The sequence below is a fragment of the Schistocerca americana genome, chromosome 9, assembly GCF_021461395.2.
Source record: "Schistocerca americana isolate TAMUIC-IGC-003095 chromosome 9, iqSchAmer2.1, whole genome shotgun sequence".
NCBI lineage: Eukaryota > Metazoa > Arthropoda > Insecta > Orthoptera > Acrididae > Schistocerca > Schistocerca americana.
This window is the reverse complement of record NC_060127.1, coordinates 199912017-200056195: the sequence shown is the minus strand read 5'-3', so window position 1 is coordinate 200056195 and position 144179 is coordinate 199912017. Positions and strand designations below refer to the sequence as shown.

Here is a 144179-nt window from a genome sequence, read left to right as displayed (position 1 = left end):
GCCATAACGGACGGGGTGGGATTGAGGCTCTAGTTTACTCACGAGTTCTTTCTTATCACAAAAGGGATTTATAATCTGTGACCCCAGGTTGAGATTGTCTCCTTGTTAATTCGGACGGTGCAAGTGCCGCCTGGCGATCTATGACCTGTCAGCTTTTTATCTCTGCGACAAATAGAAGTACACTGAAGTGCCAAGGAAACAGGTATAGGCATGCATATAGAAATATAGAGATATATAAACAGGCAGCATACGGAGCTGCAATCGGCAACGCCAGTATAAGACAAGTGTCTGGCGCAGTTGTCAAATCGGTTATTGCTGCTACAATAGCAGATTATCAAAAGTTAAATGAGTTCGAACGTGGTGTAGTAGTCAGCATACGAGCGATGGGACACAGCATCTCCGAGGTAGTGATGAAGTGGGGATTTGCCAGTACGGTCATTTCACGAGTGTACCGTGAATATCAGGAATCCGGTAAAACATCAAATCGCCGACATCGCTGCAGCCGGAAAAAGAACCTGCAAGAACGAGACCAACGACAATTGAAGAAGATCGTTCAGCGTGACCTAAGTGCAACCCTTCCTCAAATCGCTGCAGATTTCAATGTTGGGCCATCAACAAGTGTCAGCGCGCGAACCTTTCAACGAAACATCATCGATATGAGCTTTCGGAGCCGAAGGTCCACTCGTGTACCATTGGTGACTGCACGACACAAAGCTTTATGCCTCGCCTGGGTCCGTCAACCCAGACATTGCACTGTTGATGACTGGCAACGTGTTGGCTGGTCGGACGAGTCTTGTTTCAAACTGTATCGAGCGGATTGACGTGTACGGGTATGGAGACAACCTCATGAATCCATCGACCCTGCATGTCAGCAGGAGACTGTTCAAACTGGTGGAGGCTCTGTAATGGTAGGGGCGTGTGCAGTTTGAGTGATGTGGGACCCCTGATGCGTCTATATACGACTCTGACAGATGACACGTACGTAAGCGTCCTATCTGATTCACCTGCATCCATCCATGTCCACTGTGCATTCCGTCAGGCAATTCCAGCAGGACAATGCAACATGGCGCACGTACAGAACTGCTACGGAGTGGCTCCAGGAACAGTCTCCTGAGTTTAAACACTTCCGCTGGCCATCAAACTCCCCAGAGATGAACGTTACTCAGCGTGTCTGGGATGCCCTGCAACCTGCCGCTCAGATCTCCACCCCTTCGTACTCTTAACGGATTTATTGACAGCCCTGCAGGATTCATAATGTTAATTCCCTCAAGCACTACTTCAGACATTAGGCGTGTCCATGCCACGTCATACTGCAGCACTGTTGCGTGCTCGCGGTGGCCCTACACGATGTTACACTGGTGTTTCTTTGGCTCTTCAGTGTATAATCGCCGGTGGGGAAAAGAAACAGAGTTTAGTGGTTGGCTCACAAGCACCATGAAAGGTCTTTACAATGGCTACTGTTTGCCCCCTTAACTAAGTGGTCAACGCCGGGGCTCGAGCACCCACAAAATAAGGTTGACCGTGCGCCGCACCCACGAAATTTTTAGTCTGATAAAAACAAAATAAAATAAATATTTCTCAGTTGCCTTCATCAAAAAGTAATGACCTATTGAAACATTGACATGTAAGTTAAAACATCTGACCTCTAAAATATCTGTTTGTTTCGGATTTCTTCGTGCAAAGGCAACCAAGCAACACACTCCCCCGTTCCTTGCCTTTCTCTAAGTCAAAGGCGCTCTCCAGAATAACAGCCGCACTGTAGTGTAAATATAATCCGTCTTTTCGGTTTGCTTTTATGTTTCCTTACAAGTGACACGCTACAATACCCCGACTCCATTCGTCAACAATGGATTAACCATAAAATAGCTACAAAGGACTGGTTTAGCTTATTTATGAAAAGACACCCTCGACTATTAATCAGGAAGCCTGAGGCTATGAGCCTTAGTCGCGCTACCAGTTTTAATAAAGCCAATATTGATCTATTTTTTGACAATTTGAAGATTACTTTAGATAAATACAAATTTGAACCTAAGGATATTTGGAATGTCGACGAGACCGGTGTGCAAACAGTTCAGAGACCAAACAAAATCATTGCTCAGAAAGGATTACGCCAAGTAGGGAATGCTACATCAGTGGAAAGGGGGCAGACTGTCACTATGCTATTGGCTGTCGGTGCCATTGGCAACTCAGTTCCTCTGATGTTCATATTTCCAAGAATATTCTTCACGGATCACTTCATCATTAACGGACCACCAGGATGTATTGGAACTTCCTACCCATCCGGATGGATTACATCTGAATCGTTTTTGAAGTTCATTAAACATTTTCATGGGCACGTAAGATCTACCAAGGGTTATCCCTGCTTGTTGGTTTTGGATAACCATGAATCACATTATCTACTGAAGTGCTCAACTTCTGCAAAGAAAATGGTATCGTCATGTTGTTGTTTCCCCCACACACTTCCCACCGCCTGCAACCGCTTGACAGGTCGGTTTATGGGCCTTTCAAGAAATTTTACTTCGCTTCAGTCGACGACTGGATGATCAACAATCCAGGGAAAACTGTAACAATCTACGACATTCCTGGCATAGTAAAGATGGCACTACCTAGAGCAATACATCCTACAAATATTATATCTGGATTTCAAGCAACAGGAATCGCGCCATACAACAGAGAAGTGTTTACTGATGATGACTTCTTGTCCAGCGCATTCACGGATAGAGAGATGACTTCACAAGACAGCACTGTCAAGACTTCTCAGGCTGGGACAAGCAACGCTGATGGTCTACAGTCCAAAGTGAACGGAACGGAACTGAGACTACAACTGCAGTTCCATCTACAAGTACGGATGTTTCTCTAGGTGTATTCACTGTAAGTCCTCAAGACATCTGCCCGTACCCTAAAGCTGGAGAGCGAAAAAATTTCAAAAAATGGAAGAAACCTTTAAAATCCGCTATCCTTACTACCACACCAGTAAAGGAGAGACTGGAAGAGGAAGCCTAAGAAAAGGAAGCTAAAATGGTAGCCAAGTCAGAAAACGACAAAAAAAGGCTTTTTAAAATGTTAAAAAGAAATGCGTCCCAAAGAATAAAATGAAGGTTGCATCAGAGTCTGAGGAAGAGAAAGACACCTTGTGTCTCATACGTTTGGAGCCATTCTCCGAATCCAAGCCAGGTGAGGACTGTATACAGTGCATGTCTTGCAAAGAATGGGCCCGTATAGAATGTGGTAAAGACTGTAAGATGTGCACTTGTATTCACTGTACATCTGACTTTGTAATCAGTGATAAAGAGTAGGTTATGGACACAATCTCATGATCTGTGTGTTTAAAATAAGTTAATAATATATCTTGTGTTACCTTTGTGTTATATTCTGCTTAATAAATGATTTCGATTATCTATTGAGTGATTATTTGATACCTTAATGTCAATTAGCTTATTATTTATACATTGTATCAACTTGCCTCTCGCTAGTATCAACTTGCCCCCATGTAGGGAACATTGATACACTTTGCAGCATTAAACAAATATTTTAATTTTGGGAGATATATGTGGTTAATCAGAGCGTCAGTACCATAGAAAAGTGCACAACTAATTGAAGTATAATATCATAATTTTCCCAATTAAAACAAAATTCAAACAAAAAAATGTAAAAAATAAAATCAGAAAATTTGTCTCAACATGCCCCGCTCTCCCCTATTTACTGCAGAGAAAGAGGGTAAGATGACTTCCTATCTACTCAAGTGCGCCGAAATATATTTTGAATTACTTCCTATAGAAGTAAGGAAACTAGCTTATCAATGTGGTGCGCAGCTTAATGCTAAAAACATTCCTCCTCCTTGGCATCAAAATAACATGGCTGGTACTGACTGGTTTCAATATTTTATCCGCAGAAATCCACAGTCCCATGTGGAGTTGCTAGTCTCCCATCGGGCGCCTCCCCAGGTGGCGGATAGGGGAATGCCCACCAGATATGGAGGGTACCGGGGAAATAAAATACCCGGGGTGGACCAAAACTAGCAACTACTACCTTGTAGTCTAGGTATTGGATTACCAAAGGCTAAAGGAAGAAAACCTTGAGCAAAAATTACCTGGTCCTCCAGGTTGGGGGTTAATGCGATGGGCCAACTCCCCATTCATTGGAAAAACCTCACTGGTTAAAAAGCCTATAAGATTACAGCAGGACGGATATAATAGGAGACGAAAAAGGCTAAGAAAACGGACTGTCTTAATTGGTGTATGGAATATACAAGGATTACAAAATAAAGTAGGAGAAGTGATTAAAGAAATGGAGGCTAGAAATCAAGATATTATTATACTCCCAGAAACTAAGAAAAAAGGACGAGGTATTGAACGAATAGGATCATATACACATTTCTATAGTGGTGTCCCAAAAAATCAAAGAGCAAAACGGGGGATATCAATATTGATGAAAAACAAATTCAAAAGAATGGTCACAAACTGGGAACCTATTGATGAAAATCTGATTAAAATTAATATTGATATTCATGGATACAAAATTACTATTATAGGAGTATATGGAATAAGCGAAGATGAACCAATTTGTAAAAAGGATGATTTCTATAATAATTTAAATGGAATCATAGAGGATATCGGGAAAACCAGGGAGATTATTATTGCAGGGGATTTTAACAGTAGAACTGGAAGTAAAATTGGAAATAAAATTATAGGACCATTTGGAGAAAATGTTATAAATGATAATGGTAATAGACTTATTGATATCTGTGAACAAGATTCATTGAAAATATTAAATGGCTTTTATCAACATAAAGAAATACATAAATACACATGGCATAAAGATACATTGAATCAAAAATCAATAATAGACTATATTATAATTAAACAGCAAACGAGGATAAAAATACATGACATAAGAGTATATAGAGGGGTAACTCTTAGCGATCATTATTTGGTAAATTCCAAATTTTTATTCCCCTTCAGAGGAAAAAGCACTGAAGAAAATCGAAATTGTCCTATAGAAAATATACAAACAGAAATCAAAATTCCTAAATATAATTTGAATAGTTTTGAGAATGAAAGCACAATATTTTTATATCAAAAGAGATTAGATGAAAAATTGGTAGAAACAGAGTTTGATAATACAGAAGATCAATATCATTATATTGTAAATAAACTACATGAAGCAGCCAAGGAAGCTTTAGGAGAAACAGAAGAAACACGTACAAACCATCCATTATACTACTGGAATGAAGAAATTAAAAAGGAAGTGAAATTAAAGAAAGAAAAATATTTAAAATGGTTAAATACCAGAAATCAAGATAAAATAGAGCTTAATGCACAACAAGCAAAAATCCGGAAAAAGGTTGCAGAAGCAAAAAACAAAGTTTGGGAACAGTCATGTCAAAAAATTGAATCCTATATTGGTGGTAAAAGAAACACAGAAGCATGGAAAACTATAAAAAATTTAAGAAGGAATTCTAAAGAAACAACACATATTAAATATATTACTCTTCGGAAAAATATTTTAAAAGTTTATTAACAGAAAACAGGGAAGAATACTTGGGAAACCCTGAACATAATGTAATGATAGATCTACAAGCAGAGAATTACATCCGTTTGGAAATAGAGACAGTAAAAACTGCAATAAAATCTTTAAAGAATGGAAGGGCTACAGGCATTGGAGGTATTCCTGCAGAATTATTAAAATTAGGAACAAAGAAATTAATGGAATTGTTAAGAAACCTTTTCGGAAGATGTTTAAATGGGGAAGATGTCCCAAATGATTTGAAAGTAGGATATATTTCAGTGATACATAAAAAAGGAGCGAAAGACGAGTGTAAAAATTATAGGGGAATAACAGTGACCAATACCTTCAGTAGATTATATGGAAGAATTATTAAATATTTGTTAGAACAAGAATACAAAGAAAAGGAGGCTGAAGAACAAGCAGGTTTTAGAGCTGGAAGATCAACAATTGATCATATCTTTTGCCTACAACAAATTATTGAAAAAAAAATGGTTCGGGCACAACCTATACATTTAGTACTCATAGATATAGAAAAAGCCTACGATAGTGTGGCTTTATCCAGTTTATGGAAAGCTCTAATATCAATAGGAATAAATCCAAGAATAATTAAAGCAATTCAAAATTTATATAAAAATTCTATTTCAAAAATAGAAATTGGTAAATATCTATCACATAGATTCCAAGTCACAAAAGGATTACGTCAAGGATGTAGCATCTCACCTACATTGTATAAAATATATACAGAAGTAACTTTACAGAATTGGAAGAAAAAATGTCACGCTATGGGAATACCAATAAATGATAGAACAATATACTCGTTACAATTTGCAGATGACCAACTGATTATAGCCCAAGACTGTGAGGACATAGAGTATATGACCAGAAAATTGATTCAAGAATATAAAAAAATCAGGTCTAAATGTAAACATGAATAAAACAAAGTACATGGTAATTGGTGGAGTGAATGGAGACTTAATATTAGAAGAAGGGATGGGAACAATAACAGCTACTGAGGAATATAAATATTTAGGTGTGAAAATTACAAATGATGGGAAACAGGACAAAGAAATTAGATCAAGAATAAATTCTGGAAAGACGACAATCTCTTTATTGAATGGAATTCTCTGGGACAAACACATAACAACTGATAACAAAATAAGGATTTTTAAAACAATAGTTAGGAGCATTATTACATATGGTTCAGAAGTGTGGACAACAAAATGGCAACTGAAATCAAAATTATTAGCCACAGAAATGGATTTCTGGAGACGTTCAGCAAGAATATAAAGACGAGAAAGAGTAAGAAATGAAGTAATCAGAGACAAGATGAAATGTAAAAATTCAATTATTGATTTCATCGAGCACAAACAACTTAAATGGTATGGACACATCAGACGAATGGAACAGGAAAGGCTACCAAAATGCATAATCGACTGGGTACCAATTGGAAGAAGAAAAAGGGGATGACCACCTGATACATGGATACAGGGAGTTCAGTCAGCAATGAGGAAGAACAACATTCCTGAAGATTTATGGACAAACAGAGAAGAGTGGAGAACAATAATTAGTGACTTACTGTAATCTAGAATAGGTGCTGGAAAAATGTACTCACATTGTAAATCCAGAATAATAGAAATAATAAAATAATAAATCCACAGTATCTTTAAGGACACCAGAAGCGATGTCTTTAAGTCAAGCGACGTCATTGAATAAGACTAACGTTAATTCATTCTTTGCAATACATCAACGACTTCTCCAAAAATATCAGTTTAATGCTTCTCGAATATGGAACATTGATGAAACAGGGGTCACAATGGTTCAAAAATCTAAGAAAATAGTAGCTGCTCGTGGCCAAAAGCAAATTGGAGCTATCACATCGGCTGAGAGGGAAAATCTTTTAACACTTGCTTGTGCCTCTAATGCTGCGGGTAATTTTATCCCACCAATGTTCGTTATTCCCAGGCTCAAATATTCTAAAATGTTTATTCGCGGTGGACCACCAGGCAGCATTGGAGCTGGTAATTCCTCTGAATGGATGACAGAAAAAGAATTTATAATTTTTATGGATCATTTTATCAAATACGTCAAACCCACCAAGGACGAGCCAGTTCTGTTGCTACTTGATAACCATAGCTCACACGTGAATATTGGAGTTGTTGAAAAAGCCAAAGAAAATAATGTCATGTTGTCGTTTCCCCCGCACTGTGCCCACAATTTGCAACCTTTAGACGTAGGAATGTACGGCCCTTTTAGAAATTACATAAATAGGGCACAGACAGCATGGATGCACAAAAATCCGGAGAAAACAATGACAATATACGACATCCCAAGTATTGTGAAAGAGTCGTTACCGCTTGCCTTAAACCCTGCTAATAGTATGAGTGGATTTAAAGTTTCTGGTGTGTGGCCTTTGAATGCTGATATTTTCCAAGACTCCGACTTTGCACCATCTTATGTTACTGATCGTCCAGATCCTACACAACAGCCAGATGTCGTATATGTCTCAGAAAATTTATCATTGAATCTTGAAAATCCAGATCTATTAGATTCTGCCCCTGAATTAGATATCAGCACCAAGGAAATTATAAGCCAAATCGAAACTGCGAACAAACCAACTCCGAGTTGCTCCAGTCTACAGAAACCTTTTTCGCCATCGAAGATTAGACCTCTACCAAAGGCGTCACCAAGAAAAACTAATACAAATAACAGATGCAAAAGAAAATCTACAGTATTGACGGACACTCCTGAAATAGAAGCTTTACAAAGGGAATATGAGAAAAAGATGAAGAAAAAACAGAAAAAAAGATGACAAAATTAAAGGAAAAGGTGAAGGAAAGGGGAAAGGCAAAGGTAAATCAACAAAACATAAAACCGGAGTGGACAGAGCTAAATAAAAAGATTTTATGTTCAGATTCAGAACCTGAATCAGAAGAGTGGTATTGTCTGGTATGTGGTGACGCTTACAAGGATTCAAATAAAGATCAGGTCGAGTGTTGCATTTGTAAGATGTGGGCACATGTAGGATGTGTCACAGGAGACACTATACCTTTTATTTGTATTAATTGTAGCTCAGATGAATACCGAATTTAATTATAATGAAACCAACCAAATGTTGATTCACATATAAGTGCAATACTTTGTTAGATAGATGTTAAGAAGAGATAATTACGAAGCATACCTTAGATATAAATAATTTAATTACTTTCTATGATTGAAAAGTGCCATGATGATTATAAGTAGTGTGTAACTAAATAAAAGTGTTAATTACTTAATTTTTAGGTGTTGATTACTTAACAAGTGTGTTTAAGTTGATTTTTTATAAGAATGACATAATACCTACTTTAGAAAGATATCAATTCTGTTAACAATAATCAAAGAATAAATGATTAGAGGTATTATTGTTTTTTTGTCGTTACTAATAATTATTTTTACTTGATTTGGTGGAGGAAGAGTTACACATCTATCCATCTTTATTTAGTAGCAATTTCATCAATGGATCTCAAGATATATTAGTTTTCAGGAAAACTGTTACAAGCCCCTCGCTCCCGTACCCTTCAAAGCAATGTCTAGTTTGAAACAATATATGCCAAAATAGCCTCACAAGTGGGGTTATAAATTATATATTTTATGCGACAACAAAGGAATTGTGTACAATTTCGAAGTATTGTGGGAAACGTGATCCACTGGAAGGAATGAAGATTTAGGGGCTAACGCCAATGTTGTTATGCGTCTTTGTAAGGCTATTCCACAACGAAGAAACAATTTGTTATATTTTGACAATTGGTTTACGACAATACCACTGCTTACAGGGCTTGCACGCATGAAGATTTTTTGTCTGGGCACAGTTAGAGACAATAGATTACCTGGATGTGTGTTGACAACTCATAAAGATTTGAAAAAAATGGGAGACGTGCATACGATGAACGAGAGGCAAATGTTGATGGACAGTGTGTGAGACTTGTAAAATGGTTTGACAACAGATCTGTAGTACTTGCCTCTACTTTTTTTGCTGCAGAAACAATAAGTAAGGTGAAACGATGGGATAAGAAGGCCGAAGCAAAAGTTGAAGCCGGCTGCCCGTCAATAATTCTTCTTTACAACCAATTTATGGGAGGGGTAGATCTTTTAGACTCACTGATTGCACTATACTGGATAAACATCAGATCAAAAAAATACTACCATAGTCTATTTTTTTCACTTCCTTGATATGGTGGTAGTGAATGCATGGTTGCTTTTGGTGTAAACAAAAGCAGCCTTGCCAGTTCAAGTCTGAAATTGCTGAAGTGTTGTGCAAAATGAACAAGGACTTGAGTGGGAGAAAGAGGGGTAGACCATCTTTAATTATTGATGTCGAATATGTAAAGAAGAAGAACCTAGGACATGCATCCAACCCAATCCCCCAAAGCATTGTTCATCAGGACAATGTTGGACATTGGCCAGTTGTGTCTGACAAGAGAGGTAGATGCAAAAAGCCAAACTGCTAACGACATCCATCAATAGTGTGCCAGAAGTGTGGTGGTCATTTGTGTATCGAGAGAAAAAGGAACTGTTTTCTAGACTTTTATAGGGGATGAAAAGTATGCAAGTCAAATGTTTTAAATTCATAAATATTTTCAATTGTAAGAAAAGTATATATGTTTGTATTCACTCTCCAACATTTAATTACCCGGTATCCTTAAATGCCTACTGTAACAAATTTGTAACGTTAAAATACACATTGTTTAAACATGACTTTTTGCATTTTTAATCAAAATATGTTTAAAGTGACCCCTAACTAATACAAATATAGCATTTAGAGTTTTTTTGTTTGTGTTACGTCATAATTCAGTCCATAGAGGGTTAATACGTTGCAGTACCATTTGTGCGTGAACTATTTGCGTGTGAAATGCGTTTTGTCGTGCGTTATAGAACAATTTGCGTGAGAAAAGTTTACGCGTTTTGTGTGTTGTAAATGTGAAGTTTGCGGAAACGAGTACAGTTACTGCAAGACTCTGAAGAGTTATATTTCCACAGCCCACCCAAGGAAGCTGAGGCAAATGATACCTCCTGTTACGAATAACGAACGTTCGTTTACATACCAGTGCTACTTATGAGACAAGAATTTTACTTGTAAAGGTAGTCTAAAACGCCACCAGCAAAATATTCATGGTGAACTGCAACAGAAAAGGTTTAAGTGTACGATGTGTGCATTTGAAACCAATTCTAGAAAGTGCTGGATGGGTCTTTCCAGTCTGCACATGCATTATGTGTGAAACCAGAAGCCCTAGAATTCTCCAGTGAAGAAGAATTTTTAAAGTGGAATGTGCTACACATTCCAAATTAGTTTAAAGCTTTGGCACTAATTATTATATTTGCCATTTCTCAGGTCAGTTTATCTCCAAAGGTGATGAGAGCTGTTACGTCTGCCACAGACAGCTCCTGCCAGGCAGACTACACTCAAGACACCCCTGTGTACCATATAACATACACATGCACTTGCAGGCGCAACCAAGAGGAAAACAATTCTTCAAAACAAACAGAACTTGCTAGAGACTAATGCGAAGATTTTTCTGCAGAGGTCGCCTCACAGATACGGGGAAAGTTGGAGTACTCCGCCAGCTTTATAAGGCCAGCACAGCAGCAGTACAGCCAGTTCCTCGCCGAGCTAGGACCAGCTTCGACGGACCTCACCGACGCCCTTGATGAATGGTCGTCCACAAGTTATTTGTTTTTGTGTGTATAGTGATTGTTCAAGAAGTGTAGTTCAGTTTCAATAAACGATATTATACAGAGTGTTCTACAATACTGAGTATTCTCCAGGAGCAGACATCTAAAATTGACAGGAAGCAACAAAGTCAACAGAAAGTGCCTGAAGAGATTAAAGTCCAATACAAGGAAGGAAACTGCCATGTTAACATTCTTTCCACTCATGTTGATCACGATCTGGACCTCAGTCATCTGAATCTGACAGAAAAAGAACGGATAAAGATAGCTGAAGACATTGCTGCAGGAATCCCATTTCCTACTGTCCTCCAAAAAATTCAAGAAACAGTGCAGAATTCAAATTTGGAGAGAGTGCATCTTACAGCAATGCAGGATTTGCATAATATTGCAGCTGCGTATAACCTGTCTTCAAAGTCAGTCAGACATCCAAATTATGCAATCAGCATTGAGCTTGGGTGCAAGAAGTGCAGCAAAGTGACAATCCATGTCTATTGTTCTATAAGCATCAAGAAACAATTAATGATCTCCAACCTGAACCAAGAAGTGATGACTTTGCGTTACCAGTAATTATAATGAACAACACACAAGCTGAAATATTATCAAAATATGGAAATGACTGTATTAGTGTTGATGGAACTTATGGCCTAAACGGCTATAATTTTGAAGTTACAACATTACTTGTACTGGATGATATCTACCATGAAAGTAAAACAAGAATTGGATGAGCAAGTGAACCAACAGTGTCTTGAAGATAAATTGGGAACCTCTTGGCCAAATGATTTTATCGAGGAGGATCCTGAATTAAATTTGGAGATGAGTGAAACAGAATACTATAAAGAGCCCAACGAGCTAACCTTTGGTTTAACAACCTACAGTCCATTAAAAATTCCCCAAATTATAGCTAATCAAGATGGCGCCGGTCAGTAAGGACGTAATCATTCAGCTCCGCTAAAAAGTAGAATTTTATTAAACATTAAGTGTGTGAAATGCAAGAAAATTGTGCGAAACGGCATCCTTTGTGATAAATGTGATCTGTGGAACCATTTTAAATGTGCCACCGTTGACGAACAGAGCCTGCCCAAAGATATTACTGAGTGGTTCTGTCCTCCATGCTGCAATGACGCTAGCCTGGACAATGTTGCAACAAAAAACTACGATTCATCTGACGCTATTCTTCAGCAATTGAAAGAAGAAAACGAATTACTGTGTGAAGAAATTAGACACTCGAAGAATGCTGTGAGCAGAGCGACCAGGAACTATGTAAAAGGTTGGTTAATAGTGAGTCATTAGAAATAGATTATAGGCCTAATATCGACGCCAACTGGCCGCCGCTTAGAAACAGGCCTGATACCAGTCAGGTAGACCAGTGGAATATTGTGCCTTTAAAAACAGCACAAAATCTGTTAATAACCAGAAAAACACGAAACGTGATCCAACCCCTTCAAATAAGTATGGTATTTTGGAAGCTATCGATGGGGCAGAGAGTATAACCCCAGTCTGCATCCAAACCAATTCAAGGTCTAACCTACAATAGAAACCAACAACAAAGACTACTAAACAAATCCCCAGAAAGTTTGTACCTAGGCCTAGAAGGTCCGTAAACATTCAAATTCACACTGATAGCCAAGGTAGGAATGTGTATCCTGGAATAAGGGAGAAAAGCAACTTCAATGTTACTAGTTTTGTGAGACCAGGGGCACACTTCCAGGAAGCCACCCAAAGTGCTGCAGGAAGTGTCAAGTCAGACCTCGACATTACTGTAGCCTACTACTGGCGGGAATAAACCATGTGGTGAGAAATGAAAGGCAAAATCTTATCTCCTCACTGAAAGACACGCTGCAAGATCTTCGGAGTGCCAAATTTATCTGTGTTTTTTCTGTTCCAACATGGTATGATCTACCTGTAAGGTCAGGCATCAATCAAGAGGTGAAGAAGGCTAACCAGGAAATTTTTAAGATGTGTAAACGCTTTAGGAATGTCACTTTCTTTGACCTCAGCAACATTCGTAGGAGGTTTCATATATCTCATGGTTTTCACCTAAATAGGTTAGGTAAAAGATTTGTCTCAGATGTTATTGTAGACATAGTAGAAAAAATTTGTCTGAATCAAGCTAAGTACCATAATGCAATAGCCTTAGAATACAATGTTAACCACCCTGTACACTCTGATAATACTTTTTTTGTCTAACTAAGCACATTGATTTAGCAGTGAATAGTAATATCAGTGCTGATTCTAATTCCTCACAAAATAACCACAGTCTCGGAATATGCTGCCTCAATGTGCAAGGGCTGAGTAGTAAATTCCTAATATTGAAAAAATTTGCCTTAGAAAATCAGTTTCATGTGATTTGTGTTAATGAGCATTGGTGTAAATATGATGAAATTTGCTTTATTCAATTTGATGACTTTAAACTGATTAGTAACTTCTGCAGGGATAAGTGTATACATAGTGGTACTGCAGTCTACGTTAAAAACTCTTTGCTGGGTTATAGTAGCAAGCTAGATGTGAGTGCTCTGTGTAAGGAATTTGATTTTGAGGTATCAGGAATATGTATAAATGGCAAAGTTAGTAGTTTTATCTCTGTACAGATCCCCAGATGGTGATCCCTCTTTGTTTGTTGAAAAATTGGAGGAATTATTGGAGTTTTTTAATGGTAACAAGTGGAAAACTATGAGATACTAATTGGGGCACCTAAATGCTGACTTTGATGTCACAGAAGATAAACCCAGTGTATGAGAATTTAAAAATTTATTTAGGCAATTTAACTTTGTCTACCACAATACCAAACCAACCAGAGGCTTGGCCTGTCTTAATAACATCCTAACAAACTACTTAAGATCAACTTTTTCATGTGGTGTAGTAAACTTTCCCTTTCTGATCATGATGGTGTATTTCTCACTTTTGAAAATTCTTTTGTAACTCACAATACATCGCATAAGTCTAAATTAGTTGTAACAAGACCTGTAGATGACACAAAATTGTTTAATTTTAGATCCCAGCTTCAATTGGCTTGATATGTTTGCTAAAATAGAACATTTGCCAGCTGAGTGTGTTTTTGAGAAATTTTTTTGCAATATTCAATACTTTGTTTGAAATGACTATACCGCAAAGAAAATGCAAAATTAAAGTGACGGCCAGTGAATCTCAAATCAAAAGGAGAAGTAAAGAGTGGTTTACTCCCAAATTAGCCAATTTAAAGAATAAAGTTATGTTGTTTTTCGATCTAAATAAAAAGATTAATACTCAGCAAACCAAATTTTTCTTTAGAGACTCTAAGAAAAAATATAGGGCAGCTATTATTGAAGCAAAAAACAACATAACACTAAGTATCAAGGCATCAAAAAATAAATGTAAAAAAGCTTGGAACATAATAAACTCAGTAGCCAAAAATAACAAACCAAAAGAGGTAGCTGTCTCAGCAAATGATTTTAACAATTTCTGTATACAGTCAGTTAGGGATATTCAGAAAAATATCATTAAACCCGCGGAAACTGCTGCTCAAATTATGGAAAATTGTAATTTGGAGTTTAGGCATGACAGACATAATTTTGTGTTCTCTGATGTGATGTAGCAGAACGTTTTAAATATTGTAAATAAGTTTAAGTTTTCGAGTAGTGCCGATATATACGGCATATCCTGTAAGATATTGAAAAATGTTATTGAGTGCATTGTTGGCCCTCTAATTTATGCTATAAATAAGTGTCTGACACAGGGAATTTTCCCCAATGTACTGAAATTATTTAGAGTTGTTCCTGTGTATAAGAATGGAGATGGAAAATCTCCATCTAGTTACCGCCCCATATCCCTCACTCCCGGTTTTTACAAAGTATTAGAAACTGTTATGTATAACCAAATGTGTAACTTTCTAGATAATAATTCTATTATTTACAATGAGCAATTTGGTTTTAGGAAAAATAGATCGACCACTCATGCTATTGATTTGCTCGTTAAAATGGTTCTCCAGGTTGAAGATAAGGAGTTTGCTCTGGTCACCTTTTGTGATCTGAGTAAAGCATTTGATTGTGTGAACCTCAAGTTACTTCTGCATAAATTAGAGATTTTACGTTTTCAAAACAGTGGCTTGGGTATTCTTAGGTCTTTTTTGGAGCACCGTAAACAGATTGTTTGTATTAATGAAGATAGATCCAATATACCCGATGTCCCGTGTGGTGTGCCTCTGGGCTCGGTGCTTGGCCCACTGCTTTTTCTGATTATGATTAATGATTTACCATCTCATGTAAGTTCCGATTCAATCTTATATGCTGACAATACAACCTTTATCAACAATGACCCTGACATTGAATTGTTAAAAAATACCATCAGTGAAGCATCAAAATGGTTCAGAGCAAACGGTTTTTTATTAAATGAAAATAAAACACAGTTCATGGTTTTCAGCTTAAGAGAGACCTTATTTCTGAATGTTTCAAATAATGTTAAATTTCTTGGTATATATTTAGATAGTAAACTTAATTGGAATTAGCATATTAACTATATATCTGCTAGGTTTTCTAGAGTGGTCTATTTGTTGAGAAGGTTAAAAGGTTGTGTATCAGATCAGTATATTAGATCAGCTTATTTTGCCTTCTTTCAGAGCATTATTTCTTATGGTTTACTATTATGGGGAAACTGTAGCCATGTACATGATATTCTTCTACAGCAAAAAAAGGTTGTAAGAATTATCACTGATTCTGGTAGACTAGATTCCTGCAAACCATTGTTCGTGAAACCTACATACCATGAACAATTTACCAAACCAGCAATTAAGAGAAAATATACTTTCGTATAATACGAGAAACAGGAAACACATTGATGTACCTTTTCAATGTTTAACTAAGTCTTTAAAAAGCTATCATGTAAAAGGATCCAAATGTTGCAATAAATTTTCTCTTTGTATATTCGATTGTCCCATTGAAAAGATCAAGCCAAAACTGTATGAGTGGCTGGTCGAGCATCCTTTTTATTCCCTTGATGAATTTCTTGATCGCTGTCAAAAACAAATAATGTTGTTAACTTTGGCTGCTCCTGATGTTGTTGTTGTTGTTGTGGTCTTCAGTCCTGAGACTGGTTTGATGCAGCTCTCCATGCTACTCTATCCTGTGCAAGCTTCTTCATCTCCCGGTACCTACTGCAACCTACATCCTTCTGAATCTGCTTAGTGTATTCATCTATTGGTCTCCCTCTACGATTTTTACCCTCCATGCTGCCCTCCAATGCTAAACTTGTGATCCCTTGATGCCTCAAAACATGTCCTACCAACCGATCCCTTCTTCTAGTCAAGTTGTGCCACAAACTTCTCTTCTCCCCAATCCTATTCAATACCTCCTCATTAGTTACGTGATCTACCCACCTTATCTTCAGCATTCTTCTGTAGCACATTTCGAAAGCTTCTATTCTCTTCTTGTCCAAACTAGTTATCGTCCATGTTTCACTTCCATACATGGCTACACTCCATACAAATACTTTCAGAAACGACTTCCTGACACTTAAATCTATACTCGATGTTAACAAATTTCTCTTCTTCAGAAACGATTTCCTTGCCATTTCCAGTCTACATTATATATCCTCTCTACTTCGACCATCATCAGTTATTTTACTCCCTAAATAGCAAAACTCCTTTACTACTTCAAGTGTCTCATTTCCTAATCTAATTCCCTCAGCATCACCCGATTTAATTTGACTACATTCCATTATCCTCGTTCTGCTTTTGTTGATGTTCATCTTATATCCTCCTTTCAAGACACTGTCCATTCCGTTCAACTGCTCTTCCAAGTGCTTTGCTGTCTCTGACAGAATTACAATGTCATCGGCGAACCTCAAAGTTTTTACTTCTTCTGCATGAATTTTAATACCTGCTCCGAATCTTTCTTTTGTTTCCTTTACTGCTTGCTCAATATACAGATTGAATAACATCGGGGAGAGGCTACAACCCTGTCTCACTCCTGCTCCTGATATACTATATAAATTACTTCATTAGCAGTTCTAGTTACCTATTTGTTAGTAGCTAGTAATAAGCATTAATCTGTTTTTCTCCACACAGTTACAAAGGGCAGTTATTATAATCTGATGTAATATTTCTTTGTGTATAATATGTTTTACTGCCTTGGTATTCTGTATTCTGACTTTTTCTTGTATTTTGTACTGGTACACTCTGATTGATTTGGTTGAACTACCTCACTTTATATATTGTATCTCCTGTCTAATGACTATTTATAAAACTATTGTAATATTGTACTCCTGCATATAATTTTGTTTATATGTTGTAATTTGACGTTGTTTATTGCTTCTGTAAGCTTAACGACAATAAAATATTATTATTATTTCCTTCACTTTCTCAGACGTTAAGTCCGGTTAAAAATGGAGTGACGCAGACCTTGATCAAGCGTCACTTCCTTTTAACTGTACGGTATGTGTTATATTGCATTTAGGAACTTTCGGGTAATTGAACATGTATCAATAATTACGGATTTCTGTAGTTGTATATATATGTTTGGATGTAGCTGTATTGCATTGATGTACTGGTGGATATTGTGTGGTATGACTCCTGTAGTTGATAGTATAATTGGTATAATGTCAACTTTATCCTGATGCCACATGTCCTGGACTTCCTCAGCCAGTTGGATGTATTTTTCAATTTTTTCTCCTGTTTTCTTTTGTATATTTGTTGTATTGGGTATGGATATTTCGATTAGTTGTGTTAATTTCTTCTTTTTATTGGTGAGTATGATGTCAGGTTTGTTATGTGGTGTTGTTTTATCTGTTTAATGGTTCTGTTCCAGTATAATTTGTATTCATCATTCTCCAGTACATTTTGTGGTGTATACTTGTATGTAGGAACGTGTTGTTTTAAGAGTTTATGTTGTAAGGCAAGCTGTTGATGTATTATTTTTGCGACATTGTCATGTCTTCTGGGGTATTCTGTATTTGCTAGTATTGTACATCCGCTTGTGATGTGATCTACTGTTTCTATTTGTTGTTTACAAAGTCTGCATTTATCCGTTGTGGTATTGGGATCTTTAATAATATGCTTGCTGTAATACCTGGTGTTTATTGTTTGATCCTGTATTGCAATCATGAATCCTTCTGTCTCACTGTATATATTGCCTTTTCTTAGCCATCTGTTGGATGCGTCTTGATCGATGTGTGGCTGTGTTAGATGATACGGGTGCTTGCCATGAAGTGTTTTCTTTTTCCAATTTACTTTCTTCGTATCTGTTGATGTTATGTGATCTAAAGGGTTGTAGAAGTTGTTATGAAATTGCAGTGGTGTAGCCGATGTATTTATATGAGTGATTGCCTTGTGTATTTTGCTACTTTCTGCTCGTTCTAGAAAGAATTTTCTTAAATTGTCTACCTGTCCATAATGTAGGTTTTTTATGTCGATAAATCCCCTTCCTCCTTCCTTTCTGCTTAATGTGAATCTTTCAGTTGCTGAATGTATGTGATGTATTCTATATTTGTGGCATTGTGATCGTGTAAGTGTATTGAGTGCTTCTAGGTCTGTGTTACTCCATTTCACTACTCCAAATGAGTAGGTCAATATTGGTATGGCATAAGTATTTACAGCTTTTGTCTTGTTTCTTGCTGTCAATTCTGTTTTCAGTATTTTTGTTAGTCTTTGTCTATATTTTTCTTTTAGTTCTTCTTTAATATTTGTATTATCTATTCCTATTTTTTGTCTGTATCCTAGATATTTATAGGCATCCGTTTTTTCCATCGCTTCTATGCAGTCGCTGTGGTTATCCAATATGTAATCTTCTTGTTTAGTGTGTTTTCCCTTGACTATGCTACTTTTCTTACATTTGTCTGTTCCAAAAGCCATACTTATATCATTGCTGAATGCTTCTGCTATCTTTAGTAATTGGTTGAGTTGTTGATTTGTTGCTGCCAGTAGTTTTAGATCATCCATGTATAGAAAATGTGTGATTTTGTGTGGGTATGTTCCAGTAATATTGTATCCATAATTTGTATTATTTAGCATGTTGGATAGTGGGTTCAGAGCAAGGCAGAACCAGAAAGGACTTAATGAGTCTCCTTGGTATATTCCACGCTTAATCTGTATTGGCTGAGATGTGATATTATTTGAATTTGTTTGGATATTAAGTGTGGTTTTCCAATTTTCCATTACTATGTTTAGGAACTGTATCAATTTAGGATCTACTTTGTATATTTCCAATATTTGTAGTACCCATGAGTGGGGTACACTATCAAAAGCTTTTTGGTAATCAATGTATGCGTAGTGTAGCGACCTTTGTTTAGTTTTAGCTTGATATGTCACCTCTGCATCTATTATCAGTTGCTCTTTACATCCTCGTGCTCCTTTGCAACAGCCTTTTTGTTCTTCATTTATAATTTTGTTCTGTGTTGTATGTGCCATTAATTTCTGTTTAATGACTGAAGTTAATATTTTGTATATTGTTGGTAGGCATGTTATGGGGCGATATTTAGCTGGGTTCGCTGTGTCTGCTTGATCTTTAGGTTTCAGATATGTTATTCCGTGTGTAAGTGTATCAGGGAATGTGTATGGGTCTGCAATGTAACTGTTAAATAATTTAGTTAGATGTGAATGTGTTGAGGTGAACTTCTTTAACTAGAAATTTGCTATTTTATCATTTCCAGGGGCTTTCCAATTGTGAGTAGAATTAATTGCTTGGGTGACTTCATGTTGCAAAATTATCACTTCAGGCATTTGTGGTATCATCTTGTATGTGTCTGTTTCTGCTTGTATCCATCGTGCATGCCTGTTATGTTGTACCGGGTTTGACCATATGTTGCTCCAGAAGTGTTCCATGTCTGTTATGTTTGGTGGATTGTTGATTTTAATGTGTGTGTTATCTATTGTCTGGTAAAATTTCTTTTGGTTTGTGTTGAATGTTTGGTTTTGTTTCCTTCTATTTTCACTTTTTTTGTATCTTCTGAGTCGTTTGGCTAATGCTTGTAATTTCTGCTTCTTTTCGTCTAATTGCTCTGTCGCTTCTTGTTGTGAGATTTTACCTAACCTTTTTCGTTTTTTTTCCGAGATTTCATTTCTTATAAATTGTGTTAGCTGTCCGATGTCTTTTCTCAGTTTTTCTATTCTGATCTGTAGTCTGTGTTGCCATGCTGGTTTTGTGGGTTTCTTCTGTGTGTTGGTTGGTTCTGATCTCTGCCTAGTGTGTATATTTAGTGTAGTGAGTGCTCCTATATAAACCAGTAGTTGTAACTCTTCCATAGTTGTGTTTTCATTTATTTTGTTGTGTATGATTGTGTTGATAGTTTTTATTGTTGTTTCGACTTGTGGCTTATTTGGTGGTCTATGCAAGAATGGTCTAATGTCTGTATTTGTGTCTTTGTATTCTATATATGTTAGCTGAAATTTTTCTTCTATATCTAACATCTGTGTCACTTCGTGTTCTATTTGTGCTTGTTCTGGTGGCTGTCTTAACATTTCGTTTTCCTTTGATTGTTTAATTGGTGTGTGTTGTTCTTTGTTTGTTTGCTCTGGGATGTTTGAGTCCATTACTGTATTTTCTTCTTCTTGTGATTGGGCATTATTTTGTTCCAGTACTTGTTGTACTTGTTGTTTGATGTTTTCTAATTCTGACTGAGGTATCCTGTTATTTTTTATTATTACACGGATCTGATCAGCTAGTCGTTGTTCTGTTAAAAATTTTAATTCTGGGTATTAGGTAATAAATGTTGTGTATACTTGTGATCTGTATCCAGTTGTGTTGGTTCCTAGGTTTGTTGCTTGGTAATAACAGACCATCTCATCCTCTGTCTTTGTTTTCCTTCTAGGGTGGTTGCAGGAAACATATCCTGCAAAACACCTCTATTTGGATTTAAATCATTATCCAGTTGGCTAGCAGTGTCGTTACCATTGTGGGCGGGCATAGGGTTCAAGCGTCGTCCCCGACCATGACGGCGCTTGTCCGAGGCTTCTTTAGTTCTGTCCTGAACTAACTAATCACACTAAAAGGGGGGTTAGCCCTATTAGTGGTTTGTTCTTTTCGTCGCCTTTTATGACTGGCAGAACATACCGGAGGCCTATTCTTTTCCCAGGCCTTATTATTATTATTATTATTTCTTTACTTTCTCAGACGTTAAGTCTGGTTAAAAATGGGAAGTGACGCGGAACATGATCAAGCGTCACTTCCTTTTAACTGTACGGTATATGTTAAATCGCATTTAGGAACTTTCGGGTCATTGAACATGTATAATAATTACGGATTTCTGTAATTGTATATATAAGTTTGGATGTAGCTGTATTGTATTGATGTACTGGTGGATATTGTGTGGTATGACTCCTGTAGTTGATAGTATAATTGGTATAATGTCAACTTTATCCTGATGCCACATGTCCTGGACTTCCTCAGCCAGTTGGATGTATTTTTCAATTTTTTCTCCTGTTTTCTTTTGTATATTTGTTGTATTGGGTATGGATATTTCGATTAGTTGTGTTAATTTCTTCTTTTTATTGGTGAGTATGATGTCAGGTTTGTTATGTGGTGTTGTTTTATCTGTTATAATGGTTCTGTTCCAGTATAATTTGTATTCATCATTCTCCAGTACATTTTGTGGTGCATACTTGTATGTGGGAACGTGTTGTTTTATAAGTTTATGTTGTAAGGCAAGTTGTTGATGTATTATTTTTGCTACATTGTCATGTCTTCTGGGGTATTCTGTATTTGCTAGTATTGTACATCCACTTGTGATGTGATCTACTGTTTCTATTTGTTGTTTGCAAAGTCTGCATTTATCTGTTGTGGTATTGGGATCTTTAATAATATGCTTGCTGTAATATCTGGTGTTTATTGTTTGATCCTGTATTGCAATCATGAATCCTTCTGTCTCACTGTATATATTGCCTTTTCTTAGCCATGTGTTGGATGCGTCTTGATCGATGTGTGGCTGTGTTAGATGATACGGGTGCTTGCCATGAAGTGTTTTCTTTTTCCAATTTACTTTCTTCGTATCTGTTGATGTTACGTGATCTAAAGGGTTGTAGAGGTGGTTATGAAATTGCAGTGGTGTAGCCAATGTATTTATATGAGTGATTGCTTTGTGTATTTTGCTACTTTCTGCTCGTTCTAGAAAGAATTTTCTTAAATTGTCTACCTGTCCATAATGTAGGTTTTTTATGTCGATGATTCCCCTTCCTCCTTCCTTTCTGCTTAATGTGAACTTTTCTGTTGCTGAATGTATGTGATGTATTCTATATTTGTGGCATTGTGAAAGTGTAAGTGTATTGAGTGCTTCTAGGTCTGTGTTACTCCATTTCACTACTCCAAATGAGTAGGTCAATACTGGTATAGCATAAGTATTTATAGCTTTTGTCTTGTTTCTTGCTGTCAATTGTGTTTTCAGTATTTTTGTTAGTCTTTGTCTATATTTTTCTTTTAGTTCTTCTTTAATATTTGTATTATCTATTCCTATTTTTTGTCTGTATCCTAGATATTTATAGGCATCTGTTTTTTCCATCACTTCTATGGAGTCACTGTGGTTATTCAATATATAATCTTCTTGTTTAGTGTGTTTTCCCTTGACTATGCTGTTTTTCTTACATTTGTCTGTTCCAAAAGCCATATTTATGTCATTGCTGAATACTTCTGTTATCTTTAGTAATTGGTTGAGTTGTTGATTGGTTGCTGCCAGTAGTTTTAGATCATCCATGTATAGCAAATGTGTGATTTTGTGTGGGTATGTTCCAGTAATATTACATCCATAATTTGTATTATTTAGCATGTTGGATAGTGGGTTCAGAGCAAGACAGAACCAGAAAGGACTTAATGAGTCTCCTTGGTATATTCCACGCTTAATCTGTATTGGCTGTGATGTGATGTTATCTGAATTTGTTTGGATATTAAGTGTGGTTTTCCAGTTTTTCATTACTATGTTTAGAAACTGTATCAATTTAGGATCTACTTTGTATATTTCCAATATCTGTAGTAACCATGAGTGGGGTACACTATCAAAGGCTTTTTGGTAATCAATGTATGCGTAGTGTAGCGACCTTTGTTTAGTTTTAGCTTGATATGTCACCTCTGCATCTATTATCAGTTGCTCTTTACATCCTCGTGCTCCTTTGCAGCAGCCTTTTTGTTCTTCATTTATAATTTTGTTCTGTGTTGTTTGTGCCATTAATTTCTGTGTAATGACTGAAGTTAATATTTTGTAGATTGTTGGTAGGCATTTTATGGGGCGATATTTAGCTGGGTTTGCTGTGTGTGCTTGATCTTTAGGTTTCAGATAGGTTATTCCATGTGCAAGTGTATCAGGGAATGTGTATGGGTCTGCAATGTAACTGTTAAATAATTTAGTTAGATGTGAATGTGTTGAGGTGAACTTCTTTAGCCAGTAATTTGCTATTTTATCATTTCCAGGGGCTTTCCAATTGTGTGTAGAATTAATTGCTCGGGTGACTTCATGTTGCAAAATTATCACTTCAGGCATTTGTGGTATCATCTTGTATGTGCCTGTTTCTGCTTGTATCCACCGTGCATGCCTGTTATGTTGTACCGGGTTTGACCATATGTTGCTCCAGAAGTGTTCCATGTCAGTTATGTTTGGTGGATTGTCTATTTTAATGTGTGTGTTATCTATTGTTTGGTAAAAACTCTTTTGGTTTGTGTTGAATGTTTGGTTTGTTTCCTTCTATTTTCACTTTTTTTGTATCTTCAAAGTCGTTTGGCTAATGCTTGTAATTTCTGCTTCTTTTCATCTAATTGCTCTATTGCTTCTTGTTGTGTGATTTTGCCTAACCTTTTTCGTTTTTTGTGTGATATTTCATTTCTTATAAATTGTGTTAGCTGTCCGATGTCTTTTCTCAGTTTTTCTATTCTTATCTGTAGACTGTGTTGCCATGCTGGTTTTGTGGGTTTCTTCTGTGTGTTGGTTTGTTCTGCTCTCTGCCTAGTGTGTATATTTAGTGTAGTGAGTGCTCCTATATAAACCAGTAGTTGTAACTCTTCCATAGTTGTATTTTCGTTTATTTTGTTGTGTATGATTGTGCTGATAGTTTTTATTGTTGTTTCGACTTGTGGGTTATTTGGCGTTCTGTGCAAGAATGGTCTGATGTCTGTATTTGTGTCTTTGTATTCTATATACGTCAGCTGAAATTTCTCTTCTATATCGAACACGTGTGTCTCTTCGTGTTCTATTTGTGCTTGTTCTGGTGGCTGTCTTGTGATTTCGTTTTCCTCTGATTGTTTAATTGATGCGTGTTGGTCTTTGTTTGCTTGCTCTGGGATGTTTGAATCCATTACTGTATTTTCTTCTTCTTCTGACTGCACATTATTTTGTTCCAGTATTTGTTGTACTTGTTGTTTGATGTTTTCTAATTCTGACTGGGGTATCCTGTTATATTTTATTATTACACAGATCTGATCAGCTAGTCGTTGTTCTGTTAAAAATTTTAATTCCGGGTATCTGGTAATAAATGTTGTGTATACTTGTGATCTGTATCCAGTTGTGTTGGTTCCTAGGTTTGTTGCTTGGTAATAACAGACCATCTCATCCTCTGTCTTTGTTTTCCTTCTAGGGTGGTTGCAGGAAACATATCCTGCAAAACACCTCTATTTGGATTTAAATCATTATCCAGTTGGCTAGCAGTGTCGTTACCATTGTGGGCGGGCATAGGGTTCAAGCGTCGTCCCCGACCATGACGGCGCTTTTCCGAGGCTTCTTTAGTTCTGTCCTGAACCAAGTAATCACACTAAAAGGGGGGTTAGCCCTATTAGTGGTTATTATTATTATTATTATTATTATTATTATTATTATTATTATGAGGCAAGGATTTCCATGGCTTTCCTCATATCTAACAGAAATGACTCTGATGTTTTGCGTATATTTTTCAATTGTGTTACGTCTCAGGTTGGACAGATTTCCTCAAAAGTATTCATGACAGATATGGCAGAATTGTATAGTATCACTTGGAACAAAACAATGAGACCTCCTGAAATGAGACTTTTCTGTACCTGGCATGTCGATAGAGCCTGGAGGACCAATATTAAGAGCATAATTCGAAATTTGAACAACAGTCGTTAATGCGGGTAAGAGAAGTTGCTGTGTTTCAAGAATCATTGGTAAAAGCACTGAAGAAACGCAGCAGCGATTCAGAGTCTTCAGAATCTGGACACTATTTCAAGATGTATTGTGAAAAAAAAAATGTGAAGTGTGGGGCATATTGTCATAGGATGCGAGCCAGACACAACACAAACATGCATCTAGAGAGTATGAGTAAGACACTGAAATATATACATTGTAATGCAAAGCAGGTGAAACGTTTGGATAAAGGTATACGGTATCTGCTTTGATGTCGTTTGTAACAGCAAAGCTGTTTGTCGGGCTCATTGTCAACGTGAAGGGAGAACTAACAAGTAAAATGAAAAACATTCGCCGTAAGCACAAATCCAGTATTTTGATGAATAAAAACTCAGTTAGGAAGGTATGCAGCGGTTGGGAAGTACTAGCCATAAAATCACATTAAGTTTACCGTGTAGAAGAAAATAATATCCACTGTAAGTGTAAATTAGTGTGCACTGACTGTAGCATTAAGTTAAATAAGTGCAAGCATATACATAATGTTTGCCAACTGGAGAGTACAGAAGAAAATCTGTTTGAAATTTCTGAATTACTTGATGTACTAGCTACAAATGTTGAAGACATGTCTTTCATTAATGAGAGAGAAGTGATTCTGAATCAAGTACGTGGAAATGCTAATTCCTGCACCCCTGTAGCATTGGCAGAAGAGAAGAGAAAAATTAGTTCTAGGTTTTCAGAAATTGTTTCTGGTATGTCAGCAACTGAAGCTCCGCTGGCCAACAAAATGGTGACTTCACTGAAGGCTGTTCGTACCAGTAGTGGTATCTCTCAGATTAGCCTACAAAGAAGTCACAAGAGAAAACTTGTGCCTGAGATGGGACTGTTTTCAACAAAGAAGTTCCTCACGCCGCATCCCCATGGCAGTTCCTGATACAGAATAAACCAACAAAATACTGAAAACACTTCTGGATGAAGGTTTGTACCATTAATTTGCAACTATTTACTGTTAATGTTAAAATATTTTAAATGTTTCCAGAATGAAATTTTCACTCTGCAGCGGAATGTGCGCTGGTATGAAACTTCCTGGCAGATCAAAACTATGTGCCCGACCGAGACTCGAACTCGGGACCTTTGCCTTTCGCGGGCAAGTGCTCTACCATCTGAGCTACCAAAGCACGACTCACGCCCGGTACTCACAGCTTTACTTCTGCCAGTACCTCGTCTCCTACCTTCCAAACTTCACAGAAGCTCTTCTGCATACCTTGCAGAACTAGCACTCCTGGAAGAAAGGATATTGCGGAGACATGGCTTAACCACAGCCTGTGGGATGTTTCCCTTTCAGAAGACAATGAAATGTTAGCAAGTAATAGTTTTTGTACATTTTATGTTTTTGTTTTTTAACTCAAGGAATTACGATCCCACTATCACGGATTTAGGAATCCTGTCACACATTTAGGAGCCTCTGTCAATTTATTTCTATACTTTTTGTTGTATATATAAAAATTAACATTAACTAGCAAAATAAAAATGGTTAGAGTACACTGAAACTGTCTACATGACATGTTGTTTACATGACTTCTTATTATTTATGGGCACTGAGCAACACAATATGAAAAATATCCCGGAATTAGGCATCCTTGCCCTATTTCTAATGCGCTTGATGGCACTGGGGATGATGTTCTGTACGAAAGTAGCGACAACGTGTCGCCAGCTGAAAAATCACGACTGTGTTCCGATATGCAGTGCTGCGACCTCGCCTGCAATGTCATTGCTCACAGCTCACGTGCGTGTATATCTGGAATGCTGTACTGTATTTCGGTAGATATCGTGAATTCTCAATGCTGTCAGTGTTTTGCGATGTAATTGTAATTTTAAGTGTCCAAATCCCTGAGAGGTAGCGCCACTTAATACTCTATCCATCATCCATCACTTTTAAGTGCGGGTTGAAATCTGAGTAATTCTCCCCCCCCCCCCCCCCCCCCCTCTCCGAGTCTCATTTCTGGGGTGCGGCTTGCTGTAGGGTAAATACGGTAACTACAGTGATCTCCATACTAACTGGATGTACATCTTCTGTCTTTGACCATAGTGTTTATCCGTGCCGCGTCAGGACTGTTTGTTTACATCGTCCGACATCTTTTAGTTAGGTAGAAAGTTTCTCTTGCTGTTAACGAAGTGTATGTTGTGAGTGTAAAATGGTTATTTCTTGCTCTGCATACAACTGTACGAACCGGTGGAGCAAGGAAAGTGATTTAACTTTCCACAGGTAATAATTGAATGTCAAGAAATGACAACAATCTCGTAAATATCTTGGTCATTGCCTTGCATGACACAATGTGTCTTCTGCTTTGGACATGTTTCCTCTGCAAAAAGGCGATTTGCTGAAACAGTGGGCCATTACCACTAAACGCAAAGGTTTCACGCCTACAAGGGTTAATTTGTTTTGTGGATTTCACGTCTTGGAAGAAAATTATTTAGTAAGGCCTGGTACTTTGAGAAGCCATGTTAAGCCTGATGCAGTGCCATCACAGTTTGCGTTTCCGACGCATTTAATGCCCAAGGAAAAGCAACCAAGGCGACAGATTAGAACAACAACTGAACAGTCTACTGTAGAAACTCATGATTATATTGAACAGGTTAGTCACTTCACATAAACATTGTTTTTGTTTTCAAACGTGTTTTCTCATAAGTACTTGCCAAACTTTGTTTCATGCCTGTACTACTTGTATTCTATTCTTGCTTCAGTTTTCTCAGGGTTGCGAGACATCTGAGGAATGTGGATCTCAAACACCAATAGAAATGATTCATAAGGCCACTGACACATGCAATTTTTTACCAGATGTTGTGGGGACACTGAGAAGAAAAATCAAGAGGGTGCAGGAAAAAATTAGGACAAAAGAGAAGAAAAACTATTCAATGAAAGACATAAGTGCTCTGAAAGATAAGGGTTATCTAACAGAGAAGCTGCATGAATTCCTGAATCAACAAACAGCAATTTGTTGAATAATAGTGTGTTATCCAAGGGAAACAGGTACAAAACAGACATTAAAATGTTTGCAATGACAGTGTATTTTTACTCTCCTAAGGCATATGAATTTTTACAGACATTAATGCCTCTGCCTCACACATCACTCATTTCTCATTGGGCAGGGACTGTGAATTGTGATCCTGGCTTTTTAAGTGATATGTACAGGTGCTTTGAATTCAACCATCAAGGGAGGACTGAATTTAATGATTCTAGCCTCATAATAGACAGTATGGCAATTAGAAAACGGGTAGTGTGGGACCAGGAAACTAAGAGGTGTACAGGTTTTGTAGATTTTGGAGGAGAAGTTGAACAATCAAAAGAAGTTAAAGAAGCTTCAGAGGCATTAGTTTTTATGCTTATGTCCATAAAAGGAAAATTTAAGTGTTCTGTAGCGTATTTTTTAGTGAATGGTTTTGATGGTAGTGTGCAGGCAAAGTTAATAAACTCTACGCTGGAGAGGCTAAGCAATTCAGGCAAAAGAATTTCAGCAGTAACTTGTGATGGCACAAGGACAAATATAAGTACTCTTCATTCATTGGGATGCAGTATTAATTTTCATCAAAAAGGTTTTTCTTCTCAGTTCCTTCACCGAGTTTGAAATCACAATGTTCACTTTATTTTGGATATGTGTCAGTTAGTGCAACTTGCTCGAAATGCATTAGCAGAAGTAGGTGTTATAGAGTCTACAAATGGCCTTATTAAGTGGCAGTTCTTAAAGAACTAAGTGAGTTGCAAATTCAGGAAGGCATGACATTTGCTAACAAGTTGTCAGAACAACATATTAATTATATATAAAAACAAAGATGAGGTGACTTACCGAACGAAAGCGCTGGCAGGTCAATAGACACACAAAGAAACACAAACATACACACAAAATTCAAGCTTTCGCAACAAACTGTTGCCTCATCAGAAAAGGAGAGGGGAAGACGAAAGGAAGTGGGTTTTAAGGGAGAGGGTAAGGAGTCATTCCAGTCCCGGAAGCGGAAAGACTTACCTTAGGGGGAAAAAAGGACAGGTATACACTCGCACACACGCACATATCCATCCACACATACAGACCCAAGCAGACATATATCTGTTAATAGCTTGCCTATACGTCACCCCTGAAACCGAAATTCCCAGGGCGTTCCTAAGATACTTGACCAAGTTTCCGGAGTATATACTAATGGGAGACCTAAATGCCAGGCACGATCTACTGGGAGACACTGCCATCAACAGAAATGGCGAGGACCTATTAGACTTCCTCACCACAGAGAACATGTCTAGACTACCCATGAATACCTACACATTCGTGGGGCACGCAGGCAACTCCCTACCCGACCACATATTACTCAGTCCCACCCTATACGACACAATGACAGAAGCCACAATAGACGACAGCATAACGAGCCAACACCTACCTATCGTCTTCGGCACCTCGGCCATAAATCCCCCAACAACACCTCAAATCTCACGCACCATCCGACTCTACAACAAAGCAGACTGGGACAAATATCAAAAGACTATAGACAAGGAACTACGAGCACCCCTGACAATAACGGACGACAGAGACATGAACTCTATCAACGACAGAATAAGAAACACGCTGAAAACTGCCATCGACTCAACCATACCGACCAAAACAGTGCAGAACTGGAAACCTCAACTACCACCGGACATACTCCTTCTAATCAGGGAAAAAAGACGACTTCACATAGAAATCGTTAGGACAAAGAACCGTGACCTTAACCCAATTTGGAATAGACTAAACCTACGAATAAAACGACTGATCTCTGAACATAGACAGAAACAGTGGGATGAAACCTGCAGCAAACTCGACTACCGACAAGGACGAAAATTCTGGTCTAAATTCCAGACTCACCAGACAATCCACAGACAGAAACCACAGACTGACAATAAACAACACGACCACCACCAACCCCAAGGAAATTGCAGAGGCTTTCAGAGAGGTACTAACTGAAGCACACAGCTTTCCCCATGACCAACTCTTCGACGAAGACTTCCGACAGACAGTTAACGACGAACTCCCCACTCTACTCAACATGCCCACCGCACCTACAGAACTCGACCACCAGCTAATGAAAGAAATCACTGAAATCGAAGTTGAACACACCATCATGTCAGGTAAAAACACGGCACCCGTGGAAAACGGAATAAGACGTACACACCTTCGAAAATTCCCTCTTCAGACCATCACCCCCCCTTCTTACACTACTCTTTAACTACTGCCTGACGAACACCACCATCCCCACAGCATGGAAAAAGACGAAGACGATTATGATACCGAAACCCGGTAAACCTAAAGCCGACCCAAAATCATACCGCCCAATATCTCTCATAGACGTACTAAGAAAGACTTTCGAAAGAATACTGACAGACAGACTAACCAAACACGCAGACGAATTACAACTAATCCCCCACATACAGTCCGGCTTCCGCAAAAACCATTCGACCAACGACCCACTACTTAAACTAACGACCGACATTATGAGGCACATTAACGTAGGACACTGCACGCTCGCTGTCTTCTTAGACATCGAGCGGGCTTTCGACAAAATGTGGCACGACGGACTAATATACAAACTATTAAAGACAGGAATCCCCCCAAAGACGGTAAACATGATAGACGCCCTACTGAAAGACAGACTATGCCAAGTACACGTCAATGACGAAACCTCCGAACCATTCAGCCCCCAAGCAGGGGTGGCCCAAGGCGGAATCATCTGTCCATTACTATACGCCTTCTACACTACAGACATACCGACTACCACAAGGACCAACGAACAAGTACAACTTTCTGCTGACAACACGGCATACTGGACTTCCGGACCGAACATGACTACCATAAACCAACAAACTTTGACCTACCTAACACGACTGCAAGACTGGATGTGCAAATGGCGTATCAAACCAAACCCTGACAAGACGCAACTCATACTATTTAAACACAGACATATACACAGTAAGACGAACCAAAACCCTGACAACATCACACTCACGCTGTGGGGAACCAGACTGAACATATCCGACAAAGCCAAATATCTGGGGGTGACCCTAGATAAATATCTGAACCTAAAAGAACACGTTAAGCAAACCCTCAACAAAGCCCGAAAAAGACAAAACCTCATTAGACTGGTACAAGGCAAATTCAACGGCTGCTGTGACAGAACAGCAATTAACACGTACAAAACATTCGTTAGACCCCTCTTCGAATACGCAGCCGCGCCGCTAGCAGGAACGAATTGGACACAGACAGAACGACTATACCAGACTGAAAGACGTATACTACGTAGCATACTAAGAGTCCCGCCCACCACCCCCCGAACTGAGGTCTACGAGGAAGCTAGGGTCACACCACTGCAAACCAGACTCGCACTACTTAGAGCGCGGTATGGGAGACGCACTCTAACCAGACGGCACAACATGACACACATATTCACAGCCATACCACACCACAGGAATAAGCCTAAATACAAATACACCTACCCACCACGCACCATCACATACAACACATTACTAACACACCCACAAACCATTGAGAACCATGAACAAACAGGCCAAATTAGCATACTAGCGAACGATGAACCCACCCCTCCCCACTTACTGGCATTGGACCCTGACCCAATATAAATATAAGTACTGTAGCAGACACAGGATACTCCCACCCCTACTCTGATTAAAGCCACTCTTTCGTCTTCTCACATCATTTATAAATTTACAAATTTAATTTACTTAATGCTTAGACCCTTCCCTGCTTGACACAACAAGCTAAAACAACACAAAACTATCCATACAGAGGCTTGTTTTCATTTCACCATATTATATTGAGTTAATATCTATTTAATTTTCTATCCCCTTATGTATCATTTATGTTAAACAACTCCAAACTCACAATTTTATTTTCATCTATTAATTTATGTTATGTTTTATGTGAACCAGCACCAAACAATCCTATGGTGTTATATTTTATGTTATTTCACAAATTTGTTTGGCATTTTGCTCCTTTTTTAAAAAAAAAAAAAAAAAAAAAAAAAAAAAAAAAAAAAAAAAAAAAAAAAAAAAAAAAAGGAGGCTGAGAAATCAGTTCCGGCGAGATCGTGTACCAGCACTCTCACCTGAAGTTGGACCGCTGAAATATTGTTTCAAGATGATGTTATGATCCGGCTGCACACCTGAGAAGAATATTATCAATTTCAAAACAAGTTACAGGTAAGGACTGCCTCTACATTCTTAGGCCACCTGTTGTATGTAATGATACAAGATATGCACTTCTCAGTACTGCACAAAAGAGCTCATTCACAAAATTTGTAGGCCGAGGTAAGCTCATTGAAACAAGTAATGCTGTATACTGTGGTGGAGCACTCAGAAAAATTGTTTCAAATGTTTCTTGTCAGTCGTGACATGAGGCAAAAGCACTTAATTAGTAAGATTTTCATGTGTGTCCTTAAAAAATTTGTGAACTATTCATTCCCTCAACTTGACCATGACTTCCATAATGAATGTGGAGTTGAACATTCGCATGACACATAGCTTGTACGTAGATTGCATCCAGGTACATTCAGGTGCAGCTGGAAACATGGGAAAAGGTTTTCAGCTGAGACAATAGGTCACAATAAAACTAGTGTAAGACAAAATCTCAGTAAGATTATTTTATTCAGTAATGTGTAATGTTGTGCCTGTAACATTGCAGCAGTGGTTAAAAATGTATGGAAATGACAAAACTAAATTTCATATTTTATGTTTCAATGTGTTCTCATTTCAATATCCTTGCACATGCTTGCGGTATTCATCACTTTACAAATGATAAAAAAAGTACATAGATATATGAAGGTGTTCCTTGGGGCATTATATCAGGGTAGCTTTTAACTAATCATGGTATCTTTGTACCAATTGCTATTTTTGCTTCAAATGGCTGGTGTTCCACCTGTTTGTAACGTTTTTATTACCTCTGTGATTCATTCAAATGTCTTTCCCCCTCCCTAGAAGCTCTTAGGCTTGTGATTTTTCTTTAATTGCTTTGACCGTGAAGTAAAGCTTCTGACAGTGATTTAAGTTGAACACTGCCAGGTTGATACAAATATCTTGATATTTCAAAGTAAATCTAAAAACTGAATCACTGTTGTTTTTACTTCTTATTAACACCTGATTTCCTTTCGTTGTGATGTTAATTTATTCAGAACATTAGATATGGGAAAAATACTATGCTTTTTAAGACTAAAGTTACCCAAAAACTGACAGTAATTTTGTGCCAGTATTAAAATTAGAGAGCGTCTCTAGTACAAATTTCCTCATTGCCAAGCACACCTTAGCTATGCGTGTGAAATTTTAGTGTGTGTTGTGATGTAGATTGTGTGTGCAGTATCTTCAAAAAGACGGAAAAAATGTGGTGCTAGAAACAGGAAGGTTGTTCTCTTTATGGACAAGTGTCCTGCTCTCATCCAAGGGACTTAGGATTTCTGCGGAATGTGAAAGTGCATTTCTTTCCTGCAGATTGCACTAGCAGACTCCAGCCCATGGATCTAGGGATTATTCATAGCCCGAAAAGCAAGTATCGGAAAGCTCTTGTCCCTAAGGCACTTGCTTTTATTGATACGAATGAAGTGCTCAGATTGTTTTCATAAGGCTGAATTTAATTAAATGAGCACACACGACAAAGACGGGGACGAAGCAGTAGTGGACATTCAAGACTGGGTGCAGGTATCTAACAATTTACCCATCACTTTTGATGAATTTGTGGCTTCTGATGATGATGCCACATGCATCCGAGATGTTGAGGAAATCTGCAAAGATGAAGTAAAGCAGAATGATGAAGATATCGAAGAAGATGATGATGTTAGGGATGAAGACGTGCAAACACCATCATTCAGTGAAGCTATTGCCAGCATAGACATTGTCTGGAGATTTGTCACAGCATTTAAAGTGGACAACCCTGTTATAGACAGAGTAAATCAATTGGAGATGGACATTTTGAACCTAAATTCCAACAGTGCTAAAAAGCAGACTACCATTTTTGATTACAGGTATTCCAAACAATGAGGCACAGTGAAAGTTATGTAAATATGTGTTGTGTATGGGAAAAGTAACTCGATATTACTGTAATTGTGTAAGTATTTTGTGGATGTTTTAATTTTGTAGCGTGCTGGGAAACTACGATCTTTGACTACGGTATTAGTGCTACAAAAAAAAGTTGTAATTACAGTATAGTGTGTAGGGTATGTATCTCCTTGTTTTACTATTGTTATTGTGTAAATTATGTGTGATGGTGCAATTCATGTCAATACAAGCAAAGAGTTTGCTTTCTATCGAAACCAAGATTTAAGGTGAACCCCTAAGGTTACAAAATTCTGGTCCCTAGAAAAAGGTTAAATAGGGGTTCTGCTGTATAAACAAAATGAGCACACCACTAAAAATTGGAGCCCTCGCGGACTTGTCACGCCAAAGAAGAACGGATGTTGCACTATTGCAAGAAGTGTTTACGACCAAAATAAATCGGATATGAGGATATGCGACAATCACAAACATAGACCCAGAAACCCAATGTTGCACGGCAATAATGGTACGAAACAGGAACGACTTTGCCGGAACTAAAATGTGGTCAAGCACCCAAGGAATAGCGCAAAATACTATACTGGACCCAGTGACCGCAATAATCCTGACAAATACCGAAGGAGACCCTCAGCCGAGGATACAAACCTCACAAACGCTTTATAAGACGTTCTTTATCAACATATACATCCCATCTAGTATAGAGAACAAGCGAGCAAGGAGCACTTTCTATAATGAAGAAATGTTATTAGTAAAACTAAGGTAAAGTACGTATTTGGCTTGTTGTTGGAATGCCGTTTTCCATTAATTAATGTCGGTTGCGAACCAAACTAGCCGTAGGCAAAATCGTTTTTTCCAAGATGGTGAGGGTGCTGCTGGTATTATGGGCCCCATAAAATCAATCAGATTTTATGGGACCATTTACAAATATTGCTACTCTTTATGTTTCAGATGCCTCGAAGACATCTTGTACCCTCAAAAAAATCGAAACGGCAATCGTGGGAGAAAGCAAATATGGCAAATGCTATTGTAGCTATCAAAGAGAAAAAAATGGGGTTGAAACAAGCGGTTAAAGTGTACTCTGTCCCTCGTTCTACGCTCCAAACGCTTTCACGAATCGATACACCGGTCGAAGAAATAGTTAATATAAAACTGGGCCGTCCACTGGTTTTACCACAGGGACTTGAGGACGAACTGGTTAAATATCTTCTCATTATGGAATCCAAATTCTACGGACTTACCAGAAATGACCTCAGGTGCATGGCCTACCAGCCTTGCACAAGAAACAAAATCCCTCATCCATTTGAAAAGGGTGAAGTTGCTGGTCAAGCTTGGTTTGACCATTTTATGTCATGGCACAAAAATATTCTGCCTATTTTGAAGCCATCTGCAACTTCGATTTCACGTGCTAATGGGTTTAATAAACAAGGGGTTTAATAAACAAGCTGAAATTCTATTTCAAAAATAAAAATTGGTAAATATCTATCACATGGATTCCAAGTCACAAAAGGATTACGTCAAGGATGTAGCATCTCACCTACATTGTATAAAATATATACAGAAGTAACTTTACAGAACTGGAAGAAAAAATGTCACGCTATGGGAATACCAATAAATGATAGAACAATATACTCGTTACAATTTGCAGATGACCAACTGATTATAGCCCAAGACTATGAGGACATAGAGTATATGACCAGAAAATTGATTCAAGAATATTAAAAAATCAGGTCTAAATGTAAACATGAATAAAACAAAGTACATGGTAATTGGTGGAGTGAAAGGAGACTTAATATTAGAAGAAGAGATGGGAACAATAACAGCTACTGAGGAATATAAATATTTAGGTGTGAAAATTACAAATGATGGGAAACAGGACAAAGAAATTAGATCAAGAATAAATTCTGGAAAGACGACAATCTCTTTATTGAATGGAATTCTCTGGGACAAACACATAACAACTGATAACAAAATAAGGATTTTTAAAACAATAGTTAGGAGCATTATTACATATGGTTCAGAAGTGTGGACAACAAAATGGCAACTGAAATCAAAATTATTAGCCACAGAAATGGATTTCTGGAGACGTTCAGCAAGAATATAAAGACGAGAAAGAATAAGAAATGAAGTAATCAGAGACAAGATGAAATGTAAAAATTCAATTATTGATTTCATCGAGCACAAACAACTTAAATGGTATGGACACATCAGACGAATGGAACAGGAAAGGATACCAAAATGCATAATCGACTGGGTACCAATTGGAAGAAGAAAAAGGGGACGACCACCTGATACATGGATACAGGGAGTTCAGTCAGCAATGAGGAAGAACAGCATTCCTGAAGATTTATGGACAAATAGAGAAGAGTGCAGAACAATAATTAGTGACTTACTGTAATCTAGAATAGGTGCTGGAAAAATGTACTCACATTGTAAATCCAGAATAATAATAATAATAATAATAATAATAAACAAGCTGTCGACAATTTCTTCAACTTACTTGAAGCTGTGTCCAGTAACTACAAATATCCTGCGGACAGAGTTTTTAATGTAGACGAGTCAGGCCTTAGTGTCGTTCAAAGCAAAATTTCTCGTGTCATCAGCCTGAGGGGAAAAAGGCAAGTTGGTGCATTATCTGCAGCTGAAAGAGGATCACTTGTAACGTGTGTGTTCTGCACGAGTGCATGTGGTACTTTTGTCCCACCAATGCTAATTTTCCCCAGGAAAAATATGATGGATACGCTGATGAAAGGGGCTCCGCCTGGCTCTATAGAAATGTGTCATCCCTCTGGTTGGATTCAGAGCAACCTTTTCACTGATTGGTTAATCCATTTTATCTCTAAAACTAAGCCATCAAAAGGTGATCCTATTTTGCTTATTTTAGATGGCCACCATACCCACACAAAGAATATTGACTTAATTGACATAGCTCGAGAACACCACGTTACAATAGTTACCTTGCCTCTGCACACTACACACAAACTGCAATCACTAGATAAGAGAGCTTCATGGGACCCCTTAAGAATCATTATAGTGACTACATAAGGCAATGGATGCTGCACAACAATAGGCCTCTTGGACTATACGATATTGCTGAGCTACTTGGGAATGCATTCCTGAAATGCCAAACAGCTGAGATAGCCATTTCAGGGTTCAGAATCACAGGAATTTTTCCTGTAAATCGCAAAGTGTTAAATGAAATTGACTTTGCTCCCTCTGAAGATATTGACATTCAAAGTCTGACTGTAGATGCTCTGAAAGACATTAAAGAGTGAACTCCTAAGGACAAGCCTTCTAGTCAATCAATTCAATGCGTTAATCCTAGCACATCATCGACATTAACTACACCATCTGCAAGAGACTTGGCTGAAGCTGGGCCCTCAGGATGCTCTTCCCAACAACGTTTTGGTCATGTTTCTCACCAAGACGTATTGCCGATACCAAGACAAAAAAGAAAATTGAGAAACAAAGGCCCTAAACCCATTACTTGTGCTGTTGTAACTTGTTCTCCTTATAAACGTGTACTAGAAGAGGCAGAAGAAAAATAAGAAAAGTAAGAAGAAACAAGACGGAAAAGAAAAGAGCAGTACAATGAAGAATGGCGGCAATGAAAACCAACCAAATTCTACAACAAGTAGGAGAAATAAGTTAGTGTATGAACATGAATTAGATGAAGAAGGTGAAGAGGCAAGTGTAGATTTTGATTCGGGAGAATCCCTCCCAGACATTGAAGTTGGTGTTTCTCTCCCTGATTTTGACGATGCTGTATGTCTATTTTGTGAAGAGGTTTTTTCAAAGGACACAAAAGGTGAACTCTGGGTCCAGCATTATAGCCTGTGAGATGTGGGCTCACAACGAATGCACTGGATGCGAAAAAGATGCTTATGTGTGTGACTATTGTAAACAGACTAGGCGTAGGCTGTGAAAATCATCCCACCAGTAGACTAATTAACAATGTTCAGAGTGAATCTTTCTTTCATTATACACAAAAATAAAAAAATTATTTTATAAAAATTTTGTTTCTTTTTATTTCAAACTACCTTGAGGCCCATATTACCAGCACAAATTCTTGACGCAACAAAATGCAGACTATCAGGAAAAAAATAAAATTTTGTTTTAAATATTAAAAAGTTGAAACAAAACATGTCTTAACTATTGCAGAACATACTAAAGAAATGTCTTATGTTAATTTCAGGTGATTATCCCAAAAATAAAAGGTGTATATATATAAAGTGGGGGCCCATTTATCCACCTTTACATTTTATATCCTCTCTACTTCGGCCATCATCAGTTATTTTGCTCCCCAAATAGCAAAACTCATTACTAGAGGTAGACTGGCAATGGCAAGGAAAGCGTTTCTGAAGAAGAGACATTTGTTAACACTGAGTATAGATTTAAGTGTCAGGAAGTCATTTCTGAAAGTATTTGTGTGGAGTGTGGCCATGTATGGAAGTGAAACGTGGATGATAAATAGTTTGGACAAAAAGAGAATAGAAGCTTTTGAAATGTGGTGCTACAGAAGAATGCTGAAGATTAGATGGGTAGATCACATAACTAATGAGGAGGTGTTGAACAGAATTAGGGAGAAGAGAAATTTGTGGCACACCTTGACTAGAAGAAGGGATTGGTTGGTAGGACACGTTCCATAAACTAAGCAGATTCAGAAGGATGTAGGTTGCAGTAGGTGCTGGGAGATGAAGAAGCTTGCACAGGATAGAGTAGCATGAAGAGCTGCATCAAACCAGTCTCTGGACTGAAGACCACAACAACAATGTCAGTAAATTCATCTTGACACACAAGTCAGAAAAAGGCGTCCGTCCAGTAAAAACGACTTGGAGAAAGTGCTCCTGGAGGAATGGTCGAAAATTACCCCTGATATAACCCGGAATTTAATACAAAGCATTCCTAGGCTTTACATGCTGTTATAGATGCTAAAGGGATGCACACTAGCTATTAGAAAGTAACATCAATGAAGAAAACGAACACACCGTCAGATTCATACACGTGTCCCAATACTTTTTTGGATGCAGAAGAGCGATGGTTATTTTCATAACATTGTATGTTACTTTATAGACAGGTCATTTGGACATATTTGTAACCTATGTAATGTAAGGTGGCAGGTGTATATAAGAATGGCTCTTATAAGTTAAGACATATTATCAATCAAAACACTTTTTATACTTAAAATTTAAAAATGTTAATCAAAGAACTGTGAAACTTTGTCAAGTACAAGTGATGAAAATTGGCAGCATGTTGGCACAGAATGTCATGCAATTGAAATGTGAATTTAAAACTGGAGAATTCTCTCTAAGAGCAATATTGTGTAAAAGATTGCTTTTCTTCTTCAGATGGTATTGCATTCATCAAATTTGTCTCATTTTAGTTTAGTCTGTAAAAAGTAAATTCTTAACTGCTTATGTACATTTTGCAATGTCAGCATTTGTCCACTCAGTATAGAGAAAAAATAAATTATTTTTCATACTTTTGTTCACTAACATACTTTATTGAAAATGTTCAATGTGCTAAACGTTATCTGGATAATTGATGGATGAAAGAATGAATAAATAAATAAAAGTAGTTGCATGGGATATTATTATTGTTATCGACTTATTTGCTGTAACTCTGTGTAATCTAAAACCCTGAAAATGGTATTTAAAATTAATTGGAAGGAGGTGAGCAGTACACTTGGTTTTCATTGCTTGGTTATTCTCAAGTAACTGACAAGTTCTGGCAAGAAATATCCTAGAAATGGGGACTAATGTTTTAAAATGCAATAATTTAATATAAAAGTAATGTAACTACATGTAGTTAATTAAATCTTCAGTAAAATGTGTGGAACACCTGTTAAAGTGGTTTAATTATAAGTACTTAAAGGGTTACATATATTTTGTTAAAGCAAAGTTCCCTATCTATGTCCAGGCTATTTAGGTCATTACATTAATCACTGTGCTGTCTTGTTACCCTGTAAACTGCTGTTATTTGCCACGCTAAATGTCACCTGGTAAGTACAATTTAAAAACAAAGCAGATGTGTAAACTACAATGGCCCTGACAATCTTAAATTCAGTTCTTTTCTTCTGTAACTTAACAAATATTTCAGTTAAGATTTACTATATAAAACAAATATTGTGTGCACTCAAGAAATAACGAATAGGAGGCAATTGTAAACACTCGTCTGCTAATGTTTTGGGGGATCCAAGGTGGCGGCAGACCCCACCCACTGGCTTCAAAACAATGTACAGCGTACGTCTGTAGCACCATCTCCCCTTAGGCCGGTATTACACTATCAAATTTCTTTGTCAAAGATTTGATCAAAGATCTTTGACGTGGTGCTAAATACGAGTATTACACGGTCATCATATTTTTTGTCGAAGTTCAAGATGGCTAACAACAACTTATTAACCGCAGCAGTTGCCTGTACCACAATTGCACTGTGTGCACATGCTGAATAGAAGCGGGGAAAAAAAAGGAAACGTAACTGGGTGAAGCCGTGGGTTTTACGACGACACGATAAAAGCATTTCACAAAACCTGTTACATGAGCTTATAGTGGAGGACGTCAAGTCGTACATCAATTACTTAAGAATGGATGAGCATATTTTTCAGTATGTGCTCAGTGAAGTGTATCCTCATATCACAAAGCACAATATTCACTGAAGACCTGCTATATCTGCAGAAGACAGGCTCACTGTAACACTCTGATTCCTTGCTACAGGAGATGGCGGCAAGTAGTATGATTAGAAATCAGTTAGCTCCCAAGAAAAGTAGAATTTTAATGAGTGTAAACTGCTTAAAGTGTAGTAAAACTGTGAAAAACGGAATTCTGTGTGATGATTGTGATGGTTGGTTACATTTTCGATGTGCAGAGTTAGAAGAAGACAGTCTTCCAGACGAAAACAGCAAATGGTGATGCAATGTCTGTCTGAAGAGTAAAGACAATATGGCGCTGATGGAGGAAGATAAACGTGAGGTAAACACTGACTTTAATACTTTACAAGCTATCTTATCAGTGGTAATTGAAGATATCCTAGCTTTGGCTAAAGAAAATGAACAACTGAAGAAGGAATACGCAGCTATTAATCAGGAACTCATTAAACAAATTTCCCAAGAAGAGGTTAGCATCCTGTACAAAGAACCAAGCAATCAATGTAGGCCAGTAGACCACCTACAAAGACAATAGCAGGCTGTTCCTATTACAAAACGCGGTAGAGGATGTGTAAACTTTCCACCCTTGGAAAACAGATTTAGTGTCCTGGAGCATGTTGGTGCTACAGGAAAAAACATTAAAGTAGACTCAAGTCAAGGTGCTTAACACAAGTAAGGTTAATGAAAGTGAAGTGAGTAATAGGTGAAGCAACAATATTACATCAACTGTCAATAGAAAAGAAGTGAATAATGGGTGCAGTAACAATATTACATCAACTGTCAATAGAAGTAATGAAACCAAAAACCCCCAGAAAGCGAGTCGCAACTGCAAACCTAGGCCTGTGAAAATACATTTATATGCAGACAGTCAATGAAGGAAATTAAAGGATATAGTTGAGAACACTTCAAGCAACCATATCTCAGCCACAATAAAACCTAGCGCAAAATTTAGAGATGTTGTAGCAGGTTCTTCACCAGCAGAAGCTATGGAATTGGCAGTTTTTTGGGCCGGATCAAATGACGTAGCGAGAAATGAAGGAAAAGATTTCTTGTTATCGTTAAAGAAGAAACTGCAGGAACTACAAAATACCATTTCGGAATGATCTTCCATACTGGTCTTGTGTGAATGCTGAAGTGAGAAGAGTAAATGAAGAAATGAAGAAAATTTGTAAATACTTTAAAAATGTCTGTTTTGTAAACATAACTAACTTAGGTACAACATTCCACACTACCCATGGTCTCCATCTGAGTCAACTCGGAAAGAAGTATGTGAGTAATGAAATCATAAAAGTAGCCATTGAGTTAGGCATAGCAAAAATCAAAACCTCATGAGTCAATACCACTTAGATTTAGGGAAAACTCTTTTTTAGAGGTAGCAAAGAAGGGCCGAGACTAACAGATTTCACCAGATTCACACTGGACGACCTGATTAAAGATAAGAATAATATAATAAATTTCGGTTACACTAGAGAGAAATATAGCAGTAATGACAAATTTGCAAATGAGAACTTATTTGATGCATTATGCTTAAGTGAGCACTGGTGTAAAGGAAATGAAATATCTTTTCATGTACTAGATGATTTCTACTTAGCAAACAGCTATAGCAGAGAGCAGCATATTCATGGGGGTGTATCAATTTACATTAAGAAAGGATTAATAAATTGTAGTAATGAACTAGATCTAGGATTTCTGTGCAGTGTGATACATTTTGAAGCCACAGGTGTGTATCTGGGTCATTTAAAAATTCTTATTGTATCTCTTTATAGATCACCAGATGGAAGTCCACTAATATTTTTAGAAAAACTTGAGACTTTACTGAATTTCTTTCTTAGTCCTCAGTGGAAGAACTATAGTATATTGATTGGTGGTGACATCAATGCCGCATTTGATGTAAACAAAGACGTACGCACCATAAATGGATTTAAAAACCTGTTACGACAATTCAACTTCATTTTTACGAACTGCAAACCCACAAGACGGCCTGCTTGTCTGAACAACATACTTACAAATGTCAATAGGGAGTTACTGTCTTCGGATTTAGCCATCTTTGATTTCTCGGACAATGACTCAGTTTGGGTAAAAATAGGTACAGATAGGCCTAATATGGACTATAATGAGATTAAAGGGCCTAAAATAGTCATCACAAGACCAATAACACAAGAAAAATTGTCTAATTTCATGGTCTCACTCAGTAATTATGATTGGTCACGTATGTTTAACAATAATGCTCAGGGCTCTGCCAATATATTGTTCGATAGATTTTTTCATTCTTTCTTAAATATATTCGAGACCAACTGCCCTCAATACAAATGTAAAGTTAACCCTAAAAGTAACAGTAATAGACATAGGGACAAGAATCGATGGTATAACGCTCAACTAGCCAATACGAAAAGGAAGTGGTTGTTGTATAGAGATTCTTACAGACTTCAGAAAGCTGATATGGCTAAACAAAGGTACTCAAGAGCACAAAAGGAATATAAGTATGCTTTAAATGAGGCCAAAAAACAACATAATCTAGTCAGCATTGGGTCATCAAAAAATAAATGCAAAAAAGCATGGACTATGATAAATTCAATGGTCAAAAGCAAGCAGAAAGCTGAGGTAGAAATTTCAGCAGATGAATTTAATAACTAATGTATAAAATCTGTTAACCAAATTAGGGAAAGCATTGGGAGGCCGCAAGAAACTGGAGCTTATCTCATTAAATATCATAATGTAGACTACACCCTGAAAGATAAATTCCTTTTAACAGAGGTCACACCATCGTAAATCTAAAGTTTTGGAACCCACCATCAACTCCCAGTTGTGTGATTATCTGACATGTAATAAAATTGGCTTTAGGATTCCCTGATTAAAAAAGTGCTTAATGCTTATGAAGGAAAAAATTTTGCTCAGGCTACCTTTTGTGATCTTAGCAAAGCCTTCGATTGTGTGGAGCATATTTCACTCCTCAACAAACTAGTTTATTACGGAATCACAAACAGTGAAGTTGACAACATTCTCGAATCTTTCCTCAGTAACCATAAACAAATTGTTTGTATTGGTAAACAGAGATCACAGCTAGCTGAAGTAAAGTGTGGTGTGCCACAAGGCTCAGTATTAGGACCTCTGTTATTTATCTTAATGACAAACGATCTACCATCTTACATAAATTTTCACTCCACTCTCTATGCAGATGATACCACTTTTTTCAATATCAGCTCAGACATGGATATGCTCCAAACTGTGGCAAATGATACAATATCACAGGTATCAGTGTGGTTTCGAGCTAATTGGTTCCTGCTTAATGAGAGTAAAACTCAAAAGATTGTATTTAGTTTAAGATATCTGCCAGTAGAAGACTTCATGGATAGTGTTAAGTTCTTAGGTATTGTTATAGATAGTAAATTGACTTGGGAGCCACATATTAAATACATTAGTGCAAGGCTGTCTGGAGTGGTGTATTTCTTAAGGAATTTAAAAAACCATGTACCTGCGGCCTATGTAAGCTCGGCCTACTTTGCTTTTTTTCAAAGCATTATATCTTATGGGCTTTTAATATGGAGCAATAGCTCACACCTTCAGGACATTTTGGTACTTCAGAAGAAAGTAATTCGAATTATTACAAACAGTGATACACTGGCCCCCCGCAAACCACTGTTTATCAACTTAAAAATATTAGCTGTTATAAACATGTATATTTACACTGCCCTACTGTATATAAAGAGCAACTTATCAGAATACCAGCATAGAAGATATTTACACTCTCGTGGAACCAGAAATAGTGGCCAATCTTGACATACCTTACTACAGATTATCAAAGTCACTGTACAGCTACGAAATGGTGGGTATGAAGACGTTTAACAAACTGCCACTAGAATGGGTAGAAGCTCCATCTGATTTATTTACAGACAAATTATTCAGTTGGTTAGCTGCTAATCCTTGCTACTCACTTCAGGAATTTTATGACTGTAAAATATCATAGTGGTACCGGTTTGGAGAGTGCAGCATAATTTCTTTAACTGAGTAATTTATGATGCAATGTTTTCATATTATTTCATTTTAAATATAGTATTTTATGGAAAACCAATAGTGACATACTGATCTTCAACCCATGTATATATGCTGTATAACTTGTATAACCCATGTATATATGCTGTATAACTTGTATATATGTAACTTGACTTCGTCAATTACTGTAATAGCTAAATGACAATAAAATTTCATTCAATCCAATTTAGGTTAGGATAGGATAGGTCTCCAATCTTCTTAATCTATTTTTGTATTCAGGATGCCTCACACTGTAAAGCGCCTCGTCAGCTTCATACATATCTATTAATTTTGTAGTTGTCGGTACACACCAATTGAAAACCAGTTAACAATAAAAATAATATTCTAGAACAAAAGCAAACTGGTCCTTTTCATTTATTATAATGTTAGTTTACCAATAACCGACAGAAGATTCTGCTAACATGATAAAATGTGCCACAACAGCACAATTATCCATCTTTTATAGTGGATTACCGAGACAAAAAGCAAAGTCAACACAACACATTTGGTTTAACAAACAGTGTTTGCAATGCAAAATTACGCCAAAATATGTCTCCATAAAGTCAAGAGGAACATCTGCCGATGCAAATAAAGCTGTTGACGTCACAAGATACACGTGGATAAAGGAAGAAATGAAGAAATAGTATCGTGTTCGTAACAACGTGTGTACACATCTAAAATTGGTACATATGGCAATCACATCAAAGTTACACCCCTGTGAGTTTGACATTTTCGATCAAGAAGCTGCTCAAAGTGTAAGTGATCTTATTCACGACATATAGTTATGGCAGAACAAGAAATTGTATACGATTAGGAAGGTGAGTGTACATCTAACCTCAAACTGTAAACAAAATATTTTCACAACGCTTAATTAACTTATCGAACTTCGTTCTGTCTCCAAATGAACAAAAAGTGCTTGAGAAAGGTTTTAAATACGCTCCTCCCCACCCTCCTCAGAAAAACAAAGGTAAGAGCACCTATGGTTGACAGGTCACCTAAAGTCAACAAACTATTTTAAAATGTTTGAAATAAGGAAATGAAGTTGGGGAGACTGGGGCACAGTGAGCAATCAATTATATATAATCGATGACTGCCAGGATTCCAGCGAAGTTTTGCTCATTGGGACTACAGTCTCTGAGCATATAGAGGGCGGTGAAAACAAGATGGCGGAATAATGCTGTAGATTTGAAATTGTGACTCTTTGGTTTTACCATCTTCCAGAGTAAATTTTGCTGCATCTTGTGTAAGGCACTGTACTTCTATGTTTTGCAGAAACAAAAATTGAGAATGTAAGTAGTGTTAATACATATTGTTTAAAATACAGAATTATTACACCCGTTTGTGACTGAAAAAAATGTGTTTGATTGTGGAGATGGAGTTTGGGGCAGAGTGGGCAATTTTTCGTGGGGCACAGTGAGCATAGATGCTCACTGTCCCCCACGTGTCATTCCATTTCTAAATAGTAGCCTATTCCATAGCTTTCAGAAAAGAAAAATGGTTCGCTACAGAAAGAGGAAAACGTCTTTTGCGTTAACACCTGCTGAAGAAATGAAGAAAGCTGAGAATAGTATTATTGCAGATGGAATGACAGTTTTGGCAGCAGCAGAACTATACAATATCCCAAGGCAGACTCTTTAAAGGTTGGTTGTTTTTGCAGTAGCTGCAGTGTTCATCTAATAACTGAGTGTTTCTTCAAAACTTTATAAATTGAACAGATACAGTTTTACATAAAATGAGTTTTTATATTTGTACCTAGATACGTTTGAACATTTTTGCATTACTAGCCCTACTCGATCTCACTGATATTAATAAAACATTTCAATCAAAGATATTAAAATTTGTTCATGTAAAAGGTCAACATTATGCCATTATCATGCCTAATTCAGTGCCTATTGATTTTTGTTGTGCATATACTGAGTTTTAAAAAATGCTCCTTAATTTTAGGTTTTATTAAGCTTTTCCTGCAATATGAGTGTGATATACCTTGAATAATGATATTCTGAACAAACACCTGTAGCAATTCCTTTAACGAGCACTTTTTTTTCTATTTTATGTTGGGTTAAAATTAAATTTAGGTAACCAGGCTTTACATATTACATTCACCTTTTCTAGGTATGTGAAACAGGCCAAGGCAGCTGCCAATCCAGATGAATTGCAATACTGTCCAAAGTATCAGTCCAGATTAGTTTTTATGAAAAAAGAAGGAAACTTGTTAGTGGAATATGCATGGGAATCAGCCAACATATTATACGGCTTAACAATGAAGAGTCTGAGGCAACTGGCATTTGACTTTGCTACTGATAACAATATCAGTGTGCCTGTAAATTGGACTACAAATAAGATGGCAGGAGTTGATTGGTGCCAGGGATTTATAAGAAGACATTCATTATCACTGAGGGTTCCACAATCAAGAAGTCTTGGGAGAGCAACTGGATTTAATAGAACCAACTGGCTATTCTTTTTCAAAAAGTTAAGAGCTGTATATACCAGACACTCTTATGGTCCTGAGGACATATACAACTTAGATGAATCTGGTGTAAACACTGTTCAGACACCAACTAAAATCGTTGCACCAAAGGGTCAAAAACAAGTTGGAAGATGCACCTCTGGTGAACGTGGTCAACTGGTTACATTTGTTGGATGTGTTAATGGCACTAGGGAATGCAATTCCACCAGTCCTGATATTTCCCCGAGTCTGATTTAAGGAGAGTTTTCTTCATGGAGCCCCTGCACAGACACTGGGACTGGTGCCTCCTTCTGGCTGGATAACAGTCGATAATTTTTATTGTGTAATCAAACATTTCATTCAGTTTTCAAATGCATCAAAAGAGCACCCAGTTTTACTTATATATGACAACCATGATTCACATCTGAGTGTTAAAACCATTGATCTGGCAAAAGCAAAAAATGTAACTATTCTGACATTGCCACGACACTGCAGTTGTAAGTTGCAGCCTTTAGATCGAACTGTATATGGTCCATTCAAAAAGTTTTATAACAATGCCTGTGACAATTACATGCTAATGAATCCAGGAAAAACTATAACAATACTTTAAATTGCAGGTCTTGTAGGAAAGGCATACGCATTAGCATTTACTTCAAAGAATATTGTTTCTGGTTTTCACTGTACAGGTCACATGTGGTCAACAAGGTGCAGTAGTTGGAAGTGTACCAGAAAATACTGTTGATGATGCCAATGGGACAAATATAACAGACTGCAACAACACAAGCACTGTTCCAGCAGTAAGTCTGCCTGCAAATAGTAGCAGTTGAAGTATGTCAGGATCGTTGGTATCACCAAAGGAAATTCGACATATTCCAAAAGCAACCATCCATAAGACACCTCAGCATGGAAGAAAAAGAGGAAGGACAAGAATTCTTACTGACACCCCAGAGAAGCAGGAGCTTCTAGAATCTGAGAACATTAGGGAAAAAAGAAACAGACCAAACTCTACAAACAAAACAGCCCAGAAGCCCATTTTTAAAAAAGTCAGAAGGCAACTGCAGCCAGTGAGTAGCTCATCAGAAAGTGAAGGACCATTTTGCTACTTTGATGCGCATATTAATTCAATGAATAAAAATGAAGGCACTGCAATTGTAATTATTTGCAAAGTTCACATAAGTTTGACAGACATTTTTCACTTCCGGCAGGTGCAGAAGCAGGTGAAATTTGTTTAACATCTACATCTACATCTACATCCATACTCCGCAAGCCACCTGACGGTGTGTGGCGGAGGGTACTTTGAGTACCTCTATCGGTTCTCCCTTCTATTCCAGTCTCGTATTGTTCGTGGAAAGAAGGATTGTCGGTATGCTTCTGTGTGGGCTCTAATCTCTCTGATTTTATCCTCATGGTCTCTTCGCGAGATATACGTAGGAGGGAGCAATATACTGCTTGACTCTTCGGTGAAGGTATGTTCTCGAAACTTTAACAAAAGCCCGTACCGAGCTACTGAGCGTCTCTCCTGCAGAGTCTTCCACTGGAGTTTGTCTATCATCTCCGTAACGCTTTCACGATTACTAAATGATGCTGTAACTAAGCGCGCTGCTCTCCGTTGGATCTTCTCTATGTCTTCTATCAACCCTATCTGGTACGGATCCCACGCTGCTGAGCAGTATTCAAGCAGCGGGCGAACAAGCGAACTGTAACCTACTTCCTTTGTTTTCGGATTGCATTTCCTTAGGATTCTTCCTATGAATCTCAGTCCGGCATCTGCTTTACCGACGATCAACTTTATATGATCATTCCATTTTAAATCACTCCTAATGCGTACTCCCACATAATTTATGGAATTAACTGCTTCCAGTTGCTGACCTGCTATTTTGTAGCTAAATGATAAGGGATCTATCTTTCTATGTATTCACAGCACATTACACTTGTCTACATTGAGATTCAATTGCCATTCCCTGCACCATGTGTCAATTCGCTGCAGATCCTCCTGCATTTCAGTACAATTTTCCATTGTTACAACCTCTCGATACACCACAGCATCATCTGCAAAAAGCCTCAGTGAACTTCCGATGTCATCCACACGGTCATTTATGTATATTGTGAATAGCAATGGTCCTATGACACTCCCCTGCAGCACACCTGAAACTACTCTTACTTCGGAAGACTTCTCTCCATTGAGAATGACATGCTGCGTTCTGTTATCTAGGAACTCTTCAATCCAATCACACAATTGGTCTGATAGTCCATATGCTCTTACTTTGTTCATTAAACGACTGTGGGGAACTGTATCGAATGCCTTGCGGAAGTCAAGAAACACGGCATCTACCTGTGAACCCATGTCTATGGCCCTCTGAGGCTCGTGGACGAATAGCGCTAGCTGGGTTTCACACGACCGTCTTTTTCGAAACCCATGCTGATTCCTACAGGGTAGATTTCTTGTCTCCAGAAAAGTCATTATACACGAACATAATACGTGTTCCAAAATTCTACAACTGATCGACGTTAGAGATATAGGTCTATAGTTCTGCACATCTGTTCGACGTCCCTTCTTGAAAACGGGGATGACCTGTGCCCTTTTCCAATCCTTTGGAATGCTACGCTCTTCTAGAGACCTATGGTACACCGCTGCAAGAAGGGGGGGCAAGTTCCTTCGCGTACTCTGTGTAAAATCGAACTGGTATCCCATCAGGTCCAGCGGCCTTTCCTCTTTTGAGCGATCTTAATTGTTTCTCTATCCCTCTGTCGTCTATTTCGATATCTACCATTTTGTCATCTGTGCGACAATCTAGAGAAGGAACTACAGTGCAGTCTTCCTCTGTGAAACAGCTTTGGAAAAAGACATTTAGTACTTCGGCCTTTAGTCTGTCATCCTCTGTTTCAGTACCATTTTGGTCACAGAGTGTCTGGACATTTTGTTTCGATCCACCTACCGCTTTGACATGTCATTTGTAAATTACCAAAGCCTTCCACAGTTGGCGGCACAAAACGAATTGTAGGAATGTTTCTATTCCCCATTGACATGGAACCATACAATGTCCAGTGATTTTATAATGTATCAATTCAATGTATCAAATAATGTTTAGCAATAAAATAAATGTTTTCAGCATGTGTGAGGGTGTTTCTTTTTTTACTAGTGCTCACTGTGTCCCATACCAATGCTCACAGTGCCCCATGATGGGGGCACAGTGGGCACTTCTACATGACTTTGCTTTCATTTATTTTATATTTTTCCCGCCAGACAGGAAATAATCCAAAAATATAGTCAAATTTCACCACAACAAATTCTTGGAAAAAGAAGTGCCCATGTGCCCCAATCTCCCCTAATATGGAAGGCTGTGCTTTTAACATACATTGTTGTTGTGTGCTTTCTATCTCGTGGGGCTCTAGATGCAGAAACTATGTGGGATGCAACCTTGTTGGGAGATATTTCGTCCTTTCTATGTTCTGGTGGATTTGCGCCTCCGAGTTTACTCAGTTGGGATCAGGCTTGTCAGTTTGACTTTGAAAAGTCTAGATTTTCAACAGTATTCTCCCGTTTTTGCCGTCTAATAAAGTCGATGTTATGTAATAGTTCATCCGCTATTTCCCGGTCCCCTTTCTTGAGGAACATTAAAAAGGACCCGTGCAATGGACTCAGAATATTCATCAGATATTCATGTCGAGGAGGTTACCAATGGCCCGAAGAAGGTTAAACCAGGCAAAGCTCCGAGCTTCGATGGTACCCACCCTGAGTTCCTCATACATGTCGGAGCCTACACAAAACAATGGCTGGCTAAGTTCTTTACGGACATTCTCCAAGAGGGAAACATTCCTCCCTCACTTAAACGAGCAAAGATCATCGCAGACCTGAAACATGGTAAACCAGGCGATAGACCAGAGAGTTACCACCCCATTGCCCTTCTCAGTATGATCTATAAATTACTAGAAAGACTGCTCCTCAACAGAATAGGCCAAACTATACTCAAAAAAATCCCTATCGAACAAGCAGGATTCCGTCCCTATCGCTGCTGTACAGGTCAAGTCCTATCACTGACAACATATATACAGGCGGGGTTGCAGAAGAAACAAAGTAGCTGCAGCATTCATAAACCTAACAGCAGCCTATGATACAGTTTGGAAACAGGGGCTCGTGTACAAATTAATCTGTGCCATCCCCTGCAAGAAGATAACCAACCTCATTGACGATATGTTGTCAAATAGAACCTTCCAAGTAATAATGGGGAATGAGAGAAGTAAACAGATGAAACTCAATAACAGACTCCCACAAGGCTCCGTCCTTGCGCCCCATCTTTTCAACCTTTACATCGCTGCCATGCCTGCAACCAGATCGTGCAAATTTGGTTATGCTGACGACTGGGCTCTGGCAACAGCCCACAGAAATATAGAAACTGCCGAAGATATCCTTACGAGCGACCTAGGGATTCTCAGCGAGTACTTTAGAAAATGGAGGCTACAACCGAGTGCTACAAAGGCGGAAGTATCTGCCTTCCATTTGAACAACAAAATGGCCAACAGAGAACTACTTGTATATCTAGACGGGAAAATACTAAATCACAACAAACCTTGGGGTTACGCTGGATAGGACAAAACATTCAAAGAACACCTGATGAAAACTGCAGCGAAACTTAAAACATGCAACAACATATTGCAGAAGCTCTGTGGCACCACTTGGGGCTCCACAGCATCTACCTTAAGAACATCTGCACTTGGCTTGGTGTATCCAGTGGCAGAATACTGTGACCGAGTGTGGCTCAACAGCAAACACACACACACATGGTAGATAGCCAACTTAATGCAACAATGCGTATTTTATCAGGCACAATCAGGCCAATTCCTACAGTGTGGCTGCCCGTTCTCAGTAACACAGACCCTCCTAACCTGCACCGAGAACACGCTCAGGGTGGAGAATTTCAAAAAATCATGACCAATCCTCAATTACAAATCCATGAAGATACTCACGACATCCAAGGAAACTGACTCCGGTCTAGGCATCCCCCACTAAAGACCGCACAGGCGCTGCACCAAACCAACTTTAAAATAAATGACCGATGGAAAGAGGAATGGGAGAGCAGTAAACTGACAGAGTATCCCATGCATCTTTAGTAAATCAAAAGGATTTGATTGCCCTCGCAAAGTTTGGGCAACTCTTAATCGTATCAGAACCAACTGTCGGAGATGCGCAGACACCTTACACAGGTGGGATAAACTTCCTTCGGCCACTTGCGACTGTGGCGCTGAGAGGCAGACGGTCAAACACGTCGTGCAGGAATGCCCACTAAGGGCATATGAGGGTGACCCCACAGGATTTCCTAATGGCGGCCCAAGAGGCAATCAACTATATATTATCTAAGCTGGACGTTTGTTTGTGATTGCTCTTCTGTCAGTGTAAATTTACAATTGGTGGTGTCCTTATATACAAATTGTTATTTATTGTTCTGTTTATACATATGTGGCTTTTTTTTTAATCGTGTTGTTTCTGTAATTTTTACTGTGATGTTATGAGCCATACGCTAAATAAATAAATATTGTTGTTATACATTGTTTAACTATGGTATCTACAAAGTCACAGAGAAAGCATCGTGGTTTTGGGAGGGAAAAGCCACATTTGTTATGACCTGCACAGCAGACAGAAGCAAGAAGCAAACCTTAAGGAAGTCGCAAGTTTCATTCAGTGTGTCTCAACTTCTTTCTGTATATGTTAGATTAATTTTAATTTTTTTGTGTTACTGAGAAGACTTTATTATTGCCTTTGTTTTGTTGAGTGTAGGATAAAATTAGTACTTTAAGCATTCACATACATGTAAACTACTGGTTCTTTTAAATTGGCACAATCTCAAATATGACAGGGGTGTCAACTTTAGGTTTCCTATTACAACTTGAGTTTTAGACTGTATCTGAAAGTAACTTTAATGCTGTTCATAATTATATTAGTTTTATTAAGCTATGTCACTTAGAACCCATAATTGACATAGGGTGACAGCTTTAGGTATTCGAGTGTCTAATTTAGGAGTGCTATCTGATAATTTTAAACCTTTTATTTTCTAGTATCAGCATTCTAAATAATTGTTATTTTTAACTGTTCTTCCAGAAACATGGATCCATAGAAGTATCAACAATACTCACAAGAGTCTTTGATAGAGGCCATCGATGCAGTGAACCATGGAACGAGCTATTATTCTGCTTCAAAACAGTTTGGGATTCCAAGCATAACTTTGATGGGGAAACATAAGGGGCAGGCCCCAATACAAATGAAAATGGGAGTTTCTACAGATTTTCAGCAGATCAGGAAAATTTGCTAGCTGAATGGGTAATAATGATGGGGGAAAGAGGGTTCCCAGTTTCAAAACAGACATTATTGTATTCTGCTAGAAAGTTGGCTGAAGAATTAAAGCTTAAAGTAAAAGAGTCTTGTCCCAGTAAGAAATGGTACAATAGCTTTATGCAAAGACATGACAATTTAAGCTCAAGAATTTGCCAAAATTTAACAACAAACCAAAGAAATGTCACTCAAGATAATATTAAATTTTGGTTTATTTTGAGGAGAGGGGGCTAATTTCAGTGTTTGAGGACCCAAGTAGAATTTTTAATGGAGACAAAAGTTCCTTCTTCCTCAATCTAAAAGGTGGAAAGGTTCTGGCTGAATGACGATCGAAAACAGTGTCTCAAGGGGCTGGAAATGATGAAAAGGAGAACATCACAACACTCATTATGGGAAATTCTGTTGCGGAACTTGTTCCACCAATGATTGTATTTAGGTAAATAGTTTTACCTGTTGATTAATTTTTGTACCTGTATTCTCTACCAAGCCTAGTTTACATTCTGAATATTTTATTTCAGGTACACCAAAATACTAGCAGCTGTAGCCACAGCAGTACCAAAGGATGGGCCTCTGGGCATTCAGAAAGTGGGTGAATGAACCACAAAAACTTCTGTGAGTATATTGCCAACATTTTCTACCCATGGTTGGTAAAGAAAGGATTTTAGTTCCCAATTGTCTTGTTTCTGGATGGTCATACATCACACATGTCAATGCCCCTGAGTCAGTTTTGTGCAGAGAAGGGCATTGAAATAGTGGCCCTACATCCAAATGCAACACATTTTGCAACCTATGGATGTTGCTGTGTTCCGTACTCTAAAAATGTCTTGGAAGCAAAAAGTGCAAGAATGGCACATGGAGCACAGACACTTAAATAAACAAAACTTTGCACACGTGCTCAGTTCAGTTCTAGATGGTATAATGTCCGAGATCCTTCAGAATGGATTCCGTAAAGCTCCAGAATTAGATGTAACTGAGCCACAAGTGGCAACAACAACAACAACAACAACAACAACAGCAACAGCAATTCCAGAGTCCCAGTTGAAAAAGCACGTATACAAAATTTTGTGGAAAATAAGGGAGAGTGGGCAGGTTGTGCTGAAGATTTGTCCCTTTACAACCTTTGGAAGAAAGTAAGTTAACAAGCAATTTTGAACATGGCCGATAATGCAGCAACCGTAGACGAAATTTATAATATTATTTGAAAATACAGCTCTTCGGTTGCACAGGTAAAAAATTTTAGTTCCTACCCCAATTTTACAAAAAGAATTAGATCCGCGGTCAATGATGCAAATTCCTTACTTAAGCCATTCCAGAAAAAACAGCTGATTAACATGAACCCCCAGCCGCTGAAGCTTCGGTCCCAGTTTAAGGTCCACAAAATAAATCACCCTATTCGGCCTATTTCTAATAGTATGAACAGTGCTTACCACGATCTAGCAAAATTCCTTCATGATAAATTAAAAAGGTCTTATGTTTTTAGAAATAATTGCTCTATAGCTAACAGTCAGAGCCTTATCAACAAAATAAAAGACATACACTGCGACGAAAACACAAAGATGTTCTCATTTGATATTAAAAACCTTTATACCAATGTGCCTGTACTAACGACTTTAGGTATCATAGAGAATAACTTACGTTTGTTCAAAAAAGAACTCTCTGATGAACAGATCACTGATTTCATTAACCTAATGCAGATCATAACAAAGTACAATTATTTCGAATTCAATGGACAGCTGTACCAACAACCTGATGGTCTTGCTATGGGCAATCCCTTAGCTGGCATCCTAGCAGACATTTTTATCAACTCTCTAGAAGAGACATTTTTCAAAAATTTTTCCACTACCACCTTAGGAATTGTTTCATATTCTAGGTACGTCAATGACATTTTAATCATCTATAAGGGAACGAACGATGGCATTAACCACCTGTTCGAGATCTTTAAGAAACTACATGAAAAAATCACCTTTACATGTGAACTTGAAAACAGCTCCCGTCAGTTAAATTATTTAGACTTAACTTTGACAATAGTGAATGACAAAATCTCTTTCAATATTTTTCGTAAGGATTCTTTTTCTGACGAAATTGTGCCAGCCTGTTCCACACACCCACGATCTCACAAAAAAGCATTTTTTCACTCTGCTGTTCATAGAGCAATCTCTACCCCTTTGTCCTCTGAAAATTTAAAAACCGAATTGAATGTAATTAAAACCATTGCAGTTAATAATGGTTACAAACCAAATATAGTAGATGATGTCAGACAGAAAACCAATAACAATTACCACGCTTGGGACCACTATTGACGAGCCTAGCGATTTGAAGAAATCGCTCTCTTTACCGTATGTAGGGCCAATAACTTACACATTGCAACGTCTCCTTAAAAATAAATATGGCTGCAACATAGTTTTCTCTACCAACAACTCTCTCAAAAATAATCTTATCCATACTTTAAAACCAAAACGGTTGCCTCTGCAAAACTCAGGAGTTTTTATAAACGCCTGTGACACTTGCTCAGCTTATTATATAGTACAGACTGGACGAGCTTTTTTGATTAGATATAAAGAGCACGTATTAGGGAAAAAAGGTACGAACATACATAATTCGTCATTCGCTGACCACCTTCTTATCAGAGGACACAAACACAAACCTAAAGATGTTCATGATATTAGTATCTTACATACGGAAAAGAAAGGCTTCAGACTTGATATTCTTGAACAGTTGGAAATTTTCAAACATTTTTCCCGCAACAACCATTTAATCCTCAATGAGCAATTACAATTACGTGATAAAAATTTCTTTGATGGTGTAAAGCCCTTGCTTAAAATCACTTAACACGGTATATTGCTAATATGCTTCCCGTACTGTAGCCTTAAATATTGTTCTCTCTCTTCCTGTTTTACAGTATACTATTTTGTTCAACTTTCGATCTGTTACATACTATCTGACATAATGTAATCAGCACATTACGTGCACTCCTGTTCCAATGCTTCTGACAGCTGTTGTCACTGTAAATTACAAGCATTCAATACTAGATGGCACGATACAAGGCGCCGACTTGTTAACATCGGCGGCGCGCGCGCCTGTCAGTCTGACGCTGCTTACAGTGCCGGCCGCACACGTGACCCTTAGCGGCGCGTCTTAATCAAGTTGTGCATTCCTAGGAAAATTTTATAATGTACAAATATATTTTTATCTTTAACGTGAGCACTGTTGCTCTAAACCATTTCATAACTACTTACTCTATGTAAGTATGCTTTTTTTGTCTACTGTACTGTAGCAGTTAGCTATGATGTAATTTTATTACATATGTTTCTTCTTCTTCTTCTGCTTTTACGGCCTCATTGGACCACTTCAGTCAATCATTTCTGGTCCTCTTCTTTGGTATTTTCCCCTTCCGAGTGGCCCAGTATCTCTTCATTCGTTCTGATGCTTTTTGTCGTTCCTTATCTGTAAATACCCTTTTCATTGTATGTCATTTGTCAATTTTTGGTTTAAATCTTATTTCTGTGTCCCTCAACTTCTTTAAATTTGGCGTTTTGTTCTGCAAATCATCCAGAGTTATTTCCAGTTCTTCCATATCCTCTATTATTTCCTTAAGCCATCCTCCTTGTTGTTTCAAATTCCAGAGTTTCTCAATAATTTTCCTTGATAATCTGGTTTCTGGTGTCCTCAGAATGTGACCACAAAAAGAGATCCTTTTCTTTCGTATACTATCAGTGATGGGCTCCAGTTCTCTGTATACCACTTCATTTGGAACTATCCGCCATTGCCCAGCTTTTTGATATTTCTTATTTATGCATGTTCTAGCAATTCGTCTCTCTACTTTTAAAATTTTGTCAATTCTGTTTTTCTGGGTGACTTTAAAAAGAGTTTCACTTCCGTATGTAACCTCTGGTTGAACCACCGTCTTGTAATGTTTTAATTTTGTTTTAATTGATAGACATTTTTTATTGTACGTAGACCATGTTAGTTTTTGAGCTTTTATCATTTTATTAGTTCTTGCTCGCCATGCAGGTTTCTCGTCCAATTTATGTGTTATAATTTCACCCAGGTATTTAAATTGTTTCACTATTTTAATTTCCCTATTGTTCACTGTGATGTGATCTATTACAAGTGGATCTGTTACCATTATTTCAGTCTTTTCAAATGATATCTGGAGTCCTAATTTTTGTGCTATATTTTGTAAGCTTGTTATTTGTTTCGTGGCTTCCTGAATATTATTAGCTAGTAATGCTAGGTCATCAGCAAATCCCAAGCAATTTAGGTTTATTTTATCTTTCTTAGTTCCAATTTTAATATTCATAGGATTTTCCTTGTACCATTCTCTCATTACATATTCAAGAGCACAACTGAATAGCAATGGTGATATATATATATATATATATGTGTGTGTGTGTGTGTGTGTGTGTGTGTGTGTGTTTATTTTAATAATTTTTATATTATTCCAAAACTCTGTTATAGGTAATGTAAAAAATTTTTACTTCTGATGAAGGCTGCCTTAGAGCAGTTGAAACCTAGGTAAAGTTGAAAATTTTTTACCTGTGCAACCGAAGAGCTGTATTTTCAAGTAATATTATAAGTTAACAAGCTATACATTATCTGTCTCAGCAAGCAACCTCACCACCACCATAATCTGCACCACAGGATGTCTTGCTGAGTTTGCCTCAGGTTTCATCACCAGAACAATCTTCTCAACTTCAAGAAGTGGGAAATACAACACAGTCAGTGACACTTCTAGAACTTAGCACTCCACAAAAAGCCATAATGACAACAAATGAGCCAAAACTATCCATTAGTGCAAGATTTGTAACATCACCCTTTAAAAGAGCTTTGTTTTGGCCTAGTCATACTGCTTCAACTAGAGTAAAGAGAAAGAGAGAAAAATGCTAGCTGTTGTCACATTTCCTCAAATCATAGATTACTTCCAAAAAAAAGGAGGAAATGAAAAAAGAAACTAGAAATGGAGAAACAAGAAAGGGTGAAGGCTAGAGAGGACAAGAAAATTATTCAACAAAAGAAGAGGGAAGAAAGACCTGCCAAGAAAGGGAAAAAGAAAGTGGTGGTGTCCGATTCAGATACTTCAGATGAGAGATTTACACCTACTGTAAATGTTTGCAGTTAAACTTAAATAATAAAAAAAATATTTGGTGTGACTAGCATTGCAGTTTTCTTTCCATCCTTGTCTAATTTTTGGGAATATGGGAATTATGTCAACCATAGGTGCCAAAATTGACAACTTTAGGAGCACGGCCACTATAGAGTGTTTATTTTAGGTGCAATTCAAGGGTTCATATTCCACTTTTTTTATAAAAACATACAATTTCATTTTTACAAGACATGACATTTTAGGTGAAAGCTGAGTCTCTGAAGTTCCAGAAAATAATTTTAGAACCCATAATTATTTAATAGCATGGCCGTAATATTAAAAAGTAGGAAAAAATCCTCTTAACATGTTGACTATAGGTGCTCTTACCTAACTGGATGTTACGAAAGTAAATACTGAATATGCTCTAATGAAAGACACCACTGCAAAATGTATAGTTGCCAATGAACTAAAGAATGAAGCCAAATTTGTGTGTAACATCCCACGGTCTATTGACTTTCACACCCTCAAGTCCTTAAAACAGAAATTACAACACCAAGGTATCATTGCCACAAAATCTGATAAAGGCAACAGTATTGTGCTTTTGAACAGATGTGATTATGTGGATAAAGTTAATGATTTCCTGAATACCACAGGCTTCCAAGTACTTCCTAACGACACTACTAAATTGTTCAAAGAGGATATTAATATTGCAAACAATTCATGCAAACGCATATTCTCTGAGTCTGAAGCAAAACTGTTAACTTATATGAACCCAGTGCCTCCTAGAATGTATGGGCTTCCTAAACTACATAAACAAATTGTTCCAATTCGTCCAGTTGTATCATCATTCACTGCTCCATCTTACAAACTAGTTAGTAAACTGGATGTCCTAATTAAGAGCAAGACTAAATTCAAACCATAGCATGGTATTTCAAACTCCGTGGACCTAGTCAATAAGTCAAAAAGTATATCTGTCTCACACAGTGATAAATTAGTATCGTCTGATGTCAGCAGTTGTGTTTTCTAACATACCAGTGGTAGAATGCATTGATATTCTGACAGAGCTGATGCACAAGTCTAATGTCAATCATGTGGAATTGAATGACTTGAGACTGACCACACAGACATGCCTGGCACAGAACTATTTCCAGTTCCAAGGGCTCTGTGTGGAGTGCATAATATAAAAATGTTAAGTTTCTTTTAACAGACAGACATTGCTTTATTAAGTTGGTTACAGAGTATTCACTATGAAGTTTCTAAATTTACCCTTTCTGTTTGTTTTCTTGGCCAACTGTGAACAAAGGAGAAAAAATTTGCAGGTCACTTTAATGCGGAACATGAATCCACCTAAAAGCGGCTCATGAAGCCACCTAAAAGTGGCGAAGGAGCTAAAAAACGGCTCACTACTTAACAGAAGCTATGAAACTTACCATGCCTTACATTAAGGCACTAGTAGCGCCTTCCAAAAAATTACCCAGTCTGCCACAACATGAAGGAGATCCTGGCCAGTTAGAGGGGCTTGACAGTAACAAATCTAAAATGCAAGAAAACACATTCTCCATGTCACCCTCAGTTCCCCTCAACTTGAACACCCCCCCCCCCCCCCCCCCCCCCCCACACACACACACACACACACACACACACACACAGTTAATGGAAAAAAGTGAGCACGTTGCTACTTTAATATTCACGAGGAAGGGGAGAGGGAGAGGGGTTAGGATTTGTGTGTCAGATGTAGAGTAAAGAACCCAAGGACGTAAAATTTTCTCATTAATTATGCTGCAAGGAATCATAAAAATGTGAGACAAACATCTGCATCATTTCTAAGAGAAAAATTCTAGAGCCAGTTCTGAGATTTTGTGACCCTTCTCAGCTGATTCTTCTCAAGAGTTACAGTCAGTGTCAAGGTTGACATTTTCAGAGCTGGAGCAGTGACTGGTAGGTGTCATCATTTGCTATTCTCCAGTTTGTAGATGTGCCCACCAGCCAACTACAAGAAGTACAGGACCCAAATAGGTACTATGAAATAGAGGAAGGAGACCTTGAAAAAGCAACAGACCAAATAGAAGACCTCCTAAAAAATTCAGTGATACAAACAATCCCCAAAACAAGGATGGAAAAAAGATGGTTCGATGCTGAATGCTACAGCAAAAGGAACACTGTTCTAAGAACGCTCCACAGACTAAGAAACCAGCACGACGAGGAAACATACAAACTGTATGCAGAAGAGAGGAGAATCTACAAAAAACTAATAGAAGAGAAGAAAAAAGAATACATAGAAAGAGAGGCAAAAAGAGAAGCGGATGAAGCAGAGAAAGACCCATACATAGCAGCAAGACCAAGAAAAATGGCTCATACACCAAATATAGACCTGAAGGAATGGGAAGACCACTTCAGTAAGATACTGAACAAACGAGGAATCAAAACACCTCCAAAGAAAGAGAAACAAAATCAAACTAAGGAAAAAGACAATATATGGGAACCTCCAAATGAAGAAGACGTGAAAGAAGTAATAAAAGCACTGAAGAACAAGAAATCAGCAGGACCCGATAATATATATAATGAACATATAAAAGATGCAAAAGAGGCCCTCCAACACATATGGACCAAACTATTTAACAAATGCCTGGAACTTTGAAGAATTCCGTCACAATGGAGACACGCGACAATAAAAGTTCTCTACAAAGGTAGAGGAGGCCCAATGGACCCAAACAAGCACAGAGGCATAGCCCTGGAAAATACTCAATTCAAGATGTTTTCAAAGATAATAACACAAAAAATCCAAGCCTCTCTGGACAGTCATCTCCCAGAACGACAAATGGGTTTCAGATCTGGAAGATCAACAGATCAACACTTACGGCAGTCAGGCTTCTTCTAAACAACATCGACGAAGTGCTACAAAAGAAACAAATGTTCTACACAGTGTTCATAGACTTTACCAAAGCCTTTGACCTATTGGAAAGAGATCTCATAGTCCAAAAACTGGAAAACACAATGGGAGAAGATAGCGTATGGGCGAGAATAATCAAGTCAATCCTCGAATACAACTTAATAACAATATCAGAGAACCTCTCTTTTTCAAACCCCATTCTGCAATCGAACGGAGTCTTATAGGGTGACCCAATGAGCCCTTTGCTGTACATTCTTGCCACTGAAGAAGTACTCCAAATTGGAGAAAATGAAGAAGATGTGTATGTATATGCATTCGCTGACGACATAGCCGTAGGTTCAACAGATATACAGAAGCTGCAGAGAATCATTGAGAAAGTAGACAGATGGTGCAGTGAACACAAACTACACATAAACATAACTAAGAGAGAAATGGTAATTTTCAGAAAAGGAGGCAAAACACCCAAGAATGCGGAAATCATGATCAGAGGACAAAAAAGAAAAATCTCATCAGACTTTAAATACCTAGGAGTGACATTGCAACCAACAGCCAAATGCTTCACAAAACATACAACAGAACGTGCAGCCCAAGCAATAATGGCAATACAGGACATCAAAAACATCCGCCTACTCAGTCTAGAAACAGCCATGAAATTATTCAAACACAAAAATCTTGCCAATCCTGGCCTATGGGATGGAGGTTATATGGCACCACCTGACAGAAAAAGGTAAAATCGACCTATCTAAAAAGAGCACTAGGTCTCTCAAAGACAACAAGACCTAGACTAGTGTACCTGCTAGCGAGAGAGGCATTCCTAATTGAAGACATCAGACTTTGATATATGATGCCACACACCAGGGCTTCCAGAAAGCAACTGAAGATCATGGAGGACAAACGAGAAAAAATATGGCTGGAGTTCTATGGCACTGAAGCAATGACAAACCGCTCATGGACAGCACCAAACTTCGAACAGCGACATGTCGTAACTAGACTTTCTATTCACGGCTTTCATCATCTAATCTGCAAAGACAAAACTTATCACGACCCAACCACAACATGTGTATGTGAACTGTGTAACAAAGCCTGTGAACAATATCACGTAGGACTGTGCAGTAAAAGAGTGAAATCGATAAATGAATATGCAAAAATGTAAATGTAAAATGTTAAGCAAAGTAACTGTATATGGCTATTTGGCTGCAATTTTATTTAATAAAAAAAAAATAGTGGAAGAGACATTAAACATATTAATCTTGCTAAAAATTAAAACATATCACAACATTTATTTTAAAGAATTTGTATTTTTAAAAAAAAATTATAACCTAAGTGTGATTAAAATTCAATCCACGGGCTCGACGCATTCTCTCATATACATATTTTGTCTGTGCTTTGCAGGAGTAATCAACTGCACTAATTTCAAATAACTGCTTTTGGGTGACAAAAATGCTTGCAATTGAAATCTGGAGTTCTTTTGCTGCAACAATAATCGTCAGTTAAAATTTCTTCCAATACATGGATGAGCCAAAAAACTACTTCATATCCTGTTTCTTCTATGATGATAATAACAATATAGTAAAATATTTTCATCACAGATATTGTAGTTAACATGGCATTTCATTAGGAAATACCACAGTACATTCTCAGCTCTTCGAGAAATGGGAGATATTCATGTCAACAGAGAGCGAAAAACTGTTGTTTTAATTGAGCTAGAGTGGGACAAAACAGGGTCGCTAAGCTTCTGTTTATGCAGAGCCAAGAATCTATGCAGCAGTTGCGCCTCCCTTGGGCAAGAGAGGTGAATGGACGTCATCACCTACTGTGGTGGGCGTGTTATTCCATGCAGCCTCTGATGTCAGGTGTTACAATGGCCTGCCAAGAAACAACCAGAGAGCCTGCGTTACCAATGAACTTTGGGTAATGTATTGAACTAACTCTCTCATATACGGATCGGAGAAGAGCAGAAGCCTGGTGCTCATGCTAAAGTAGATTGTATTAATCGTTAATTTGACAATACATGGTTGAAATTATGGAACTCTGGTTATGAATGCTTTGCACTGAGGGGAAAAATAAGTTCGTTTCCAGCTAATTCACAAAATCTTTGGGGAAGAGGACCTGAGCACGGTGAAGAACATAATCAGTTGGGACTGAAAACCAAGACCTGCTGTACACGATAAATTTATAAGCGACTGTAGTATCCAGAAGATATTAGCAAACAAGTTGAATCTACAAAACACTCTTGCTATTGCGGTAGGACGTATGTAACTGGCCAGTTTGAGACCTCCCTATGAGCAATAGGCACATGACCATATCAGCACTCTAAACTTTGTCCACAGTTGTTACACAGCAATTATGATATGCCATGAACTCTGCTGCATTCAGCAATTTGGGTATCTATACGTGATCAAGTTTGCGAGCTCCCTAAAGCAGGATCACACACATCACCACATTTATGCTGCAATCTGCACACTGCAAGCCACAAATGCACCTCTTAGGGCCTCCTAAGATTACGTGGCACCAATAAGTTTCTTTGAATCCAGAATAAAAGCGACAACATGTCTACCACAGGACCACTTGCGTGTCGTCATCGTCAACTGATGCCCACATCCTGCGATCCAGCTCCTATTTATCGTATATGTAATCTAAGCCATACTTTTTTCTGGTTGTAGAGATTCAAAAAAAAAACTGCAGCTCAGAATCAAGTGCAAAGTAAACAGACGTTCTGAAAAATGGTACTAGGACCTGCCACAGCTAACTTTTGCCGTCTAATATAAGCAGTGCTACACAGGCATGTTTTGCAGGTGCAAAAATAAGTATTGGTGTCAAAGTATCTGCAGTTGCATAAAAAAGGGGGAGGTGGGAGCGGTAGAAGAGGAGTCCACTTTTTTTAAAGTTTAGATCGCTAAATGCATCATCCAACAAAGGAAACAAAAATTCAGTACTGCTCATCTTTGAATGTAACAGCCTTTCAAATATTCGTAGCAAAAAAAAAAAAATAATAAATAAATTTTCTATACATAAATACCCAAAAGGCATAAAGCTTTAGGATTCTTGAATGAGTTGGTAAGCTGCAGGTTATTCTGATTCGATATATTGCTTCACTGAATTTTGTGAAATGCAGGTGTTAGTGAACCACAATGAAGTGCTTTCATTATATTGCCAAATTCAAGAAAGAAGTTGTGTCTCTCATGGGAAAAAGTTCTATTAGTGCTGCATGTCTGCGATACGGGATTGACGAGAGCAACAACAGACGATGGTGATCGCAAAGAGGGAAATTATTTGACTGTTTCAGTAGCAGGAAAACCTTTAGTGGGCCAAAATGTGGCCAATACCATGCTCTTGAAGTAATTTTAAATGAGTTTGTTAAGGAGCAGCTGAAATTTTAAAAATTAAGGCACATGAAATTTCTCAGGTGCAAAAAAGTCAGAAATTTTGAGACTAGCTGCAACTAGTTTAGTCTTTTTTATGAAGACCTGGGGTTTAAGGACAAGCTTAAACGCATGTACGTGGACTGGCTTTCAAACAATGACAGATAACTGACACTAGCAGGATATGTAAAACATAAAAGTTTGTGGCAAGTGTGCCAATGGAGACAGATGATGCACAGAAGTCTGTTCCAAATCCGACCGTGCAACAGGCACCAAAAAAAATGTTTGATAATGAACTAGATGGTACTGATGATGGTGCTCTGTGCGCAGAACTGGGCAACAAGGAGTCAAGTGACTGTGGTTCAAAATTATGTAACTGATATTTTAAACATTTCATACAATTTGTATCAAAAGCTAATAGCTTTTTTTATATTCTTGCTTTTAATTTCTAAGTTATTTTCATTCCTATTTTGTTAGTCACACATTTGAAGTTTGCACTAAAAGTCTACTACCAAAAGCTGACTGGCAAGCCTTTGTTTACCATTTTTCCCACATGAATTGTGAATCGTGCACTGTCCTCACCATAATAATAATCCAAACGTAAACATTACGCCATGCTATTTTTCCGTGTTAACTGTTACCTCATTCCAATCCTGACTGCCTAACAAACTCTAGTGAGACAACGGCAACTGCAAAACAATATACATATCATGTAATGTTTATATTTGTATTATTCTTATGCCTACCCCCATGAACCATGGACCTTGCCATTGGTGGGGAGGCTTGCGCGCCTCAGCGATACAGATAGCCGTACCGTAGGTGAAACCACAAAGGAGGGGAATCTGTTGAGAGGCCAGACAAACACGTGGTTCCTGAAGAGGGGCAGCAGCCTTTTCAGTAGTTGCAGGGGCAACAGTCTGGATGATTGACTGACCTGGCCTTGCAACATTAACCAAAACGGCCTTGCTGTGCTGGTACCGCGAACGGCTGAAAGCAAGGGGAAACTACGGCCGTAATTTTTCCCGAGGGCATGCAGCTTTACTGTATGGTTAAATGATGATGGCATCCTCTTAGGTAAAACATTCCGGAGGTAAAATAGTCCCCCATTCGGAACTCCGGGCGGGGACTTCTCGAGAGGATGTCATTATCAGGAGAAAGAAAACTGGCATTCTACGGATCGGAGCATGGAATGTCAGATCCCTTAATCGGGCAGGTAGGTTAGAAAATTTATTTTTGTTGTGGTCTTCAGTCCTGAGACTGGTTTGATGCAGCTCTCCATGCTACTCTATCCTGTGCAAGCTGCTTCATCTCCCAGTACCTACTGCAACCTACATCCTTCTGAATCTGCTTAGTGTATTCATCTCTTGGTCTCCCTCTACGATTTTTACCCTCCACGCTGCCCTCCAATACTAAATTTGTGATCCCTTGATGCCTCAAAACATGTCCTACCAATCGATCCCTTCTTCTAGTCAAGTTGTGCCACAAACTTCTCTTCTCCCCAATCCTATTCAATACCTCCTCATTAGTTACGTGATCTACCCACCTCATCTTCAGCATTCTTCTGTAGCACCACATTTCGAAAGCTTCTATTCTCTTCTTGTCCAAACTAGTTATCGTCCATGTTTCACTTCCATACATGGCTACACTCCATACAAATACTTTCAGAAACGACTTCCTGACACTTAAATCTATACTCGATGTTAACAAATTTCTCTTCTTCAGAAACGATTTCCTCGCCATTGCCAGTCTACATTTTATATCCTCTCTACTTCAACCATCATCAGTTATTTTACTCCCTAAATAGCAAAACTCCTTTACTACTTTAAGTGTCTCATTTCCTAATCTAATCCCCTCAGCATCACCCGATTTAATTTGACTACATTCCATTATCCTCGTTTTGCTTTTGTTGATGTTCATCTTATATCCTCCTTTCAAGACACTGTCCATTCCGTTCAACTGCTCTTCCAAGTCCTTTGCTGTCTCTGACAGAATTACAATGTCATCGGCAAACCTCAAAGTTTTTACTTCTTCTCCAATACAGGGTTATAAACACAAAATCAAATAGAGGTAACGCAGGAGTAGGTTTAATAATGAATAGGAAAATAGGAATGCAGGTAAGCTACTACAAACAGCATAGTGAATGCATTATTGTGACCAAGATAGATACTAAGCCCATGTCTACCACAGTAGTACAAGTTTATATGCCAACTAGCTCTGCAGATGATGAAGAAATTGAAGAAATGTATGATGAAATAAAAGAAATTATTCAGATAGTGAAGGGAGATTAAAATTTAATAGTCATGGAGAGAAGGAGAGAAGGAAATGAATATGGATTGGGAGTAAGAAACGAAAGAAGGAGCCGCCTGGTAGAATTTTGCACTGAGCACAACCTAATCATAGCTAACACTTGGTTCAAGAATCATAAAAGAGGATTGTATACATGGAAGAACCCTGGACATACTGACAGGTTTCAGATACATTATATAATGGTAAGACAGAGATTTAGGAACCAGGATTTAAATTGTAAGACATTTCCAGGGGCAGATGTGGACTCCGACCACAATCTATTGGTTATGACCTGTAGATTAAAACTGTGAAAACTGCAAAAAGGTGGGAATTTAAGGAGACGGGACCTGGATAAACTGAAAGAACCAGAGGTTTTACAAAGTTTCAGGGAGAGCATAAGGGAACAATTGACAGGAATGGGGGAAAGAAATAAAGTAGAAGAAGAATGGGTAGCTTTGAGGGATGAAGTGGTGAAGGCAGCAGAGGAGCAAGTAGGTAAAAAGACGAGGGCTAGTAGAAATCCATGGGTAACAGAAGAAATATTGAATTTAATTGATGAATGGAGAAAATATAAAAATGCGGTAAATGAAGCAGGCAAAAAGGAATACAAACGTCTAGTGCAAAGTGGCTAGGCAGGGATGCCTAGAGGACAAATGTAAGGATGTAGAGGCTTATCTCACTAGGGGTAAGATAGATACTGCCTACAGAAAAATTAAAGAGACCTTTGGAGAAAAGAGAGCCACTTGTATGAATATCAAGAGCTCAGATGGAAACCCAGTTCTAAGCAAAGAAGGGAAAGCAGAAAGGTGGAAGGAGTATATAGAGGGTCTATACAAGGACGGTGTTCTTGAGGACAATATTATGGAAATAGAAGAGGATGTAGATGAAAATGAAATGGGAGATATGATAGTGCGTGAAAAGTTTGACAAAGCACTGAAAGACCTGTGTCGCAACAAAGCTCCGGGAGTAGACAACATTCCATTAGAACTACTGACAGCCTTGGGAGAGCCAGTCCTGACAAAACTCTACCATCTGGTGAGCAAGATGTATGAGACAGGCGAAATACCCTCAGACTTCAAGAAGAATATAATAATTCCAATCCCAAAGAAAGCAGGTGTTGACAGATGTGAAAATTACCGAACTATCAGTTTAATAAGTCACATCTGCAAAATACTAACACGAATTCTTTAAAGACGAATGGAAAAACTAGTAGAAGCCGACCTCGGGGAAGATCAGTTTGGATTCCGTAGAAATATTGAAACACGTGAGGCAATACTGACCCTGCGACTTATCTTAGAAGCTAGATTAAGGAAAGGGAAACCTACATTCCTAGCATTTGTAGACTTAGAGAAGGCTTTTGACAATGTTGTCTGGAATACTCTCTTTCAAATTCTGAAGGTGGCAGGGGTAAAATACAGGGAGCGAAAAGCTATTTACAATTTGTAAAGAAACCAGATGGCAGTTATAAGAGTCGAGGGACATCAAAGGGAAGCAGTGGTTGGGAAGGGAGTGAGACAGGGTTGTAACCTCTCCCCGATGTTGTTCAATCTGTATATTGAGCAAGCAGTAAAGGAAACAAAAGAAAAATTCGGAGTAGGTATTAAAATCCATGGAGAAGAAATAAAAACTTTGAGGTTCGCAGATGACATTGTAATTCTGTCAGAGACAGCAAAGGACTTGGAAGAGCAGTTGAACGGAATGGATAGTGTCTTGAAAGGAGGATATAAGATGAACATCAACAAAAGCAGAACAAGGATAATGCAATGTAGTCGAATTAAGTCAGGTGATGCTGAGGGAATTAGACTAGGAAATGAGAATCTTAAAGTAATAAAGGAGTTCTGCTATTTGGGGAGCAAAATAACTGATGATGGTCGAAGTAGAGGATATAAAATGTAGACTGGCAATGGCAAGGAAAGCATTTCTGAAGAAGAGAAATTTGTTAACATTGAGTATAGGCTTAAGTGTGAGGAAGTCGCTTCTGAAAGTATTTGTATGGAGTGTAGCCATGTATGGAAGTGAAACATGGACGATAAATAGTTTGGACAAGAAGAGAATAGAAGCTTTTGAAATGTGGTGCTACAGAAGAATGCTGAAGATTAGATGGGTAGATCGCATAACTAATGAGGAAGTATTGAATAGGATTGAGGAGAAGAGAAGTTTGTGGCACAACTTGACTAGAAGAAGTGATCGGTTGGTAGGACATGTTCTGAGGCATCAAGGGATCACCAGTTTAGTATTGGAGGGCAGTGTGGAGGGTAAGAATCGTAGAGGGAGACCAAGAGATGAATACACTAAGCAGATTCAGAAGGATGTAGGTTGCAGTAGGTACTGGGAAATGAAGAAGCTTGCACAGGATAGAGTAGCTTGGAGAGCTGCATCAAACCAGTCTCAGGACTGAAGACCACAACAACAACAACAACAACAACAACATATTCTTATGCTGAACAGTGATACAGTCAGAAAGTAAGCACAGCAACTGACTTCTAGTATTGATTATTAAATCTTCTGTGAGTGCAGGCAAGTTACATGGTTTTAAATATTTGACAGAGTAACTTGATCTACAAAACAATCTTGCTTAAGCTTGACTGCTCAGCTTATGATGTGAATCCAACTACTGTAGCTGTATCATCACCCATTAAACCTAATTCATATCTCAAGTTAGAATGAACCAACTTTGTTTCAATTTTGAAGTTTGAAGTGTGGCCTACACCTTTTCCCCCTTGAAATGAGTCTCATTTTCCATGTGCGGCTTACACTCATTACCTCTTCCCCATCAACCTTCTAATTCTGAGTGTCACTGTTTTGAGTGCACCTCAGATTTGGGTAAATATGGTATATGATGGCACTGCAACAGATCTGAACTTTGCGAGGTTTACCGTACCATCCAAATTTTCACCGACAGTTCATAGATGACTACAAATGGACTTGGTTTTGAGTACTGTACTTGTTTTCCGTGTAGTGCAGTATAATAAACTGAGCTTAATACATGAGCCGTGTACCCCAACTCCCGGACTCATGTGGTATACTTCAAGAAGACAAAGAGTGTAAAAGTTCACAAGTCACAGCTGATAAATACTTTTGTAAAGGGTAATTAATACAGAACCAAATTACTGGAGATACTTGCATGCAAAGCTTAAACTTAGCTTAAACTGCTGGAGCACCAGGTTGTCTCACCCTTCCAATGACTCAGTATCCACAGATGTGGCAGTTATCCAAGAGCAATTTTAACCATGAAATGCCTAAAATCTGCTAGTAGAAATACAGTATGTTTCAGACTGGTCACTTTGACAGTAATTCTATATAAACACGAAGCAGATAGATGCCGTCACACACTTTCATTAAGACTGAAGCATACAGTCAGTGAAGCTTCATCTTGAGCATGTGATATTCAAACGAATGACTGTCTCTCCTGGAATGAGATATGCTGTAAATCAATATTCTAATATTATCCTTACAAATAATGGTGTAACCATTATGGCAAACAATTTATAAAGAGCAGCTTTCAATTTCAGTTACGTCAGCATCAGCGAGTGAAATAAGGCACACACTGTCAGTGGAAGAGTCGAGCCACGGTAGGAGAGCAACCTCCAAGCACAGTCGGCCGCCATCTGCACCGAATCACCTAACTGTATTCGACGTATTTGAGGTATTCGATAAAAAGAAAAGTGACAGTGGAGAACTGTTTCCAAAATTCAGTTTCCATCTTCCAGAAATTGTGTCACATGTAAACGTAGCAAATGACAGCTCCAAGTGTAAACCAGATTCCTCGAATTACGATACGGAAGAACTTTAAATATTCTGCAGGAAGGATAATCTATCTGAGTAGCAATGAATGCAGAAAATTATGCATCGCTTTCATGTCGGGCTTACACTAAACATGTGGTACCCGGCCATGTCGAGAGGTGAGTGTTCCATAAACCCTACGTGGCTCTTCTCTCTACACATGTACATTTCCTGCACAAAAATTATAGTCACTTTTTCTGGTTGCCTGATCTTAGCGGAACAAAATTAAACCAGCACGGCTAAAACAAACAAAAGAGATAGAAACAAAGTAGTGATCACAACAGGTACGTTACCCTCACTCGTGTTTTGCTACAAGACCCTCCCGGACCACCTGTCGAAGGCAGTGCTCGATGCACTCCTCGTTTCTGCTCCCAGTCCTGATGTCGTTGCTGTCGACACTGCTGCAAAATGCACCAGCCGATGCACTCCCGCTCCTGCTCCCTGTCCTTACGTCACTGCTGGCGAATACGGTGACTGGTGCACTCCTTACGGCTCCCACTGCCGATACTGCTGGTGCCACTGCTGTCAACACCGCTTGTCCTTGGCAGTCTGGTGGTACGGGCAGAACGGAGAAAACTCGTTACTCTTCTTTGTGGAGATAGCAACCAGAAGCCTGTCCCTGCAGCTGATGCTGCTCACGTCTTCTCGGGGCTACTGCCTCGTGTTCAGCGTTTGCTCTACTGTCGCTCGTATTGCCGACTTCCGAGATCACCCGCATACCGACCTGTCTTGACGAGGTAAGTAAAAATTCCCTTTTTTGCTATTAAGAATGCAGCTCCAGTACATTGTACCTCAACATTAAACATAATTACATATGTTTGCCACTGAGAGCATAGTGAACTTCCCATTACTCCATTTACGAGTAATATGTCTCCTAAGTTGCTGACACCGTGCACGTGATCATTTTAAGCATCTATAAAACACAAACACTACTGTCTCAGTCTCACTGGACTGTGATGACAGTGGAACTTTCATCTCTGACCACCCTCTCTTTTCAATCGAAGTGACTGATAATGTCTCCCTTTTGCTGGAAGCAAAATATTTATCGCCACAAATTTATGCAATACACTGAAGCCCTTCGAGTACACTGCGCGAGTAAAATGATCACTGGTTCAGATAATGCACTGCTTACTCTTGTGTTTCCTCTATGGCACAGCCACAGTCTAGTTTCCGTTCCATACTGCTCTGTCTTACAAAACTGTCCAACACTGTATCTCAAAAACGGCAGGTCGCATCTGTATTTAGTCACTGCCGGACAGCTGTCATCCGAACACTGAACGTGGCAGCACAGAGGTGTAAGATGCTGCACTCACTTTGAGGAGGACAGCAGTTCAAATCCCCGTGTGCCATCCGCATTTAGTTTTCTTGTAATTTTCCTAAACCACTCAAAGTAAAGAGTGAGATAGTTCCTTTGAAAAGGACACAGCCAATTCCTTTCTCATTCTTCCCTAGCTTTCCGAAGCCACGATTTATTTTCTTGATTCCAGCCTCGCCAACCGTGTATCTGTAAGCTGATGCCATATAACGCTAGTGGTCTAGTTGAGGTGCACCGACATTTGAGAGAAAGGTATCCATTCTCACATCTGCTGGCAGGAGACACACGCCCTTTGTAAAAGCAAATGCACTGGTGATTGCTTAATTGAAGGACACTGCACTAATTTTTACTGTCATCAGATATATATATCCTCGGTAATGACTCTGTCGGCGACAGAACATTAAATCCGGACCTTCTTTCCTTACCGAGCCATCTCTTAGCAAATTCATCTCAGCATTTCCAAATGTGTGTGTGTGTGTGTGTGTGTGTGTGTGTGTGTGTGTGTGTGTGTGTATATAAGCTGGTGCTGATGATATACTGGTGGTCTGGTTGAGATGCCCTTGTGTTTGAGAAAAACCTATCCTTTCTCAAAACTGCTGGCAGCACAAAGAAGCCTTTTGCAAAAGCAAATGCAATGGCAATTGCATAATTAGAGGATACTACATTAACACAAGTGATTATCCTAAATCTCAAGTACAGTCACCATTGCGTTCGTGCATGAGGCGGTGCTTCCTGAAGTTACTGGCAGCAGCGAAGGTCTTTGAGCAGATTCCACAGACGAGTGGGCGGTCCCCAGTGTGGGAGCGCCGGTGCTCCGCCAAGCTGCCGGCCTGCTTGTACGCATTGCCACAGTCCGGGCACACGAACGGCCTCGCCCCCGAGTGGACGCGCTCGTGTTGGCGGAGTCCCCCGGACGTAGCAAAGGCGGCACTGCATGAGGAGCACGAGTAAGGCCGCTCCCCGGTGTGCGAGCGCTGGTGGGCGCGCAGGTAGCTGGCGGAGGAGTACGACGCGGGACAGCGGTCACAGGCGTAGGGCCGCAATTGCTCGTGCACGGCGCGGGTGTGGGAGCGCAGATTGCTTATCTGGGAAAACCGGCGGCCGCAGCCGGGCTGCGGACAAGCGTGGGGACGCTCGCCGGCGTGCACGGCACGCGTGTGCGACAGCAGGTTGTGCGCCGTGTTGAAGGCCCGCCCACAGCCCGGGTGCGTGCAGGCGTGCGGTCGCTCACCCGTGTGCGTACGCCGGTGCACCGTCAGGTTGCTGGCAGTGGTGAACGCAGCCGGGCATTCACTGCACGTGTACGGCCGATCGCCCGTATGCTGCCGTCGGTGGATGGCCAGTGTACCCACAGTTCCGAACGCTGCTCCGCACTCCTCACAGGTGAACGGCCGCTCTCCTGTGTGCGTACGCAGGTGCGCTCTCAGATGTGCCGACTGCCGGAACAGCTTCTCACACAGGCCGCACACGTATGGCCTGCAATGTGCCTGCACATTAGTTTCTGCACTTAGCATTGTGAACTGCATTAACTAGTCTTACCAGAGAAGCCAGAAAGGGAGGAAGAAGTGCTTTTAAATGTTTCAAATCATATTCAACAGAGTGAAATCAAATGACAGTTAATAGCAGGAATTTTTTTTCTTATACTGGCAAACTATTTCAGAGGAAGATCAACAAGATTCCATTTCAGGCCAAGTCCAGTTTTTACTTCTTATAAATAATTTACCTGTAAGGAAGGAAGCCCCTAAGGGATGAGATCGACTTTTTGAAACCATCCACACAGCGTGTAGGGTCCCAGATATCACCTTACAAACATTCTCCCCAGTGGGCTTCATCCTGACCCACAACTTCTTCACTTTTGAAGGCCAGACATACCAACAATTAAAGGGAACAGCCATGAGTACCAGGATGGCCCCTCGTACACCAATCTATTCAAGGGTCACTTAGAGGAAGCCTTCTTGGTTACCCAGGCCTGCCAACCCAAAGTTTGGTACAGATTTATTGATGACATCTTCATGATCTGGACTTGCAGTGAAGAAGAACTCCAGAATTTCCTCTCCAACCTCAACTCCTTTGGTTCCATCAGATTCACCTGGTCCTACTCCAAATCCCATGCCACTTTCCTTGACGTTGACCTCCACCTGTCCAATGGCCAGCTTCACACGTCCATCCACATCAAACCCACCAACAAGCGACAGTACCTCCATTATGACAGCTGCCACCCATTCCACATCAAACGGTCCCTTCCTTACAGCCTAGGTCTTCGTGGCAAACGAATCTGCTCCAGCCCGGAATCCCTGAACCATTGCACCAACAACCTGACAACAGCTTTCGCATCCCGCAACTACCCTCCCGACCTGGTACAGAAGCAAATAACCAGAGCCACTTCCTCATCCTCTCAAACCCAGAACCACAAAAGTGCCCCACTTATGACAGGATACTTTCCGGGACTGGATCCGACTCTGAATGTGGCTCTCCAGCAGGGATACGACTTCCTCAAATCCTGCCCTGAAATGAGATCCATCCTTCATGAAATCCTCCCCACTCCACCTAGACTGTCTTTCCGCCGTCCACCTAACCTTCGTAACCTCTTAGTTCATCCCTATGAAATCCCCAAACCACCTTCCCTACCCTCTGGCTCCTACGCTTGTAACCGCCCCCGGTGTAAAACCTGTCCCATGCACCCTCCCACCACCACCTACTCCAGTCCTGTAACCCGGAAGGTGTACACGATCAAAGGCAGAGCCACGTGTGAAAGCACCCACGTGATTTACCAACTGACCTGCCTACACTGTGACGCACTCTATGTGGGAATGACCAGCAACAAACTGTCCATTCGCATGAATGGACACAGGCAGACAGTGTTTGTTGGTAATGAGGATCACCCTGTGGCTAAACATGCCTTGGTGCACGGCCAGCACATCTTGGCACAGTGTTACACCGTCCGGGTTATCTGGATACTTCCCACTAACACCAACCTATCCAAACTCCGGAGATGGGAACATGCTCTTCAATTTATCCTCTCTTCCCGTTATCCACCAGGTCTCAATCTCCGCTAATTTCAAGTTGCCGCCACTCATACCTCAACTGTCATTCAACAACATCTTTGCCTCTGCACTTCCGCCTCGTCTGACATCTCTCCCCAAACTCTTTGCCTTTGAATATGTCTGCTTGTGTCTGTATATGTGTGGATGGATATATGTGTGTGTGTGTGCGAGTGTATACCTGTCCTTTATTCCCCCTAAGGTAAGTCTTTCCGCTCCCGGGATTGGAATGACTCCTTACCCTCTCCCTTAAAACCCACATCCTTTCGTCTTTCCCTCTCCTTCCCTCTTTCCTGACGAAGCAATCGTTGGTTGCGAAAGCTAGAATTTTGTGTGTATGTTTGTGTGTCTATCGACGTGCCAGCGCTTTCGTTTGGTAAGTCACATCATCTTCGTTTTTAGATATTTAATCATTGTGTTGTATTCATTTTTAGGTTTTGCTTCTTTTTTCATTGAGAATCTTCTAGCACATGATTAAATCATTTTTATTTATACACTAAAATATTTACAAGTTTGAAAAAAATCTATTGGTCAAAACACAAAGGACTTAATAATCTACTTACGAGGGTGGTTTGATAAGTCTGGTTAATTTCCATGAAAGAGAGGAACATTATTGTTGCAGCTTCATGGCTGGTAAGCTTGATTATTCCAAGGATCACATAAAGAATTTCAACAATGTACAGTCTACAGTTCATTGTTGACAGCCATCTGAATTGGTCAGTGTGTCGACTGTGACTGAAAATGGAGAAAACCAAATTTTGTGCTGTTATTAACCGTTTTCATTTGAAGGGTTGGACTGCCGCACAAATCAAACCAGAATTGTATGAAGCTCATGTGGAGTTTGCACCATCACTGAAAACCATTTACTTTTAGAATAATGCATTTGAACATCATCAGACAAGCACCAAAGATTCACAATGACTGGTAATGGTCAATAACACTCTGCAAGAGTGACTCAAGGAAATCTGGATCCATTATTACACACCACATTCAAAGTGGCAGTAAAATCAATGGAAAAAGGCTGAAGGAAGTGCACCAAAGAAGGTGAAGACCACTGTTTTTTGGGATTCCCATCAAATAATCCACATAGATTACTTAGAGAAAGGCAGAGCCATAAACTGGATCCTATTATGCTTCAAGGTCAGATCATCTGAAACCTGTGTTGGCTGAAAAAAAGACCAAGAATGGCATACAAAAAGTGTTCTTTCATCAGGATAATGCTCCTCCACACATAAATAATAACAATAATGAAAGTGCACAAATTTGGCTTTGAACTGGTTCCTCATCCACCCTATTAACCAGACTTAGCCCCAAGTGACGTCTTCCTGGTCTCTAACATGTTGGAAAGAAATTTTCATCAAATGAGGAGTGATAGTTACAATCAACGAGTATTTTGCGCAGCTTGACAGAACCTATTTTTCCGACAGCATGAAAAACTTGGAGGATCACTGGGCAAAGTGTGCATCACTCAAAGGAGACTATTAAATGCGAACATTTTAGGTTAGGCTTTACCATGACCATTATTGACATTAAATGAAACAACAAGTTTACTGTTACCAGTTACTGTTTATTTATCTCCATGACGCATTTCAAAGATTTATACTTCCCTCATCAGGTGGATTTACATTTGTTAGCATGACGTGTGTGTGTGTGTGTGTGTGTGTGTGTGTGTGTGTGTGTGTGTGTGTGTTACAATTTTTGAGGACCTTGTTGTGCTGTCCAGTGGAAGAAAACAAACACTATTTCAGAGCACAGTTTGGGGTTTCTTTTGACAAAAATCTAAATGTATATCTAGCGGTAAAAATAAAATAAGTAAAATATAGTATCTCCAATAGTCACAGGTTCCTTTCACTGCCGTAACACATCACATGTATACTGTCATATTTTGTAAACAAATATGATGTCAGGAAACTATTAGGTGTAAGAATCATAAGGCAGAAGAGAAACATTATCACAAAGTACACATAATATACACTGTAACAACATTATTACAGGATAAATTTAAAGGGTTTTGGAGGTGGTGTGTGTGTGTGTGTGTGTGTGTGTGTGTGTGTGTTTTTTTTTTTGGTTTTAGGGCGCAATACTTCTATGGTCATTAGCGCCCAGCCCGTGATGTAGGAAACAGGGAAAAAACGAAGTTTAAAACCAGCAGCAATGGGAACAAAGTCATAAAATTTGAGAAACTAAAGGCAGAAGGAATGCTTAAAAATCCACTATAGAGAGGGGTTGGTTGTCCCCAAAAAAAGCTTCAAATGACTGACGTCATTTCACTGTCACTAATAAACTATAGAACGCGGTCAGCTGAGCGCGTGTCATCTGCTAAAATCGACGATAGATCAGGCGATAGCTGGAGACGGGAGCGTAACGGATTAAAATAGGGGCATTCAATTAAAAGGTGTCTGACCGTCCACAGCTGAGAGCAGTGGGGACAGAGTGGGGGAGGATCACCGCTTAAAAGATGTCGATGGCTAAAAAGACAGTGTCCTATCTGGAGTCTAGCTAAAATTACCTCCTCCCGACGACGCGTTCGGGAGGAAGAGGTCCAAGCGCAAGGAAGGGCTTTCACTTCCCGCAATTTATTATGGGGAAGTGTTGACCAATGCGCATGCCATAAATGAGCAACTTGGCGACATAAACCGCTCCGTAGATCGGTAAACGGAAGAGACTGAATAGCTGGCCGAGGAAGAGAGACTGCAGCCTTGGCCGCTGTATCGGCCGCCTCATTCCCACAGATACCAGCGTGTCCCGGGAGCCAGAGGAACGCCACCGAGACGCCCCCCAGGTGGAGCAAGCGCAGACAGTCCTGAATCCGATGGACCAGAGGGTGCACAGGGTAAAGAGCTTGGAGACTTAGGAGAGAGTTGAGAGAATCTGAGCAGATTACGCACTGTATCCGCTGATGGCAGCGGATGTAGTGGACAGCCTGGAGAACAGCGTAAAGCTCCGCAGTATAAACCGAACACTGGTCGGGAAGCCGAAAGTGATTTGGGGTGTCGCCAACAATATAGGCACTCCCTACACCTAACGATGTTTTCGAGCCGTTGGTGTAAATAAATGTGGCTTCCGTCATTTGTGCACATAGAGCAGCAAATGCCCGACGGTAAACAAGTGTAGGGGTACCATCCTTGGGAAATTGACATAGGTCTCTGAGCAAGTCGATCCGGGGACGGAGCCAAGGCGGTGCTGTACCCCAAGTTGTCAAGAAGGTTTTAAGAAAGCGGAAGGAAAGAGAATGGAGCAGTTGACGGAAGCGGACTCCCGGGGGTAGTAGGGAAGAGGAGCGGCCTGCATACTCAACATCAAAGGAGGCGTCAAAAAAAGGTCATGGGCTGGATTAGCAGGCATGGAAGACAGATGGCTAGCATAACGACTCAGAAGGACTGCCCGCCGATTGGGCAGCGGAGGTTCAGCAGTCTCAGCATAAAGGCTTTCCACAGGGCTGGTGTAAAAAGCTCCAGACACTAAACGTAATCCACGGTGGTGGATAGAGTCGAGACGCCGAAGAATAGACGGCCGAGCAGAGGAGTAGACTATGCTTCCATAATCCAATTTCGAGCGCACTAAGGCGCGATAGAGGCGGAGAAGGACCACTCGGTCCGCTCCCCAGAAGGTACCATTCAGGACACGGAGGGTGTTAAGGGAACGCAGACAGCGAGCCGAAAGATAGGAAACGTGGGAGGACCAGCACAGTTTTCTGTCAAACATAAGACCCAAGAATTTAGCGACGTCGGAAAACGGAAGGTTGACAGGACCTAGATGTAAGGAGGGTGGAAGAAACTCCTTACGTCGCCAAAAATTAACACAAACGGTCTTACTGGGTGAGAAACGGAAGCCGGTTTCGATGCTCCACGAGTGGAGGCGATCGAGACATCCTTGAAGACGTCTTTCAAGAAGGCTGGTCCGTTGAGAGCTGTAGTAGATCGCAAAATCGTCCACAAAGAGGGAGCCCGAGACATCAGGAAGGAGACAATCCATAATTGGATTAATGGCGATGGCAAACAGTACAACACTCAGCACGGAGCCCTGGGGTACCCCGTTTTCTTGGGAGAAAGTACGGGAGAGAGTAGTGTTCACCCGCACCCTAAATGTGCGCTCTGCCATAAATTCGCGAAGAAAAAGGGGCAGCCGGCCTCGAAAGCCCCAAGAGAACAGTGTGCGGAGGATGCCTGTCCTCCAACAGGTATCGTATGCTCTCTCCAGATCAAAGAATATTGCTACCGTTTGGCGTTTCCGGAGAAAATTGTTCATGATATAAGTGGAGAGAGCAACAAGATGGTCAACGGCAGAACGATGCTTTCGGAATCCGCATTGGGCTGGTGTTAAAAGACTGCGGGATTCCAGCCACCAAGCTAAATGGTAATTCACCATACGCTCCAAAACCTTACAGACACTACTCGTGAGAGAAATGGGGCGATAGCTAGAGGGGAGATGTTTGTCCTTTCCAGGTTTTGGAACGGGAACGACAATGGCTTCCCGCCATCGCCTGGGAAAGGTACTGTCGGTCCAAATTCGATTATAAAGGCAAAGGAGGTAACGCAGACTATGGGTTGATAAATGCAGCAGCATTTCGACATGGATACCATCCGGTCCTGGGGCGGAGGAGCGAGAAGAAGAGAGCGCATGTTGGAGTTCCCGCATGGAGAAAACAGTATTGTAGCTTTCGTGATTTTGAGAGGAGAAAGCAAGATGTTGCACTTCCGCTGCACGTTTCTTCGGGAGAAATGCTGCCGGGTAATTTGAAGAGCTCGAAATCTCAGCAAAGTGCTGACCCAATGAGTTAGAAATTGCGACGGGGTCCACTAAGGTATCATGCGCGACAGTGAGCCCAGAGACCGGGGAGAAACTAGGCGCGCCTGAGAACCGTCGAAGCCGACTCCAAACTTCCGAGGAGGGAGTGAAGGTGTTAAATGAGCTAATAAGGAATTTCCAGCTTGCCTTCTTGCTGTCGCGGATGACGCGATGGCATCGCGCACAGAGCTGCTTATATCAGATACAGTTGGCCAAAGTTGGATGGTGACGGAAAATGCGAAGAGCACGTCGCCGCTCACGTATTGCTTCACGGCATGCCTCATTCCACCAAGGAACTGGGGGGCGCCGGGGCAATTCGGAGGTGCGTGGTATTGAACGTTCCGCAGCTGTGAGAATAACGTCGGTAACATGTGTGACCTCATCGTCGACGCTGGGAAAGCGACGTTCATCGAATGTCGCTAGAGACGAAAAAAGTGTCCAATCGGCTTGGGCAAATTTCCAGCGTCGCGAGCGCAGATATGGCAGTTGAGACTGCAGTCTAAGAACACATGGGAAGTGGTCACTCGAGTGTGTATCATCAAGGGCGAACCATTCGAAGCGCCGAGCTAGCGGAACAGTACCGACCGCAAGGTCCAAATGAGATAAATTTGTCGTGGAGGCAGACAAAAATGTGGGGACCCCAGTGTTGAGGCAGACTAGATCCACTTGGTGGAAGACGTCTAGCAATAGTGAGCCACGTGGACAAGGATGTGGAGATCCCCAAAGCGGGTGGTGGGCATTGAAGTCCCCAACCAGCAAATAGGGGTGTGGAAGCTGATCAAGAAGATGAAGGAGATCAGCTCGTGCCATTGGTGTGGACGATGGAATGTATACCGTACAAAGAGAGAACGTGTATCCAGAAAGGGATAGACGGACGGCGACAGCTTGGAAGGAACTGTTTAAGGGGATTGGGTGATAATGGAGAGTATCATGGAGCAGAATCATGAGTCCTCCATGGGCTGTAGTGCCTTCAACAGAGGGGAGGTCATATCGGACGGACTGAAAATGAGGGAGAACAAAGCGGTCATGGGGACGCAGCTTTGTTTCCTGAAGACAGAAGATGACCGGCGAGTAGGATCGTAAGAGGATCGACAATTCATCCCGATTGGCTCGAATGCCGCGGATATTCCAGTGGATAATGGACATAGGGTGAACAGAAAACGGAGGAACGTGACCAAGGGTGCTGTCAACTCAACGACTGCTCAGAGCTTGCGACCGACAGCATCGAATGGCATTCAGTCGAAGGCAGAAGATCCTGATCCATGGGTTGGTCAGGAGCAGCTCCTGCCACCAACGATCGGCCAGTTGACCGGCCACCAGCAGTGCGCCTCGGCGACACAGAAGACGGCCGAGGGCGATTTCCGCCAAGTGGTGCTGTAGATGGGACACGCCTTGGCGGAGAAGGAGAGGAACTGTGTTTCTTCGTAGCCTTCTTGGAAGTATGATGTTTAGATGAAGGAGGAACCGATGGTTGTGAAGTTGCGGTACGTAAAAACTCCTCACGAGAATGCTCTTTTTTCGAAGACTTGGCGTCTGACTTTTGGGCTCGAGATTTAGCAGAACCCGACGAAGGGTGAGCCATAGAGTGGGCAGGCGAAAGTGGTGAGGTTGAACGGGCGATCTTTGCGCTGGCCGATCTGACGACCGTGGTACTAAAGGTGAGGTCGCAAGTCTGCGTGGCCGCCTCCTTTGTTGGCCGAGGAGAAGCAAGGACAGTGCTGTATTTTCCTATCTGAGGCACGGTGGGCTGTCGACTGGCGAGTAACTTGCGAGCAGCAAAGGTCGACACCTTTTCCTTCACTCTTATTTCCTGGATGAGCTTTTCGTCCTTAAAAACGGGGCAATCTCGAGAGGAAGCAGCGTGGTCACCCATACAGTTGATGCAGCGAGGGGATGGAGGTGGACAAGCACCCTCATGGGCATCCTTGCCACACGTAACACATTTGGCCGGATTGGAACAGGACTGGCTGGTGTGATTGAACCGCTGAAAGCGATAGCAACGCGTAGGGTTTGGGACATAAGGGCGAACGGAAATTATCTCATAGCCTGCTTTGATTTTTGATGGGAGTTGAACTTTGTCAAATGTCAAGAAGACAGTGGGGGTTGGAATGATGTTCGAGTCAACCCTTTTCATAACCCGATGAACAGCCGTGACGCCCTGGTCAGACAGGTAGTGCTGAATTTCTTCGTCAGACAATCCATCGAGGGAGCGTGTATAAACGACTCCACGCGAGGAGTTTAAGGTACGGTGCAGTTCCACCCGGACAGGGAAGGTGTGGAGCAGAGAAGTACGCAGCAATTTTTGAGCCTGGAGGGCACTGTGTGTTTCCAACAACAGGGTGCCATTCCGTAATCTGGAACAAGACTTTACAGGACCCGCAATTGCGTCGACACCCTTCTGAATAATGAAAGGGTTGACCGTGGAAAAGTCGTGACCTTCGTCAGACCGAGAAACAACAAGGAACTGTGGCAACGATGGAAGAACCGTCTGTGGCTGAGACTCAGTGAACTTACGTTTGTGAGCAGACATAGTGGAAGGTGAGGAAACCATTGCGGAAGAATCCCCCATGATTACCGGCGTCTCCGATGGCGCGCTCCTCCCTTGTGGGGGCCCTCACCGAGGGCACACCCGCCTTAGATGATTGTTCACACCTCAGGTCACACCTCCCGACAAACGGACGGAGGGACCAATCGGCACTTTCGGAAGGTATCAGCTCGGGTAATCACCCCTCCCTGGGCCTGGCCGTTACCAGGGGGTACGTACGTGTCCTACCTGTCTACCTGTCTACCCGGGCGGGGAATTACGCGTTACCCCATCACCGGCTACGCATGGAAGTGCGTGGGTCGGCCTTCAGACACGCACAGGGAGGAAAAAAGAGAAAGGGAAAGGAAAGAAGAGGGGGTCTCAAACGCCGCAGCGGAGAAAAGGGCAAGGAGAAGAGGGAAGGAAAAGAGAAGGACAGAGGAAGGACGAGGACTTGCAAGTGTAGAAAGCAAGGAAATTGGAACAGTTTCGAGCATCCGTCTCCGGACGTAGGCACAAACCATACTCCCAGAGGGGGAGAAAGGGAAGGAAAGAGCCAGAGGTGAGGGGGGGGGGGGGGCGAAGATGGGGGACGGGGAGGGATGCGGAAAGGGAAGGGAAGGTATGCAGCCCGGAAAGGAAGGAGGGCCACATTAGCTCGGGGTCCCGTGCTCGCTACGCACGTGTCCACAAAAGAGTTGTGGACCCCCTGGGTGTGTGTGTGTGTGTGTGTGTGTGCACTGCATATTTACTAACATAGGCAGTTGCTGAAAACAGAGATGATACTATTGTAAATAGTCATTTTTGCCATTTAAGATGGATTCAGGTTGTTTTGTTTGGTGTTTGAACGAGGGCGAGTCAATAATTATCTACACTTTTGCCATAACATTTGTTACACTGTGCACACTATCTTCTGTCCTCACACATGTCATTGTTATACTGTAGTGGTAATGCTGTGACAGTTTGATCTTATTTTCGCCATTGTTCTTCCTTCTGTTGCAGATATAGTATGACAGCTCCATTAGAAGTGTGCACCAAAGAGGAAGAACAATGGGCAGTGATCCAACTCCTCTGGTCAGAGGGTGTCAAAGGGGGCAGACATTCATCACAGACTAACATTGCAATACAAGAGAAGTGCACTATGACGTAAAACTGGGCTTTTGTGGATTGAGAAATTTAAAAATGGTTGAACAGGTGTAACGCATGAAGAGGAAGTGGGATGGTCATCAACCTCCACTGCGAATCACAACATTCAGCAAGCTCAAGAGATGGTTCTGGCGAATCACTGTCGATGAGGTAGCATCTGCTTTGAACATCAGCCACGGCTCCGCCCATCACATCATCCTCGACGACCTCAGTTTCTGTAAGATCTGTGCACGGTGGGTACCAAGAAAGCTTACCGACGACCATAAGCTCACCCGTGTTAGGGTCTGTCAACACTTGCTTACTTGCTTCAACAACAAAGGCGATGCATTTTTGAGCAGAATTGTCACCGGATATGAAACACAGGTGCATCACTACGAGCCTGAGTCAAAATGCCAGAGTATGCAGTAGAAACACCCTGGATCGCTGACCTGGAAAAAATTCAAGATGGGGTCATCCACAGGAAAGGTTACGTTAGCCATTTTTTGGGACTCACAGGGGTCCATACTGGCAGAGTTCATGGAAAATGGGACGACTATCAACAGTGCGGGGTAGAGTGAATTGCTGGAAAAGAAGTTGAAGCCAGCAATTTGCACCAAATTTCAAGGTTTGCTGTCGAAGAAGGTGGTGGTGTTGCACGACAAAGTACAGTCTCACATGCCGCGTCACACCCTCCCTACAGCCCAGACCTTGTTCCAAGTGACTTTAACTTGTTTGGACCAAAGGTGGTACGTGTGGTCACAGATTTGCCTCAGATATGGACAAGCAAAATGTGGTGCAAAATTGGCTCCACAGCCAACCAAAAACCTTTTATTTGGAAGGAATACGTAAGCTCGTTGACCGTTGCTAGTGTCATGTTAACATGTTAATAAATGAAAAGTGTAGATAATTTTTGACTAGCCCTCGTATATCTGGAGTGTCTAGTTTTCTGCCTTTAGGTTGAATGTTTAGGATGCTGTTGTGTTGTTAACATGGTGTTTTGTTTCATGCAGGCGGGTGGCTACTGCTGATGTGTTTTTTTAGTACTGCCATCGTGTTGACGGACAGAAGCAAAATGACAGAATAGCAGCCTGACACAAAATTAATGAAATTATTGAGAAGAAAATTGCAAAACCATTCCCGGCATACCAAGAAAGAGAAGAAGCCCTTACACGTACCATTAAGACTAAACTAAACATGAATAATGCAATAATTGTAAGAGATGATAATGGTAATACAACTGTTGTAATTAACAGAGAACCATACATAGAAAAAAAACTATAGACTTTTCCCAAATCAACAACATAACAGAAATACACAAAGATCCAACAGCCAGAATACACAAAGAGATTAAACACATTTCAAAGAATATCAGCCTCCTACTCGCCAACCAAGAAGCAAGAAAATCAATGAGCCCACAAGCACCTTGCCTTAGATCACAACCTAAGATACACAAAAATGGGACCCCCATCAGACCTATAGTGAAATTTGTGACAGTACGTCACATAAATGGACATTTGGAGAAAGGGAAAGGAAGTTTTTGTTATGAGACGTGTGAATTATAAATTATTTCAAGACTGTGTACGTATGCACGATGCATAACAAATAGTAAAGAACGTAAGTTATTCTTATCGAAACACAAATATCGATGTAATTAACAAAACACAGGTTTTTTGGTATAATCTTTGTGTAACATAGGCCATGAAGATCAGAGACAATGCTTTGATTGAACTAGCTCTCCTGTTTTGTTTCGTCTAGCGGTAGGCTGCCATTGTAGTGCTGTCTGATAATTAACGTAAGTTTTATCTGTATTTTGAAAAATATAATAGAAATTGTTATTAGAAAGTATGTATTATTGACTTAGTTGTCACCTCCCGTGATCGCAACCATTAATTATAAGTAACGAAGTTTTTACAGGAGTTCGTAGTGCAGGGGCTCATCTCCCCTAGCAGGATTTAGTCTGCCATTACGCTGACTGTATTATTTAATTAAAATATCATGTCATAATGTTAAATGTAAATGCGAGAGACTTCTCAATTTTGATCTTTCAATAATTTCAAAGTTAAAAAGAGTCCAAATAGATTTCATTTATTAATATTTAGAATACTGAGTGAGTTCAGTATGTTTCATTTTGGCCGCCTAACGGCAGACGAGATTCTCTCCAGTTTTGCCTTGCAAATAATGAAAAATAAATATTAAAAAATCATTACATTACGCAATATCTCAATTAATCTTTGTGTAATTTGGAACATGAATAACCAGTAGCCCCTGAGACCCATATTAATAATTACAGTTTGTGTAAGAATACACATATTTTCTTTTCTAAATAGCATCACTCACGCAAACTATTTATTAGAAGGTGGTGAGTCGCACGCTCTGTTTAAAAAATATTATATCGTGCGTACTTCGGGGCAGCCGATGTCCGTATGAGTGTTATCGCGGTATATGTTAATTAAAAGTCTCATGCTAGCCCACAATATTTAAAGCCACCCTAACCAAAATCATAAAATATATAATTATAAAAATAAAAAATATACACTTATACCGTGATAACTGTAGGACCAGCCCAACACTCAAACTCAACAAAATGCTCTTCAAAATTCTCGAAGCAGCATACACATTCAATAACGAGAGAACACTTGAAAACACAGCAGAATTTACACAACATGTCAAAAACATGGAAGTTCCTGATTGAGCCATACTTGCCTCATTTGATATACAAAATCTTTATTCCTCTGAGCCAATAGATCGAACGCTACAGATCATTAATGCCAACCTACAAAAGCACAAAAAAATCCCTTCAACTCACATTACTGAACTAATGGACCTGCTCAAATTCACACTTTCACACAACTATTTTAAATTTAACAATAAAACCTACAAACAGATGGCTTGGCAATAGGCTCAAACCTTTCCGGATTGTTAGGTGAAATATTTATAAGTAATTTAGAAGACAACTCCAATCACCACCTTCTCAAAAATATCATCTACTACAACAGATATGTAGATGATATCATTTTAAACAATGGCACAAAAGCTGACATCAATGAGTTGAACCAGTTATTCAACCATTAGAATAAACAATAACAAACATCTGTTTGAAATCTATTGGAAGCCCACCAGAAAACACTACAATCCACAGCTCCTCTTAATAATAATAATAATAATAATAATAAAGATTTTATTGTCTTTAGGCCATTACAGCAATTGACAACGTCAAATGAAGTTACAATTTATAATACAGTGTGATAAGGTATTGACTACTTAAATATTTTAGCTTATATTACAATCAATGTACAGTGGGTCATCTGTTAGATTACTGCATTTTACAGTTGAAGAATTCATTGATATCATAGAATGGGTGGGCAATAAACCATTCATGCAGTCTTTCTTTGAATTTATGTTCAGGAAGATCCTGTATGGCATGTGGCAGCTTATTAAATAGCTTGTGCCCTGTGACTTCATAGCTATTTATTGATTTTGATAGTCTGTGGTAAGGCGTGTATATGTGTTTGATGCTTCTTGTGTTGTAACAATGTACATTTTCTCTACGTTTCACATCTTGTAGCTTCTTCTTCGTAAAGATTAAGACATTGTATATATAGAGGTTTATTACAGTCATAATTTTTTGTTTAGTAAATAAGGGTTTGCAGTGAGCCTTATGTGAAGAATTTGTAATTATCCTAATGGCTTTCTTCTGCAATAATAGGATGTCATGTATATGACTACAGTTACCCCACAAGATAATGCCATAGGATATTATACTCTGGAAAAATGCAAAATAAGATGATCTGATGTATGTTTCAGGTACACAATTTCTGAGTTGTCTTAATAAATAAATTACTCTAGATAGTTTACTACTAATATAGTTTACATGTTGGCCCCAGGATAACTTTTCGTCTAAATAAACTCCCAGGAATTTAACAGAACTAGGGTCATCAGATAGTGGCTTGTCTCTTAGAGTGAAGATTATCTGCTGAGTTTTATTTTCATTTAGCAGGAAACTATTTGCTCTGAACCAATATGCTGCATGAGTGAGTGTATTTTCAGCACAGGTTTTAAGATCATTAAGACTGTTACTGCTATGGAGAAAAGTCGTATCATCTGCATACAATACAGTGGTGGATCTAATAAACGAGGGGAGGTCATTGATCATTATCAGAAACAGGAAGGGCCCCAGTACAGATCCCTGAGGCACACCTACTCTAACATTTTCTATGTTTGACATTTCCTTACCAACACAAACTACCTGTTTACGGTTGTTGAGATAAGCTTTTAATAGTCTGAGACTGTTTTCTTTGATGCCGTAGAATTCTAGTTTCTCTAGTAGTGGCATGTGCTCAACACAGTCGAAGGCTTTGCTTAGGTCACAGAATGAGACCTGAGCAAAGCCTTTGTTCTCAAAAACTTTGAGGATGTAACTGACTACCGTGTTGATTGCATCAATGGTCGACAGATTCTTCCTAAACCCGTATTGTGTAGCATTAATTATTCCTAGATTCTCAAAGTGAGATGATAATTGTTGGTACATGATGCATTCTATTACCTTGGAGAATGTGGGTACTATTGAAATAGGCCTGTAGCTAGATGGAGAGTCTTTATCTCCCTTTTTGTATACTGGGACGATCCTAGACAGTTTTAACTCATCAGGAAAATATCCCTCAAGTAAGCACTTGTTTATACAATGGGTTAAGGGGTAGAGAATGCAGTCACACACTTTTTTTAGCAGGTTGGATGATATGCCATATATATCTAAGCTATCTTGTCTCCCCATATCCCCTAAAAATAGCAGCATTCCAGTACATGATCAATAAAGCTATCCAAAACACCACTCTCCGAAGACAAATATGAACAAGAAATTGGAATAACAGAACAAACAGCTATTTGCAAATTGTTACAACAGCTCCATAGTTGACACCATGAAACACTCAATAGCGGCAAAGCAATCATCTCACAAAAAACAAAAAGAAAACAGTATCTTCCACACAATCCGCTTTCTAGAAAACATTTCATATCAGATTGCAAGCATCTTGAAACAAAATGGCGTAAACATATCCTTTATCACAGAAAAAAAGATTAGACAGAAGTTACCCCACAATATCAGCACATTAAACCCACTTCATCACACATGTGTGTACAAAATTGGATGTTTGGACTGCAACTGCTTCTACATAGGCCATATAGGCATATCGTTTGAGATCACATTCAAAGAATATGTGGAAGCACTAAACAACAAAAGATACCATACATCAGAAGTGGCCACCCACCTGCATGACAATTTGGTAATGGAGGGGAGTGTGTGTGTGTGTGTGTGTGTGTGTGTGTGTGTGTGTGTGTGTGTGTGTGTGTGTGTGGGGCGGGGGGGGGGGGGGGGGGGGAGAGATAAGAATGGAGGAGACGTCAAGACTCAAATACAGTAAACACATTCCAAGGGAAGCAGGTTGCAAATATGATCAGGTCCGGGACAGACTAGAACAGAGAGTTGCAACAAACCAGTCTTTGAACACACGACCACAGCCAGCCAATTGTCATACAAACATTTCAAACAAATTGTTCTCACACAACGGCAAAAAAGCATAGATGGTGATCTCAACAAAGGAAAGCTATCATAAACAAATGGAAATTGAAGCACACTGACTAGTAGAAATAACAATTGCAAAAACATGGACAAAAATATACAGCGATGAAAAGGAAGAAATTAAATTGAAGTAAATATATAAAAATAATTAAACAATGAAAACTGCAGGATGGAATATCAACAATATTACAAAAAGGATAGGTTGTTACTCACTGTAAAGACACACACAGTTGCACAATGAATAGACTGTTATGCATTGAGCTTTTTGCCAAAGCCTTCTTCAGAAAAGAAGACACTCACTCACACACACACACACACACACACACACACACACACACACAAGCAAGCACACCTCGCACGCACGACCGCTAACTTGTGCAAAGATTTCAAATGAACAAAATGACAGCAAATAAAAAAGCTGATGTGATGATTAAACTGATGCAGCAAATGATCACATATTTTAAAAAAAATGTTTTTAAACCAATTAATTTAATAAAAATAATTATTTCAGCTGTAAAAACAAATCTATATTATACCCAGTGGTATTCAAATCCACAACCTTCAACATACGAGCCAGTTAACCACAAGGTTATGGTCTCTTTTTGTTACCAAGGTTATTTTCAAGGCTCTAATGCGTTATTAAAAACTCTAAAAAAATTTTATGTCAAATATACGCAAGTAAGGGACCATCAGGTTGAATCGCTGCAGCATGTGAAACCACTAATCCTAACCTACACCACTGTATGTTTGAGTTCAAACAGCCGATCACACCCCTGGGGACCTCTGCTTGTAAATATAGTATCTTACAAACAACTGGTCCTCTTTGATTTCTTTTCCTTCTTATAGGATTTGAAAATCAGTGCCTTGACATCAATTTCGCTAAAGCAATATACAAAATTATCAAAGACTCTTAAAGAAATCTTTGCTTGTTTCCAAGCACTGTTTGGTACACAAAATTGTAAACTGTTAACACAGTTGTCAGTAGGCAAGTCCATAGCAATTTTAATATAAATTCCACATTTACTAACAAATGGAAATTTTAACAAAGAAATATTGAATCATGTTTGCAGTAAAAGTAACATTCTTCCTTATTTTTAATTAGTAATTGCATGGAAATCTAAGTATTCACAATACTCATATATTTAAGAAATTTGGTACAAAAACGCAAAAGTCAAATAGAAAATAGAATACTTTGTCCTAGAGATTGAACACTATTATTGATGTATTTAACTCTTTTCCTTTAACAATAATTTAAAAATAAAAAGACGGCCCCTCTGATAACCTTTGCTGTTGAGCACCCATAAACCCCAAAAACACACATAGAAAGACAGTATTTATATAAAAAATATCATTCAATATTTGTTAATAAATATTCCTGTTAGACAACAAATACACAAATTAAATAAAAGTAAACAAAAAGTTGCTATTAACAAGAAGAGAACCAGTGACCTCACAAACACAAGACTCGTGCATTACGCACTCAGCTACTGGTGAATATGTTACCATAACAGAAATATTTTGTAGTTAACAGCACTCTGAAATCTTCTATCGTAAAAGCCAATTTTTTTGAGCTTGAGAATTGCTCGATACTGCTCTAGAAAACTGATGTCTAGCCACTGGTGTTTAAAGAATGAAGAAAATCGCAAAGGGCCTGCGCATATGGCCCTTGTGAGTTTTTTGTTTACAGATGGCTCATCTTTACTCACTGAAAGTGAAACCCCATAAAAAATTCTCCAATGAGTCATTAAGACCCTCAACAGTTTACAATATTTCTTTTCTCCTTTGGATAGGTACTACACAGTTACAAAATTTTTGAAATGACAATATTTCTGCTTTTGTGATATTGGAATCGTTTGTTATTCATTACTGATAAATACTGGCCATCATGACATTTAGAAGTGGTATCTGACATGCACAAGGATAGGCCTCCAAGCTGTCCAGTCACCAATATATGACATGCAAACAAAACTTGTGACACGTAGTTACAAGTACAATTGGTATAAAAACAGTTTAAAAGCAGTAGCTTAGAATACTGCCCAGTGGGAATCAACTGTAACGAAATGATCTGTCATAACACTGGCACTTGTTTAACAGATAATAAAATAAGCTACATCATCCACACTGAGGTGTTACTCTTGCTCTTTGTGTTAACAAAACAGATTAGAATACTTCTTCAATGTGCACTTAATTACCAATTTTATTAGGTGCTACGGAAGATTATTTTATTATAGCACTGAGCAGGGTTCTTATTTCTGCTATTACTTTTTAAACTGCATATACCATTTGTACAGTTTATCAGTATTTATGAAGGGCGTTAAATGTACTGCAATGAACTTCTCATTGAAGTCTGATCTCATCTGCCCCAGTTATAAATACAGCTCACAGATTTTCGTGCTACTTCAAAAATTCACTAGTAGCATAACAATGAAAAAATTACAGAACAATGTACATTATTCAAAGCCACACAAGGACTTAAGCAACTGAATTGAACTACAGCTATTTTTTTAATACTGTTGTTCACACTCTACACAAGCTCAAAGGATTATTTTTAGTACATCAGGAAAATGGGGAAAAGAAAGGGGAACCTAAAGAAAGTGAACAGATGAAAAACGAACATTTCCCCAAAATCTGCCAAGTAACAAGGTGATATTTTCACATAAATATGAACATGGAATTTTTATTTCAATCGTGAAAATTCTTTGTTTGTATAGAAAAAGGAAGGAGGACCAGACAGAGTTCAATGACCTGTAATGAAGAATTCAACAGAAACACAAGACAAGTTGCACATACTGGAAAAGGAAAACAGCCTTGTTCTTTTTAAAAAAATCACACCAGCATTTGCCCAAAGCTATTTACAGAAACCATGGAAAACCTAAATCTAGATGTATCTGAAATGATGTGCTAAATAATGTGAGTCTAGTGTCCTAGCTCTATGAGACCGAGCTATCTATGTCAGAATAGTTAGTTGGCCGTTTCTCATAGACAGGAACTTAAAAACTTGCAGCTAGAATATTGTTCAAGTATCAAGAGGCAGCAGTTTGGGACACTTACAGCACCAACAGTCAGTTAAAACTGAGTTATATTAACCTTTTTTCCTCTATATATGAAAGGCAATGTCCTGACTGACTGACTGACTCAGTCACTCAGGTCAAGCCACTACAGGCAGAAACTTTAAATTTGGAGAGGGTGTTGGTCTTACATTGTAGGCATCATTTAAGAAGGGTTTTTTTTTTAATTCCACCCCTACAGGATGAGACTGTTTTGAATATATGTCACTATTAAGCCAATACTGAAGCCAGACCTACAAAAATTAGTATTTGATTCTTCAGTCAGAAATAAAGAAATTCCTGAATAAGATTTTCACTCTGCAGCAGAGTGTGCGCTGATATGAAACTTCCTGGCAGATTAAAACTGTGTGGCGGATCAAGACTCGAACTTGGGACCTTTGCCTTTCGCAGTTTTGTGACGGCTCCCAAACCCAAGGTCCTCGGCGGCACTTTTGGGGCAGCCACCACAAATTGTATAAAGCGTGGGTATATGTCTGTTGGCCGAAAAATAATTAATGACAAGAATTGCGCCAGCTAGAATGAAGAGATAACTTATCTTTATTTCTGACGAAATGCGCACCAGCAATACAAGTCCGAGTAATATCCGAGAGTAATCCGTGTACTGAGCCTAGTCGAATACGATAGCAAATATCACACTGCAATGGCTCCGCTATAAACTCCACGAAAGGGTAGCAATAGACAATCGACACTAGACTGACCGTCTCGGGGCCAGCGCTCCTCCTTATATGCGAAAGGCAGAGGGCGCTGCGGACACGAGCTCAGCCATGTCGCGACCTCTTCCGTCGGCGGTAACGCCCTGTGACGCCGACGGCCGCGACAGGAACTGCGGCCAGTGATGTCACGGTCAGGGCACGCGTGCACTAGTTGGTTGGTTGGTTGGTTGGTTGGTTGGTTGGTTCATTGGTTGGGTCCATGGATACAACACGCAGGCAAGTGCTCTACCATCTGAGCTACCCAAGCACTGTTAAGTTTGGAAGGTAGGAGACGAGGTACTGGCAGAAGTAAAGCTGTGAGGACGGGGCGTGAGTCATGCTTGGGTACTCAGATGGTATAGCACTTGCCCGCGAAAGGCAAAGGTCCCGAGTTCAAGTCTCAGTCTGGCACACAGTATTAATCTGCCAGAAGGTTTCAAAGAAATTCCTGTTTCAGCAATTTTAGAAACCTAACCCTATGGGAGTGAAATAGCGGGCGAAAGCTTTCCTGAAAATAAATCATTATTAAAGAACTACTAAAGTACTATAAGAGCTACATCTATGAAAATTAGTATTTGATGTCTCAGTTACCAATTTTAAAAAAAAGTATGTTTCAGTGTTTTTGAAAATTCAGCTGCCTAATGAAATGAAATAGGGGATGAAAAACTGTATGAAATTATTTCATTACAAAAATATTTTCAAAGTTAAATCTAAGAAAATGTGCATTTTGGCTTTTCTGTTAGAAATTTAAAAAAAAAAATTACAAGTTAAAATGTTTTTTTCCAAATTCAACCCCTTACGGGGAGCAAACATGTAAGAAAATATTTCGTTATCTTAAAAAAATGTTTAAAGCTATATGTATGAAAATTGGTATTTCATTTCTCAGTTAGATATAATGAAGCGTGTTAGGGGATGAAATATTTTCACAAGACTACAAAAGGCACAATTATCAAAAACCTTGGACTCCAGCTACCAGAATTGGTTTACGGTCAGAAGTCCATCCAGAGAAGACCTTGCTTCTATAGCATCAATAATTATGAAAAGTGTAGAATGTGTTACAGTTTGTGAACAACATAAAAATTTAATTCAAGAAAAAACAAACAAATCTGTGCAGATCACACGGACCACACAAGAGAAGCAGCAGGTGCTACACTAGTTATGAATAAATATATAATATTTTTGTTGCATTTCTTCATAATGTATTATACTGCATTAAAAATTACTTTGTGATTCACAGACTGCAATGGAGGAAGGAGTGCTGCCAGTGCGCAGTCAGCCATGCTTCACAAAGTGCTGTACACGCCTACAAAACAGGCAATCCAGCCAGCACATGGCACTCAAGAAAGAACTGCGACTGACTAGTGGCTGGCCTTTATCACTCAAATCCTTGGAATGTCAGTCACAAAGTAATATTAACTGGCGTACAATGATTTATAAAAAAGTGGTAATCCAGTTTCTTATGGATAACAAAATATCTCCCCTCACACTGTAACTTTCAATATGAAATGTTTGTATCTCCAAGGAAATAAGTAAATAGGGACTTACAAAATAAGAAGCCTTCATCTGCCAACTTATTATCACAGTCACAGTTACTAGAAAGAAAATTAGCAATTTTGATATTGTTGTCTGTAATCTGGAATTAAAATTGGAGCATGTGAACAAAACTAAATTTGAAGAAAACAAAAAATTTAAAAGGAATGAAAATAAATGGTGATGGAAAAATCACTGAGGAAATCAGTAAAATAAAACATATTTTAGGACCTGTGACGACAAAAAGCAGTTCCTGCACTGGGGGAATAAGAAGAAGGGTGCAATTTGGAAAATCAGTTACAATTACATCTGGCAAATCACTAAACGAAAGAAAACACTCTACTAACAAAAATAAAAATGGATGGAACTTTGGTCTTTACCATAGTTTTGTACAGTTATGAGTGGTGGACAATGAAAACTCTAGATTACAAGAAAATGTATTTTTTTGATATGTGGGTTTGAGGGAGGATCCTGAGGAGTTGATGAACCAAAAGTAACAAATAAAAGTGATCCAAAAAATAAAACAAACTGTCTTTGGACACCAAAATACTGCAGATGAAATTAAGATACTGATTGGTTTCATGTACCCCAACATGCTCCAGCAATGGCTTATGCCACAATTACAGCACAATAATGGAGGTTTCATTTTACAACACGATGGTATCCCACCACACTTTGCTCCATGTGTGCACAATTAACTCAATGGCCAACTGCCTCAGCATCGGATCGGATGTGCTTCGCACTGTGACTCTCCTCTTCTTCAGTGGCTCCCATGGTCACCTGACAACTCTGTGTGATTGCATCTTATGGAGTTACATCAAAGATCACACATTCCTGCCTCCAAGACCAATTAATTTGGAAAAGTTGCAAGACTAATTAACAGGGCTTCAATATCAAGCATTACATCCGGAGATGTGAATGGAAAGAGTCTAAGTATCATATTAGACTTGGACTATCATATAGACTTGGACAGGATTTGTGATTGGTGTAAAGAATGGCAGCTAACTCTAAATATAGATAAATGTAAGTTAATGCAGATGAATAGGAAAAAGAATCCTGTAATGTTTGAATATTCCATTAGTAGTGTAGTGCTTGACACAGTCACGTCAATTAAATATTTGGGCGTAACACTGTAGAGCGATACGAAGTGGGACAAGCATGTAATGGTAGTTGTGAGGAAGGCGGATAGTTGTCTTCGGTTCATTGGTAGAATTTTGGGAAGATGTGGTTCATCTGTAAAGGAGACCGCTTATAAGACACTAATACAACCTATTCTTGAGTACTGCTCGAGCGTTTGGGATCCCTATCAGGTCGGATTGAGGGAGGACATAGAAGCAATTCAGAGGCGGGCTGCTAGTTTTGTTACTGGTAGGTTTGATCATCATGTGAGTGTTACGGAAATGCTTCAGGAACTTGGGTGGGCGTCTCTGGAGGAAAGGAGGCGTTCTTTTCATGGATAGCTACTGAGGAAATTTAGAGAACTAGCATTTGAGGCTGACTGCAGTACAATTTTACTGCCGTCAACTTATATTTCACGGAAAGACCACAAAGATAAGATAAGAGAGATTAGGGCTCGTACAGGGGCATATAGGCAGTTATTTTTCCCTCGTTCTGTTTGGGAGTGAAACAGGGAGAGAAGATGCTAGTTGTGGTACGAGGTACCCTCCGCCATGCACCGTATGGTGGATTGCGGAGTATGTATGTAGACGTAGATGTAGATGTAGATGTAGTGTTTACTGCTTCATAAATATTAGGCTCCCACAATATCAGTTTAAAACTTGGAGATAAATTGTCTATTTTCTAAATGTCTCATAGTTTTTGCAGTCATCTCCTGAAACTTGGAGATCCTCATGAACAAACCTATAGATTTAAGTATACACAATCATAATCAGAGTTGCCACAAGTTTCCCCAAGTGAAATTTGCTTATATTTCCCTGATTTCCAGACAAGTTTTAGCATGTTTCCCTGACAAATTTTGAGATCTCAAGGGTCAGTAAAGATATAAGATGACAAAAAATGTAAGGAATTCTGTACTTCTCTCCCATGTGAGCAAAAATCTTAACAACTGACATCAACATCTTTTGTAACGAACTGTTTTTCAATGGAGAAAGCAAGCCAAATGGTGTGTGTGTTTCATTAAGACCACTGTTATTATTGTACTTCAATAAAACAAAACACATCTGGTCACAAAAATATGCATTTACTTGGACTCACAAACCAGATTTAAAACACGTTCTCTGATTTGAGAAATAACCTCAGAAAAAGTAGGCCTCTTGAAAGAAGTGTATAAGGCAGGGGAAAGTTGTGTAAACCAAAACTATAGGTGATCACCAATAAAATGTTGGTTCTACTATGTTCGGTTATTACCCCCTGTGTTATGTCTATTATTTTACAGGTATTGTGTGAATTTTCTTTTGAGAAGTATATGAGTATAAAAGCATACAAACTACAAGTGACTGCCACAATTTTCTTCTTTTTATTGTCCATACTTTCTAATATATAAACTACTCTCAAAGTGACAAAATGTACTACAATAAATAAAAGTCTATAAAATGCCACACTGTACAATGTACTTGTGGTGAGACAGTCACAATTCCTGAAATCCATCACCCACGGCCTCTGGCTTACCGAGGAGCACCTCAGTCCTGAGTCCATGGATAAACCATGAAAATCCACCGCATTATCCACACACAAAGAGACCCGACCAGCGGACAGATTGGTGAGACTACATCCAACGCACATGGCCTGCACACGAGTGGAAAACGATGAGCTTCAGAATGGCACTCCCGATCCGTTAAGAGATACCTGCAGACACGGTCTGCAGTTTTGGCCCGTCGCAGGAATCCACTCGTATGGCCAGCTATTCATATGTCACAGACAGGATGTTGATCAAGTGAGATTGCTGTGATCAATCCATGCAACAGATAACTTGTGCAAATACTCTGAGAATCAATACTAATGAGGATGGGTAACAACTGACCGTAAAGATGACCGCTGAGCTGCAGGCAGGCATGTAGAAAAGACAATCACACTCTCACACCTCAATTTTCGGCCATAGTCTTGGTCAGAAAATGAGAGCACACACACATTCACACACTCACTCCGACACAACTTATGCACTCATGACCGCTATCTCCAGCCGCTGCACCAACAATCTCTGAGAATCAGATCCAAATGAACCACTCCTGAATCAAAATGAAATGAACCACTCCTCATGCTTCTCATCACCAGCTACTAGGCTAGCAGCAAGAAGCAGTGGCAACACTGCCTGCAAGCTGAGGGGAGTGGTAGAAAGGGGTGAAGCAATAAGAATGAGGGAGTAGGGAAGCAGGGCACGTTCTCAGCTGTGTCCAGCCAGCAACGACACACGACACCTCAGTAAACAAACCGTTTCATCTACTTCATCTACTGAGACAAAAACGAGATTTTTCCAGGGTTTTTTTACAAATTTCCTTGATATTTCCCTGGTTTCCATACACAAATACATAAAAAAAATTATGTACGGTCTCATCACTGTATGGATCCATAGAAAATACACAAATACATAAAAAAATTTAAAAAGTACCTGTCATCCGTGTGCGTGGCTTCGTGGGCCTTGAGAGAGCTGGGGTCCAGGAATGCTTTACCACAGGTGGAGCAGGAGAAGGGCTTGACGCCACTATGGACACGCAGGTGGCGCAGTAGGTGGCTGCGACGACCGTACCGTGCCGAGCACTGGTCACAAGCGAACTTCCCCGGTTCGGCCACATCCCTGGCCCTGCCACCGGGCAGCTGCCGGTTGTGCGGACACTCCTGCGAGCGCGGGTGCCGGCGCGCCAGCTCCGCAGTCGCCAGCACTTCCCCACAGGCGGCACATGCGTTGGGCGGCAGCGCAGCGCCCTCCCTGGCGACCACGTCAGCTGCCTTGCAGGTGTGGCCTACCATCGCCTTCCTCGAGGGGAACCCTTTCCGGCACGTGTCGCACGTCACCATCTGCTCCTCGCTTTCTGCATCCTCGGAGCCTTCCTCTTCCAGGTCTGAATTTCCCTCTTCCTCAACTGCGACTGTACGGAGCACAGCATGGTCCTCACGTTCTCCTTTCGCAAAAGGAGAATCTTCATTTGGTACTTTGTATCCCATATTCACTGTCCTCGAAAAGCCAACATCATTTGGTGACAGCTCAATGTGCTGGGCTCTCAAATTGGATACATCTTCAAATGCCAACTTCATACTGAATAATGAGAAAAACACAAAGTGTGTTATAAATTCTAGTTAAAATTGACACCAGAAAATAATAAAAATAATAATAATCTGTCATTTAAAATTACACTTTTCCACACTATAATTTGGTACAACCTCAAGTTGCAGCAAAATGAACCACTAAAAATAGATATTTGATGATCTTTCAGTTTTCCCCAAAATCTGATGTTTGTTTTATTTTAGGGTGCAAAAACAACTAGGGTCATACGTGCACATGTCAAAACTATAGAACACGAAGACAAAGAGAGGAGTTAAAAACGACTACACATTAACCCCAAACTACTGACAAGAACACAGCTAAAACGGGGACCTAGAGAAAGGTCTATAAAATACACCACAGGGAAATGGAGGTCCCGAACTAGAAAATTATACGGCCTTTGCCATATTGCTACAATGGATAAAAGGTAAAACGCAGTCGACAGCCCAAGTATTGTTTGCTAGAACGGCGGATAACTCAAGCAACAAGTGCAAACGAGAATGTAAGGTGTTAAAAAAAGGGCATTCTGTCAGGAAATGGCGGACTGTCAAAAGTAGACCGTAACGAGTACGAAGCAGTGGGGGAGCACCACTTAACAAATGGCAATGGCTAAAAGACAGTGCCTGATGCGCAACCTAGCTAAAATGATCTCCTCGCGGCAAGAGGACCGAGAGGAGGTCATCCGAGCCACTGCGAGAGGCTTAAGAGCCCGGAGTTTGATTCTGTAAAGGGAGGACGAGTGGTGATACCGAAGGGACACCACTTGCTGACAGACGGCAACACAGACATTGTTGGAGAGAATAGAAGAACTAGCGGGCTGAGGTACGAGGACTGCAGCCTTGGCAACAGCGGCAGCTGCTGCGTTTCCTGTCAGAACGATGTGACCAGGAACCCACATAAATATCACACTGGCCCCATCAAGAGTGAAAAAGTGACAGTTTTCCTGGACCTGCTGCACTAAGGGATGGGCAGTGTACAACACACAGAGGCTTTGAAGGGCACTGAGAGAGTTGGAGCAGATGATGCAATTGAAAAGCCTGTGTCTCCAGATCCTCTGCGTGGCCTGATACAGAGTGAAAAACTCTGCTGTAAATACTGAGCAGTGTTCCAGAAGCCGAAACTGAAAAATACCTGTGCCAATGATGAAGGCACACCCAACACCACGGTCACTCTGAGAGCCACCAGTGTATACAAAGGTGCTATTGCAAAATTCTGTGCTAAGGTCGTTAAACTGAAGGCGATAGAGTGAGGCTGCAGTAGTGTCCTTAGGAAGCGAATTGAGGCCGTCGCACAAAGTCGAGGCGGTGAAGGCTTCACGCCCACTGGGAAAGTGGCAGGTAGTGTGAAGTTAAGTTGCCGGAGCGAGAGCCAAGAGCAAACTCCACGAGGTAACAGACAAGAGGGACGCACCTCATAGTGACGATCAAAGGAGTCATTGAAGGAGGTGGCATAGGATGGGTGGCCACGCAAGGCAGACAAACAGCACGCACATCTGCCGAGGAGAAAGTCACGGCGGTAGGACAGTGGTAATTCGGTAGCTTCTGCATACTCTCTCAAGCGGGCTAGTGTAAGAAACACCCATTGTCTAGTTACGAATGGGCAAGGGACCAGTACAAATGGTGGAGGGTGGTACGATCTGCTCCCCAGGAAGCACCACTGAGGACACGTAGGACAATGACGGACCGTAGGCAGTGGGCTGCCAGGTGAGAGGACCAAGAAAGTTTCCTGTCAAGCATGAGCCCCAGGAATTTTGTAGCTTAAATAAATGGAAGAGCAAAAGGCCCAAAATGTAAAGACAGTGGAAGAAAACAATTGCGCCACCAGAAATTCATACCGAGGGTTTTGTCAGTGAAAAAACAAAAGCCACTGTCAATGCTCCACGAGTAAAGGCGATCGATACATCACTGAAGATGCTGCTCGATGAGACAGGTCTGTGGAGAACTGCATTCATTAGACAGCAAAATTGTCACCAAAAAGGGAGCGGGAGATGTCCGGCAGGAGACATGTCTTTATAGAGTTAATGGCAACAGCAAAGAGGTCGACGTTCAGGACGGAACCCTGCGGCACACAATTTTCCTGGGTAAAGGTGTCCAACAAGGCAGAACCCACACATACCATGAAAACCCGGTCTTTTAAAAATTCCTGAAGAAAAGGAAACGGGGCATGTAGCCACAGAAGCCCTACGTGTAGAGTGTGCGGAGGATACCAGTCCTCCAGCAGGTGCCACAGGCTTTCTCCAAATCGAAAAACATGGCCACAGTCTGGGATTTCTGCAGAAAGCCATTTCAGGATCAGGATGAAGTGAAAGCACGATCTAGCTCCCTCATAGTAAAAGCGATATTGTAGCACTCTCAATTCTGAGAGGAGAAGTGTATTGCCCGAGCCGCCTCCACTCGTTTCCAATGGCGAAGGGCAGGGTGACAGTGGGAGGAGCTCGAAATCTTTGCAAAATGGCAGCCCGTGACGTTGGAGATAGCAGTAGGGTGCACTACGACATCACCAGGTATGGCCGGGCAGAAACTGGGCAACAGATCTGGGTTCAGAGAGAAGCCGGAGGTTGGCCCACATGACGAAAGAGGGAGTGAAACTGTTAAACAAACTACTGAATGAAAGCCAGATAGCTTTTCTGCTATCCCAAAGAATGCAACAACACAGTGCACACATCTGTTTACAATGAATGCAGTTTGCCATCATAAGATGATGGATAAAAACGCGGAGAGCACGTCTCCGCACACAAATTGTGTCGTGGCACGCCTCAGTCCACCAAGAGGCCGGGACACGGCGTGGTAAAGAGGCAGTGCGAGGAATTGAACGTTCTGTGGTGGTAAGGATAATGTTTGAAAGATATTCCACCTGGTCATCACAACTGGGGAAATGTTCATCGAAGGTCACCGGGGAGGAGTAAAGCCTCCAGTCGGCCAGCCTCCAGTCGGCCTTAGTAAACTGCCATTTGGGTGTGCATGTAGGTGGGGTAGGAGTCAGCAAGTGGATAGCACACGGGAAATGGTCGTTCGAGTATGTGTCAGAGAGAATGGACCACTCTAGACTATGGGCAGGCTGGCCAGTGCAGAAGGGTAGGTCCAAATGGGAATAGGTGTGTGAGAGGTGTGAAAGGAACATGGCTGCTCTTGTGTTAAGGCAGAGGAGGTTAACTTGATTGAGAAGGTCAGCCAAGAGGCCACCTCTAGGACAGGTTCTGGGAGAACCCCAAAGGGGACGGTGCACATTTATGTCACCAAGCAGCAGAAAGGGGTGAGGTAGCTGCCTAATAAGTTGGGAGAAATCTGTCCTGGTGACATCGAATGACTGAGGAATGTAAACAGTACAAAGAGAAAAGTTCATGTGAGGAAGGAAAAGGTGAACTGCATCAGCTTGAAGGCGGGTAGTCAGGGAAATGTGTTGACTATGAATGACATCCCTTATGAGTAGCATGGGGGTGAAGGTTACAATGGACCAGGAAGAAATGCAAGGGCTCAAGCAGTTGTGAGGATGCAATTTTGTCTCTTGGAGGCAGAGAACAACCTGACACTGGGATTCTATCTAAGAGTAGCCACAAATCCTCTTTGTTGATCGAAGGCCACGAATGTTCCATTGAAGAAGAGCCACAACAAGGAAAGGGGAGGAGGGATAAAATGAAGGGGTGTCACCTCGGCAGCTGCCAAGTGCCAACTTTGAAGACTCACTGCTACAGGGCACAAGGGCTAGAGGATCCTGCTCCACGAGATCTACAGAGGTGTTGGCAGTCTCTCTGTTGATCTGCGGAGTCCAGGGCACAAAAACAGTTGGTGCTGCGCACCAGCAACATTGAGGTCGGCCGGGTGAGAGTACTGCATGGCGACACTGTCAAAGAGGATCTCCCAGTCAGCGAAGGAGTAGACCATTTGCCTTTAACTTCTTGGAGCCTTCCCAGTTGGCAGAGGAAGACTCAGTTGTTTGTTGGCTGGAGGGGTGTAAGAAGTCTTCGTGCGAGTATTCCTTCTGTCGTTTGCTTCAGACTGTCAAGCAGCCTAGTGCAAATATACCATGGGAAGAAGTCAGTATTAAATGGACCTCAACATGAGCAGGATGATCATGGAGGAGCGAAACTGCAAGCAGTTGTGCTTCAGGACTAGTAGTCAACTCCAAAAGCAAAGTGCCACTGCGTAATCGAGCAGGATTTCACAGGGCCAGAAATTGCATCAACACCTTTCTGAACAATAAACGAATTTATCGTAGCGAAGGACTGACCGTCTTCAGTACATGAAACCACAAGGAATCATGGTGCAGCTGGGAGGGTCTTTGAATTGTTTGTCTCATTCTGTTTCATAGACACTGACAATGAAGATGACTGGCTCATTACGAGAATCTCACACGACTGCCAGCGTCTCCAATCGCGCGCTCCTTCCAACTGCGGACCCCCTGCGGAAGGGGGCGCACCTGCCTTAGGTAATTGTTCACACCACAGGTCACACCTCCAAACACCTGACCTGACAGAGGGACCAACTGGCAATTTGGGAAGGTAGCTGCTAAGGCAATCACACCTCCTTGGGCACGGCCTGTAGTATCAGGGGTTATGTGTGAACCCTACCTGTTGACCTGAGGCTGGGAATTATGTGTTACCCAGTCACTTGTTACATGGCAGACATATGGGCCAGCCTTCAGGTGCACACAGGGAGGAAGGAAGAAGAGAAAGAGGAGTCTCAAACGCCGAAACGGAGGAAGGACAGGAGAAGCGGAGGAAGGACAGGACAAGGAGAACAAAGAAAGAAAAAAAAGAAACAAAAAACAGTGGTGAGACTTCTTACGTCACCTACAGAAAATGTAGAACATTCCCAAAAACACCCCAGACATGTTCCCCAAGGGAGAGGAAAAAGAATAGCAAGAGGACAGACATGCAGCACCAAAGGGAACAGATGCTGTAAAGGCTGGGGTCCCATGGAAGCCAAGCAAGAACCCGCCAAATAACGGTGTGCCCCACGGGGGGAAAATCTTACGTTCAGTACCCAATTGTTCTACCCACTTCCACGTGCCACTACATAAGTACTGAATTAATGGATCAAGGTCTAAGGGGAATACAGAGCTTATAGTAACCCATAACGAGGAACAGAACAGATGCTACGTGACTGCCTTCCGCAACTGCCTGTGGAGAGAGACTTCTGAATTTCACTCTCTTGTATTTAGGTTTAAGCTATCTATAATTCCCATCTTGTGCACTGGCCTTGCGTCTTTTGCATTCCAATATATTGTCTGCCTGTCTCTCTTTTAAGTTTTGTCTGAACCTTGGTCTACTGTTCACCCTTCAGATACTATTGTTCCTTTCTAATATCTTTTCACTTTTGGCCATCCACCCTCGCTGCCTATGACTGATATATAGCATAAGTATGTCCGTCCTGGAGGGTGCTAATGTAAACCTCAGACTGTAATAAAGGCAAGAATTTTTTTCTAATTTGCAACTTGCATTCATCCCCAACTGTCTAACTCTTCCATTTTCCCTGCATCCCAGTCACCATCTTGAACAATAATCATAATTTTTTTGGCCAAATCTCTGCAATGGGTTACACATACGTCTTATCCTCATTCTGAACTCAGTATCTCACTTATTACAAAGAGATGCTGACTCTTTTTAAGGCAGGCATAAGAGAAGATGTGATGCACAAAATGGAAATCAAACATATTTACCATGGTCGCAATGTTAGTAGACAGTGAGTGGAGTAAGTGCAGTGACTCAGATTGATAAATGAATGCCTTGTAGTACTAGTTTCTTACATTATTAAATAATATCTTTATAAAGTAATATTGTACACTACATAAAACAAATGAAGTTAAAAAGACTGATCTTGTAATTGATAGGATCTGACCATACTGGTTTACATTTTCTAAGTTTCTCTTAAATTGTTTCAGGCAAATTCCAGGGTGGTTCCTACCAGAAGGCCACAGTCAACTACTTGTCTCTCCCCTGTGAAACGAGACCTGTGAAGGCCCTTGTCAACTATCAAACTTTTCTATCGAATTTGCTCTTATCGAGCCACAGATTTGTCAAAGGATCCTGTACATGTATCAACACAGTTTGTCTGCTTTTGAAGCAATGCTGTTCAGGTATGCTGTATTTTGACACTACCGGGAATTGCTAGAAATGCAGATAAAGTCTCTCTAACATTATCTCTGACAGCATTTTTAAAGAAGAAGAAGAAGAAGAAAATGAAAATAAGACAATAGCCCAGGGAATGGTTTAAATTGAAAGAGAAATATACACACAAAAATCTGTTAAGGAAATTTTACATTCAGAACCCAATGCTTACATCACTTTCTGTGAATGGACAGTGAAACTTTTAATAACTATTTTAGAGTTACTTCACCTTCTCATTGAAAAATAAGTATGCGAAGATATATTCTTCTCTACTCACTTATCAAATGACAGCTCATTAAAATACTGCAACATGGGAACATTATCCTTGGAAGAACCTGATAATTTCTTTTTTTTTTTTTCATTTTATTGGACTCCTGCTTGTATGTTATGCATACCTCTTTCAATGTCTGGCTGGGCAAGATGTGACACCACTACCATTTTGGCAACTGCGAGTGATATTTTGTTTCTAGCTTTGCTCGTAGTTTCTATAGTTGTGGGAACCCACAATACAGTGAGATAAATTGTAATAAAAATATTTTTGATTAAACATATGTAGCAAAACATCAACATAAACAATGTCTGCCATCTTGTCAAATTTTTCGTCAACCAAAATTTCTTGCAAACAATGTACACTCTACCTAACAGGAAATGCCCTTCAGGGTGTGCCGATAGACTGGACAAGTTGCGAGGCTGGTCAAATACTCTTTTTACACAATTTATTTGGCCAGTGCTTAATTATTAGCTTTGTGCATTTCTTTTTACATCCACACTGTTTTTCTCTCTAATACTTCTAGTTTGTCTACTTTGTATTTCAGTGTTTGCACTTGCTTGCATATAGGCATTGTTTCAATGCAAGGGTGCACTCAGCAAGTGGGGGGTGGGGGAGGGGGAGGGGGGGGGAGGGGGGGGAGGGGTGGCCGTGACATACAATGGATACTGACTAGTAGCAGGTGTGCCCAGGGACACTTTTACTTTACTCTCAGAATTATTTCACCATTCACCGCTACACTCTTCACAACTGAGAAAATTCCAGACAACTCTTCTAGGTACCACATGTTTCCTGCAGTGTCGTACCTTCAGTTCACTATTAAAGTATTTACACGCATGTAAACATTATCTGCCTAACAGTAAAATAATATGAATGAGTCTCATACAAACTATGCTCTCTTGGTTTTGCACTGTATACAGTTGTACCTATTACAAAATGGTAGCACTAGTGTATTCAGTGATTAATAAACACACTTCTCCAATGGCTTTGTTTCGTAAGAAATTGTGCTCGATTTCTTCCACTTCTACCCCCCTCCCTCCCCCCAAGACACTAATAAGAGCTGCCACTCACTCCCTCCACAGCATCTCCTTTCTCATCTGTCGCAGCACAGATCCTGGACATACTTTTGTTTGTGTCTTTTCTCCAATCCTAGCATTGTACAAAGAGAATACAAATACAGACCTTCACGATGATTCTAGCAGTTATGAGACAGATACAATCTTACTGCAACTTCAGTAATGTGGTAACAACATCATACCTTATACTTCCAGAGTACTCTCCAAGTCCAAGATTAATACTCTACAACTGAGAAAGTGCGCCTCAAAGTTGTCTGACCCATCAACAACTTCCGGTCATATTTCTCTGCCAAACCATTTGCCGTTGTGATGGACTACCATTCACTGTGTTGGCTGACTATCCTGAAGTATCCGTCGGGTACACTGGGAAAATGGGCACCGAGGTCCCACGAGTACAATGTCCCAAAAGCAGACGCAAACACGAGGATGCCGACTGCCTTTCGAGGAATTCTTTGGCGAAAATTAATGTGGAGAAGGGGAATAAAAGGGAAGATGTAAGTCACTGCGGAGAGAAGCAAAGCACAAGCCAACTGCTAAACCCACCTGAGGATGGGCACTGGGAGAAAGACAGCCCAAGGAGTGAAAAATAATAGAATAGAAGAGATGAACAGGGAAAGACCGGATAATGATGGCATAGGAAACTGTGAGTTGGGGCCACTAAATTGAAATGTTTTTTTTTTTTTTTTTTTTTTTTTTTTTTTTTTTTTTTTTTTTTTTTTTTTTTTTTAGGGCACAAAAAATAACTGGGGTCATACGCACCCAAGTCAAAACTAGCGAACACAAACACAGAGACGAGGGAAATGACTATATGTCAGTCCCAATGGACAGAATAGTAGACAGCTAAACAAGGCACGTGGGGGGGGAAAAAAAAAAAACCATACAAAAGGGAACCACAGAAACACGACACTGGCTCCACCAAGAATGAGGAAGTGACAGTTTTCTTGGACTCCCTGCACTAAGGGATGAGCAGTAGGCAGTGCACAGAGACTTTGGAGGGTGCTGAGTGAGCCTGAGCACAGGACACAATTGGGAAGGCTGTGTCGCCGGATGTACTCCGTGGCCTGATACAAGGCGAAAAGCTCGGCTGTAAATACTGAGGAGTGTGATGGAAACCGATATCAAAAGACATGGATGCCAATGACGATGCCACACTGGACCACACGGTCAGTCGAGTGCCATCAGTGTATACAAAGGTATTATCGCTAAGTTCCATACGAAGGTCGTGAAACTGAAGGCGATAGACCGAGGCTTGAGTAGTGGCCTTAGGAAGCAAATGAAGGCCAAGGTTAACATGCACTGCTTCACAAAGCCAAGGTGGTGAAGGGTTTACATCCACTGGGACAGTTGCAGGTAGCGTGAAGTTAAGCCGCTGTAGCATGTGGTGAAAGCGGACTCCAGGAGATAACAGAGAAGAGGGACGAGCCCCATACTAACGATCTAAGGAATCATCGAAGGAGGAGGCATAGGACGGGTGGCCACGCATGACAAACCGCATTCGTATGTGCCGAAGAGGAAGTCATGGTGGTAGGACAGTGGTAGTTCAGCAGCTTCAGTATACAGACTCTCAACCAGGCTGATGTTAAAGACGCCTGAGGCCAAACAGATGCCATGATGACTGATAGTGTTGGGATGACGTAAAAAGGGAGGGTGTGCAGGTTCCTAAACAAAGCATCCGTAGTCCAGTTTGAACGGACAAGGGACAAGTACAAACGGAGGAGGGTGGTTCCATCAGCATCCCAAGAAGTACCATTGAAGACATGTAGGACACTGAGGGACTGCGTACAGCGGGCTTCCAGGTAAGAGACATGGGAGGACCAAGAGAGTTGCCTATTGAGCATGAGCCCCAGGAATTTCATAGTGTCAATGAATGGAAGGGCAACAGGCCCAAGATGTAGAGCTGGTGGTAGAAACCATTTGTGCTGCCAGAAATTCATACATATGGTTTTGTCAGTTGAAAAGTGAACGCAACTGGCCATGCTCCAGGACTGAAGACGATCAAGACAGCACTGAAGACACCGCTCAGTGAGACAGGTCTGTGGAGAACTGCAATAGATGGCAAAATCATCAACAAAAAGAGAGCCGGAGACGCCCGGCGGGAGACAGGCCATTATAAGGTTAAAGGCGGTAGCAAAGAGAATGACGCTCAGGACAGAACCCTGAGGCACACCATTTTCCTGAATAAAGGTGTCTGACAAGGCAGAACGCACACGCACCTTGAAAACTCGGTCTTGTAAAAATGCCCAACGAAAACAGGGCAGGTGGCCACGGAAGCCCCATGTGTAAAGAGTACGGAGGATACCAATTATCCAGCAGGTGTCGTAGGCCTTCTCCAAATTGAAAAACACGGCCGCTGTCTGGGATTTCCACAGAAAACCATTCACGACATGGGTGGAAAAAGTAACGAGATGGTCAACTGCAGAACGACACACTCGAAATCCACACTGTGCATTCCTGAGTAAATGGTGAGACTCGAGCCACCACACCAGCCGGGCATGAATCATACGTTCCATCACCATGCAAATGCAGCTGGTAAGAGAGATGGGACGGTAACTAGAAGGAACGTTTTTGTCCTTATCGGGCTCGGGTATGGGTATGTCGGTGGCTTCACGCCAGTGTCCAGGAAATGTGCCCTCAGCCCAGATGCAGTTGTACGTGTTAAGCAGAAAGTGCTTGCCTGCAAGAGAGAGGTGCTGCAACATCTGAATGTGAATAGGTTCTGGCCCTGGGGCACAGGACAGGGATGAACTAAGAGCACGATCTAGCTCCATCATAGTGAAGGCGGCATTGCAGCACTCACGATTCATAGAAGAGAAGGGTATTGCCCGAGCCTTGTCCACTCATTTCCGACGGATGAAGGCAGGGTGACAGTGGGAAGAGCTGAAAACTTTGGCAAAATGGTGGCCCAAGGTGTTGGAGATAGCACCAGGATCCACGATGACATCGGCACCTACTGTCACGCCAGAAATGGGGGAATGGATCTCGGTTCCAGAGAGCCGTCGGAGGTTGGCCCACACGACAGAGGAAGGTGTGTAACTGTTAAAAGAACTAGTGAATGAAATCCGACTAGCTCTTTTGCTATTCCAAAGAACTTGATGACCCTTTGCACTCATATGTTTATAATGAATGCAGTTTTCCAGTGCAGAGTGGCGGTTAAAAACGCAGAGAGCACGTCACCGTGCACAAATTGCAATGCAGGATGCCTCAGTCCACCAAGGGACTGGCACATGGTATAGTAAAGAGGAAGTGCAAGGAATGGAATGTTCTGCAGCAGTAAGCATAACGTTGGTGAGATAGTCCACCTGGTCATCACAACTGAGGAAATCTCGTTCTGCGAAGGTCGCCAGAGAGGAGTAAAGCTGCCAGTCAGCCTTAGTAAGCTGCAATTTGGGCACGCATGTTGATGGGGTAGGAGTCAGCAGACGGACAGCACACAGGAAATGGTCACTCGAGTAGGTTTACGAAAAAACGGACCACTGAAGATGACGGGCAAGCGGGGCAGTGCAAAAGGATAGGTCCAAAAGTGAATAGGTGTGCGTGTAGTCAGAAAGAATTGGGTGCTCCAGTACTGAGGGAGAAGAGGTCGAGTCGGTTAAGAAGGTCAGCCAAGACAGCACCTCTCTGGCAGGTCCCGGGAGAACCCCAAAGGGAATGACGCGCATTAAAGTCACCGAGTAGCATAAATGGGGGGAGGTAGCTGCCCAATTAGCTGAAGGAAGTCTGCCTCGGTGACATCGAAGGACGGAGGTACACAAATGGTACAGAGGGAGAAAGTCAGGTGGGGAAGGACAAAGCGAATAGCAACAGCTTGAAGACGAGTTGTCAGGGAGATGGGTTGACTACAAAGGTCATCCTGTACGAGCAGCATAATGCCCCCACGAGATGGGATGCCGACCTCAGGGGGAAGGTCAAAATGAGTCGGTAAGTAATGTGAAAGCTCAAAGCGGTCTCGAGGGTACAATTTCGTTTCATGAAGGCAGAGTACAAGGGGATGCTGCGATGCTAGAAGCAGGCGTAAATCCTCTCTGTGGGATCAAAGGCCGCAAACGTTCCATTGGAGGACAGTCCTGAGGAGGAAGAGATGTAGGGGTGTCAACTCGGTGGCTGCCGAAGAACAGCCGGTGGAGAGTCGCCACTACAGGGCACAGAAGCAGGAGGATCCTGCTCCGTGGGGTTCACAGAAGCATCGGCACAGTTGTGCGGTAGGTCTGTGGAGTCCGACACTGAAAAACGGTCGGTGGTGCACACCTGCAAAACAGAGGCCGGCTGGGATAAGTGACCACGTGGTGACACCGCTGTGCAGGATCTTTGAGTCGGGGAAGGAGAAATCCGTTCATCTTTAGCAGACTTCTTCGAGCCCTTCCAGTCAGAGGAAGATTCAGGTATCGTTAGGCGGGAGGGACAAAGGAAGTCTTCTCGAAAGTACTCGTCCTGTCATTTCCTGCCTGTCGGTTGTGTAGAGGGTAGCTTCACCCTTTAGGCAAGAGTCGGACAGGGGGACAGTGATGCTACCTCGACAGTGGGCGACTTCACAATCTCGGAGCCAAATTTGAGGTCACACGTCTGCGTGGCCACGTCTTTCGTGGAGCGACGGGTAACGAGAACTGAACTATAAGTGCCAGACGGGAGAACACGGGGTTTGTGACTAGCCAGTAGCTTGTGAGCTATTGGGTAAGGCACTTTTTCCTTTACCTGCATCTCTCGAACATCTCGCTCATCTAGATACACGGGACAATCCCAGGAGGAGGCGGCACGGCCGCCACTGCAGGCGATACAGCAGGCAGAAGGAAGCGGTCATTCACCCTCGTGTGCATCGCTGCCACAGGTTACGCATGTGGTCGGGTGTCAACAAGACATTCTAGTGTGATTGAACCGATGACACTGGTAACAGTGCATCGGATTCGGAATGTACGGCCGGACTATGACGATTTCATAGCCCGCGTTAATCTGGGATGGGAGCACCACCCTATCAAAGGTGAGGAAACGAGTGCGGGTGGGCACCGAGGAAGAAGCCACCTTTTTCATTACTCGACGGACAGCAATGACACCCTGATCGGAGAGGTAAGATTATATTTCAGCCTCGGTTAGACTGTCAAGTGGCCGTGAAAATTACACCGCGAGAAGAATTCGAAGTTCTACGTGCCTCGACACGAACGGGGTAGCCATGGAGAAGTGAGGCAGCAAGTAGTTGTCATGTTTGAAAATCAGAAGCTGTCTCCAAACCCAAAGTGCCATTCTGTAAACGAGAGCAGGATTTCACAGGGCCAGCAATGGCACCAACACCTTTCTGAATAATAAACAGATTGACCATGGCGAAGGACCAATCATCTTCATTATGTGATACCACGAGGAAACGCAGTGCAGTGGGAAGGGTCTTCGAATCAGTAGCCCCATTACATTTACGTTTCGTCGACATCGATAGAGAGGACGACTGACTCGTCCTCGTCGTGAGGAAATCCCCCACGATTGCCAGCGTCTGAGGGTGTGCTCCTTCGAGTAGGGGCCCCCTTCACGAGGGGGCACACGCCTTAGGTGACGGTTCACACCTCAGATCATACCTCCCAAACACCTGACGGGGGGACCGATGGGCAATTTGGGAAGGTTACAGCTCAGGCAATCACCCTCCCTGGACCTGGCCCATACCAGGTGGTACGTGCAAACCCTGCCTGTTGACACGAGGCTGGGAATTACGCGTCACCCGGTCACCTTTTTACGTGTCAGAGACGTGGGCCGGCCATCAGGAGCCCACAGGGAGGAAGAAGAAAAAAAGAGGATCCTCGGAATGAGAGGAGAAGGGAAACAAAGAAGGAAAAAGGGAGCCAAAAGGAAACTGTAGACTGTTCGCAGGTCAGCAACAGAATGCAGAATATTCCCAATAATACTCCAGACGTGTTCCCCAAGGGAAAAAGAATAGCAAGAAGACAGACATACAGCACGAAAGGGAAAAAGTGCTGCAAAGGCTGGGGCCTCCTGGTAGCCAATAGCCAAGCACAAACCCGCCAAAGGGTGGCGAGCCCCCGGGAGGGGGGGGGGGTAAATTGAAATGGGAGAGATCCCAGCATCAAGTAGAAGGTCATCGACAGGGCTAGTGTGAAAGGCGCCAGTGGCTAAACAGATACCACAATAGTGAACTAGGTACAAGAGGAGCAGCATGGAAGGGGCAGCTGACCCATAAACTTTACAATCGTAGTCCAGATGAGACAGAAATAATGCCCATGTGCAAAGAATCTGCCCTGATACCACCCACTCCAATCAAGGGCTCTCTTCATGAGCGCTACCAAAGTGGCTGTTGCCGAAGTTCCAGTGCTTCACAGTGGTAAGCAACCTCTCCTATAGTGTGTGTCATGTATGACCGCGCTTCCACGTATAGAGGTGGAGAGATAGAAAATCGCGGAGGGCAGAGATCTGGTCATGTGTGGCAGCAGAGAGCAGGCAAACTAAGTCCGCATTGCCAATTGTGTTGCTGCAGACAACAACCAGGTTCATTTGCCTTCAGTAAATCGTATTTTATGTTAAAATGTATGAGAGAATAATACATTTTAAAATCGATTTCAATCAGTCGTCTACAGGAGAGAAATATTGCTTCACGTCTTGAGGTTGTGTCTACTGCAATCGCCCGTGTGACGTCGGAACAGCAGATGTAGCTAAGTGAAGGCTTCAACTACAATTTTTCTCAAAACGACAACTATCTAGCGACAAGATCATCAAAAATGGTTGCGATAATTGCCATTTATTGCAATTTGGGATACATTATAAGTAAAAGTGGAATACACGATAAACTAAGTTCAAACTCAAACCGAAATCATTATATTTGTTTGATAACTGCTTCTACTCCATCTACTTTTTTTAAATATATATAACGCATGTACGTGGGTGCAGTTCAGTGTAACTCACTATGCGTAAAAAAGAATTACTGGCGGCACAGACTAGTGCAAAAGACTATCATAAAAATCATCAGTATGTTCTCACATTTTTTGGTGTTGACAGGCATTATGATTTTAAACTAATTCTTACGACGTTATAATGGGAGAATGCATTTATGATCCACTAAACAAGCAAACAATTAACTGTCTTCTGTGAATAACTCAACCAAATGCTGACCAATAATGTTGAAAACCATTGATATCTCCAAAGATAACTGTCCCTTTCATTTTAAGACATTTTCCAATTCGCGCCTTGAAAATGACTGGGATTTGCTTGTGCAAATATTGGAGTTTTTGACAAATTTATTCGGCTGCATTCTCGTGAGTAATTAGAGCACACACCACACTGGGAAAAGCTTAACTTCTCATTGGCCAATGTGTTCAACATTATAGTCTGTGTCATAGGCTACATATTTCTAATAATAAAAGCTAGGAAATCCTTATGTTCTTTGTACGCATTTTGATATGTTGACAAAAATATTTTTAAACCATGAGCCTTTAAAACCAAGAAAAGTTATAACTTTACTCCTCTTAAAAGTCTACATCATATCATCATGTGAGTCATTCCATGTCAATTCAACCAATTTGAGAAAATATTGCAGCTGATAGTCTCAGATTTGGCTGAAATTTAGCACACCAATGCCACCAAGTGTGGAACACTCGTGTACAAAGTATTAGTTTCCCCTGCCAATTAGTTGCAGAATTATGGCTTGTGAAAGAAGGTGGCGTGACCCGGAAATTGCAACCCACATCTGGCAATCTATCTTCAGACCCAACTTCAGGTCTTAATAACCTTGGAACTATTTCGCGCAGTCCAGTGAAATTTTTACAACCCAGTACCAGCCACTTAAAGAACAAACTCTATGAATCAAAACACCAACAACATATTTCTGAGGGAAAATAAAAAATTCCAAAATTTGATTAAAAAATGTAATATGTTAAAAGGTACATATTGTAGGTGCCCTCTATACCAAATATAATTCACTCAAAAAGGGTGTACATTTTTTGTGATAAGCTTAATGTGGCCTAAACACACACAGAACTCATCTTGCCCACATCAGTCACACAAACAGAGTTACATGCACACAAAAATAGAAAAATTGGAAAAATTACCTGAAAAACGCGGATTTTCTAAGTGTGGTAGCACAAAAGGGACAAGTGATATCCAAGCCAAATATCAAACACTGCATAAGTAGACCATGATATAATATGTGGCAAAATTTCAACTTGTTATTGAAAGGTATTTGTGTACAATAAAAGTAGACAGAGATGTATTTGGTTATGTTTCTTTTAACACGATTTAGCAAGTAATAGTGATGATGCAGACGGCTTGTTTCAGATAAAGCTGCAGCAATAATTGGGAACCATTAGGCAACAGGAAGTTAAACAATGTTAGTTTTCAGGGACAGAATGAGTCATTGTTAGGCAGGAACAATAAAGGAAACGAGCAACAATTACAGGTTACTCATGTTGTTAAGATTCTAGTTCAGACTGGTCAGTACTGTTGTGAAAAGTCAGTATGGAGGCAGCTTGTTAAAACAAGTTGCAGTATTGGTAGAGCACAAGTATCTGAATGTCATAAAACAACATATGGAACAAAATGTGGCATTCGCTTTGTACTGTATGATCTGGATGAATTGGACCAAGATTTGTTGCTATGGTGAAATGGGATACACCCTGTGGGCACAAGAAGTACAGTTCCAGGAAACTTTTGTGTTTGTTATCATCATATGAAAGTGTTTATGGATAAGTATTCTTTCCTACAAAGAAGTTGTTTTGATCCATTTCAGATTCATAAGAAGACAGTGAAGTGTAGCCTCACAGAAATTTATATAAAATCAGTATTGAAAGTGAATCAGTGCATGGGTCTTAACATGAAACCAGGACAAAAGTTATGTTCCAGGTGTGTTACACTGCTAGAAAATGAAGAATATTCTGATAATTTACATGACAGTGACAAAGAGTATCAGCCACCTACGACCACAGCAGATGAGCAATTAAATACTTCAGTGACTGCTATTGGTTTGTCTCTCACGAAGACACACAAAGTTGGGAAAAGAGACAGGCCCAGCTATGGTAGAAGAAAACTACAAGAAGCTCAAATGGAATTAAAACACAAAATAGCTGACACACTAATGGTGGAAGAGGAAGAACTATCTGCTCCAAAGGAAGAGAAATCATGCCAGAAATGCTCCGATTTGGACAAAATTGTGCACGATTTGAAAGAAAAATGTGCCATATCCACACGCCAGAAAAAATTAGTTATTCTTACTCTTGCAGCTTCCAGCTGGTCTATTGACTACACTGCAAAGGAATTCAATGTTTCTACATATATGGTAAAGCAAGCTAGGAAAATAAAAGCAGCCCAAGGAGTGCTTCCACAACTTCAGCAGGCTCAGGGTAAGAAATTGAGTTGCTAGTGTCGGAGTTTTATGAAAATAATGACTACAGCCAAATAATGCCTGGAAAAAAAAAAAAGACTATGTAACGGTGAAAATGGGAAATGTACGTGTACAGATGCAAAAAAGACTGTTGCTATGCAACATATCATAACTATATGTAGAATTCAAAGAAAAGCATCCCAATACCAAAGTAGGTTCATCGCCTTTTTTCAGTCTTCGGCCAAAATGGGTTGTGCCTGTAAGTGCAAGGGGCACACACAATGTTTGTGTGCGTGAGACCCATCAAAATGTTAAGCTGATGTTTCCTGCTATAAAGGATTCTGGTCTGGATTACAAAGGTGCAATGAAGCTGCTAGTGTGAGACATCAGTTCCTACCAATGCATGATACACAGGTGTGAAAAGTGTCCTGGAAAGGCAAATCTTGCAGAACACATGAATAACGAACTGTATGGTGAACTCCTTATGGATGATGATTGTGAACTTGTTTCTTATAAACAATGGACAAACATGGATCACACAAGTCTTTAAACAAAGCAAAGTACAGTGGAATATTTTGTTGAAATGTGTTGTCAAAAAACAGACAAACTGACCACACAAAGCGATTATCCGAAGTAATTGGGGGACATGGGTGTTCAGAAAACTGGTTTGTTCGGATAATCGAACTGTACATGTTTATTTGCCAAAAAGAAGTACTGTACAGTAAATTTATTCATAAAAACAGGCATCTCTTTTAGTATTACAAAGTAACATACAAAGGCAGCTTCAGAAGGAATATATAGTATGTGGCACAGTTTATTAAACAAAAATATATACATATTACATACGCATTTTGCATGAACAATACACACAGTGTACAAAATTAACGTTTAAAAAAATCCTTTATTTTGATCTGTCTAAGCAAGCCTTCACGCAGCAGCACACAGGTGGTCGTAACAGAGAACAGAAGGTGACTGTTTGCACCGTGAGAAGCTCTTCTTTGGGGAGCGCAATCCTTCAAACTGCGCGGAGCGGCATGCCTCAACTCTAAGCTGGTGCAGCTGTTGCTGTGAACAGCTTTCATACTGCCGCTACTTCTACTGCCAGTGCCAAGCCGACAGAAGTGTGCTGATTGTTGAAACACAGCGACTGGCGGCTTGGCCGGTCAGCAGGGCCTTGTGAAGGCCCCATTAGAAGCAATGTTCCGCCAGCGGTGGCCCAGTGCGGCTACTACTGTGGGAAACTTGGTTTGGGAGTAAGGGGGATGATGGACGGTAGGGTGGGAGAGTAACAGGTGCGAGCAAGTACACAGTTCAGTTAAGCGGTCGTTCGGTTGACCGACGTTCGGATAATCGACGCTCCACTGTACTAGACTCTAGTACCTTCCACCGCAGAAGTCAAACACATGCCAGAACAAATGGACGTGGTCAACCCATAGAGGGCTCCGCCTCCGCGGCAGCTATTCCGCGCAGCGGCTCTCATGCAGCGAGGACGCCACCGCTACGCCACGTGCAGACAGCGGCCAATAGCCGCACCCTCCGGTTTCGTATATAGGGACCCGCTGTGCCCTAGTCCAGTCAGTCTGGTACTCACTCTGGATTGCGTTTCTATCTCGGCGGTACTGCGTTCTGGTCGTTGCTCGTTGTTGACAATTGTCTGGCTCTGGTTCCAAGTGGATTTACTGTTGGTGTTTGGTGTTGTGGTTTCCACAAGCCTCCATTGTTTATCTCTTCCTTGTTATGTTGGTCTTAGGCGGTCGTGGTCAGTTGTCGTTGGTCTGTCGTCCGACTCGTCCTTGTGTTTACCCGGTGGTGCGTGCTCCACAGCCGGCGGCTTCCCCGCCTGGCAGCTCCGATCCGCAGCCCAAGGCGTTCCCGCGGTTGGTTTTAGTTACTACATAACCTTTTCTGAAAATTATGCGTTTATAGTTCAAGATGCCATCTAAGGATATCATTGGGATAACAGTCAAGCAACTCTCCAGCCATTTGCGATTTACTATAGAGGTGAATCAGGTGATGTGTCTGTCATGAACCTGCGCGTTTGTAGTGACTGTTAAATTCATGATGCCATTGCAGTTCACGCCCACATTCGCACTGTCATGGCATATGTGAAAAACAAGCTGCCTCAAATACTTTTTGTGAAATGCTTCAGTGATGGGGCAGCTAGTCAGTACAAAAACTGTAAATCTCAAAAATTTATGCTTGCATTACCATGATTTTCAGATTCACACAGAATGGAATTTTTTCGCAACAAGTCATGGTAAAAATGTATGTGATGGTATTGGTGCTACCATTAAGCGCATGGCATCACGAGCTAGTCTGCAGCATCCTACAGAAGGTCACATTCTAACACCTCTTCAATTATTTACATGGATACAGAAAAATATCTCTGGCATATAATCATCCTACGTTTCGAAAGGTGAGGTGAAATCAGTCGAAGAGTTGCTAAAAAGCAGACTAGAACACGTTAAAACACAAAGAACCATCATCACTTCTCTCCAGCAGACTCTGACAATGTGCAGATGAGCAGACTGGTTATAACTAACTATAGGTTCATGCACAACATGTGTCTTCACAGTGTGTCTGACTCAGGATTCAGAAGCAAAAGCAGCAACATACAGCCAGGTTGCTATGTTATTGCTGTTTATGATGACAAATGGTACTTAGGATGTGTTGCAGAGTGCTGTGAAGCAGAAGGTGATGTATTTGTGAACTTCATGGCACCAGCAGGACCAGCCAGATCATTTCATAGGCCACGCTTGGCAGGCAGGTGTTGGATTCATTTTGAACATATTCTTATGACAGTGCTAGTTCCTACCACAGTGTCAGGAAGACAGTACAATTTGCCACTCAATGTACAGAGTACAGTAGCTAAAGTGTGAGAGAACTTCTGTTCAAAGTACAATCGACTGGTTTTTAGCAGTTAAGGTGCAGTAAACATTAATGATAGGTTGTGTTAATCTGTCTATATGTTGTTGCTTAGTGATTAAACAGTTGTGAGAGAGGATAAGAAGAGACAAAACAGTTTATGATATGTTTTTACAAAACTGTGTTGTGGAACAATGGCCCCATCACTAAATACATCTGTCAACTTCCAATGTACACAAATGTCTTACAATAACATGCTGACATTTTGAGATATATATCATTATGGTCTACTTATGCAGTGTGTGAAATTTGGCTTGGATACCACTTGTTCCTTTTGTGCTACCACACTTGGAAAATCCATGTTTTTCAGGTAATTTTATAATTTTTTGTATTTTCATGTGCATGTAACTCAGTTTTTGTGACTGATATGGACATGATGAGTTCTGTGTGTGTTTAGGCCACATTACGCTTACCAAAAAAAATTTATACCCTTTTTGAGTGAATTATATTTGGCATAGAGGGCACCTACAATATGTACCTTTTAACATATTACATTTTTAATCACATTTTGGAATTTTTTATTTTCCCTCAGAAATATGTTGTTGGTGTTTTGATTCATAGAGTGTGTTCTTTAAGTGGATGATACTGGGTTGTAAAAATTTCACTGGATTGTGTGGAATAGTTCCAAAGTTATTAAGACCTGAAATTGGGTCTGAAGATAGATTGCCAGATGCGGGTTGCAATTTCCGGGTCACGCCACCGTCTTTCACAAGTCGTAATCCTGGAACTAATTGGCAGGGGAAACTAATACTTTGTACACGAGTGTTCCACACATGATAGAATTAGTGTGCTGAATTTCAGTCAAATCTGAGACTATGAGCTGGAGCCCCTGGTTGAACTGACATGGAATGACCCATGTGCTATCTGAGTCCGTGTCCGAACCATCTAATTGTAAATTTAGGAAGATATGTTCAAGGCTGTTATCCAACTTCGACTCCCTGTCAAAGTGTTATTTCTGAAACTTTGCAGCGTGCCACACAAATTGAAGCCACACTGAAGGAGATGCTGTCTATTGCTTCAAGCACAAGTATTTCAGTGTCTTATCTTGAATGTATTGTTTTTTTCCCCCAACATAGATTGTAACCTGTGCGCAAATAAATTCTATCAGGTTATACTCACAGTGATATGAGGGTCAACGCATGCATAACTGTGGACCACATTCATTTAAACAGCTTCAGGGGTTCACCACGAGTCTGGCTTATATTGTCCGGAATATTTTTCAGCCAGAGCACAATATCTCCTTTCCTGGTGCTCGTACCTGGCCTTTTCTCTGTAACAGCTGAATGACAACTGGCATGGTAACTACAATGGCTGACTTCAAAGCAAGGTATTGCACGAATTGTTCAGTGAACCACTTCTTGAAAGTGACAGCGTTCATTTCCAAATGGTAGTCACTACTGTCTTTCTTACAGCTAAATACAAGTTTACTCTCAGGAACGAAATCAGAAGAAGAGCCAGCATGCAGAATAAGTATCCGAGAAGCTTTTCCTATAGGAACTTTAAAACTGCCAATACCATAACTCGTTTACCAGGGGGTATTTACTGTATGATTCTGATTCACCCACATTTCATCAAGGTAACACACTGCAGAACTACCTCCTCCTCTTGTATCATGCATTTATAAGGCAAGTGGTTCATGCTGCTTCTGCGTCACTTCTTTCAATTAAAAACTCTCTTCTTAACATTTTTGAAACCAATATATTTTAATATTATATGCACTGATGAAGCACTACCTTTGAAGCCAATTCACTCATGCATAATTGTAACAAATTTTTGTGATATCAGGTATTCTCTTCTTATAAACATTTAAAACACAGAGTGCTTTAAAATATCGTTGCCAAAACCATCTATTTGTGTTACAGGTATCTTGCAATATCAATGCTTTCCAGGTAACATGAACACAAATTTTCCTGTGGTTTCTACAGCTACGACACTTCTGTTTACTATTCTCTGTACAGTTATCTTGCCGACACATGCTTCTGCAATTCGTTCTTGAGACTTCAAAATGTCCAAAACAGAAGTCTCGCTTTCAGATTCACATTTGAAAAAGTTACAAATGCGGGAAATAAACTTCCATGTCTGCTTGTGAAGCATCTACATCTGCATCTACACGATTACCTGCAATCCACAATTAAGTGCCAGGCAGAGGAGTCATGCAACCACCCTCAAGCTATTTTTCTACCATTCCACTCTCTTACTGTGCACAGTAAACATGGACACTTTAGTCTTTCCGTGTGAGCCTTTATTTCTTTTGTTTTATTATGATGATCATTCCTCCTTATGTGGGTGGCCGCCACTCTGTAGAGAAAGTTGGCATCTGAAATTTCAAGAGAAGATCCTGCCACAATGAAAAATGCCTTTGTTTTGATCACTGCCACCACAGTTCGCAGTAATACAAAACGAGCTGCCCTTCTTTGAATTTTTTTGATCAATCCTATTTGCTGTGGATCCCACACCAGACAACAGTACTCCAGCAGAGGGCAGAAAAGCATGGTGTAAGTAGTCTCTTATGTAGACCTGTTGCATTTTCTAAGTGTTCTACCAATTAATTGCAGTCTTTGCGTTGCTTTCCACACCACATTATCCGTGCGATTGTTGAAATTCATGTTATTCATAATTGTAATCCTTACGTATTCAGTTAAATTTACAGCCTTTATATGTGTGTTTTATCCTGTAAACCACAATTTAACGGATTCCTTTTATTACTCGTGTGGATTTTTCATTATTTAGAATCAATTGCCACTTTCCTCATCATACAGATAGATGGTCTAAATCGTTTTGTAATCTGTTTCAATCATCTGATGACTTTATAAGAGGGCTGCTCAGATTGTCTCCTAAATCATTTATTAGCTCAGGAACAGCAGGAGGCCTAGGAACCTTTCTTGCAAAAGCCAAGTATCACTGCTATTTTATTCCACAATTTTCCGTCAATTACTATAAACTGTGACTTTGGACAAGAAATCGTGAACCCAGCACACAACTAAAATGATACACCATAGCTGTGCAATTTAATTAAAGTTGTTTGTCTGATATTTCAAATGTATTGCCATCATCCGACATTCATTTTACAGATACACATTCACAGCTATACTGCTACAAGAAAGTAAAATTGACATCTGAATGAATAATTCAGTCGCTCTGTGAATGAAACTGCACTGTCGCAAAATAAGGAAACAGCGCAGCAGGCGGGAGAGAGATTCTTGCAGTCCAGTTTGTATCTCACGGCTAGCCCTGGGAGAGAGAATGAATTTTATTGGCCGGTAGCAGTTAATGGTTGGGGATGCGCAGAACAGCTGAAAATAGGACCGCCGTCCTACATGAGGGGAACTTTAGGCATACATGGTGAGGCAACAGCTGAGGTATCAGAAGTGTGATACCTATGTTGTTACAGGGTTCATTCAGGTGGGGACATAACAGCCCTACTGCACGGACTGGCTACACAGGCTGGTGAGCTAGCGGGGCAGGGGAAGGCTACGACAGGGAAGAAAGAGAGGAAGGACAGGGGGAGAGGAATCCACGATGTAGATGCTAGGGAGGAAGTTGTTCTCCAAGTGGCCCACACTACGGAAAGGAAATTTAGAAGTGGGAGTCAAACCCCAAAGAGGGATCAAAAATGCCAAAGAGGAAGAATGGCAGATAAAAGGCAAGGGGAACAAAACCACGAGCAATACAGGAAACCGGGTGGATAGCCAGGTCGACACAAGACCACCGAGAGAGGGGAAGGAGGGGCCAGCAGGGAAGGAGCCACGGCAGGGAGGCAGAGGCACAGGGAAGGAATTGTAGCGCAGGAAGGAAGAATGGGCTGCAATAGCTCGAGGTCCAGTGTGCGTCACGTGTGAACTCACGAAAGAATCCTGAGGCCCCTGGGGATAACTACAGTGTTTCGTGTTAAGTTGTAATTTGAATTACTAGATGAAGATTGCCACTGAATAATGTGAGAAGAGGAGTAGCATTCTTGTTCACAAAGTAGCTGGTTTTCTACTAATATACAGAATGATTAAGCTGAGCTGTTAACCTCAGCGTACTGTCCATGTTCATAGCCATTTTAATTACAGATATATTGGCATCAACCTCGCTTTACAAATTAAACCGTAGTAATTTCTGCTATTAATATCATAATCCTGAAAGAGAGAAATTCAATGGCATTTTACTCTTCAAAATCCAATCACCACTTTCAGAGTAATTAAAATACTTGCTAGAACTTAGGCACGGTCTGGTTTCGATTCGTGATTTCATATCCAAAATACGTCTTAATCAAATTCGTAGGGAAAAAGGTGTCAAACCGCAGCAAAACCGGTATGAAAGGGGCACAGAGGAAACGTAACTTTCATTCTGTCCGTGTTTTCATTTGTGCCAAATACCAGTTACCTGAAAAAATAAATGTCTTTCACAAATCAAGATAAACTAAATATGCTACTTCTTTATGTAGAACACAAGGAACGTGAAGAGAACTGATGACATATGCACGAAGGTATTTCTACAGACGTTGCCCAACAAGAATGACAATTCAGTAAATAAGCAAAACAATTTTAATGGAAGGGCACCAGAATACAACACAAAGGGTAGGGCACAGTATTGCAAAGAGCAGAGTAAACGAAATAGATGTTCTGGCAATTAATACTCATCCACAGGTTAGCTCCAGAGTATTTAGGAATGCCTCTGGAATAAATCAACCCAGAGTTGTACACATTTTGCACGCAAATAGCACCTGCCCATACTGTGGCACTCACTTCACCAGCAGATTAACCAGCGAGATTTCAGATGATGATGTGCCACACAGTTCTGATCCAACATTAGGGAAATAGATTTTTTCTTGAAAGAATTCTCTTTGCTCATAAAGCTACCATTACAAATCTTGTTGCTGAATGTAATAAACACACTTTATTTGGCCACTGAGAATCTTCACATGTTGAACATCAGAGGTAGTCGAGTGTGAATGTCTGACGTTGGATTATTAGACTATGTGATTGGTTCTTAATTCACTGACCAAACCTGGAGACTATGTGATTGGTCATTACTTCACTGAACAAACCTGGGGACTGCACAATTGGTCCTTAATTCATTGAACAAACCTGAACACATAAAAGAAATACACAATTTTTTACTTAAGTGCTACTTGCTCTCCTAGAGGAAGTACCACTTCAGAGATGTATACAATAAGTGCCCAATTCACAACTCACTTGTGGCTAAGAAAGCAGTCACGCAGCTCTTTCCTGTCACTGGACAAGAAGTGGAAGCATTATCTATTGGCCTGCAAGTCTGCCTGATATGACATCAATGGACTTATTTCTCAAGGGTAAACTCAAAGACGACGACTATGCAATCATTCCGATGAGTTAAGAGGATTTAAAACACCATGCTGTAGCAGCAAGTGTAATGATACCAAAGAAGTCCTGTTGTAAATTTTCTCAGAGTAGTGTGACAGTCGACCATTATGAATCTATGAAACTATTTTCCTCTTCTTAGTTAAAACTTGATTGATGGGGATGCTTCTTGGTCAGCGTTTTTTGGATGATCATGGTCAGACAAATTATTTATTATTATGAGGCTCATCCTCTAATATTCTCACACACCTAGCAGTAACTTCTCTCCTGTCTAAAATAGGGTCACTGTTATTACTAACTCTTGTGTCCATTCTAAACAAAATTAACTGAAGCTCAACTATTAGGACGATAAATGTTACAAATATGAACTTACTCCTTCACTTCCTCAACAAAGCTCTTCTGCTGCAGACCTGAATCCTCTGTTTCCGCAAACTAAAACAAAAGAGAATAGTCTAGCTAAGAAACAACAGAACATTACAAAATAATAAAACAAAAGTCACAAAATTATGTTGTATTCATCCTAAAGCACCACATTCAAGAATGAAAGTGCTTATTCATTTGATCTCTTCATAGATGTTTATCCGCAAATTCTAAAGATGAAGTGCTCATCCAGACTCATGGTGTTACAACTGACTTCAATGTTGTCATCCTCCATAATCACCATATTAAATGCAGGATTCTCCTGCTTCATCAAAACTGTTCAAATTTCAAAAGTTTCAAAAACCATTCAGTAGTGTAGCATAAAATAAAAAAAATTTATACAGGCCTTTGAAAAGGAGGTTTTATACATGGAAGAATCCCGGAAATACTAAAAGGTATCAGATAGATTACATAATGGTAAGCCAGAGATTTAGGAACCAGGTTTTAAATTGTAAGACATTTCCAGGGGCAGATGTGGACTGACCACAATCTATTGGTTATGAACTGCAGATTAAAACTGAAGAAACTGCAAAAAGGTGAGAATTTAAGGAGATGGGACCTGGATAAACTGACTAAACCAGAGGTTGTACAGAGTTTCAGGGAGAGCATAAGGGAACAATTGACAGGAATGGGGGAAAGAAATACAGTAGAAGAAGAATGGGTAGCTCTGTGAGGGATGAAGTAGTGAAGGCAGCAGAGGATCAAGTAGGTAAAAAGACGAGGGCTAATAGAAATCCTTGGGTAACAGAAGAAATATTGAATTTAATTGATGAAAGGAGAAAATATAAAATTGCAGTAAATGAAGCAGGCAAAAAGGAATACAAACGTCTCTAAAATGAGATCAACAGGAAGTGCAAAATGGCTAAGCAGGGATGGCTAGAGGTCAAATGTAAGGATGTAGAGGCTTATCTCACTAGGGGTAAGATAGATACTGCCTACAGGAAAACTAAAGAGACCTTTGGAGAAAAGAGAACCACTTGTATGAATATCAAGAGCTCAGATGGAAACCCAGTTCTAACCAAAGAAGGGAAAGCAGAAAGATGGAAGGAGTATATAGAGGGTCTATACAAGGGCGATTTACTTGAGGACAATATCATAGAAATGGAAGATAATATAGATGAAGATGAAATGGGAGATACGATATGGTGTGAAGAGTTTGACAGAGCACTGAAAGACCTGAGCCAAAACAAGGCCCCGGGAGTAGACAACATTCCATTAGAACTACTGACGGCCTTGGGAGAGCCAGTCCTGACAAAACTACCATCTGGTGAGCAAGATGTATGAGACAGGCGAAGTACCCTCAGACTTCAATAAGAATATAATAATTCCAATCCCAAAGAAAGCAGGTGTTGACAGATGTGAAAATTACCGAACTATCAGTTTAATAAGTCACAGCTGCAAAATACTAACGCGAATTCTTTACAGACGAATGGAAAAACTGGTAGAAGCCGACATCAGGGAAGATCAGTTTGGATTCTGTAGAAATATTGGAACACGTGAGGCAATACTGACCTTACGACTTATCTTAGAAGAAAGACTAAGGAAAGGCAAACCTACGTTTCTAGCATTTGTAGACTTAGAGAAAGCATTTGACAATGTTGACTGGAATACTCTCTTTCAAATTCTAAAGGTGGCAGGGGTAAAATACAGGGAGTGAAAGGCTATTTACAATTTGTACAGAAACCAGATGGCAGTTAGAAGAGTCGAGGGGCATGAAAGGGAAGCAGTGGTTGGGAAGGGAGTGAGACAGGGTTGTAGTCTCTCCCCGATGTTATTTAATCTGTATATTGAGCATGCAGTGAAGGAAACAAAAGAAAAATTCAGAGTAGGTATTAAAATCCATGGAGAAGAAATAAAAACTTTGAGGTCCGCCGATGACATCGTAACTCTGTCAGAGACAGCAAAGGACTTGGAAGAGCAGTTGAACGGAATGGACAGTGTCTTGAAGGGAGGATATAAGATGAACATCAACAAAAGCAAAACGAGGATAATGGAATGTAGTCGAATTAAGTCAGGTGATGCTGAGGGAATTAGATTAGGAAATGAGACACTTGAAGTAGTAAAGGAGTTTTGCTATTTGGGGAGCAAAATAACTGATGATGGTCGAAGTAGATAAGATATGAAATGTAGACTGGCAATGGCAAGGAAAGCGTTTCTGAAGAAGAGAAATTTGTTAACATCGAGTATAGATTTAAATGTCAGGAAGTCGTTTCTGAAAGTATTTGTATGGAGTGTAGCCATGTATGGAAGTGAAACATGGACAATAACTAGTTTGGACAAGAAGAGAATAGATGCTTTGGAAATGTGGTGCTACAGAAGAATGCTGAAGATTAGATGGGTAGATCACATAACTAATGAGGAGGTATTGAATAGAATTGGGGAGAAGAGGAGTTTGTGGCACAACTTGACAAAAAGAAGGGACCGGTTGGTAGGACATGTTCTGAGGCATCAAGGGATCACAAATTTAGCATTGGAGGGCAGCGTGGAGGGTAAAAATTGTAGAGGGAGACCAAGAGATGAATACACTAAGCAGATTCAGAAGGATGTATGTTGCAGTAGGTACTGGGAGATGAAGAAACTTGCACAGGATAGGGTAGCATGGAGAGCTGCATCAAACCAGTCTCAGGACTGATGACCACAACAACAACATGCCTTTGAAGAAATTGTGTCTTCTTCGGTAATGTGAATTAGTCCAAAAGGCTGTGGATGTAAACTGTGTAAATTGTATTTACATTTTTTGCGTATAGAAAGAGAAATAACAAGCCATCATTTTCTGTACAATCTTCATATATGTGGACAAAACAGGCTGCTCATTATAACTGCAATGATGGCCAGAGGAACCTATAGTGAAGTTCAGTAAATGCACACATTTATGCAAACAACTTCATGTACTTTCTGAGTCATCAGTAGCAAAAAAATAACAATGCCAGAAAATGCCATGTATTTTTAGTTCATTTAAAATCCCTATGCCATCTGCTGAACACTGCACATATGTTTAAAAATAAACATCTGTAAATTACCATCTGGTGCCTAATGCTTACCATTACAGAAAGCTTTGTTCAAGGAGAGACAGTCTGTTTCCTTAAATAAGAACACCTTTTACAATAATTTAGCCAAAATTAAATACTTACCTGTACATCTTCACTGTCTAAACTGAGAGGGTCCTGGGCACTGCTCGATTCCTCGACCATGCAATCTTCCTGAAACAGCAAGGCACAAGTGTAAACACCATATGGAAGTGTTTAATGCTTAGGTAAAACATACATTCCAGCTCTTTATTTGTAATTCCTCATTTAGATTACACCATGTCACACACAATCTGTGACATAACCATTCTCAGTCCAAAGCCATCGTAGGATTCTGTCAAACGAAATGAAAAAATGCTAATGAGACGAGACTGTAAGAGCACACCATTATGGAGTGGCTTTGTTTTGTTTTAGGGCGCGAAAACAACAAGGGTCGTATGTGCCCGTGTCAAAACTGTAGAACACGAAGGCAAAGAGAGGAGTAAAAACAACTGCACATCAATCCCAATCAATGGAGGTCCTGACTAAAAATTAAATGACCTTCACCAAATGGCTACGACGGTTAAAGAGTAAAACGCATTCGACACCCAGAGCATCCTTTAATAAAATGGCCTGTAACTCAGATGGCAAAAACAAATGGGGAAGTAAGCAGTTAAAAAAAGGGCATTCCGCCAGGAAATGGCGGACAGACAAAAGTTGGGCGCAATGTGTACAAAGTGGTGGGGGAGCACCACTTAACAAATAGCAACGGCTAAAGACACAGTGCCGAACATGCAACCCAGTTAAAATGATCTCCTCGCACTGAGAAGGCCGAGAGGAGGTCGTCCGAGCCACTGGGAGAGGCTTAATAACCCAGTTCTGGTTCTCATGAAGGGAGGACCAGTGGTAATGACACTACCTGCTGATACACGGTGACACAGAGATCATTGGAGGGAACAGAAGAACTAGCGGGCTGAGGTACGAGGACAGCAGCCTCGGCAGCAGCAACAGCGGCTCAGTTTCCTGTCAGACCGATGTGACCAGAACCCACATAAATACTACAGAAGCTCCATCAAGAGTGAGGAAGTGACAGCTTTCCTGGACCAGTCGCACTAAGTGACAGACGGTGTGCAGCACACGGAGGCTTCGACACCTGAGCAGGTGACACAATTGAAAAGCCCGTGTTGCCGGACGTGCTGCGTAGCCTTATACAGGGCGAAGGGCTCTGCTGTAAATACTGAGCAGTGTTCCGGAAGCAGATATCGAAAAATGTCAAGAGCCAATGACGAAGGCACATCCGACACCGCGGTCACTCCGAGAGCCGTCAGTGTACACAAAGGTACTATCACAAAATTCCACGCTAATGTCGTGAAGCTCAATGCGATAGAGTGAGGCTGGAATAGTGTCGTCGGGAAGTGAATTAAGGTCGAAGTGAACACAGGACGCTGCGTGAAGTCGAGGTAGTGAAGGGTTCACACCCACCAGGGAAGTGGCAGGTAGGGGGAAGTTGAGTCGTCAGAGCAAGACCCAAAAGCAAACTCCACAAGGTAACACCGAAGAGGGACACGCCCCATACTGGCCGTCAAAGGAGTCACTGAAGGAGGAGGCACAGGATAGGTGGCCAAGCACGGCAGACATACGACACGCATACCTGCCGAGGAGAAAGTCACGGCAGGAGGATAGCGGTAGTTCGGCAGCTTCTTCGTAAGGACTCACAACCGGGCTAGTGTAAAAGGCGCCAGTGGCCAAACGGATACCATAATGGTGGATAGTATTGAGACAGAGTAAAAAGGATGCACGAACGAATGGACAATGGACCAGTACAAATGGAGAAGGTGATACGATCTGCTCCCCAGGAAGTACCACAGAGGGCTGCCAGGTAAGGCATTTGGGAGGACCGAGAGTTTCGCATTGAGCACGAGCCCCAGGAATTTCGTAGTTTCAACAAATGGAAGAGTAACAGGTCCAAGATATAAAGACGTGGAAGAAACCAATTGCACTGCCAGAATTTCATACAAACAGTTTTGTCAGTGTCAAAATGAAAGCCGTTGTTGATGCTCTATGAGTAAAGATGATCAAGACATTGGTGAAGACACCGCTCAATCAGACAAGTCTCTGGAGAACTGCAATAAATAACAAAATCGTTGACGAAAATGGAACCGGAGGTGCCGGCGGAGAGACAGGGCATTATAGGGTTAATAGCAAAGAGGATAATGCTCAAAATGGAACCCTGAGGCACATAATTTTCCTGGATAAAGGTGTCCGGCATGGCAGAACCCATACGCACCTTGAAAACTCGGTCCTTTAAAAATTTCTGAAGGAAACAGGGCAGACAGCCACGGAAGCCCCAGGTTGACAGAGGATACCAGTCCTCCAGCAGGTGTCATAGGCTTTCTCCAAATTAAAAAAAAAAACATGGCCACAGTCTGGAATTTCTGCAGAAAACCATTCACGACACGAGTGAACGAAGTGATGAGATGGTCAATTGCAGAATGCACTGTGCAGTAATTAGTAAATTGCAAGTCTCTAGCCACTGTACCAGCCGCGCATGAAATATACATTCCATCATCTTGTAAACACAGCTGGTGAGAGAAATGGGGCAGTAGCTAGACAGAAGGTGTTTGTCTATACCAGGTGTAGGTATGGGTATGACAGCGACTTCACACCAGCATCTGGAAAATATGTCTTCTGCCCAGATACAGTGCTACGTGTCAAGCAGAAAATGCTTTCCCACAAGTGAAAGGTGCTGTGACACCCGAATGTGAACAGCTTCTAGACCCGGGGAGGAGGATTGGAATGAAGTGAGCATGATCTAGCTCCCTCATAGTGAGGGGGACATTGTATCACTCACAATTTGGAGAAGAGAAGGGTATCACTCGAGCCTCTTCTGCTCATTTCCAATGGAGGAAGGCACAGTGACAGTGAGAGGAGCTTGAAATCTCTACCACATGGCAGCCTAAGGCATTGGAGATAGCAATAGAGTCCACGATAACACCGTCTGCTAGTGTCAGGCCAGAAACTGGAGAACGGGTCTCAGTCCCAGAGAGCCATCGGAGATTGGCCCACACGGCAGAAGAGAGATTGGAACTGTTAAAAGATCTACTGAATGAAATCCAGATAGCTTTCTCGCTATCCCGAAGAATGTGATGACACTGTGCCCACATCTGTTTATAACGAATGCAGTTTGCCACCATAGGACGACAGTTAAACACGCAGAAGACAGGTCTTCACACACAAATTGCGTCACAGCACACCTCAGGCCACCAAAGGACTGGGACCGAACATGGTAAAGAGGAAGTGTGAGGATCAGCACATTCTGCAGTGGTAAGGATAATGTTTGCAAGATATTCCACCTGAACAACAGGAGAAATGTTGTTCGTCGAAGGTCGCTAGGAAAGACATAAGCCTCCAGTTGGCCTTGGTAAACTGCCATTTGGGTGTGCACTTATGTGGGGTAGGAGTCGGCAAATGTACGGCACACGGGAAATGGTCGCTTGAGTATATGTTAGACAGAACGGATCACTTGAGACAATGGGTAAACTGGGCAGTACAGAAGGGTAGGTCCAAATGGGAACAGGTGTGTGAGGAGTCTGAAAGGAACGTTGGTGCTCCTGTGTTAACGAAGAAGAGATTAAGTTGATTAAGAAGGTCAGCCAAAAGGGCGCCTCTTGGGCAGGTTCTGGGAGAACCCCAAAATGGATGGTGCACATTAAAGTCACTAAGCAGCAGAAAGGGGGTGGGGTAGCTGCCTAATAAGCAATAGGAAGTCTGTCCTGGTGACATCGTACAATGGAGGTATGTAAACGGTACAAATGGAAAAGTTTATGTGAGGAAGGAAAAGGCAAACTGCAACAGCTTGAAGGCAGTCAGGGAGATGGGCTGACTATGAACAGCACCCCATGTGAGCAGCATAACACCCCCCCCCCCCCCCCCAAATGAGATATAATGCCGACCTTGGGGGGAAGGTCTTAATGGACCGGGAAAAAATGGAAGAGCTCAAAAAGGTCGTGAGGTTGCAATTTAATTTCCTGAAGGCAGGGAACAGGTGGACATTGCGTACACCCTCTTTGTTGGATCGAAGAACACAAACGTACCACTGGAGAAGAGACATGACAAGGAAAGAAAAAGGAATGTCAGGCAGCCTAGTGAAAATAACACCATGGGAAGAATTCAGCGTTCAATGGGCCTCAACGTGAACAGGACAGCCACGTAGGAGTGGAGCTGCAAGCAGTAGCTGTGATAGAGGATCAGTAGTAGTCTCATAAAAGCAAAGTGCCACTGCGTAAACAAGAGCAAGATTTCACAGGGCCAGCAAATGCATCATCAACACCTTTCTGAATAATAAACAGATTTTCCGTAGTGAAGTACGTGAAACCACAAGGAACCTTAGTGCAGCTGGGAGGGTCTTTGAATCATTTGCCTCATTCCGTTTACATTTCGTAAACATTGACTATGAAGATGATTGGCTCACTGCGAGAAAATCCCACACAATTGCCAGCGTCTCAGAAGGGGGTGCAACTGCCTTAGGCGATTGTTCCCACCTCAGGTCACACCCCTCAAACACTTGACAGAGACCAATCAGCAATTTGGGAAGGTAGCAGCTCAGGCAATCACCCCCTCCCTGGGCCTGGCCTGTACCACGGGGTACATACGAACCCTACCTGAAAACCCGGGGCTGGGAATTACGCATTACCCGTTACACGTGGGCTGGACTTCCTGAGCGCTCAGGGAGGAAGAAAAAGAGGAACCTCAAATGCCGATGCAGAGGAAGGATAGGAGCAGGTGAATGAAGAAAGAGAAAAGGAACAGTGGAGAGTATTCTGATATTGACGAACGAAAATGCAGAATACATATTCGAAAACAGACCAGACATGTTCCCAAGGGAAAGGAAAAAGAACAGCAAGAGGACAGACATGCGCCAAGGAAGAGCAAAGATACTGCAAAGGCTGGAGCCCCACGGCAGCCAAGTACGAACCCGGCACACAGTTCAAGACCCCTGGGGGGGAGATTCTGAAGTGGTGTTCTGTTACTACTACAAATATCTATGTCACTTATGTATGCAAGGTACGTGGCACCATATGTCTATGCAACAGGTAATACAATTTCTGTATACTATCTGCCACTGGTTAGCAGGCACGGAGTTGACACTCTACAGTATCTCAGACGTGTTCCGCCGCATTCATACAAGGCGCTCTAGTGGCAGAGACACCAGTTCTCTATTGTGCTCCTCAAACCACTACAGTACAATTCCGGCCTTGTGCCACAGACAGTCATCCCGATGGGAGATGCCTTGCTATGAGGGTTGACATATAGCATGCAGTGATGCATGCTGAACCAGAATAATGTTGACACAGCCCACAACTGTCACGGTGCTTTTGATTACTACCACAGTCCCACGGGTGCCGAGGTGAAAGTTCCTCATAGCATAATACTGCCTCCTATCTGCCCCCTCCCACTGGCCTGCATCCATGGCTTGCTTTATATTTTGAGCAATGGTTTATTTGGATGACATATCTGGACACAACCATCAACCTGGTGTAACAAACAATACGATTCATCTGACCAGTTGCCACATTTATATTGATCCATGGTCCAATCTCTATGGTCTGGAGCCAAATAAAATCTTAACTGGTGATATTGTCAGGACAACACGGGGACACACAAACACTGTTAGCTGTGGGATCCCAGTAAACTCGTCAATGTGGAGTGAACAGTGTGCTCCGAAACACCTGGGCCTTCACCAGCATCTATAATACTACACGGCTAGCATGGAACTCGCTAACAGTTGCAAATTGCCTATATAATGGCTCCGGGATCAACAAAAATTTTAATATTTCTCATAATTACTGACCAAAATGGAAATTTAAAATTTTGTCATAATCTATTCATTATGAGGCATAATCTTGCATTAAAAGTTTAACAGCCCATAGCCTTGTGCACTGGTAACACCGGTTCTCGTCAGATCAGCGCTGCTGAGCTGGGCTAGCACTTGGATGGGTTACCATCCAGTCTGCCGAGCACTACTGGCAAGCGTGGTGCACTCAGCCCTTGTGAGGCAAACTGAGGAGTTACTTGATTGAGAAGCAGCAGCTCTGGTCTTGTAAACTGACATACAGCCAGGAGAGCGGTGTAATGACCACATGCCTCTCCATATCCTCATCCAGTGACACCTATTGGCTGAGGATGACACGGTGGCCAGTGGGTACCATTGGGCCTTCGTAGCCTGTTCGGGAGGAGTTTAGTAGTAAAAGTTTAACACAATACAACAAGTATTACAGGTAGAAACGAGGTAGCATAGCTGCAGTGTACAGATACCTGGAATTTATTAATCCAGTATTTGAGAATGACAACACTTAGCAGATTCCAACAAACATTACACACAATTTCAAATCTTTATGTAATTCTCTCCTGACAGCCCCACAAAATTATCACGGGAAATGGTTTATTGTCTACTATATTTCTGCTGTTCAAGCAAACACTATATTATCTGATACTACTTTTCTATTAACCCTGTTCACAACACGTTTTGCAGACAGTATCCACTTATAGCACTGAATGTACCTTCAAACTTATTTCCCGTGTGCCGTACATTTGCTGACTCCTACCCCACATAAGTGCACACCCAAATGGCAGTTTACCAAGGCCAACTGGAGGCTTCTGTCTTTCCTAGCGACCTTCGACGAACAATATTTCTCCTGTTTTTCAGGTGGAATATCTTGCAAACATTATCCTTACCACTGCAGAATGTGCTGATCCTCACACTTCCTCTTTACCATGTTCGGTCCCAGTCCTTTGGTGGCCTGAGGTGTGCTGTGACGCAATTTGTGTGTGAAGACCTGTCTTCTGCGTGTTTAACTGTCGTCCTATGGTGGCAAACTGCATTCGTTATAAACAGATGTGGGCACAGTGTCATCACATTCTTCGGGATAGCGAGAAAGCTATCTGGATTTCATTCAGTAGATCTTTTAACAGTTCCAATCTCTCTTCTGCCGTGTGGGCAAATCTCCGATGGCTCTCTGGGACTGAGATCCGTTCTCCAGTTTCCGGCCTGACACACAGTTCAGGAGACATGTCATAAATGTTGAGATGCCTGGAAAACTTGCTCTTTCTTAAAATGGAACACGAATTACCTGTATTACATTCATCCAGAATTTCTTAATGTGACCACTTGGTGACTTCTGACAAACTTTAGACATAATTTTGAACATTTTCTACTATACATTTGATGTCAAATATTCAACACATTACAAATGAGTCCAAGCAATCACACTTTGAAACTGTTTCTAACACAGGAGTTCAATTCTTTATGAAACTGCAGGTTTAGTGGTTGTACTCTGCTGTCAGATCACCACCTAGCCTGCTTAACACACCAGAGCAGCCTCTGACCTCCACATTCTGTGATGAGTCATGAAAATCCAACATCTTGTTGCCTACTCACGGTTTCACCACTGTTGAAGCACTTTACATGGAAGCACATAGCAGTAGCATGTGAAAACTTGCCAGCTTCACCCACAGTCCCACCAGGCAGCATTTAAATTCACAATGGGCAGTGGTCGTAACATTTTGGCTCATCAGTAATTATTTGCAGTGTTGTGCAAGTATTATCACAATAATATAATCACAATGGTAACTGGGGTCCCTCCCCCATGAACCATGGCCCTTGCCAATGGTGGGGAGGCTTGCATACCTCAGCAATACAGGTAGCTGTACTGTAGGTGTAATGGCAACAGAGGGGTATCTGTTGACAGGCGACACAAATGAGTGTTCCTGAAGAGGGGCAGCAGCATTCTCAGTAATTGCAGGGGTAACAGTCTGGATGATTGATCTGGCCTTGTGAAATCAACCAAAACAGCCATGCTGTGCTGTCACTGCGAATGGCTAAAATCATGGGGGAAGTAGTCATAATTTTCCCCAAGGGCATGCAGCTCTACTGTACAGTTAAATGATGACTGCGTCCTCTTGGGTAAAATATTCCAGTCTACCATTCAGATCTTCGGATGGGGACTACTCAGGACTATGTTATTATCAGAAGAAGATACTTTAATTGGGCATGTAGGTTACAATATTTACAGAGTGGAAAGGACAGATTAAAGTTGGATATAGTGGGAATTAGTGAAGTGTGATGGCAGGAGGAACAGAACTTCCACTTAGGTGAATACAGGATTATAAATACAAAAATAGGAGTAATGCAGGAGTTGGTTTAATAATGAATATGAAAATAGGAACATGGACAAGCTACTACAAACAGCATAATGAATGCATTATTGCAGCCAAGATAGGCACAAAGCCAACATCCACAACAATAGTACAAGTTTATATGCCAACTAGTTCCCTAGACAAAGAAATTGAAGAAATGTATGGTCAGAAAAAGAAATCATTCACATAGTTAACGAAGGTGAAAATTTAATAGTCAAGGGGGATTGGAATTCAATAGTAGGAAAAGGAAGAGAAGGAAAAATGGTAGGAGAATAGGGACTGGAGGGAAAGGAATAAAAGAGCAAGCTGCCTGGTAGAATTTTGCACAGAGAATAATTCAATCATCATGAACACTTGGTTTAAGAATCACAAAGAAGGTTGTACACGTGGAAGAGATCTGAAGACACCAGCAGGAATCAGATTGATTATATAATGGTACGGTAGAGATTTTGGAACCAGATTTTAAATTTTACGACATTTCCAGGTGCAGATATGGACTCTGACCACAATTTATTGGGAATGAACTGTAGATTAAAACTGAAGAGAGAGGAAATAAAGTGAAAGAACAAGAGGCGGTTGAGAATTTCAGATGGAGCATCAGGGAATGACTGACAAGAACAGGGGAAAGAAATACAGTACAACGGTAATGGATAGCTTTGCCAGATGAACTACTGAAGGCAGCAGAGGATCAAGTAGGCAAAGAGATGAGGGCTAGTAGAAATCCTTGGTTGACACAAGATTTATTGAATTTAATTGATGAAAAGACAAAATAGAAAATGTGGTAAATGAAGAAGGTGAAACGGAATAGAAACGTCTAAAAAATGTAACTGACAGAAAGTGGAAAATGGCTAAGCAGGGGTGGCTAGAGGACAAATGTAAGGGCTTAAAAGCATGTATCACTAGGGAAAGGTAGATGCTGCCTACAGGAAAATTAAAGAGACCTTTTGAGAAAAAAGAACCACTTGTATGAATATCAAGAGCTCAAATGTAAACCCAGTTCTAAGCAAAGAAGGGAAAGCAGAAAGGTGGAAGGAGTATATAGAGGATCTATACAAGGGAGATGTACTTGAAGGCAATACTATAGAAATGGAAGAAAATGCAGACGAAGATGAGATGGAAGATATGATACTATGTGAAGAATTTGACAGAGCGCTGGAAGACCTGAGTCGAAACAAGGCCCCGCAAGTAGACAATATTCAGTTGGAACTACAGATAGCCTTGGGAGAGCCAGCCATGACAAAATGCTTCCGTCCGGTGTGCAAGAGGTATGAGACAGGTGAATTAACTTCAGACTTCAAGAAGAATATTACAATTCCAATTCCAAAGAAAGCAGTTGCTGACAGGTGTGAATATTACTGAACTACCAGTTTAATAAGTCATGGTTGCAAAATACTGACACAGATTCTTTACAGAAGAAGAATGGACAAACTAGTAGAAGCTGACCTCGAGGAAGATCAGTTTGGATTCCAGAGAAATATAGGAACATGTGAGGCAATACTGAACCGACGACTTCTCATAGGAAATAGGATAAGCAAAGGCAAATCTGTCTTTATGGCATTTGGACCTATGAGTTTGCCACCTATCTGAGCTTCCTGAAGCTACAGGGGCTGAAGTGAGAATACTCCATGATGTTCCACAACAAATTCCACATTTTTTCAACCAAAATTCACCACGAAAAAAAAGTGTTGCATTAGTTATAGAGTGCTCATCGTATATTTGTAGTGTCTGTGCAGCATACAGTGGCCGATGTGCAGTGACCAATTTTCATTAAAAGCGCTGGGCAAGTTCCTTTGTTTGTTTGAAAGGGGAGGCCGACAAGCTTTTGCCACCTTCCTGCCAGTTGGCAAGGCCAGAATCAAGGTGGCTACCATGCAATCCTTCTCAAAAAAATTTACAGTAACTATTCAATAATAAAAAATAAATAAATAAACACATTTTTGCTTTACTTATAGCTTTGTGTGTCAGGATGATCACGATGTGTGCATTACTTCATTAATGATCAGAGTAATTGTGATACTTACTGTGAGAAATTTGGAGGTGTCTGTCTGACACCACTTTCGAGAAAACTGATCTGATATAGCACACTCATTTACGTTCGCACCATGTCAGAGATAAAGCCAACGCGAAATATCCACAACATTTCTCGTATTTTGTAAATGGTTTCAGACATCTAAATGAGAATTTGGCAAATGATAGCATGCAAATAGAAGAGTATTTTGCCATATCATTATTATACAAAATTTAATTATCTACCATATTATTCCACCAACTATAGACTTTTTCGATGAAAAAATGCAATTTTTACGGGCCATTGATTGCTGATGAAACAAGAAATGCTATGGGTTCTGGAACAACATAAGTGAAGGCATTACACTTTTTTTTCTTTTTTTTCCCCCACAGGAGATGTGCTTTTTCATAAGCTACTGATCTTACTTTTTCTCAGTTCTTCACATAATAAATTTAATAAACCACTGTTTCAGAATTCTGTCACAATTGTGTCTGTACATCACCCCACAAAGGTGAGACTGTGTAAGCCCTGCTGTGTTTTGGAAAAAGAAGCAAATTCTAACACGGCAACCAGAGAAATGTGTAGGTTTTACTCAAAATTCACCACTAGTGATGCTTCTCTGAAAGTTAAAAATGCTTACCAAGCCAGGCAAAAATAAATTCCTGCACTTTCAGCAGAATTCTTTTTCGATACTAACCAAACCAGAAGTGACAGTTGTTTTGAGTGACCAGCATGCAAATGTGGGTGTAGACGGGCCCCACTTAATAATTACAAAAAATGTGAACGTAAGCTTCAGTTTAGAACAGCACATCCCCTACAACACCTGCCCACAACCCCCCACCACTACCACTCTCCCCACGTGTGCCCTGCCGTCTGCGTGTCTACCAGCCACGGTATTTTATGCGGACTCTAGCTATTGTATGCTAAGTGCTTTGTTATTTGAGGTTTCAGTGTAACCAAAGTGCAAATGGTTAAGCTATTCTGAAAAAAGTTACATCACTGTGTCATCCATTCTTTGATAACACAACAAATTGTTGAGGTCTCGGGCTTTGACTGCCTAACAGTAGCTACTAACATCATACACAGGTTTTTTTTTTTTTCAGCCCTGTTTGGTAAATCATTTTTGGAAAATGTGTGGTAGTACATCATGATCACAAACTTACCAGTTCTGGCTTAACAAAAATAAACTCTTCTTGTGTCTGTTCATTATCATTTTCATGTTCTTGCTGGCAAATCTGAAACAGTAATGGATAATTTTAAAGACTTTTGCTCAAATAGGTGTGATTATATTATTCCACTTACAAAAAGTTAGATAGACCCTATGTTCTTTAAATATATATCAATATAACAGACTCTATAACAAGGTTTCACAATATGGAATAGATGATTCAGTTAATGCTGCTAAGTGACGTTTCAGAAAATTTAAAAATGCAGTGGAACAGGTGAATATAAAAAATAACGTTCTTATTAATTTCCTAAACACAATACAATTAAAAAATATGCACAGTGCAAAGTTTCATTTTTAAGCATTTGCTGTAAAGCATACTTCAATACACAAACGAAGTGTAATATCTGCTTGTCTCAGGGATGTCTGCTGACATACTAACTACTGTGTTCATCAGTCAAGAACAACTACTTTATTTCTTTACTACTACTACTACTACCACTACTACAACACATACCATTTTTAACTGAAGTTAAATATGTGGTGAAAGGGCAGCCACAAACTCAATTTGCCAATGAAAAATAGTCATAGTTAGGATAAATGTATCACTGACATGGGAATGCTGTTGTCCTTGTGCATAGCTGCAGTCCTACACAACAAGTCTATTATACAACATAATGTGTCTTGTGAAAACTGTAAATCATGCTTTCACTCTTGTGACCGCAGAGATGAAGGCAATGCAATGTTCTGTGAAATTCCATAAAAACATAGACTATGGAAAAGATACAAGAATTACGGAAGAGAACAATCAAACTAAGCACGGTGAAGATGTGGGTGAAAGGTAACAAAAAAGTGAAAATGGAGCAGTTTTATCAATGTATCCATTTCACTTAATTCCTCTTATGTGAAAAGACCAATTCAACTGATACATGCTAAAGGAATATGCCTTATCATTGTAATTAAAAACATGGGGCTGGTTGATTCAAAACCATTAAGGAATCATCAATTTAATGTTGGAGGGAAGTGGGCAAAAGATGTAAAGGGAGACCAAGAGACAAATACGGTTAGCAGGTTTAAATGAATGTGTGTTGCATTAGTTAGCTAGAGGTGATGAGGCCTTCACAAGTATGATTAGCATGAAGAGCTTCACGAAACTAGTCTTTGGACTGAAGACGACGATAACATGCTGCTGCTGCTGTTGTTCCCCTCCATCTGAAGACTTTCCCAGGAAAGCCTCTTCGTCTCCGAATAACTACTGCAACCTACATCCATTTGAGCCTGCATACTGTATCCTTACTTAGGTCTCCCTCTACAATTTTAATCCCAGCCCTTCCTAATACTTCCCTCCATTGCCACACTTGTAATTCTTCTATAGCACCAAATTTCAAAAGCTATTCTCTTCTTGTCTGAACTGCTTATCACCGAAGTTTCTCTACCATACAAAGCTGCACTCTACATAAATACCTTCAAAATGGCTTCCTGGCAGATTTATATTCAAAGTTAACAAGTTTCTCTTTTCCACAAATGCTTTTCTTGCTATCAATAGTCTGCAGTTCATATCCTCTCTACTTCATCCTTCATCAGTGTTTTGTTGGCTGGATAGAAAAACTCATCTACTAGTTTTCATGTACCATATGCTAATCTGGTGACAGAATTACAAAGTTGCTGGCAAACCTCAAAGTTTTTGTTTCTTCTACCTGAACTTTAATTCCAAATAAAATATTTCTCCTTGGTTTCCTTCACAGCTTGTTCAGTGTACAGATTGAATAACATTGGGGATAGGCTACAACCCTGTCTTACTCTCTTCTCAAGTATGGCTTCCTTTCATGCCCTTTGACTCATATCTGCACCAGGCTTCTATACAAATTGCAAATAACCTTTTGCTATCTGTTTTTATCCTTGTTACCTTCAATATTTCAGAGGCTGTAACCCAGTCAAAATTGTCAAAAGCTTTCTCTAAATCTACAAATGTAGGTTTACCTTTCTTCAAATACCTTCAATGATATGTCATAGGGTCAGTATTGCTTCCCATGTTCTGACATTTCTCCAGAACTGATCTTATCCAAACCAAGCATCTAACAGTTTTTCCATTCTTCTGCAAATGTTTTGAATCAGTATTTTTCAAACATGTTTATAAAACTGATAATACAATAATATTCACACCTGTCAGCATCTACTTTATTGAAATTGGAACTATTACACTATTCTTGAGGTATGAGGGTATTTGCTCTATCACACATATATTGCACACCAGATGAAATAGTTTTGCCCTGGTTAGCTATCCCAAGGATCTCAAAAATTCTGAGGAATTGTTATCAACTACAGGGGCTCATGTTCCTATTGAAGACTGTGTTCTGTCAATCTTCTTCTTCTTTTTGAAATCACGTATTGGTTAAAACATAGGTGGTTTTGTTGGTCAGTCACAATTTACGACCTGACAAGCTCAGCTAGGGTATGAAACTAGACATCTCCCCCCCCCTTTTTTTCCTCCAAATTTTGATTGAAGTGACAGCCTTTTTTTTTTTTTTTTTTTTTTTTTTTTTGTGGTTTTAGGGCGCAAAACTTCTATGGTCATTAGCGCCCAGAAGTGACAGCCTGATCTGTAGTGTAACCACAGAGCAAGTTTGGTTGAAAGGTGATAACTCTGTTGGGAGTCGGCAAAGTCAACAAATTTGAATGTCAGATAAAAGTTGTGGTAATAACTGACCTGTAGTGTAGCTATATGTTTACATTCACACCGCATTGAAACATGCTTTGCCTTATTTAATGTACTTTTCTGTCATCAATATTAAAACTACAACAGAAATACAGAAAACATATTAGATCTGGACAAGTTTTCAATGACAATTTCAAAGAATGTTCTTGAAACTAAGAGTTCTGATGATGTGTGCACCAGCACTTTCAGCAGAATCTAGGTTCAGTGTGCCAAATCACAAATTTGATTGAGTCAACTAATAACTTTACCTAGGCAACAAGACACAAGCTAGCAACAGATCTAGTAGACACTGATGTTGGATGTCAGATTGGGGCAAGAAATGTTATACATGACCTGAGTAAAAAGTCTTCAGTTTAGTGGCCACATGAGAAATAATTAGATAATTATTTATTTATAGGCATGCTTTGGAACAAGTGTGAAATACATGAAAGAAGCTATATTATGGGAGGTAAAATACACACTCAAGCATGCAAACATAATAATCACCTGCACACAATAAGATTAGAACGATGGATTTGAGGGGGGGCGGGGGGGGGGGGGGGGAATGAGTGCAAGGGTCAAATTAAAATCCCTCTTCCCACACAATTTGCTGAAGATCTTTGACACCATACCATATTTTTGTCTTACTGCTGCAAAGATAACACTCAGGGATGGTCAATAGGATTTAATCACAATATAAAGTGATTTACCGATTTTTTAATACTAAAATCAGCATGAAAAACCCTCTGAATTGTTGGGACCCATGTTGGAGGTTAATATAAGTCAATGGCAATTCCCCATATGTGATAAAGAAACAACTAAATACAGACAGGAGCTCTGGGATTGTAGTTAAGGGCATCACATTTACTTTAACATTTCTACAGATATGTCAAAGCTGACATGTATTCCACCACTTGCAAGAAACTTTCAATTTCATGATGCTCCATTTGTTATTGGATGATGAGGAAAACCATTTATTGGTATCTATCATCAATAAATCAACACTTTGTGGTGAAAATGAGCAACAATCTACACAGTCTGGGTTGAACACTGACATTTACAAACATTATAATACAAAGTAAAATACACAGCCATGTACTTGGGTGATTCTTGGAAGTGTGACACCACACAACTTTATAAACCATCAAGGAAAAAAAAGGGAAAAAAACAGAAAGAGAGGACTATTTCTTCTATATCTTAACTCTTTCCCCATTCCTGATGGTTCTTATTCATGATGTGAACTATTTATAATGCCATAAACGGAAGAAATCATAAAATTATGATACAAGATGATTTCTTAAACAGAATATTGTAGCTAACTAGCTACATAATCATCATCATGATGTAAGCACATATGAATTATAAGCCTAACTATGGTACAAATGACAGGACTCCATCAAAATATTTAGGTACAAAATGAGCTAGGGAACATGCAAATAAGTTTAAAACCTTCAGCAAGTTTGCACATTGTTGACTCCTTCAGTCAATACATCTACTTTACTGCTTCTGTATAGCCACTGGGGCATTGAGTTGTCCACTGAGTCAATGGGATAGGCTTATCAAGGTTTCAATATGACCATATCTAATCTAGTTGCTGCAATATTACTCGTGTTGCACGTCCAAAATGTTAACACAACATTTTAAATAAGCAAAAACCAATTTCAAGGAAAATATGGGACGTAAGGTAGACACTGACTAGCCTACCTGCATACAGCACTAAATTTACTGTTCGATACTGGTGATCTCGCTGAATACCGAAGATGGATGAAATCTTTCAATAATTTCTTCAAAAATGGCATCTCACAACCGAAGAATAAAGTCATGGCTTGTCCCAACTACGACTAAATTTACTATTATCCCTGAATTCTGTTATGAACCCTGATTGTACGACTGGTTGATGGACACAAAAGAACTGGCAGCACTTTTATGGTATAAGTTGTCAAACAATCTGTTAAAATCATTTCCGTAAATAGCTATCCAACACAACAGCTAACCGAGCCACGTGAAATAACTTTGTTTCAGTATAATTGTGAAAATGTATTTACTTCTCCTGGGGGACATCTGAAATTTTCTATAAGTATTTTCGTAAAAATGTGATATTACAAGAGCAGTTAATTATTTACCTTTGCTGCACTGCAATCCAGCGTACTTTCCTTCTTGATATGAGTCACATCCATCTGCAACCGAACACTGAAAAATATTCTCACATCCAAAAATCAGGCGTGCAGCCACTCAAGCTTTTCAGCAGATAACATAAACAAACATTCGCACAGTGCACCAAATACCCGCTCGGCGCTCCAGACGCACAAGGATTTTATCGCTTTGCTTGGGCCACAAAAATGACGAAAGACGATCTACGTGGTTGTTACCAATGTGTACGATAATCTTCATTCATACTATTTCCACGACAGATTAATAAAAATGTGCAAGACTTCTAGACGATCAAATTGTTGAAGAAATGATTCAAACTAGTTCTGGTAATTTGTCTTCGAGCTCATAACATTGCCAGCGCCTCTATTGCGGACTGCAACTGTATGTTGGTGACACTGTTCCTGTTTTACTTTTGCCAGCAACTTGCGGAAAGCTGAGAACATGCGTGGTCAGGTGGCAGGTTTCGCCGGATCTAGAACAGGGTTCTGTAATTCTTTCTGGGATATAATCGGTAATGA

At 40.5% G+C, this 144179-nt stretch overlaps 1 protein-coding gene across 1 annotated transcript; it reads right to left on the bottom strand.

The window, feature by feature from the left end:
* Window positions 1–73151: 73151 nt before the first annotated feature.
* Window positions 73152–143747, bottom strand: LOC124550818 (zinc finger protein 2-like). The gene is made up of 6 exons (XM_047125544.1): window positions 143634–143747; window positions 138814–138885; window positions 127573–127641; window positions 124395–124453; window positions 98371–99015; window positions 73152–73938 (listed from the first exon to the last, which is right to left on the bottom strand). Exons 1-6 carry the CDS (start codon window positions 143685–143687, stop codon window positions 73152–73154), a joined length of 1686 nt encoding a protein of 561 aa, XP_046981500.1. The 5' UTR covers window positions 143688–143747.
* Between the last annotated feature and the right edge of the window lie 432 nt (window positions 143748–144179).

What these genes read in the sequence shown, in the direction of transcription:
- LOC124550818 (XM_047125544.1), bottom strand. Translation starts at nt 143,687, where the DNA reads ATGGATGTGACTCATATCAAGAAGGAAAGTACGCTGGATTGCAGTGCA. An exon ending in TTTGTTGAGGAAGTGAAGGA is followed by an intron (nt 99,016 to 124,394) that starts GTAAGTTCATAT and finishes CTCATTATTCAG; the next exon opens with TATGAAGTTGGCATTTGAAG. An exon ending in GCCACGCACACGGATGACAG is followed by an intron (nt 73,939 to 98,370) that starts GTACTTTTTAAA and finishes GGCACATTGCAG; the next exon opens with GCCATACGTGTGCGGCCTGT.